The sequence below is a fragment of the Halichoeres trimaculatus genome, unplaced genomic scaffold (assembly GCF_033239565.1).
Source record: "Halichoeres trimaculatus isolate MK-OKI-2021-1 unplaced genomic scaffold, fHalTri1.1 fHalTri1_scaffold_14, whole genome shotgun sequence".
NCBI classification, from domain to species: domain Eukaryota; kingdom Metazoa; phylum Chordata; class Actinopteri; order Labriformes; family Labridae; genus Halichoeres; species Halichoeres trimaculatus.
In genome coordinates, this window is record NW_027437192.1 from 22,485,692 (window position 1) to 22,629,870 (window position 144,179).

Genomic DNA, 144,179 nt, shown 5'->3' on the forward strand with positions numbered 1-144,179 from the left:
GCATTTCAAAATCTACTTTTTAAATCCCAATCCGTATCTGATCTCTGACTTTGCCAATGGCTGAGTCCCAGTAGGTCTTTCAGGAAAAGGCAAGGCCAGCTTTCCTCTGGCTTGTCCAATCCCAGGCAGGGAGCAGATTTCTCTTCAAGGTCCACTAATGTAGCACAGAGCCAGCTAACACAGTGCCAATTAAAAACGCAGAATGCTAAGCTTGTATCGGTCTTAGTAAATCTCTGTTGGAACAATGAGGACCAACTGCAGTTCATCCAGGCTGTTCGCTCTCCTCCAAAAACATCAGTCCATCAACACGACACATGTTGATGATAGATTAAGCATTCCCAAAGCAAACACTTAGCATGTTTAAGTGTATGATTTATTTAATGCTTGTCACACATCATGTAGCAATAATTGGCCAGGTGAAACACAAGCCACTGTAATTTGCTGCTGTGTGTCTTTGGTGATTGAGCCAAAGATAGGGCTAATATTTAATGATTGTACACAAATGGCAGCAGGTTGCAGGTGGCAACACAATGCCTCTTTATGTGTTACACCTGTTCAATGTAGATTATTAATTGGCTGACTGAGCTCTAAGGTAAATGAGGAGAGAAGTTTTAGCACAGACTTTTGGTTGCACTTTCTGAGAAGTTTCATCCTAAATTTACCTCAATTTCAAAGTCTGATTTGTAAATGTTTAAGCATGTTTGAACAGAAGCACAAGAGGTGATTTCTCATAAGGTAAGCTGAGGCAACAGGAGAGTAAAGGGTGCATGAGCATGAGCATTTGACGCCTCCAAATTCCACTCTCCTGGAGTATTTTTCGTTCCTTTTCTCCTCTCTTCATCCTACCCCACCCCTCTCTGTGCGGCTGCTACCCCACCCCGTCCTGCTCACTCCCCTCCTTCCTCAGAGACCCAGCCACAGACACTTTCTTTTTGTATGAAGGGGTTTAACCCAATGAACAATCCTGTCTGTCTTTCCCAAAATAAGCCAGTGGGAGAGGAATCGTGGAGTGAGCCAGGGAGATTGGAGCAGCGAGGTGCACAGCCCCTGGTTATAAGTCCTTGGAGTGGGAGCTCTGCCTGCTTGGACCCAAAGTCTTTAGCTCAATATACGCTGCCTTGCTGCCTGCCTGACTGCCTGACTGACTTGACTGACTAGCTGAGTCTCCCTCCACTGTTGCTCCCTCTCTCCCCCTCTCTGTCCTGCTCCCTTGCTCCTTCCCTCCTACTTTCCACCCTGTAGAGCGAGAGCGCACAGATTGGGAAGGTGCTCCTCAGACCTGCGTGTGGACAGCTTGAAGACAGCACTTAGAGGGTTTTTCACTCTCTTTCATCCGCACTCTCAGCTACTTACATCTCTGCCAAAAGCACATGGATGGACTTTTTTAAATTTTTTGTTGACTGCAGAAAAATAAAAATTTAACTGACTCCACCTGCAGTTGAAAATATCCAATTTTCAACTTACTAGGCTGTTTTTTTTTTCCACGCTGGACCAATTTGGGGTGCCAGCTGAGCTCTACCCAGGAGGACAGCACTCCCCTTTTTGTCTGCATGCTCATTGAATACCTGATGCCATTGCATCCCATGGGAGACACGAGTGGCTGAAGCAAGGAGGGAGGTAGAAGAGAGATCCACCTGACGCTCACACCTACCGCTGCCCTTACCCCGCGCACCCACCCCCTCTGCTCCTCCACGCTCCGAGGAGAGAAAGGTAAGTCCTGCCTGCCCTCATGTTTCTGTGGCCCCATCAGCATCCTCGTGCCTTGTCATCTGTTGTCTTTTCTGCTTTTATCACATGTGGCTGCAGCGGCATAGGCCAAAAGAAACAGGAGGGGAAAACAGGAAAGGGGAAAGGATAAAAATAAAAAACAGACGGGGAAATATCTTAGTCATGGGACCTGCATAATTCTCCTCAGTCCTAAGCTAGTGCACAGAGCAACAGCTTGCAGATTAAAAGGAACCAACGCAGTTTGTTCATCCAGTTTCCAGACACAGAGAATGGACACTCTTTGCATCAAGTTATAGATTTAAATCAGTAATGTGGATCCTGACTTGCTTTGAAAATCAAAAGGGATTTCTTTGTTTTTGATTGCAGATTCAGTCTTGGGTATGTTGTTTTTTAGCTGTTTGGGCTAAAGTGTTGTTTCATCCATGCCCTCTTACATCTGGGACTTCAGCTGGCGATGCTGAAGTGGGCGTGGGGTATATTTGGAGCATGTTTAGAGGTGGGGCAGTGTGGTAGTTGGATATGTACAATGGGTTTGGCTCAATTACACACATTCTGATTGAGAGGAGTGTCCTCCATGCAGCAAGATCCTATGTTTTCATATGTCAGTGTGGGTTGTTCCCATACCCCAATTCGTGTCAGGATAGACTTCAGCTCATTGGACTTTAAAGGTCACATTGTATACGGAATGCACCGAGGTGAAGGAGTCCCACAAACGGACACATGGCCCTCTCTTCTCTCGTCTAGCCTTTGTCCCCCTGTTGCTTCACTCTGTCCATCCACTGTGACGCCTCTGGCAAGTGACGCTGCATTCCTTTGTAACGACATCCCTCCGTAGCAAACAGGGAGAGGAGAAGTAGCCTTGACTCTGAGTCCTCAGGTATCAGGCATGACAAATGAAGACAGAGATGGAGGACAGGGCTTTAAAGAGATGAGCAAAAGCAAAAAGGGAAAAAATCACTGAGATTTCAAGGCAATGCATTTTGTAATTATGTGTGCTTTGATACAGCACCAGGAGGCTGAAAACCTGATAAAGCCAGAGAGATGAGCAGGGCTGAGAAGGGAAAAAAAGAAAGTGTGAAGAGTAGAAGTGAATTCCAAAAGACATGCTTTGCTGAGGGAATACATTTTTTGATCACATGTGTTTCAGTTCGCCGACAGCAGACTTCTTTTGAAAAAGGAAGGAGGGAGAGGTGTAGAGTGAGGAAAGTCAGAGACAAGAAAGGAGAGAAAGTCTGGAAAAGAGAGTGAGCTGGAGTTTTGAAATCAAAAAACATCTTTTTCTCTCACCGGCTTATAGCACAAACAGAAAAGTCAACTGGATTTGCACCTGTGTGTGTGCATGTGAGTGTGTTGTGCCTAGTAGCTGAGTGTGTGTGAGTATCAGAGTGTGTTACACAATCTTCCAGAGGAGTGGGTGAATGGATAAACACCAAAGTGTTAACTCTCCTCCTGGCACTGAGCTGCAGCAGGAGCTCTCAGTCTGCGAAGCTGCTGCTGCTGCACAGCAGCGTCTGCTTCACTTTTCAAAGTCTATTTGCTCATAAAGTTCAAACCTCTCGTATAGATTTACTGTTTTCTAGTCGGCTTCCCACCGTTCCCTTCATTTCTGTTAAACCACCTATAGGTCAGGGAATTTATGCCCCTTCTGAGTTTGCCGGCATCACTTGCCCTTTTTTCTTGGCGCACATCCTCCATGTTTGGCAAATGCACGATGGCAACATTGTGAGGTAACCATGGGGGAGTCATGCCACTGACTGGGATTCTTTGTTCCCAAGTGGGCGGCAACTGGTCACTTTCTCTTTTACTTGTGGTTACAAGCAGCTCGAGTGTGTTTTTGTGTGGTAACACTATTTAACCACAAATAACAACCTCTAACCAGCAGCCCAGTCAGGGCTTGTGCTCCAAGTGGCGAAGCGTGACCAGCCATACACAAACAACAGCCAGGCAGTAGACACATTTCACCCTGTGTGTTACAAACACCTACATGGATTTCACACTGCGCACACAGACACACACATTTCAAACAGATGAACACACTCGCCGTGTCCTCTGCCAAACCGCCTGCACACACAGCGCTGAGACTCTCACGCCCCGCTGCAGTCACTTTATAAGCCAGGACGTGCTGAAGTTGGTACTTTTAAGATCCTTCTCTTGACATCAGCTTTTTGCTTTTTTTTTAACAACTCCTTCTCCGGTGTCAAGGTGAAAGAACAAGGTCCTTTTTGTAGAAATTTCTGGTGAGATTTACAGCAGATCAGGCCTCTAGATGTGCTGCTTTTTCTCAACTCAATGTTTCTGTTTTGTTTTGGCAAAAAAAAAAAAAAAATAGGGAAAGGAAGGAAGGAAAGAGAAGATTGTTTACAAAACTTTAAGAAAAACTCAGACTTTTATGTTTCTTAACTTTTGACTTTAAAATATCATACACTTTGGTACCACAAGGGGGCAGAATACCAGGCAGCTCACTGGTACAAACACATGGCATTTTTCAGGAGAGGGAAAAACCTGTTGCTGTTTTCATAAACAATCAAATCTGTATTCATTCAAAAGCTGTAATTCCTGACAAAATGATCTTCTACCAACAAAAATATTATTAGATACATTTAAATTTTCTCTGTTTTACCCAAAGAGACTCACCACTGACACACATCCTTAAGTCTTAAAGGGTCAAAGATCTCGTCTGCCCTTTCAGTCATGTCAAACCACTTTACTGTAAACTGCAACTTTACACGATTGTGTGTGATTTCCCCCTGAATTAAATTGATACTCCAGAAAATGTCTGTATATGCTTTTTCATATATATGTGTATGTTGGAGCGCACATGTGTGTGCGTGTGTTAGAGTGCACATGTGCTTCTGTTGCTCTGTTCAGCCGTGCTCACAGGAAATGAAGGAGAATGCCACTCATTCTCTGAGAAAATTAAATGCCCGCTTATTCCTTTACTTCCCCTGGAACCCAAACACCTTTAGAACACACACACAAACACACACACACACACACACACACACACACACACACACACACACAAACACACACACACACACACACACACACACACACACACACAAACACACACACACACACACACACACACACACACACACACACACACACACACACACACACACACACACACACACACGCTTTCCCTCATCTGTGCCTTTTGTTTCGTAGGTGAAAACAGGCCACTCCCTTAATGGCTGCACTAACAATAAGTGTGTTTTCTTAAAGTGCACTTTTCAGCCGGAAGCCAGTGTCTGTAATTCCCCCCCCAAATACACACACACGCACACACACATACTCTCACACACACTTTTCAGGATGTCTTCTTGTGCATGCTCACTGCTGCCTCCCATATACGAAAAGAGGAACTGCAGTTATAGACAGTAGAGAACAAACACAAGCCTTGGTCTTAGAGTCCAGCCCATAACAAACAGGAGTAAATGACTGGATTTGTTTTTCAGCTGAAAACAAGAAAAGAAAAAAAGATGGACGGTTAAAGATGAAAATGTGTCTTTTCACCCAGATTCTTTGAGATTTACATTTTTATCTTCTTTCAGTTTATTCCTGCTTCCTGCCTCCAACTCTACAAGCTTGTTTGCACATTATCGGTAGATGTTTTGGCCTGGATGTGCCGCTGATATATGTGGAAGTCTGTCAGCTGTATGGCAGATTGTGAATCTAGAAGTAAACGGCCCTCAGGAGTGAAAGAAGCAGCACGTTGTAAAGCAGGCCCTTGTTTTGAAGGACATTGTTTTGGCTCTTTTTGAGACCAGGAAATAACAGGAGGGGAGACGAAACAAAAAGCATTCAAGTTTTCTTGTTTGTTTTTTTTGTGTACCTTTACTTATTGATGTTTTCTCTCTGTCACTCTCTGATTCATTTGTCTGCCTCTTCTTATTTGTGTTTATCTGTCTCCCACTTGCCTTTTCGTTTTCTCATAACTGTGTCTGGACCAGAGGGAGTTTTTCCACTGGTCTGGCGGCAACAAGAGGGACGAGAGGGAGACGGGGAGAGCAAGCAGTGGGGAGGCTTGGCAGACGCTCCTTGTTATTTTTCCCCCACTTCCCATTGACTCTGTCAGCGGTGGCTCAGTCTTCACAGGGCCTATGAGTTTAGAGCGGGCTGATAAACATGCCCTCCTCAGCTATCAGGGGCAACTTATCACAGGCACACTTGGAAGACTGAAGCCCGAGGAGGCAGCAGGCTTCAGTCATCAGCCACTTCTCCTTGATTCATGACTTTTTTCAGATTCTCCCCACTTCTTTCCATTTCAGACACCAAATCCTTCTGAGTCAACCCGACTCTTCACTGGGCTCAAACCCTCCCAGTGCGGCAACCTTGTTCTCCGCTGTCAGGTTTTGCTTTCTGTTAGTGAAGCCCGAACAAGCCGCAATGGCCCAGTCATGGGTAAAACACGTATTGAGCAATGCTTTCTGGAGTCAAATCTTATTTTTTCCTAATGGTTTGCTGGAGTTTTTTGGGACAGCTAGTCGTGTTTTCGAAGAGATTCCAACAGGAACAAACAGGAATGAGAGCCTCCGTGCTCGTCCAGGAACAGTGCTGCTCCTAGTTAATGGGATGTGACATCTTGAGCTCTTCCACTGAGACTGAGTGTTTCCTGATTCAACACTAGATGCAGGAAAGTAAGAGTTTTCCTGTGTCTATTTAGGATGTGTTTGACTCCTTCACACTCTGGATATAATTTTTGAGAAGACAAAACTTAGATCCATGACACCAAGCGATGCCACTTGAATGTTTTTCTGTTGTTTGCTTGATTCAGGTAGCCTTACAAATGAGCATATGTACAGTACATGGGATGGTTTTGTTTGCTGTTCATTTTTAACTCCGCTACCTCTCATTCATTGCCCTTCACTTCACCGTCTGGCAAGAGTTTTGTCTGGGGCTTCCAAAAGCAGGAGGCTGGTCCAGCTCTTAACAGGGGTCAACTCCTCAGAATAAAACTCACATTATCCCTCTTTTCATCTCGTTACAGACGTACTCCTCAAGCCAACTGTTTATTTTTATTATTTCACTTCAATTGCAGGATGGATATATCTCCCTCTGATGGGTCAATATTGAGTAAAGGATTGGAAATGGCTCTTCAGAGACCATTTTGAAACGCTCCAGACTTTGTTATTGTTCAGTCTGAGCTTGATTTAGACGCGCGCGTAGGTGTTCATAAAAGGAGAAGAGAGGCTGGGGTTATTGTGGTGTTATAGCTCCCTTGGAGCAGGATAATAAAAAGCATTTCATTTCACAGAGCCAACATTTTGGAGAAAGAATTGGATGCTTACTAAATGACACATGTATTGCTCTCTTTTCTCACACAGGAGAGCTCTTTCCCAGCCTTCAGTAGCAGACAGCAACCTGATATCTACCATCAATCTACAAAATGTGTTGAACAAATACATCTGTTTAAAGATCACTTCTGCTGAAGGAACAGTGTCATGAACTTATGGATGTTAAACAAGCAGACCAGTACTGATCAGCTAGCTCCTCTTAATCTCTCTGTTCAAGATTCAAACCTTCATTGTCATTGTACAACACAATGAAACAGCAAGAAACTCTGTGTTATTACAAAACTAGAAATATAAACTCCTATACAGATTTATAGCAGTTTATAGTAATTGTTTTCTTGTTTTTGTCACACTAAAATCTCCCAATGTACAAAGGCTATGGTCTTTTTTCTCAGCATTCACTTGTTTGAGTCTTGGCTATGAATATTTACTGCATGTCCTCCCCTCTATCTACTTCTATAGGTTACATGTTACTCTATAGGTGCCCTATAAAATAAAGGTAATTACATCCCAAACTTCAAAGTTCAGTTATATAAGTATTAAACTAAATAGATATTCAAAACCACCAGAGAGAAGAAGCCCTATGGCTCTTTATAAGAGGGGACCTCCAAGACATACAGAGCTGTTTGGTGACCAAAGAATCAGGTGAAACAACATAAATTCATGATGCTTTGATAATAATAATAATAATAATAATAATAATAATAATAATAATAATAATATTAAAGTGCTAAAGGAAGAAGTTATGAATATTATTTTTTCTTTAAAGCACAAGTGTAAGTTCAAAGCCTCCTTACAGAGGAATGTCTTCAAGTATTTCTTTAAAGCATCCACGGTCTGTGGGGTCCTGAGATGACTGGCCAAGGTGGAGGGTTATGATTCAGAAAAATTAATAGCCACAGTATTCAGCTCCAAGAATTAACAGAATAGACTTAGAGATTCTTTAATAGCATGATGCTAAAATTTTTTTATCATTATTAAAATTAACAAACAAATTAAAACTGATTTGTGTAAAGGTTAATCCAAACTGATACAACAAAAAACCTGCTTTTGACTTATCTTGATCGGCAAGTAGAGTTTCATATTGCCCACTGTATGCACACCATTCAGTAGACAAAAGTGTCTCTGTGTTTGAAGGATTCGTTCAATAATGAACAGATAAGAGTACGTTGTGACTTCTCATAACTTTGAATCGGATAACACAGAGTCACTTCCTGAGTAAACTGTCTTTTTAAAGTTTTTCATGCCACTCTACCAGAAACTCAAAGTGCATCTGTGTTTGTTGGAAGAGATTTTCCTTCTTTAAACTGTTGTTGTGTTTATTTAAGAAAGCATTTCACTTAAAGTCTGAATGTTTTCAGCAATATTTCCAAAATAATCTCTTAGATAGTGATAATCTTTATCACTTTCTAACAAAAAGCCTAGAGGTCTAGGTTGCAAGCCCCATCAGGCTAGAGTCTGAGTGGGTTTGAATGAAAAGCTGTGGGTCTGTATTTCTGGCACCCTCCCGTCCTTCACTCTCTCCACACTTACTGAATAAACAGGTGCCCACTACATGGCCACAAAAATCTGTCAGCGCTTCCTCTCCCAGCCGTTAACAAACTGACCCATTTACTGCCCAGATAAACACCCACACTTTGACTTGGCCCACACTGTTCCTCAAAGAGATGGATTTAAGAGGACTTATCCCCCTGCAGTGGACCACCCTGGGCTTCTTAGTAGCTTCTTTTGAAATTTGTCACACTGTATTAAACATCTTTGGAGTGCAAATGACACCCCCAGTGGTTCATACTTTGTCTGTGTACACCATTATGTGTTTGTTGGAGCTCTGTGTGAAGATGACACTTAAAAACAAACACATCAGAGGAAACACAAACATGAAGCCTGAACCAGTACAGTATCCCAGGACTGTTGGATGCAGGGTCTTCTCAGACTTTAAATGGCCTTGGCTTCGAGACTTAATCCTTTCAGTTCAGCTCAGACTCTGAGCCCATTGAGCAACATGTGTTTCATAATGCCACTCTCAGAGGCATTATGCTGCATACAACACAACCAGTCCTCCAAGGCTTTTGTCCTAATCATTTCCTGTAATCAGCGGCAGAGCAGTGAAACGATAAAATTAAGAAAAAACAACCTTGTGCTCATTCCAGCTTGTTCAAAGTGGATGTTTTTTGAACACTACCGCACTGAATGCCAGCTACATGTTGTGTGTGTGTGTTTGTGTATGCACTTAACTGCAGTTCTCTTGTTTCTGCTTATCCCTACAATAACTGTAATGCTTCCTGGAGTTAGACATGACAGTCAGTGCAGTTTGGCTGAGTTCCCAAATACTTAAAGAAGCTGTAGAAGACAAATTATTTTGATTCATACTCAAAAGACGAGACAGGAGGGGTTAAGGCCTTGCCAACAATTGAAGCAGGATACAAATGGTGTAGAGTTTCATGGACACCATTTGAGACCTCGCATGGGGAAGGACTGGATAAACAAACATACGCTTGATTGGATGAGAGCCTCACTGTTTTCCTCCCCATCACTCTTTTTGGTTTTGTCTGTCAGTGTCAAAGAAAGCAAGCTATTCCTTTATAAAGGCTTTGTTCATAAAAGTGACACGTGACGAAATGATGGTTTGTTCTTGACTCTGTGGACAACCTGATCACACACACCATGTCAAATCAACACAATGAAAAGGACACTTCTCCTCTGCCTGTTGATACTTTGGCAAAAACTGCTGGCATTCTTGGGCAGTAAGCTAAACAGCATGGAGAGTGTTTTAATGTCAGACCCTGTTCTTCAATCCAGACGGTAGACAATGACAGACTATGGTGAGTGGATGTCTAAGGTGCTGCTCGCAAAAAAACAAAGCAACCCAAACCGTGAGCAGTAATGACAACAACAACAAGGTTATTTTTCCCTAAGTCATTTTTAAGGAGGCATTTTGCCTGGAGTAGAGAGTATAAGATGATGTGTAGCAGTGAGTTGAGACTGGTTTTTGCTTCTGCTGCTACTGTAACAAGCACTATAGCCTTTATACCTGAGACACGCTCTTAAATCTATTCAACCAATCTATCCAACCAATCTTCATTCTGCAGAAAAGAGCTATCAGACTTATTAGTAGAAGTCAATTCAGAGTTCTGTCAAACCCATTATTCCACAAATTGTAGTTATTAAAATTCCATGACATTATAGATTTCAGTATAGTACAAATCATGTACAAAGCTCATCAAAAACTGTCACCAAGCAACATTCAGAATTGTTTTGTAAAAAGAGCAAGCTGTTGTGATCTAAAATGATTTGAATGTTCAGAAAAACAAGATTTACAACCAAGTTAAAGGAACAGTAAATCACAGTAAGTGGGATAAACTTATGGGATAATCTGGAAAAGGGCATCAAACAGGCAAAATCAAAGTCAAATCTAATTTGTTGAGTAAATGGCTGCATTAAAGAAGTCTAGATAGAGCTCTTTTATGGATCCTTGTTTTCTGGGTTGTTTTCTGATTTTTTAAAAACTTTTAAAAATTTTTTTATTTATTTATTTATTTATTTATTTATTTTTTTGGGGGGGGCACAAATTATGTGTAATATGGCATGTTGGCCTGCAGCATTTTTTATTTTTATTTTTGCACAAGGTGATTTGTATAGGGGCAGACAAAACTTTTCTTTCCTTCTGCTACCTTTTCATTCATATATATATATATATATATATATATATATATATATATATATATATATATATATATATATATATATATATATGTATATATATATATATATATATGTATATATATATATATATATATATATATATATATATATATATATATATATATATATATATATATATATATATATATATATATATATGTATATATACATATATATGAATGAAAAGTAGCAGAAGGATATATTATATAACTTCTTTTTTTGTACTACATGTTTTACTTTTGTCAGGGTTTGGAAATAAAGTCAAATCAAATTTTAAAAAAAATCAAAGCTGCTTGACCAGCCAATACTTCAACAACATGTAAAAGCGTTTTTTTGAAAGGTAAGATAAAACCACTTTGCTTCCCATCTGGATCCTGCTCACCCTGTCAGTTTCCTGATTTGCATTACCATAGCTCACTATACATCATCCCTTTTTCAGCACACTAGAGATATTTCTGCATAGCAGCACTGAGTTACACAAGCTTTGTTTAATTTCCTAGGCCTAGTTTGAGGGACGTTTCTAAGTTTTGACTCTGCTAACACTTGAGGGATTTCACCAGCCGAAGAAGATACAGCTTAAATCTTACACCCAGCTTTAAGTAGGTGTAAAGTCCTCCATAAAACACTGTGGTCAAGATGGTGTTTCGTTTTGAATGGTCGAATGATTTTGAGGATGAGGTGGAGCTGGATGCTCTAAGCTGGTATTCTCATATTAATCCACCCATACAGGCACAATGTTGTTACTTTTTTTCAACGTATAATAACAAGATTAAAGAGATTAGGGCTCTGCTGTTTGCTGCCAGAACACAGATGGTGCATGTAGGAGCACAGAAGTGAAGTGTCTTATTAAAACAGAGGAAGGTCAAAGATTTACATGATCTGAGGTAAAGCCTGGGTTTTCCACAGATGATAGATTGCAGAATGAGCTTAGGGGAATTCTACATTTTCCACTTAGCTATGTTACTGTGATTACACAGAGAACACAACAGAAGGAAGACAACTTACAGGGGGATGTTATTTGGCCAACTAACAAAATACTTAATTAGGTTGGGCTTTGACTCAATTACCACTCACTTTCATGTGGTTTACAGATGGCTGCGCACTCTCCCCCCACTCCCCCTTCTCTTTCCTTTACGAGCCGCCAGTAAAAAAAAAAAAAAAAAAAAAGTCCTGTTGTGTTGCCTCATTGCTAATTTGAACCAGAGAAATGGTCATCTCCTTACAGTGGGCCCCGGTCTGCTCTGCAAGCCGAACCATCAACCCGCCCAACGGAGCCTGAGCTGGGCAGAAACCACACAAACCCAATTCTTCCTGACATGTGGTGAAAGTGTGATAGGGATATGGGAAACATCAGACAGGGCTGAAAAAGGGGGGTGGCAATAGATCCATTTCTAGAAAACAAAAGAAATATCGATGCTGGACGTGATGAAAGGGGGTAGAGAAAAAGTAGAAGGGGCTGTGTTTGCGGGAAAGAGCCTAGGAGAGGTGAGAGCACAGGAAAGATTTGTAGGTAGAAGAGGCAAGAAAGCGAAAATAAGCTTGGACTAAGGAGCAGTCGGTGTGTAGCAACCATGTGGCATCTTTGATCTGGCCGTGGATTTGAACCAGTGTCAACAAAAACATTCAGGGGCCGTCTGTTTGCTCCCAGACACAGATCATTCCTTTGCGAATTACTCTGCTTTAGTTCGCCACAACCTCTTTACTACACCAATGTTTGTTTACCCAGTCAAAAACACCGGGCCATTCCTCCAGTTGAGCAACGAGCTCAGTAATACCCAAAAACCCCTGCAATCAGCTAAACTTTCAATGTAGTTAATCTCTGGTGGGAAGCAGGAGTACGGGAGTCTTGAAGATTTAGAAGATGCATTGATTGTAAAACTGCTGCCTGTGTCTAACTTATTCAGCAGAAGTTATTTTTAATCCAACCTGTAATGCAGGATACATATTTACTCTTCCAGTCATTGTCTTCCATCTAAGGGGACCAGACATGTTTTTTATTCCTCATCGTCTGGAAGGAAAAGGGAGGGATAACAAGGAGGTGGAGGAGGAAGATGGGGATGCAGACATGTCTGCCAGATCGTAACAGTGAGAGGATGTGTCCTGAATGCTGTGTCCCTGCCATATGACATCCTGCTGATTCAAACCTCATGTTGAGGGAAAGACAGCAGAGAGAAAACAAAGTGTGATGCTACTTCAGGGGTGACGTGCTGAAACAGTGTATAAAAGCTTTAGTAGAAGTGGAATATCTTGCTCCCTGACTTTGTTTGTTCCAAAAGCAACCAGGCCTGAGTTATGTTGCACTTTCAGAATCAAACTTTGATTTATCATGGCTTTGATGACTCAGAACCTTTCACAGGATTCTTTGCTAAATGCTAAAATTATGTCACCTCAAAGGACTATGAAAGTGGGATTAGGTTGAACAGATTGACAGAGACAGATCACCCAGCCTCACAACTCTCATTGCTCTCCAAAGGGTTTATTCCAAATTTAGAAGCTAATTTCTTAAATGTTAAAGTCCCCTGTGAAATACCTACATAGCATCAGGCCACCAACTAGAAACTTAGTCAACTAGCCTGTCATCATAATAGAAAATAAGGCAGCATCAGAAACAGTTTTTGGCCAGGGTTTTGGCATTCATTTCTTAAAAATAGGTGTCCAGTCTTCATAAACAACAAAATTAACATGATGAATATGTGAAAAAATAAAATAAAATTGTTTTCTATGTAAAAGAAGTAACAACAAACTAAAGCAATTCAGTGATCCATAGTAAAGCCTCTGTTTAACTTGCGGTTTACTGGCATTCAGCTGATACCAACTTTAAAGAAATGAGACGTCTATGCAGTTTAGAAGAGAAAGTCTTTGTTTAAAATTGTTTAATGCTAACTAGCAAGCTCCTAAAGCATGAATCCCTTGGTCAAAAGACTGAGCTGAGCCTTAGACCCAAGGTCAAGAGCCTGGACACCTGGATGTAGCTTCAATTAGGGCAGTTACTCTTTGCATCAAGAGTAGCTGGTCAAGATGGTTCAGGTATCTGATCAGGTTGGCCCCTGGATTTCCCCCTGTAGATCTTTTCTGTGCATGGCTGACTAAAAGGAACACCTAGCTTGCTTGAGAGATTGTATGGTATTCTGCTGCTGTACCTTAATGCCAAGGTGGGTGAATGGATAAATGGAAGAACAGGGGCTGGCTGTAAAGGTCTATAAGTATAGTTGAAAAAATAACAACCAATGCATTGTTTTGTGATGCTCTATTCCAGGTGTAAGAAAGGACCCAAAGAGTTGTACCTAACAGACTTTGATTTGCAGTGTATAACAACAGAATGCTTTGTCCAATAAATATGGTTCAGGTATCAGGAACTCAAGGGAGAAATTGTAGATCTTCCCATCTACCCCACTGCTGGGATTAGATTACTCTCAACATCATGTCATCAAGGATGGAGGTGAAGGCCAGCTGTGCTAAGCCAGGTGTTAAAAAGTAGGGAAACGCACAAACATCGTCCAACTTTTACTTGTAGCCAATGACAAATCCAGACCCATCAACACTTATGAGGAACGTCAGAGACCTCCTCCAGTGGAGCACAGTATACACTAACAGCGCCCTAATGAATTGAGCCTTTCCCTGTTGGTCTGTGTGTCTATGTGTGTGTAATCTGAAAACCAGGCTCCCTGATGTTTCTCCCTGCTTTCTGTCTCTTTTTTGTTCCCATGCTTTCTTTTGTTGATCGTAAATGACTTGCCGTCCCCTCTGGAGGTTTGCTTGTTGAAAGGCATCTCGAGAGTGATGATAGTTGGAAAGTCTTAGCATATAGCTCTTCCCACTCAGGGATAATGATCATAAGTGAAACCCGGTACCACTGAGTAGTAGCAAAGATGCTACCGAATCTTAAGACCCACCGCAAACTTTCCAGTGTATATCTTGAGAAAAGTCTATCTGTGGTAACCTTTGGCAACTAAGAGGAAAAGAAAAGAACATAAACTAAAAGAAAAGGATCATTTAGACTATTGATTTTCATTGTTTTGTCCCTGACTTCACTTTGTTGAAGCTATTTGAAACTCTACCCCTGCAGCTGTGCTGTTACTGTTGGATGAAATGAGACAACTTCAGATTTTTTTATTTCTGGATCACAGTAGCATTGCGAAAGTAATAGTCCCTTGTCTCAAGGTATGACATCAGAATCTGGACACGTAAAGACTACTTGCTGCATGCAAAAATCCAACACCAAACCACTCTGTGTAGCAAGGCAAAAAGTTAAAGGTCCCGTATGATTAGATTTTGAGCTACTTATGTCGTATGTTAGTTGTCTTTTTAGCTAGGCATAAATCCAGCCTCTGTGAAGGATCTGCAGCTTCACAGCTTCTAACATTATTATCTACAGATGGATGTAGAGGTGTTAAATCCAAAACAAATGTTCAACACTCCAGAAGAACCTTGGTGAAAGGTTTTTTAATAGAATAGAATAGAATAGAATAGAATAGAATAGAATAGAATAGAATAGAATAGGACTTTATTGTTATTGTAACAAGTACAACAAAGTTGAAGTCACAGTAGCAATCAAGAAAACAAATGTAAGAAAGTGTATAGAAAGTGCAAAAAGGTCCACAAGAAAATAGATGATGACAGCTTGTCCATCATTGTCCAGTTCAGCCAGCCTCCACCTCCACAGGGTCCAGGACTGAGCTTCTTCAGCAGTCTGTTCAGTCTCTGTCTCCTGGATCCTGTCTGCTCACAGCAGGCGAAGCTCTTCCAACGTAGCATTGGTGTCTGACGTTAGCTCCGTTAGCCTGTCTGTGAATAGTATGATGCTACTCTGCCCTCTGGTATCCCCTCTGTTGCTGGGTTAGCACAGCTAGCTCGTCCATCTTATTGGAGATAGATCTTACGTTCCCAATAACGAAGAATGGAAGGACAGGTCCATGTTGTCACTTCTTAGCTCTCACCTGAGAACCAGCACGTCATCCTCACCTCCTTCTCCTCACCTTGTGGGAAGACATCAGGCCTTACACCAATTAGCATTGACATGCTACAGGCTGCTAACAGCTGAGTTCACATGTAAACAATGTGGCCATTGATTGTGTGGTTTGGTTGATGGCTGTACATCACATCTGACTTTCATGCAAGATACCACAAATACAGACCTGTGATTAGATTTTTAATATGATCATTGATCAAGTTAGTTCTGCAACTTCCCTTCAATGCAATGATACTGAGAGGACAGGAAGAGGACAAACATTAGCTCTTGTTCTACCAGTGTACAAGACTGTCCAAATAGATCTCAGTTCTGACATACACATAGCATATTCACAGTGTTGGCCTGTTTGTCGATTCATTTGACATTTTGATTCCATCTTCTGTTGTGTCCTAGCAGTTTGGCATTTTGCTTGAATACCGCCTACGTGTCTTGACTGTCTATTGTCAAAAGATGGCATGGCAGGCCTATTGTCTGAAACAGTCATCTGCAGAACACATCCCTGCTCTCTGCACTGTGACTAAGACTTTGTGTCACCTCTTTCCTGAACGTACTCCAAGCTTCAGGGATTACAAAGTGTTGTCATGCCTCATTTGTGACCTCAGATGCACTTCATCCTATGTCCTCTCGACATCATCTCTCTCGACATTTCTCTGAAAGTGCATCATTCACTCCATAGAGGGCGTCTGGAATGTGTCTGTAATCACTTTTCGTGCATTTTTCTGCAACAAGAGGGGAGCTTAGACAGTAACACAAAGTCTGTACAATGGGTGGGAGCATATGCAGACATAGAGGCTTACAGGCAAAGTGATAGTGATGTTTTTTTGCATACGAAATCATCTGATGTACAGATAAAGAAATTAATACTGGCTGGACAATTTCTCTCACGTCCTAGAACAAAAAACATCTTTATTCTGTTGACACATGATGCTTTTGGAAACACCAGCTTTCAACTCCAGATGGAAGGGTTTTGTCTTTACAATCAGTCTAGACTCCATTTATTTTCACATCTGCGCCTGTGCGATAAGCAAATCGTAGCCATTACCTTATGAGTGTGAGAGGGCAATTGTGTGCAGAGAGAAATGGAGGCAGAAGAAGGAGAGGGAAAAAAGGCAAAGCAGCAGAAATGAGTGAGACCACTGTGGGAGATGTGGTGAGCATCAAGAAGTGGGGGTGGAAGTGGAGGAGTTGGGGAAAGGTTTTCGTTGGGTGGGTGAAAGAAATTTGGCATAGTCCATGGAAACGAGGTCTGGAGCCGGCGCACACTCACGCACAAACACATAACATACAGACAAGTAGAGGACAGACACCAGCACCCATCATTCAAACAGCATTTAAAGGTCCATTTAAGTCATTCCAACAAAAACTGCATTGGTTATGATACGCTGTCCAGGGCAGACAGAGGGAGAGAAAGTTATGGCATGGGACTGAAAAGTGAAAGGGGCAGTGGACAGAAAATACAGGAAAAGAAAGTCAGACAATGTTTGTTTTCAAGTCTGTGCTTTGAGTCTTTTTCTTGTGATTCTTTCAGGTTACTTTTTCTCTGACGCAGTTTTTAAGTCTGGGAAAATGTTTCAAAGATAGAGCGGTTGTCTAAAGGGTTTATATTTCTTTTGGTGTTATCAGTGATCAGTTTGCGTCCTCTCAGCATAACTCAACATAATCCCCAATGGTGTAGTTCTGTTGGATTGGAGGCAGCAGTCGATTTGATATAACTTTTCTAAATTCTGACCACAAGTTGGCAATGTTTTACCCACACAGATATCATCCCGTGCAGCAATTTACAACCTCATGCTAATGCTGACACCAACTGCTACTGGTGTTGGACTCTAACCCTTCTTAAAGAGCCCAAAGAGTACCCTAAGACACAACCCGTCTCCAAAAACGTGGCAGATTGGATCAACATGTAATGGGGAAAAAAGGGAGGGGGGATATGTCTGCTTCACGACCTTAAATCTCCATCCAAGGCCAACAGCCCCATCAGCAGCATTGCATTCCAATGACTGTTATTTCGGCATTATGTCTATTTGTGCTGTTCTCAGCTGAGGCTACGAAAAGCCGTCTAAACACAGCTCCCTCATACCACACGATCCTGGCCAGAGTTAGCACAGACGTGTGAGTGCAAATATGGAGCAGAATGACTTTGGATAATCGCTGATACTTGACTTTTTGTGTCCTTTGTTTCCCCAAACTTTTATCTTATTCAAGCATGCAGATCCTCATACTTCTTCACCTAAATTACCTGAAACATTTTAACACCTCAAATAAACTAGATATGTCTGCAGTCCGACTCTGTTCCGTTGCGTCTGGACTGCGTTTGTCCACTCACACTGGCTGTGTTTTCAGTCTGACAAGCTTTATGACTAACAGACAGCTGGAGTCACAGACCAGGGAGTTCAGCACTTCCCGCTCTACTGATAAGTCTCTCTTCATTCATGTTGGGCTGCAAAACCTCAAACCTGTTGACTTCTGGTCTGGCTCCGCTCATTATGTCTGTTTATAGTTGTGGTCAAGCTAAATACAAACTGATTTTACATGATTTGTTTTAATCTGGAAGTTACTGGGTGTTTTTAGGTAGTTTTTGGTCACAAATTCCTGTCCCGCTTGATCTTCCCTGCACTTCATTTTTGCGTCACAGCTCTGCATCTGGCAAAGTAGAATGGCTGCACAGTACCAGCGACACGGCTGACCAGCCATGCAGTCACAGTGCAACAAAAGAGATCCAGTGTAAGTTGACGCATTGGCTTGAATGAAACCTATTTGATCAGTTTGCCGTTGCCTGGATGAACTGCAGACACTTTTGTATCTACTGATGAATCTGGTGTATTTCAGCCGTAAAGCTCAAATTTGGCTGTGACCATGCAAATAGTTTTGGCTTTATTTTCTAGGCTCTCAGAAATGCATCTCTGAATTTTGCATTGCCTTAAAAAAAGATGAAATAAGGAACTGACTTGTAGCCTGCAACACAAAGAAGAATTGGAAAATGAATTGGAAGTAATCAAAACCATATTCTATTTATATCAAAATGATTCAGAGACATCAAAGTTAACGTTACATCTAAAAAAAAAAAGTTATTGTGCCGTTTAACACTGTCGGGTTGCATGACCTCAACATCTAACAATACTCTGTTTGAGAACAGCTGGGATCAGTTTCTGAAATTGTGAAAGGATAATGTCATCCCAGTCTAGCCTGATATAAGATAATAACTCAGCAGATTGGGGTCACATTTTGTGACTTTGTCACATTTTCTTCCAAAAGGCATTAGATGCTGATAGGTAACAAGTCAGGACATGCAGGTGGTCTAGTGTAGCACCAGGACTCCTCTACTAAGGAGCCGTGCTGTTGTGCTACATGCAGAAAATGGCTTGGCATTGTCTTGCTGAATTATGCAAAGTGCTCCCTGAATAAGGCATTGTCTGGATCGAGGCATATTTTTGCTCCAAAGCCTGTTTTTATTGCTGCTTGTGCTTTTAGATGTGTAAACTAGCCATGCCTTGGCATCAAGGCATCAACCCATAACATCATAAATGCTTGCTTTTGAAATGAGTGCTGTTAAACAGACAAGTGTTTTCTCTTCTCTTTGGAGTGTAGGACCACATAATTTGTTTGTCAAATTTTACACAGCATCACAATTTCTGGGCTGTGGGTAGTGCTGCTGTCTCACAGCAAAATGTCCCTGGGCAGGTACCTTTCTGTATTTGCGTTCTCATCGATTGATCAGGAAAAATCCAAGGACGTGGTCACACTGGCAAACCGTGCCATGCTCAAGCAAGCTTCAGCCCTAAAGCACATTTTGAATGGCCAGTGTGACCGTAACCATGCCATGCCTGAGCACCATTCACTTCTCTGCTTTGGTGTACTTCGGAGAGGTGGGTTTTGGCACAGTTTACTTCTTGCACGCGGACAGTGCATGTGATCAATGATGTATGATCACCGTGAGCGCATCTCAAGACGCTTATTTTAAACAAAGTGGGGCTGTGTCTGACCAAAACAATGTAACATGAGTGAAAAGTCTCTAAAGTTGTAGCAGTGCTCTCTGTGACTCTGATGAGATCGCGCTTCATGTAAACAAACAGGCAATACGCATGTGTGATACCCGCTAAAGTCTGGTCCAGATTGGATTAGTGTGACCACTGGCCGTACTCTCCAGCGGGGAAACGGCGCTGCGGGGGGGCAATCGTGCTTAAGCATGGCATGGTTTGGATGGCCAGTGTGACCGCACCCTATGTTGCCCCATGTATGAGTGTGTGCATGAAAGGTTGTGTCTGTGGGGGTTAGCTCTGTGATAGGCTGGCGAGGATGCACCCACTTCACACCCAATGACAGCTTCCCAGTTTCAGGTGTGCACACTCCACCTCATCACTCAGAGCTCTCTATCCCAGATTCACAGAGCACTTACTGGCTTGTTCTCCTGGTCACTTACCACAGCATGCACCACCTCCACCTCCAACTCACATAAAGTTTTCTTAAACTAACAGTCCTTGCATGAGTTGATGTCTCCACTCCCCATTTTGTTTTGTTTTGCTCAGAAAAAAAAGTGTTGGGGTTTTCACTCCTACCTCTCTAAACCTAAGTAAACATGCTGGCTTCCAAACCATACAGACTCACGCTGAAGAGACGCGTCAGACGGGGCCTGGGGCTTATGCTTTCTCAGTAGTGGATGAGTGATTTGAGGGGAAAGAGCGGTTTGTGTGCAATTTACATACACGGGTTGAGTCATTCCGGGGTCGTTTGTGGGCTGCAGGCAACCATTCTCTGCCTCATGACAGACCGTCATATCTGTGTTTGAGCGCCTTCATCCCCACATGGTCTTTGATTTATTTTCAACCCTGGTCTTCCTCTTCTTGTAAGAAGAGAACAAGAGAGGGATGTTTGCATTAGCAAGGGAAAAGAAGAGAGGAAGTCGAAAAAAAAAAATTAAATTGGGAGACAATAGAGAGAAAGACAAGACAAACAATCCATTTCCATTGTGTGCTGCATGCCCTTGGAGCACAGATTTATAAATGGTTTGATGATACTCTTAACCATCTCCCTTCTTTCTGTGCCCGCTAGCGTAATGTTGCTCAACTGGAAAACAACATTAGAAGTCCTCCATCTGGTTGCAGTTTGTATCTCGTGCCAGTTTGGGTGGGAGTGATACAAAGACCTCCAAGGCGTTTAAAACAACAACAGCTCACAGTCGAGAAGACTGGTTGCATATTTCTAGCTACTGTAGCAATAAACACGCTCACACAGAGACACATGTTCAGGCTCAGAGAAGCCCGAGTGGGTAACAATTTAACTAATATACATGGGATATCTGGTGACTGATTTCATTCAGGAGAGAGGTATGATGATAAGATATTAACAGGGGTGAAGATTCTGTCTTGTATGGTGAAAGAGGTGAAGAAAGTACGGCATGTATTGGGCCCATGGCAAGTGCACTGGTGGAATGTCCCAGGGTGTTTTAATGGAGTTTGTCTCTCCACACCTGTGGAACTAATAGCGAGCCACTGAAGTCAGATGTCCTATGAAAATATTTGGTGGAATGAGAGAGGGGGAGAAGGGGGGCATGGCTCAGTTCGAAGGTTCATACCTAAAGACAGGCGTGTAGCTTGGCGAACGCCTAGGATTTCCATTAAACTGCAGGTTTGAGGAACAAGATAATTGCTCTAGCAGAGACTCCAGCCTGAACTCTGTCTCCTTCTCTATCCCTGTTTCTCATAGTTGCACTCTGGCCCATGTGCTGCCGAGTCTCTCAGAGAAAAACAACATTTGCATGCATGCTGCTGTTATGCAGTTGCATAGTTTTAAGACTGATGAAAGTAATTTAATTCTTACAAATGTGTGTTTGCGGAAACCAAATGCTCAATATTCTGGGGAACATTTGCACATTTTGAATTAAATTAAGGAGTTCAAAGCACTTTGTGGATTACACTTGTGCCTTGAGGGTGCATGAGACTTTTATAACAGGAATTAAATAATTTGCAAGATGCATGGCTTTTAAACTACAAACGTTTTTTCCTCTTTTTGTTTTCAGCCGACAACTGTGATATGCTTACAAAGGTTTTATGAGGTCAGTGAGGATTAGAAGCCAGAATGCGGTATGGAAATGGTCCTGGTAGCATTAGAGGTTTGGTTGAGGCTTTCCAGTGTTGCAAACACCCCGTGTTGCTCCCACTTTCCTTCTTTAAAGTCAGTGATGGCAGTGGTTATCACAGATGATGATGTTCCCACGTTTTTTTCTTTACAAATAGAAAATGCCTCATAATGGTTAAGCCTGGGATTAGGGAGCTTTTAACCCCTATAAAGGCTGACTATTGGCCAGTAGTCGTACATTCTCCGATAGTCTTAGTTTTAGGCCATTCTAGCAGCTTGGTTCAGAGATATCAGTGTTAGCTGATCAGTCAGCCCAGTGATCACGACTGAAATATCTCAACATCTGCATGTGATATTGGTAAATGTTGGTTATGTGATTACTGTGGTTACCAAACAGAGTTTTCTGATAATTCACTTCAGTACTTTGGGACAGTTTGAAGATCATAAGTTACAAGAAATCTGTTCTTTTCCGGTCAGATGTGGACTGCTTTTATACTTTGTCCTAAATGTAAAGGTCTGATTTTCTGCAGTGTGACCAGCCATGGTGGATCTAATGTAACACTGACCCGTTCACGCCTGAGCAACCATTGCCACAGTTTTGTGCTGGCACTCAAAGAGCCATCACTGAATTTTTCTCTTAACTCTCCCCTCTCACTGCCATCAGCACACAGAAATGCAGGCTTCAAAAGCAGATTTGGGCAAGTGTCCACTAACCGCTTTTTTGGCAACAGCAGCTTCCACAACCTAAGTTTCAGGGTGCTTCTCATGAACACTTACTGCTGCTAGGTTCTGAGACTTCCCGAAAAATATTTCTGCTTTCTATAGTGGTGAAAGTAAGTTTGTTTCAAATTGATCTGACTGTTTAATATGCCCTGTATCACCACTGCTGTAGCACTAGCACATAGTTTAGAAAATTTACCGACACAACCAAAACATCAACATAAAGGCAGAGGAAGGGGTTTGAGGCAGACACTGATACTGACACACATGTATAGAGGCCCAAAAGTAATGATTGAGCAGGATTGTTTCTGTAAAAGTTGACATTTTATTTTTTAGGAAAATCCCGCAGACTCTACCTTTCAAGTTTTGACTTCATGTTGCTTCCTTGAATATTTTTTTTTTCATCAAAGCCACTGACTTCTTCAGGATTAATAAGGATTTTCTGGAAACTATTTTGCATTTCCTTACTCTAACATGAAAACCTACATTAAAGCTGTCAGAAACTACAGAGAAACTACAGAGAAACTACAGAGAAACTACAGAAACGATCACTTTGTGAGGCACAAAGACATTAACAGATTTTTCTCAACCGTGATGGAAAACCATTAGTGCATGTAAGTGGTGGCTTACATCATAGCAGCAGCGGTGGTACATTGATAAGCTAGTTTTCAGGATTCCTTTCCATGATTAGGGGTTAGGCCACTGGAAACATACCATAAATGCAAATGGGAACGCTGTCTGTGTAATTTAAGTGTTTAAGACCAATCAAATTATATGTGTAGGAAAAGCCTCATCCTAAACTAAAAGCCACGAAAGGCAAACTTGATCAGAGCTTTACTGGGACTGAGTGAAGGGTTATTTAATCCTTTACTTGTTTTATGAGACAAACTTTCACACTGAATCATGATTGTGTCACTCTATTCTTGCAAACATGCAGAGCTGCTCTACCATAGCTCAAATCTTGGCAAACATCCAGATTGATACCCTACTCTTTTGTGGTAAAGAACCTGCATTAATTGAGCGACAAGGGTAACAACCACAATGATTTAAGTGCTTTGTAATTGGGGACTATACTATGTCACGGCACAGGCTCAGAAGTGTTTGTTGGGTGGGCTTTGATCGTATTTATTGAACTGGCTTTATTTTCAATAATGTTGGCTGCCCCCTGACTTTAACCAACAGGTGCTAAGCTGCTGAGCAGATGCTGCTAGTTCAAAGGTAAGGTTAGCCATTACTAGATTTTACAGGGTCACATTCCTCCCAGACACAGATTTTAAATTCCTCCCGGAGATGTTAAAGAAAGAGGTGTAAATGAATAATGGAGGGTTTTAATTGAATTATTAGGTTGTGTCTCCACAAAACTAGTGGTACTGTTTTGTCAAGTTGTGTTGAGTGTGTGTCAGCTTGGATGAGGAGGAAACAAAAGCCCCCCTTCATTTTCCCAGCCATCCTCTGTCACTGGAACAGAGCTGACAGTGGGCAGACAGAGGGCAAATAACTCTTTGGATCAAGCCCCATTTCAAGCTATGGCAAAGTGCCGAGCTGCCCCGTACCTCACAACTTTTCCTCTCAGCCAGACTTTAATCTTCATCTCACTTTGATATCAAAGACAGACTCGCTAATGTGGGAGGAATGGAGGGACGGAGGGAGGGAAGTGTAAAAAAAGCCAGGGGGGAGTAATGAGGGAATAATTGGAGAATATGGTTTCCAAAGCTGTGTTTTTTCTTATGAAGCAGAGAGACATATTCAAGACTGGAGATCAAACGATGTGGTGCTTTTTATGCTCTCAGACCACAATGAAGGAAGGAGCTGAGGTTTCCCGCAGCGGCCTGCTCTGTGTCTTCCGAGGAACTCGAGCAGCTTTCTCTTTCTCTGTCTACCCTCTTTTCCTCCAGTGTCTCTCCTCTTTCTTACCATTAATCTGCTGTGTCATTTGTTGGAAGTCAGTCTGGACTTTGCTTTAAGTCCCCTAATAAGTCTGCAGATGATATCTTTTGCTCTGACAGTTAAAATGGCATGCTTTTAAACCTGTCTGCCATGTGGGTCTGTTCTACCTTTTTCCTTTAGTATAGACTAAAAGGACTTTAGAAAGCATCAAATAAATCACTGTCAAACTGAATGAGTCACATTCTGCAGCTATAAAAGTATCAGGTGTTTAACAGAACATAAAGTCTGCTGTGTGCACCGTTTGACAGATCATGAAAAAAGGCTGTATTCCAGAGGAAACAACATGTTTCCTCATTCATGATCTCACTGTAACACTTGCACATAGATTGGAGGCATCTGCCTCAGCCTGGTCAACCTAACTTACCCTGAGTCGCAGTCCCTGTTCATCATATTCTGCCTGCTGTCCGCCTCCTCTCCACTTTGCTCATATTTGCCAACTGACAACTTGTAAACAAACTTGGTGAAAGAGGTCACTCAACACCCACTTCTCTCTCTCAAATCCCCTCTTCATCTCTGTCATTCCTTATTTTGGCGTGTCGGTCATTAAGGTTTGTTTGGAGTAATAACACGGAGGAGACTCCCACCCTTGGAGAGATTTAGCTCACTGGAAGGACTGAATATGACTTCACAAGGGTATACCTTTCACCCCCTCTTCCTTATTAACCTTCCATCTCAGAGCCCGTCATACCACACAGAGTTTAATTTTTCTAAAATAAATGTGAATTACGTAAGCATTGAGCTACTTCTTAGTACTGTACTTAATGTATATTTTGGTACCACTTGTTGGCTGTGAAAATAAGCTGTAAACAACACTGAATAGAAAACAGAATGGTAAAACTTGTCCTAACTTCCAAATGCTATGTAGTGACCATTTGCAGTCATGTGACAACTACAGAATCATTCACTACAGTAGACGATGGAAGTTGAAGTGTTGGTATAAAACTCCTGCTCATTTTGTATGATAATTACACTGAAAGTTTTTTTTGGAGCCAGAAAAGCAACAGAAAGCATCCCATCTAAAACAATTATCAGTGACTGTCGAATGAGGTGAAAGCCCGGTGTTATCGCCCTGTTAATTCGGCCCTACTGGTTCCTACGACAACCAGTTCCCACATTTCAGTGGTTAAAGATAAAGATAAGATAAAGATAAGATAAAGATAAAGATAAAAAATACTTTATTCATCCCCGAATAAATCTGGTTAGTGTGTTTAAGAAATGGCATGCATCTGTTCCAAGATTTGTTGGCCCATTCTGTAAAATCTCCAAAACAAATCTTGGAACCATTATCGGTGAGCTGATCATCTGGTGTATATTGAATGCGTCTTCGCTGACCGCAGAAGTTGGTGCAACAGATGAGCGAGGAGATCAGCTAATTCAGAACAAGCACAACAAGGTAGCCCTTGTTACAGTTGTTGTTGTCCGGCTCTTGCATTGCAATTTAAGTTGCCTCAGGGGCTGTTTACACGACAACAGTTTTAGGGTGAAACGGAAAAGTTTTGTTGTATTTTAGCCTTGCATTTACACGGAAACGGTGTTTCAGCTGACTTAAAACACAAACTTTTGAAAAAGGCTTCCATAGTGGGATTTTTCATTGCTGTGTAAACAGTAAGCTGGTGTTTTCAGTGGAAATGCTGATGTCACACTCCGCTTTGTGTGAGCGCATACAACAGGACAACAGTACCGTTGTTACGATCATCGCAAACTGCCACATTGTGCTTGTGCTGCTCAATCTGCTGAGTCTGCTGACTGTCTTTCAACAAAATGAGCATCTGCTGATCCACTTTTGCACTTAGTATTTCCCAGTTCACCAGATGATCGGCCCAACTGTATTTCGGTGGAGATCTCCCAAAAGCGGCTTCTGGACAAGGCAGTTATAGCGCCAACTACTGGCCCGACATGCTTAGTACAGCGTTCTCATGCCCTCGGTGTGTAAACACAGATGTTTTTCACAGTGTTTTAGTGTTTTCTGATGAAACATTGTCATGTAAACAGGGCTACAATGAAAGTGTGATGCACAGCTGCAAAGTGGAGTGTGGCGCAGGCATTTTCACCAAAAACTCTGGCTTGCTGTTAACATGGCCACGTTTCAGAAAAGTTCGACTTTGGAGGCTGTTTTCAAAATTGTACATTTCAGATTTGCCCAACTGCAGTTTCTGTGTAAATGAGGGGCCAAAATCAAAAATTACCTTTACCTCAAAACCGTTGTCATGTAAATAACCCCTATGCTTGTGATATTAGCAACTGATTCTTATCAGCCTTCCTTTAGATCAGATTGACTCCTCTTCATCATGGGGCTTTGATTTAATTTGGCACATTTGAGCTTGTTGTTGTTTGGAGTTGGGAAATAATCACCATTAACACTGCAGGGTAATAAATATGTTTTATTTAAGTGACCTTGTGCACTGTGAAGTAGAAGCATGAGCTTTAGTAGAGACACCATGCATGAGAAAGTTTAGAGAGTTAGACAGAACAACAGCTGCTCACCCAGATGTTTCAGAGGACAGAACTATTTTTCGAAGAACACGTGCATCTTGTGCTGTCTACAACATCAGCCTCTGTTTCTTTTTTTGAATCATTAGCTTTGGAGACACTCTCTTCAAGAAGTCTGGCCTTTGCCGCCTCCCTGCTTAAGTTCATCCTCCCTGTCTACTCCTCTAGTGTCCAAGGATGTGTCTTATTCTCAAGTCTGTGGTGTAACTTTTATTCCTCTCTAACTCTCATATTCCTCCCACCAATCCTCCCGTCCCATCCAGCTGCCAAGTGGAGACAAAGAAGCTGCTTCAGCCCTCCTTTGGTCTGGTGATTATCTAAGCGAGGGCCCATCAATCTAAACTAACTCCAGACTCTCAAGAATGTCCTCTTCCCCTTGCTGCCAGGTTTGAGATAAACACATATCTGATCTTGAGAAACCAGCTTTTAATGAACCATTGGATGCATGCAAGCTAATGCAGCCTCCTTACATTTATCATAACCTCTCAAACCGGGCTCCGTCATGCTAGATTGACTGATATGATCTGATTAAAAGCACCAAGCATCAGTCCCACTATTCAAAAACTGAAACATACTTCCTCAGTGTTTCTTTACTTCCACTAAATTTCAACCGTTTGCTTCATGATGCATAATGAGGTTATTATTGTGTCTGGCCTCGCTAAGGTTGAATGTGCTGTTTTATTGGCTCTTGGCAGCGCTGCAGGAATTCCATGAAGCAGGTGAACAAGGAAATGGAGCTCATTCAACACTACACAATTATATCTAAATGTTTGTTGTCATTAAAATATCTTTCCTTTTTTCCCCTCTTCTCTTTCCTGGGAACCAGCACTCAAACCCTGCTTTCTGGGGAGCAGATGAGGCTGTTTCATAAGCCATTTCACATTAATTTGTCCAGAGTTTTTGTGTTTACAGCAATAACAGTGGAACAAATAATTTCTTTTCACTAATTTGAACCATACTTGAGATATACCATCTTTCATATGGCACACAGAGGCATATAGAAGCCAAGTTTTATAAGTTTGCATCATTGTTATGCAGACAGCTCTCAGTTCCTCAGGACAGCCCCAGACTGACAATGATGTCCGCTTTTGATCTCCGACGTTCGTCGTTCTTGTCTCATAGCGACTGGAACATTCCTTTGTGTGTCTCTGATCACCTCCCGATGACTGGGATGTGGAGATAAGAGAGAGGGAATGAGAAGATCTGGTTTTAATATAAAAAAGGAGCCCCGATGAAATCAATCACACTAAGGGGAACTGAACAGGGAGTCACCCGGATCGCGATTAGTGTCAAGAGAGTTGATGGGTGTTGACAAGACGGGTGGGAAGGTCAGAGGGAGAAGCAGTGTCAGCAAGGGAGACAGAGGGAGAGACGAAGAGAGGAGGAATCTCCTCTTTCCTCTCTGTGTCGTTGGTTTATTTTGGAGGAAATTTTGAGTCAACCTCTGTGTCTACCAGGCAGCTTTGACTGATTGAATTCTTCTTTGATTCAATGGATGAAACAGATGACAGCATCAGTAAAGCTGATACAGCATAAACAATCAAGCAAATGCAAAATGCTATAATACAACTTTTGTTACCAGAACCAACTCACATTTCTGCTTCTACTTTTGAAACAGTGAGTCCATTATAATGGCAGCGGTCTGTACCTTGGCCCCATTGCAAACCTGCAACATATCAGTTAGCAACTTTTTGTTTCCTCTTGTTCATTATACAAACTCTGATTATTGAAACAGGACACAGTGCTTTGGCAAACCTGCAAGTTTCTGCCTCCTTTCCTTCCTTGATGCTTAACAAACACTTTCCTAAAGCTGCACTTGATCACAAGCAAATTAGCAGACAGTGCACCCTATTTGTCTTCCGCCTGAAAAACCATGAAATCTGAGTTAATTATCAAATATAATCCAAATAAAATTCAGTTTGATAAATGCTGCTTGCATTTTATTCTTTTGGATGTTTATTGTAATGAAATTGCCAGATTTACTCTTAGGTCTGTTTCTAATTGACTGACTTAGAGAACATGCTGTATTTGCACCAGGAAGTGTCTTCATTTTTCCTGAAATGTACGTACACATTAAAAAATCCAGCAGGTCTTAGAGACATTGTTTGGTTATGATTGTTGAGTGGGTATAGTTTTAACATCAGTTATTATGATATATCAGGCAACAGGAAGCTTAAATGCCATGTCCTTAGCTAGAGTCATTTAAATGTTGACAATCTAACATTTATTCTAGGTAACATCTCCCTTATAGATAAGCAGCTACAAAGCCAATGAATAGTGTGACATCAAGTTATTCAAAGTTTAAAACCTATTTGGCAAAATAAGGCCAAAAACCAATACTAGATGACCCAAATGGCACTGCATTAAAAACAATCCTAACTCTGTAGTGGTATTCACTGCCTGGGCTCAGTCACTGTCTGTGAACACAGTCTTTTTTTGCTGTATTTACGAATACAGTTTAAGGGGCCGTTTACACAACAGTTTTAGAGTTAAACTCAAAAGTTTTGTTGCGTTTCAGCCTAGTGTTTCCTTAAACGCAAATTTTTGAAAACGGCCTCCAGAGTGGGATTTTTCTGAAACACTTTTGACACCGTTGCCATGTAAACAGTAAGCCAGTGTTTTCAGTGGAAACGCTGATGTCACACTCCGCTTAATGCGAGTGCATACAACAGGACAACAGTACCGTTGTTACAATTGTCGTGGTCTACCGTGTTGTGCTTGTGCTTCTTAATCTGCTGAATCTGCTGACTGTCTTTTAACAAAATGTGCATCAGTTCCTCCACTTTTGCACTTAGCATTTAACAATACACCAGATGATTGGCCCAACTCTACTTGCGTGGAGATCTCCCAAAAGCGGCTTCTGAACAAGACAGTTATAGCGCCAACTACAGGCCCGGCATGCTTAGTACAGCGTTTTATAGAGGAAATCACAAATAAACAGCATTTGTCATAGCATCTGGTGCCATGACATGGGTAGAATACACGTTTGGAAAACCAACATTAACGACAAACAATATGTACAAGTTTGGGGGCAACATGTACAGCACATATTATGACAGCATCGCTCTCAAGTAGAAGAGCAACCAGTAAAATGCAGCAGTGTTGAATATAACAGTGTATTTTATATGCTCTCAAAGTTTCATTCTCCCCATCCAGAGTGTGTGTGATACTACTCAGAGCTCCTAACTTGTCTGGTCAGACCTACGCTGCTCTCTGGTGGCTTTGTTAGCCTTTAAAATTGCTGGCCTTGACTTGTTATACAATAATCCCATGGGACCAATCATCCTGTTTTCTTACAGCTTTTTCATCGCCCTTTTGGAGCACATCAGCTCCCGAAGAGCTTCTTTTATGTGCTTCATGCCAGAAAGGCAGACTGATTATGACTGTGCAGATGTTGCCTGGGTTATCACATGCTTTTCCCTCTAACACTGCACCTTAGTAACAACCACAACACATTTCACCAAGAGCCAGGGGTGATCTATTTTTAAACCTTGTTTTGTGAGCTATTCCTCTTTTTATGAATTCAATGCTCTGGTTACAGATTTATTTTCCATTTCTCCTTAACTTAAATTTCACTACCTCACACCATCTTTATTTAATAGAACTTGATTAGGAAAAGATAGAATTTGGTACTTGCACACACATGCACAGGCACACACTCCCTGAGCCATGTTTATACAGCCCAGCAGTGGATTTTGGGAGGTGTGAGGCCAGAACTGGTAGGGTCCTCTTACACAGCCAGCAGCTCTTTGCCAGCAGCTAATAAAGACTTGCATTGATCCTGAGGGTGGGGTGGGCTTCATTGAGGACCACAGTCAGAGGGAGCTGTGACTATACGCTGGTGGTCTGGTTAATATGCATGAATGGCCGCGTGCTCGTGTGTATGTGTGTGTGTGTGTTTTAGGTGCTTTGTGAGCTGTTTTAGAGTGGATGTGGCCTGACAATGAAACACTCAGCCGGGCTCAGTCTGTGAAGTTTTAAGTGGGTAATCAACCAATCAACCAGAATCCAATGAACAATTGATTGCCTACAGTTCAGATCCAAACATGTTGGGATGTGATGATACACTCATCCAACAGCATAATATGGTCGTATACAGTAAGATATGATATGACTGGATGTGACATCAAAGGATAATTTGAACCATTATTTGTGAAGCTTGTGTTTTGCCTTTTCACTGCCTGAAACCCTGTGTGGTTTATTTCCTGTTTTGATGAAAGTTTGGGCCATAGTTTTGGAGGCTTACCAAAGGAGTAAATAAAAACAGCTAAATGAAGATCAAAACTGAAAAGTATTGAATGTACCTTTACCTCTTTCTAATGAAGCTCTTGTGTTGTTGTGACTCTGTCGCCCTCTGCTGTCATCAGGATGCTAGCGTTCATTTTTCATCTCACCGATGTGAGTGAGTCATCCCTTGTGTCAACAGACTTCTGGCAAGGCCCCGTTAATCCCTATTATCAAGTGATTTCTGAGCAGAGGCTGCCAATGTGACCTAATATGCTCAACTATGTTCCATGTTACATAAAAACTGTGCAGAAAGCAAACACACTGAAAAAACACTACTGGAGAGACAGCAGCGTAATTGGCGTCTCCAATGGCTCACTTCCTATCCTACCTCCTTATCCTCTGATAGCCCTGTCTCATCGTCTACATCCTCGAGCAACAACTGTTTGTTTTCTGGCTCATTTCCTGATTCTGGCTTTGTTTTGAAGCCCGCCATGCTTATAGTTAAGCCCTGTTATTAAATGCTGTCAAGAGGGGCATGTAGTATTTTGGCACAAGGCTTGACTTCATGAATCTAGATGGTCCCTGATACAACGTATATACTAAAAGACATACAGGAAATAGATTTGGTGTGTATATATAATATCAGTGATTATCAACACTGTGTAACACTTGATTTGTTCAAGAGCTTATCTGTTATGGTCACATCAGGGTTTCAAGTTGGAATAATTAGAATTGTGGCTTGCTTGATGGACAGATTATTGCTTTGGTCCTAGTTTCCTAGAGGGCTGCAAGGCCCGCTTCAAATATCAGTATTTCTGGTTGGGCAACAGCCATTGGTTGGCATAAAAACTCAATTAGGTGACATCACTGAGACTATGTTAATATTTGTTACAGTCCATGGCCAGTGCTGTGTCTGCCTGTTTCTTTTGTGGTGTCCTTTCTTGAAATAGGGTTGGTTTTGCTACTCATTTGAACTTCCTTTATTTAACTTGATATAGAAAAATGTAGTCAAACTCAGTACTTTTATTTACTACTAACCAATGTATGAGCATGTCTAAAGTCCTGCTTATATAGTTACTTCTGGTTTGTTGGGTCTTCTTCTAATGTACCCTACACTGAAATGGTGGATGATGGAGCTCTGGTCTCAATTCTCTTTTCCAGTCAAATTCCCTGTAAGTGCAAATGTACTTGGCAATAAAACATGATTCTGAATTCTGCTTTTTAACTTTGGCACATTGTTGTGTAGATGTACTTGTGGTAGTACAAAGTTTAACTCTTCACTCTTGATTAGATGATGAATTTCACTTTATGTTCTTAGTATCACAGGTCCGACTTCAGAAAATAAAGTTGAAAGCCTGGCGCACAGTGAAATGATTAATTTGAAAGGGTGAGATATTTCAAGCATTACAAAAATAACACCAGATTTAATAGTTTTGTTTGTTAATTGTTTGGGGTACAACAATAAAACTTACTAGGGCTGAACAATTTTGGAAAATAATCAAATTGCGATTTTTGGACCAATATTGCAATTGCTATTTTGACATGCAGTTTTTATTCTTTTTTGTTTTTTTTTTGTTTATTTATTCTTAATATATCTTCTGCATTATTCACTAATCACAAGCAAAAAATCATTCTAGAGTTTGGCCAACATGACAAAAGATATTGTTCACATATAAACTATCCTTTCCTGTAGGCCAGGCTTACATGGTATTATGAAATAAGATGATTTAATGCATGAAAAGATATGGATAATGTATCTTTATTTAGCTATTACAATCACAGTAAAATACTGTTTGATTTAATTTTGTTATTTATGAACAATAATATGGAGAATATATGTGAATCCCCTCTTTAATGAATCTCACTAAATAGTTCAGAAATGTATATAAGACCAAATCTCTGACAAAATATCAAATATATAAAAAATCTCATTGATCTCTCATCAGGAACAAAACACAAACTAAAGCTCTGAAATATAAATAAAGTTCTGGCTTAACCATTGAAATATGTAAACATGTGGATTTTACCCTTTAAATGCACTTTAAAACTTCTTTTTTGATTGCATCCTTTGCGATTTGATAATTGCATTCTATCACATGGCGATGTTGGTTTAAATTTGATTGTTCAGCCCTAAAACCAACACAGTATACCAAACACTGACAGATTAATTTCATCAGCAATCAGAATCATTATAACTGATATTGTGAGATTTCCCACCAAGAAAAGTGTCAACACATGGCAAACAACAGTTTTCATGCTCAGCATTGCTAGCTCCTTAGCTGAGTGGTACATCCATCATCAGCTTCTCTTCATCTCTTCTCCTTATCAGTTCAACTGTGGTGTGTTAAGCAAGGGATGTTGTTCAGTGGTTGTTGCCACAACCCACAAGTTCTCACGTCCATTCAAGTTTATGCTCTGCTTTCAATGCTTTCATGCTCTGCCATTTGTTATGCTTCCTATTTTTTTACAGGTTGCTTCCCAATTGGTTGTTTGATTCTGTGGGTTGTCCACAATCATGTTCCCCCCTGTCGATCAGGGAAAGTCAATTCTCTCTCATAACTCAAATCAGCCTGGAAAAATCAGCAAAGATATTCTGAAGAGCCATCAATAAGCAGGATCTTGCCGACTTCTGTCAGAAGAGCTGAATCAGGCCTAAAATCAGCCTGATTATCTTGTGATGTGTACCTCACTTTGGATAATCATATCAAAATGACTTTATTTTTGCAAACACTCTAAGAGTTAGTTGGGTTAAATGTAAATCTGATATATGACATACTTCTGGGTATATTTTGGCATTTGAACCTTTGGGAACCACAAATTCGTCAGTTGGGCTCCAGTAGAAATTATTCATCTGATACAATGGATTTAAAAATTGCTGCCTCATTATGGATGTGGCTTTAAACAATTGTTTCATGGAATTTTCTGCTCCCTGTTTATTGTCTGTGTTTCTGGTCGTCTGCCCTGCTGCCTGTGCCAGAGAAGCCCATTCAGATGGAGCCCAGTCAGTCTGTAGTCCAGTAGCCTCCAGCACGGAGGCATTTCAGCTCCTTCAGGGGGATTTGACCAAGATTTCCTGCCCCTTATTAAATTATAATCTCCCTTCTACCTCTCTTTCGAGTTCCCTTTCTCTCCATTTTGAACAGAAAAAACAGGCCTCCCCGTTTGTTTTCCTGCCAACTGGTGTGTGTGTTTGTGTGCGTGTACAGCGTGCATGTACGTGTGAGGTTGTTTGGGCTGCCAGCGGACGGAAGGAGTGTGTGCGATGATTGGCGGGGCACGCATCTGAAGTGGGTCAACAGGGAGATCAAGAGCTGAAGCTTTTGCTTTCTGTTCCCTTTCATTTTTCTCCTTCATGTCCTTGTTTTTTTTCTTTTTCCTGTCGTAATGACTTCATGCCTCCTTCATGGCTTCTTTCTCCTCTCCCTCTGTTGCTTCCATTTCATTTATAAGGCACTTCCTTCTTCTTCCTCTTCTCTCCGTCCTTTGACACAAGTTTCCATCCCTCTGCCAGTGGTAGCCTTTGACAATGTGATCTGTATTAGCTTAGTTTTTTCATGGAGTGTCAAACTGTGGAATCCTTTGATAGAAACAGACTACGAGAGGACTTTTCTGGGCTTTTCCCTCTTGGCAGTCGGCCCCGGCTACGTGCTGCTCGGGATTTTTTCCAGTCTTGGCTAAAAAGAATGGAACAATTGATGGTGTGCAATTGTTCCGGGTTTAGTGGTCTTATTTCAGCGCACTAGAGCATTTCTCACCTTCAGGGCGCTGAATCGTAAATAGATCCGTGCACATAATCTCCACAAGGGCTTTGTTTCTCACCACAGCCAGCTTTCCCTTTGGATGACCTGCCACATGAATATTTTGACACCCCGTCAGGAAATAACGAAGCTCTGTTGCAAAGTAAAAAAAAGGTCCAGCTAGTTAAAAGGAAATTTATGATTCATCCGTGCGGGTTGTTTTTGTGTGCTTTTCTTTGTCTCACATTTGTCAGTGTTCAGTGTTTTGCCTGGGCTGCGTGTCTTCTGCACATTTCAGATAACTCATTTTGGCAGATGCAAAGCCACCCACTTAGTGAGGGGAACAAGGTAACAGTTACTTGGAGACATGGCACAGAAACACACAACATAACACAGACAAAGTCCAATCCAGGACATTGAAAACAGAAAAGTCCACGGTTCGATCTCATACACCAACAGGACAAGGCAGACTGACTTGCAAAGCTTGAAGTGTCTACTAATGTTAATATGTACCTCTAACAAGACAATATATTGGAGAAACTTATGTCATCAGCTACTTACAATCAACATCTGAAAACCCAGGATTGGTCGCGCTCCTGAGCAGATACTAGCTTCAAGTAACTGCTGCGTTGTTCTTCTTCATATTAGATTTGTGGAAGTGCACATATTATCAACACTGCCTCTCAAGTTGTGGACACTCTAAAGCCTATGCATGATGGTCGATGCTCACCTCCTCAAAAACTAAATTACCTGCAGACAGCAGGCCCTGTGTTTAGTCTGCTAGGTGGCATTGTATTTTGCATGAGCAATATGTCTGGTATTGCTGCCACTGGCCTCTGCAGACACTGATTCAGAGGCCGAACATTTAATCTTTTCCTCTTTTTTTCTTTGCAGCACTGTCAGTAGTAAATCACACCCCTGACTTAATTTTGGGTGGAAGTTTACAACAATGCAGACACAGAAACGAAGCTTTGTGTTTCTGATAAGTTACAGTTCCTCATCATTAGTCCTTTTCATTTGGAAAAGTGAAAGATAGTTTTTGTAGAACACTTAAAAAATCTGAAATGTTGAGGCAGAAAGATCAGATACTTTTCTGTCATAGCAGGTTTTCATTTCAGGTCTTGGCTTCTTAGAATTCAAATCTGAGTTGCCAGAGAAGAACCTGAGTAGAGTCTCTTCTAACTGAAATCAGTATGGTCAAGACTGTAGTTCCAGTCTAAAATATCCCTGGTATGATCCTTGGATCTTTAGAAAAGACTCCTTTTCCCATGAACACAGACTTAGGCTGATTTGAGATTTAAATGTTCAGTGTAGTCCCACTATAACTGTGTTGTGCTCTCACTAACCCCTGCAAGGTGGCCATTAGGCCCAGACTGGCAATTGGGAGAGGTGAGACTCTTTCTGGTGGCCCACCTCCTTATTGGCCAGGCTCCTCCTGGAGAGGCCAGCCATGGACTAGCAGGCAGGGGGCAGGCTGGCCATCGAGAACGGCTGGGGCTGCCAGTTGGCCGACGGCCGGTACTGCCTGGGGGGGGCCGTTGTTGTGGACCAGTCCGAGTTAAAGTCCCAGGCTGTTTTTCAGTCCCAGTCTGCCACTGGTGGCCATCTTCTATCCATCAGAGTTTTCACTGGCCTATCATGTTTTACTTGGTCTGTTACTGTTAGACAGCAGATTGCTAACAGCAACCAAGTAACTTCAGCATCTCATTTACTTGTTTTGGTGTATTCCAGAGAATTACCCATGCCCTGGACTCAGGTAAAACCATTCAAGTGACTTCCAACTGACATGTCACTAAATGATACATCGCCATGGCTGGTGGGCCTGTCTGTCCGGACTTCTCTCCGGGTACTCCGGCTTCCTCCCACAGTCCAAAAACATGCTCATCAGGTTAATCGGTCACTCGAAATTGTCTGTAGGTGTGAGTGTGTGTGTGAAAGGTTGTCTCTGTCAGCCCTGTGATTGACTGGCGACCAGTCCAGGGTGTACCCCGCCTCTCGCCCAATGACAGCTGGAATAGGCTCCAGCCACCCGCAACCCTGAACAGGATAAGCGGTTCAGAAATGAATGAATGATATGTAGCGAACTTGGTTTTCACAGTAAGTTGAGTCAGCCGTAGAGACTGAATAGCTGGATAGAGATAAAAGGGTTTTCAAGCAGCTTAAAGACTTTTAGCTTTGAGTTTGGTTCATGCTAGCTAGCTGGTTGAATCTACAATCTTCTGTTGTCATTGTTGCTTTGAAATCTGTGTTTAATGTCCAACATTTGACGAGTTGGTAAACTGATAAATGTATAATTTTGGACATGACAAACATACTTGGCTATCATTGCAGACCACAAATGTACCTTTAGTTGCCTCTGCTGTGACGCTGACCTATTTTTTCCACACTTTTACTTTTTTTTCTGTCATTTGCTGCTGTGTAAGCATCAGAGGCTGAAGTGGAGCTCTGAGTTGGAACAAGTGGACTAACAGGAAAAAACCCTGCCTCGCTTGATCATGGCTTGGCAGCACACAATAAAAGTATTCACACCAGCACGGAGCACTGCAGAGAGCAGGAGACTTACAGAGTGCCCCTAAAAACAAAGACAGAAAGAAAAAGAAAGAAAAGAGCTGAGGTTGCCGGTCTAGACCAGGAGTCAGGAACAAAAAAGATCGCTCTAATTTACAGAAAATGTTATTTTTGGATGTCTAGAGTTTTCCTTCTGAGGTGAAGTCATCCCCACAATGCCCCCTTGCACACAACTCTCTTTTTGTGTTCTGTATTTGAATCCAGAAGTTTCTTTTATTTTTTTTTCACATGATGAAACAATGCTGATAGTTGCCTGATAGCTGATAGTGTCATTTTTGCTGTTTTTAATGTGACCCCTCAGAGATTGGTGGCAATAACCAGCACTTTTCTTAGACTGGAAAGGTGGAAGCAAATTGCTCTTCATGGATTATTTTTTCACCCTTTCCTGTCTGTTACCTAATCAGCCGCTCATATAAAGTTGAGGTGCACCAGTGGGTCAGCAGGAAAGGTATGGCTGTGTCTGTCTGCTCACAGACTCTCACGTTCTCATCTCCTTCTCACTGCATCTGCTTTCTTGGCAAGCCAAGGGTTAGTCTGGATGCTTTGCAGACTTTCAGTCAATCTCCCTGGGCTATATCCTGACTTTAAATGCTTCACAGAAAGATGAGGTGATAGAGCATGAGTTGGTAATATATTGTAATTAGTGCCTTTTCCTTGGCCTAGAGGAGAAAGTAGGAGTTTATGACTCACATGCAACTGTACATGTGTGAGGTCCTGCAGGTTAATAATTCTGCATTTAATTAGCTGCTCTTTGACTTTTTCTATGTGCACACAAGCGTGCACGATACCCCTCCAAACACCCATTTCCAGTTTTATGATTAGCACGTCTGCTTCTGCACTCAGATACGTGCCCTGAGGTTTTAAACCTGTTCTTCTGAATGAAGTCATCAAGAAATGAAAACCCGGTGTCTGACCTTTTCATTTGCTCCCCCTCTTCCCTCCCCTACCTGTCTTAACCCCCTGTTTTACACCACCTACACCCCCACCCCCCTCTTTAACTACTTCATCAGCATAAACTCTACCCTCTCCAACAGACTTGTAGTCCTAGCCTCACCCGCTCTAGCCTTTAGGGATGTTAGGAAAACACAGCCCAGCTCCACAGGTACCGTTTCCTGAATTGATGAGGCTGTCCCTCATCCTCCGCTCTCCTGTTTTATGAGTTTTTACTTCTCTCCCCTCAAGAAAAAGTGAAGCCTTGTTCATATCAGTCCAGAGTTTACCCCTGGTTTGACTGTCATCTTCATTTTTAATTCTTCAAAGATGCACAATAATAGCATCGGACTATAAATTTGAAAAATTAGAGAGAGTATGATGTTATATGCAGTGCAGATATAGGTATATCATCATTGTCACCACCCATAGAGATAAAGAGAGATTGCTTCTGTGTGTGTCAGAGCTTCCAGACAGCACACTGGGAGCAAGAAGGGAGGGAATGCAGACAATGCCCTAAACATCATTAAAAAAAGGCTAATACTCCTCCAGCTTGATGTATTTAGGCATTCAGTTGATAATCCAAGGTTCAGGTTAGACACTTTAGTACCAAGAAGAGATCCAAACATATCAGTAGTTTGGGCTAAGAACGTTAGCCTACATTGCTAATAGGCTGAAAGGATTGGTTTTGTTCAATACTTTGTTAATTAACTGGCAGATGACTGAAAATTGTCGGGTCTTAAAAAACGATTTAACAAGAATATGCTGCTGTGGCCCACAAGGCTAACCGATAGCCCAAAAATCTTCATTAAGAGAAACGTGAAGCAAATTCAAAATCATGAGCACATACAAAGTCCAGAACAAATGTTGAAATGAAAAAAGTCAAAACAATATGTGTGCCAGTCCACAAAAGGAAAAGAAATGTCACGAATAGAGGCAAGACAACAGACCTTCAGGCCTCCAGAGGTGCTCGGAGGCTTCAGGACACCTTCTATCAGAGACATTTACTGTTTGTTTTCTTCAGTTAATCTTCATTCAACTGGACCAAAACCTGATTTGTTGTTTAGGTGAGAAATTGTTATGGCTTAGCAACAGTTCAACTTTAGAACTATTCTAGCATCAGGGATAGTTAAGACCCATAGCCAACACACACACTGGATCCAGGGACTGACATGAAGCAAAGTCAGCTCACTGAGGGTCAAAGCTAACTTGGGCCATAGTTAAAGCAGATAACTTTAGTAAAACTGGTTGTCCTGAAAGAATTTTAATTAACTGTCATATGCTTTTTTTTATAGCTGTTGTAATATAAAGTTGTGTTTTTTGCACATGTTGTCAGTAAGGCCTGGCTCTTGTGGACACTATGATGTGTAACATTATTTTTTCTGATAAAGGGGTTATCCTCTTTACCTTCTCCTGTCAGTTACTGAATGCTTTTTCATATGCACCACATGTTAATTTTGGCTTTTGCATATGTTTATCCAAGTGCATCATTTCTGAACTTGCAGCAACTCCTATCTTTAACTGTTTCATGCATGACTAGTTCACTCTTTTCTCCCAGTATAACTTGTCTCTCTGTGGCTATCCAATAAAATTAACAACAACAACAAAAAAAATCCCCAAATTAGAAGCATAAAAGTTAAAACATTCAAGGTGATGTGATTTGGCAGTCGTTTTAGATAAACTATGTTGGAAACTAAATTATAATCTACAGTAAATGTCCTGAGGTTTTGGAGTGTAGGTCACTCACTTTGGGCTTTGACCACTAAACACTTGTTCTGTACAATATTTTCCCCTTTTTCCAACTTTCTTTACATTTTACAGACCAACTGATGAATCAATCAATGAATCAAACCTTGATATGACCGGCTCGTGAACCTATCTGTCAAATGTAGCCTCAGCTTTACATCTGGCTGAACCACTCTGTGACCGGAGGAGCCAGAGATTCTTGAGTAGAAGGTGGTAAACCTGATGAATTCATATTGGCATAAGACCATGTAGTTTATTTCTACGTGAGAGCTGTGGACTAACAAACCTGAATGTACAACACATGTAATGTCACAGTGGAAATCAAAACAGTAATTTATCATGTTGTAATATTTTTTGTCAATGATTGTAATTTATTTGACTAATGATTCAATGGGAATACCAATAAGATCAAAGGCGCTTTTATTATGGTGGGTCAGAGGGGGATTTTTCCCACCAATCAAAGCCTTTACTTTCCAACAGATGGCAACTGTAGCTATAGACGTCTTATAGCTTTGTGGCTACTCTTAAAAACACACGGACACTGTGAACAGCCATACTGTTCCCCCACTGCTTATTTACTTAGTGCTGAGTAATACAAGGTGCGTTCAAAGTCACCAATAACAGTGACCACTACTCAAATGTTACGCAGTGAGCTGACACCGGAAAGACGTAATAGGCCAAGTGCCACTCAGGCTGAAGGAGGGATTACCTCATTCAACAGAAGGTGATTCTCTAAATAAAACCTAACACGCTCAATTTCCCCTGTCCTTCACATACACAAACACACACACGCCATCAGACTCAGTGGGAGCTGTGTAACTGTGGCTGCTGGCATGTTGCGTAATTGTTTTGCTCACTTTGTCCCACCTTGTTCTGCCCGTAGATCTTGTGTGAAGACGTACACATAGGTCAATGAGCTCTGTGTCGTCTGAGAGCGCGACGCCTTAGCAACGTGCGGACGTGTTTGTGTAAGTTTTCTGAATGTTTGCAGGTGCATGTATTCTTTTTACTGCAAATCTGTAAAATCCGTTCATACTTATATGTCTAGACTACAGATTTAATAGTAAACCGCAGATGTATAAATTGAGCTTGTTTTAAGTGTTCCCTTTCTTCCCCTCTAGAGCTGGAAATTCATTTTGGCTGTAAAACCAAAGCTTCCATAATTTGCTTTATTAAAGGATGATGCTTGTGGTTAAATAACAGCTGGCCACCCGTGTGAGTCGATGATAAAAGTCTGGAATGGTTATGGTCATGGCTGTGGCTCAGGTTTGTGAGAATTGGATGAATCAGCGAAAATATGTGGCGGAGTTAAAGGAGCGAGACTTGCGGTTGTAACCAAACTATCTAACCATCATGGACCTCAGATGTTGTTGAGCCATTTTGGTATTTTTTTACAAGCTGGGATTATGTGGTACATGATGTTCAGGTGACGACTCCTCCACTCAAGGAGCGGCTTGAATGTTAGCCACAAAAACAACCACCACTTCTTCCCTCCATGTCACTGAATCCTCACCCTCAGTGTACCTAAAATCTGTCTGCAGCACGTGGTTTAGGAAATGCCTGGCAGTCTGGATTCACACACAAACCACTTAAGGGAAGTGGAGGCAGAGCACCTTCAACCTCACCTCCCCAGCACTGTTGATCTCATTAGCTGGTAAACGGAGCAGTTAGGGAAAGAGCGCTTGGCTTGCAGGCGGCAGTGGTGTCTATGTCTCTTCTGCCTGTCTGAGGAGGCCACTTGAGATGATGCTGAGTTTGGATTTGGGGGCTGTTGAGTCTACCATGGCTGCAGGAAGACTTCTCAGATTAGCACGTCATCTCTGTTAAGATGCCATCCAACATGTTTGAGATCGACTGCGAGCTTCAGGTTGTGTTTGTGTCTGTGACTCAGATTTCCAGCTGGTTTGGAAAAAGATCAGTAAAGATCAGCCATGTCCCAATAAAACACATGCGTCTGTGTTTTATTGGGACATGGCTTGTTTTCTGAACAGGGCATAGAAGACACAGACCAAGGGCCCAAGAAACATTTCAATTCTTGTGAAATGTTTTTCTTCTTCTTAAAACTCACAGTGTTTTTTGTTTTTTTTTTTGGTATCTTTACATGCATTTTCCCTGAAAACTTACCCTAATCTGAGGTTGGATTTGAAAATTTTAAAGCCACTATGAGGTACTCAAAATCACAAAGTGTGTGTCTTATCTCTTCTTTTTTTCATCATTTACACTGTAATTAAGTTGAAAAAAAAAAAAAAAACACTACCACCCTGCTTCTTTCAACATTCCAATGAAAAAGCTGTTTCTCTGGTGTGCTGCTGATCACAGTGTTAGACACCTCCCCACAGCAGTCGTTTCAGGCACTTAGAAAAATCACTTAAAACACCAAAGAGCAACATTTTGCTGATAGTCCTGTTTGCTCTGTAGCTCATCGAGAAACTTCCATAATAATGAGAGAGGGTTTCAGGTCCAACTACAAAAGCTTCAATATATTTTGTGTTCTGAACAATTTTTGTGCAGCAGAGGAGCAGCTTTGCTTCATGAAATACAGTATACTCCTTTGAGGGGTACATTGTGATGTCTTCGATGAATACCCCTGATATTTATCTGTTGGATTTTGTTTGACTTCATCTTGTCTGAATATCTGTTTCTGTTTGGGAGCTTACTGCTACTGACCAATCTCCAGTCAGAAACTGTGTGGCCAACGGTTCAAAGCAGACCATCAGAAAACAGGGAACAGCCTCCTTCTTCATTGTTGCCATGTCTGTGTCCATAAACTCTGGCTCTTTTTCACAGCTATAACATTTGACTATGGGCTCTGCCCTCTAGTGGCAGCTTTGTTAGTTGTCCTGCCAAAGGTAAGGACATGTTGGAGGATGTGGGAAGTGATGGTTTGTTGTTTTTTATCTGTTTTCATACATAAAGTGAAAATAGTTGAGCTATGTGAGTAAGGTACCCAAAAGAGATTAAAAAAAATAACTGCAGAGAGACCAAAAACAACTTCAAAGACACTTAAATCAGTTCCAAATGACTTCATAGAAGCAAAGACAAAGAAGAAGCTAAATTTAAACACAAAGATGAAAAATAAAAGAAAGAAAAGTCACAAAACAGCTACAAGGCAACCCAGAAAATGAATAAAGAGGTGAAACTTAAGCAGTGAGAGAAATAATACAACTAAAATAACACAGAAAATGATGCAAAGATACAAAGAGACACTGACGACAAAGACACAAACACTCAATGAAGATAAGTTGTTAGCAAAACAACTCCAAAGAGACACAAAATGACCACAGGCAACACAAATCAAAAACGAAAAGGCACAAAATGACAATATGAAGACACACAGAGATAAATCGAGAGTGGCTCAGAATACTACACACAGATTATCTTCCAGTCTTGATGTTTTTCTCCTGGTTTGAGGAGTGAGGTTCTCTTTCACGTCTGTACCCTGAGGCCCATTTTTTTCATAATGTGTACATGGATGTTGTCATTAGACGTAGTGTTCAGTTATTTGACAGCTGTCTGGAAGTAAAAGCCGTTAACTGATCACTATAAGTAATGATGGCGGTGCCTTTTTCCAACTGAGGGTCAGACTGTCCCTTATTTCTCCACTAATTTCACTTTTCTGCTCTGCTCTTTCGTTCTTTCTGTATTTTTGGATCTAATGCTCTAATGTGTGTAGTTAATTTTTTTTCGGCTAAATCTGTTTTATATAAAGTGTCACTCAGCTTGCCAGACGGCGCTCCTTTGCTGTAACTTTGGATGCGGCTGGTGTTTAAAGACTGAAGGAGGCTTTGATTCACTGTTCACCAGTTCTTTTTGATGGCTTGTTTTATGGAGTTACTTTATGCAAAATGAAAAAGGGGTGAGTTTAGGAGGTAGAGTTTTTCAATTCTCCCTGTGTAACCACTTATCAGAAGTATTTGTGTTCTCATGCATGCGGGAAGTACGTGCTTTATTACGTGGGTGTTCTCGTGTTTGAGAGCGTGCACTAATCTCGGTCCAGCAGTGGCTCATGGTGGCCAGCCAGGGAGGATTGCGTGAGATTTTTTAACAACGTCTGCTGAGCTTTTCAACAAAAACACTTGATAAACAGATTGTTGAGGTCTCTAAACCACCGTCTGTGTCTGATCCCTGTTCATGCACAGTCTCTGAGTCTGAGTGAGAGTGTGTCGCTCTGCTTCTTCAGAGAGTTTGACGCCTGCAGAATGGTGGGCATCCAGAGCTGCCTGCTAAATTACATCTACACCAAAACCACAGACCTCCATACCAGACGAGCTTCCCTTCCAGCCAGCCAGCAAGTCGGCCAACGACCAAACACTGCTCTACCAATGCTGCTCTCCCTTTCTCCTGTTTATTTCTCCTAACATCTTTGTCTTTGTGTCTTTCATATCCGATACACACAGATTTGGGGAGATACTTTGAGGTGATCTTTCTCTCTTTTGGTAAAAACACAGCATTTCAAACAAGCATTAACAGATGCTGCAGACATGCACAATAAATGACTAATTACAAAAAAATCTAGCCTAACAGAAACCTGGTTAAACATTGGTAAATGGCTGTTAGGCAGGAATTCAACTGCCTAGCTGTGTGGTTACTCAGCAATCACAGACCAGAGAAAGGGAAAGCTGTTAAACAGACTGGATGTCTGCACACATGGAGGCTAGAAAAACACCCGCTTTTAACTACTTGTAAGTTGGAGTCAGCTGTGAGCTTGCACATTGCTCTCAGTCTCTGCTCCTAATTAGCTGCAGTTTAATTTGGCATCATTTTTAGATTAGAGAATGTCAAATAATTTTCTAACTAGAAAATGACAACTCTTGTTTGTGCAACTGTAATGCCTTATTATAAACTTTCAGAGGGAGCTCTCCTTACTGGCACAATCTTCTGAAGACTCTTGAAAGCCTATCCAGAGCCGGCCCTAACCAATGTGGTGCCTTAGGCAAGATTTCATCTGGTGCCCCTTGTATTCCAGCACCAATGACAATTTTTACATACTTAAATAAAACTATCATACAGCGCTATGCTTCCGTGACTTTATTTTTATAAAAGAAAAACCTGCAAATAAACACTTTAATCAAATTTAAACAAATACAAAACAAAAACAAAAACAAACAAACAAAAATAACAAAACAAAAAAACAAGAAAATATCTGGAACTGAAATACAAAGATCTATAAATACCAAATTGAAGATTTGAAAATTATATCACAGGAACCTATAACAAAATCCAAAGAATAGGAAATCGAGGTTAGTCACATATATCAGTCAGGTTAGTAGTAGTGAATTTTTATTGATAAAAAAGCAAACATTTCCTAGGTATGTTTTCTCTTCATCAGAGCAGCAGGGTAAGTGTGCTTCAAACTATTTATTACAATATTTGTAATTGAAATCAGCCAAATGTTAGCTTACTACGTGCACAACGATGTTAATACGATGCAGGACTCTAAAGATATCTGCCTCACGAAAGGAAAACTGTAATTCTACACCTGGTTATTTTATCTACACCTATAAAAATGTTTGTTTACCTGATTAAAAAGTTGTGAAAATCACTGACGTTTACTTTATTTAGAAGTTTGGACTTACACAGTCAAATGTGAATACCAACCAATAACAAGCAAGCATAACTTCAAGTAACACTTCTATATAACATTAGGCACATATCTCTGTCATTTTAGCATTTCTTGTCCTCCTCTCGTCTTCTCTTTCACCCCTGGGCTCCTGAAGGCTTTGGCTTTTTTGACATGATACCGGTTATTTAGGGTACTGTCGGTCTGTACCATTTAAGCAGCATTAACTGCCAGTCCATCTCATCCACAAATGAGCAGGTGAGGAGGAGCAATGATGTTGTGATCATAGACTGTATATAGAGTGGACAGTGTGGCTCTGCCATTCATCATTGTACGGTTTTGAAGCCAAAATACCGCTGTCTCAGGCGCAGCCATTGTAGCAGTTTGGAGCCAGAGTCTGAGCAGTAGAGACTGTGAGGGATTCTGGGAGAATCTGAGTGGAGCTGGGTGACAAAAATAATAATTATTTTTTTTCTTTCGAGAGTCTAATCACTTCTTGACTCTACCTCCCGACATATTTTACAATCCCCCAAAAAATACACGAGAACGGCAGCTGTCAATCATCGTTAAACGTTACATAAAGCCTTGTTTTTAACCTCGTATAACTAATGAAAATGAAACTTTTCAGAAAAAAGAGGACTTGGATACAAGACAGCCAAATAATATCTTCAAATCACCACAAAAATCGGATGTGAGAAACATTTCTACGAGGTGTAATCATTTTTTAAAGTTTGACCACAGCCCATCTGGAATGTCTGGAAAGCCGAATTTTTTAACCTTTACTGCAGCCAGCCACCAGGGGGAGCAGTTTTTGTGGAGACCTCACTTCGAGCTGAGCAAGCAGATGTCCATTTTTTTTTTCACATCTATGGTTGTGATCATGCGCCCTTAAGGGTCAAGCCAAGTGTAGGAAAATAGGGCCTTTTTCAGGTTATTGTCATGTTTTGCAGGATTCTTTTGTAACATTACGGAATTTAAGCCTGGAGCTTCTTTTATACAAAAAAGATAGACTTGCTGGCGCCCCCATGATTGCTGGCGCCCCTAGCATTTGCCTGTACTGCCTATGCCACCGGCCAGCCCTGAACCTACCCAACACATATAATGAAAAAATTATACGAAACAGGAAGAATGAAGACAGAGAAGGATGCAGATTATTATTTTACATGATTCTATTTGCAAAACTTTACAGAATATTGTGCAGTTTGACAAAATATAGACGTGCTGTAGAATTTTTAAAGTCTATGAATGCTGATTTAGCCATTCTGTAATCTATCCTCACTTATCTCATTTGCTATCAGTTTTTTTTTTTTCTTTCTTTAAGCTAATGGCTTGTTCTCATCCATTAGTGCAGTATTTCTGGCATTCAAACAGGAGCTGTCTGAACCTCCGTTTACACTTTGCAGTCCGCTTTTTTCGCTATACAACTCCTGACAGCGATCAGTCCAAAGACAGCAGATGAGAACACCTCAGGGGGGAGCTAGAGTGGAATGTATGGCTGTTTTCACACATCATTTCAGCTGTTAAAGCCAGCACTTGACACCTACAGTTGACGCTAATAATACAAAAACACACTCACTGTACCTCTGGTGGTTTCCTGTTCGCACCTGACCACGGTTGTGAAAATATTTGGCAGAGGGTGATGCGGTCATTTCTTCCAGAAGTAAATTAAAGTCAACAGATCGGCCTGTCACGGCTCCTGAGGGTCCATCAAAGCAGCCAAGAGCAGGGAGATACATATGCAATATGCTTGTAAGTCAGAGATGTTTGCATCTCCTGTTTGAATGTGTAAAAGATGTATGGGTCCATTCTTGTGTAACCTCTCATTCACCAAAGCCGGGGATCCTGTCTGTTTTAAAATGAGCTCTGCAAAGCTGCACATAAAATTGAGGTATGCTTTAGAAGATTCCAGCCAAGTTTTAGCCCATTTATAGCTGAGTGGCTGAGCCATAATGTCTTCTGCTCTCCATATTTCTTAGTAAGAAACATGTTTCCTTAGATTTCATGGTTTTATTTTCGGCATAGGGCCTGTCGCGGGTTGGATAAGACATAGTATGCTTGTAAATGAGGTGGAGACTATTTAAATAGCAACCTTTTCAGTGCAGGAAGACATTTAACATCAGTGCTTCACTTCATATTTCTTGGAGTAGGTTTATTCATTCATTCAGACAATAGCTCATGTTTTAATGGGTTGTCTTCTAAAAAACATGTGTTACACAGTGGGTTTAGTAAACGGGGGGAAACACATGCTGGCGAGGTTTCCAACTCATACTATGTTGCATGTTCCTGCACCACAGTTGCTGGCAGCTCTTCTTTATCTCATTGTAGGCGTAACAGTTGTGTGCTCTCACTTTACTCATTACAGCACAAAAATTTACCACCAACTAAGACGTGCTGTTTATTCACTAAATTAAAAAATGAGGTCTGTCTCTCCTGTGAGGGTAACTCCAAAACAGAAAAGAAACTGTCTAGCTAACTGTGTGTTAGCAAGCTACACCAAAGATGCTAACAATGAAGCTATGATTTAGCTCGCAAAGATTAAACGTGGTGGGTTTAAACTGCAAGTAAATTCTGTGGAAATTGTTGAGACTGATAAAGTAGCAAGCTAACTGTGTGTGTGTGTGTGTGTGTGGGGGGGGGGGGGGGGTAGCAACACCACAGAGGTGAATGATGATGCAACAATTCAGCTAAAGGAACTAAAAGAAGGGATATTTTGCTTTTCTATATTTTAAAAAGGATATAAAGTAACAATACTGAAATTCCATACTGAATGTGTGCAGATTTCTAAACTACGTAGTCATATGTTTTAAAAATGCCTGAAACTACCTGTTAACATCTTAAAATGTACTGCTCTGAAAACAGCACGAGACCCGCTAAAAAATGATGACATCATCACATTAGGATTTCCTAACTTGTTCATGACACTTTTGAGGGGCAGGCCTCAAACACTAAGGTCAGGGGGAAGGGAGTTCGTGGAGCTGGTAGCCTTAAAGGGACAGAGGCTGAAATGAAAACTGAGTCACTCAATGCTCAACACGTTTTAGTAATTTTGCTTTTTACAAATTGACCTACCACTAGAACAAGAATACAGCAGGCAAGCAAAGATACAGCCCTCAAGTTTACAGGGGCCCAGCAAATTATCAGCAAGAGAATAGAATAGAAGAGAATACATCAGGCAAAGTACTGACTTTATGTAAATAGGAAATTACTGACAAATAGTGGAAAAAAATACAATTGCAAGTAGGGGTGTAAAAAAGTACTAATACAGTAAAATATCGCAATAGTTTGACCTCTGATAAATTTTGATATTTCAACTTTTAATATTGATTTTTTTGTAAAAATAAAAATTCATATTTTAGCCAAATTGAAAGTAAAATACAACTTTCACACCTCCACTGCAGTAAATGGCACCAGAGAGCTACTTTGCTGTATGCTGCCCATAGTATAATAAATATAATCTCAAAGTACATTTCCAATATTTTGTCCGCAACGTGATGGTATGGGTTGGTATAGGATGCCGTAAACGTCAATATTTTTTCTCTGTTTTTTGGGTCAGTTAGTTTGAATCATTTTCTGATTTGCTTTTACAGTGTAGTAGACTGCTAAAATCATAATCATAACCGTAGTAACTTTTTTACTCAATATCAGATTTTTTATGTGAAACATTGGTCACACCACTTGACAGTTATCAATTACAACAACTGACCACGTCTTTAGCCCAATAATTTCTTTGCAACATTAGTTAAAGGTCCAGAGATCACTCAGTTCAAGTGACAGACTTGATGACCCTGTATTTGACTTTCAGTATTTCAAACACAATAAAATGGGAAAGTTTTCAATCATATAGTTTTAACTTGATTTGTCCTTTTAATTTTGAGTAATATTTTGTGACTTACATAAACATAATCTCTATTTTTTAAGAAAATTTTCGCAATTTATCACAATAATTTGATATTGTGATACTATTGTATCGTGACGAGGGCTGCACGATATTGGAAAAAACTGACATTGCGATTTTTTGGGGGTTTGCGATATATATTGCAATATTAAAGTTAGAAGAATTTTCACCAGATGACATGAATAGCTCTGTTTAGGAAGAATTTGGTTGACTCACAATGACACTATTGTATTCCTAAAATACCGTTTAATTCAGGTTAAGGGGGTTTATCTGTGAATGATGAAGATTGCTGTATATGAAAGGTATCCAGGAGGCCATGTCTTTGTACAAAATAGAAAAGGTTTCAATTTCAGTTGCTTTTTTTCCATTTCTCCAATAAATGGGGGAAATGCGATAGTCACATCACATGTGCGATGTGACTATTGCGCATGTGCATATTGCGATGGCAATGTTCAAATGATATATTGTGCTGCCATAATCGTGACCAAAGTATCATAATGCGTTTCGTTTGATTTCATGAGGTTCTTGCCAATACTCACTCCTCATTGCAAGTGGAATACTTTATGATGTGTGCATAGATTTGCCAGCTATTACTTTCAGTAAGTTACAGATAAACACTGAAAAACTTTGAACATTGATCTTATGTCTTCTCTCTTGCCTGCAGTTCTCTGTGTGACTTCTGAAGCCGGGGATGCTGGTGACCATGCTGTTGGCTCCTGTGTGTGTGCTGCTGATGCTGGGGGGACGTGCTCTCGCTGGAGGCTACCCCCCCATCCCTCATATGAAGTACATGCAGCCCATGATGAAAGGGCCGATTGGACCTCCGTTCAGAGAGGGCAAGGGACATTACGTAGGTGAGTAGTCTCTTTGAGTGTGTTGTCTGTGTCTCCTTAACTTTTATGTCTCAATTAGCTTAAAGTCTATAATCCCTTTACTTCTAACAGTCATTTTGAACAAACAAGCTGAAGTTTAACTTCAATAAGACGATGAAAACAACAAATTAGCTACAGGGGAGTTCCTTTGCCTTTGGGATGGTGAAATATTTTATTCACCATATCTTGTTGGCAGTTGTCTTGAGTACCTCGACTTTTTCCAACTCACTGACTCAAAGCTACATGACGAGGATTATAATTACAACTTTCAAACACTGCAGTAAAGAACAGAGACATTCACAATGAAACAACTTCCCATGAATAACAGAAGAATCCAAAAATAGCAGTTTATAATGTGATTGATTCGGAGACCCTTCCAGGAATCAGCCCCCGGGTCTCCTCAGGCATTTTTAGGGCTCATTGAAGTGTGTGTCTCACTGCCCTGTGGGTCCAGCAGCATTTGGCAAGTCCCCAGTTGGGGCCTAATGGAGGCCTGATTACCCACTGTTTGCTGAGCTCCACTGGGCCAGTTGTTCCTCCTGCCATCTGGATGCGGTTACCCTGCTGTTTATCACTTATTCCTCAGCTGTGGGATGAAGGAGAGAGTGTGAAAGAAATATAAATACATGAAATAAAAATCTGAGGCAAGGGACCCAAGAAATGGAGGGAGGTGATAATCATCCTGAAAAAAATGTGCATGCTGTCACCATTATCATATTAGACTCTAACTACCAAAACACGCTCTGGATCGTATGAGATGGGCCTTGTGTTGTAGGAGGCCCCTTCTTCAAAGCAAGTTTCAGAGAAAATGAGGGGCACATTTTCATCTCAGTACAATTACATGATGCTTTGCCCAAGAAACACCACAGGAGTTGGACTCAGATCACATAAGGTATTGAGACTTTACATGTTAATTCCTCACAGAAACACACATTTTCTTAAAGATGCTATGCTGTCTTAAAGCCACACTGTAAAGAGTCATTAAAACAATGTTTACATTTGGTGTCACATGAATGCTGCCTTTAGCCTATGTTAACAATGCATCCACTGCCACCTCGTGGTCAAATACCAGTACTACACCAAATATTGAGTAATCATAGACATAGACATGTCTTTTGTTCTTTCGTCATCTGTTGTATTGCAAGTGTGTGTAAATCCATGCAATAGTTCAGAAGTGGATTAATATATTTGTAAACATAAACTGACAAAACATTGAAATACATGCATACAGACAGATGAGCTTAAACAATCAGTGAGCCAAAAATGTGGATTATGTAAAATATATGATTGATAAATGATTTGCAAAACCTTTAAAAATAAACATAGTTTATTCAACCCATATATTTAATAAACACAAAGAAATCACATTAAAATTTGAAATTTAGAAACTTTAACAACATTTTTCTTCATCTTTAAATCTGATGCCAACAGGTTTTTGAATACTTGGGACAGGTATATGCTTATCATTGACTGACACCAAATTTTCTTTAGAGGCTCATTTTCTTGAGTTCATTAGTGAAATGCTGTCCCATAATTATAGAATTTCAAATGCTGAACAATTCAAAGTCTCCTATGCTATGCTTTTTTTTTTGTTTCATGACGTGTAGAGCAGGATGCCTAGTTTAGCACCTAGACTCTTCTAATAAGGAGCCATGCTATTGTAACAAACCCAGAAAGAGATTTTGCATTGTTCCTGAAAAAGGCTTTGGGTCTCATTCACCAATACCCCTGTGAGATTTTTCTCAAATTTGTACTTGTTTTCTTAGAGAAGTCTTAGACAAATTTAAAAACCTGTTCTTATCATGCAGAACTGTTATCAACCATCTCCTTAAATTAATAAATGCTATGTCCTGACAGGTTCCAGTCCTGTTGTAGGATGTTTCCAATTAGCATAGGTGTTAGCCCCTTTCCTGCCGATGCATTGGACTAAAGTGCTGTGAGCACACAGGAAACACAAAACACTGAAAAGAGAAGCAGATGGAAATCTGTACAAATACAAAACAGATTGTAGACAAAAGTCAAAGTAAAACAAATTTATAAATATCGTGGTAGTTCTGAAACAGAGGCAACACTGATGGAAATGTATACGTTGTATTTTTAGCACCTGTAGTGGATATGAATAGATTTATTGGACTTTTTTTTCTAAACTAATCAGTTAGGGACACAAACTAGGTGAAGTGGAAAGAGGAAGGATTTCCTGTGATGAATATATACACTGACCCTATTTTACTTAGTCCGCCAAGCTGAAAGTGCATTTATTCAAAAGTCTGTTGCAGTAAAATGAAACATTTGAAAGATTATTTATTACATTAAATTACATTTGAATATGCTTACTTACTTGTAGGGTTAAATTGAAGCGATTGAATGAAGGATAATCCATTCCCCAGTAATTCTGCCCTGATATATAAGCACTCAGAAGTGTATTGGAGCAATTATTCATTTTTTGCATGGGATTTCCCAAAAACATTTGTGACTGGGATTCAAAAAATCTGGGTTCCTCAGTATAGTTTGTGAATGAGGCTCCTTATTCTGCTGTCACTGATGTTGCTTTTGGATCGTTAAAAGTGGTTCCCCTCTTTTTTGGAGACAAAGACTAATTTTCTATTTTGCTTAAGTAGTTTTCATATGCACTTGGTTCCGGAGAAATCTCCTCTGTATCTGAAACCAGCTTAAGAAATCACTTAATGGGCTCAAAATAACCCCCAGAAATCATTGTTTTTGAGCAAAATCTGTTGATCTATTGATCAATGCAGAATAAAACAGTACTATGGAAAGGGGCAATCATAAATACAAGCACATCTGCTGCAAAGCTGTTCAACTGATTTCACGGTATTTTCAAAAAAGCTTTAGCAAGCTGCCTTTAATGCACAGATTTGAGATGGACAGGACTCAGTACTTCAGCATCGTAGCTTAATCACAGCCCTCATCCTCTGGCCCATCTCTGCATATTAGGCTTGGCCTTAAAAAGTGAATTTCAATCAATTTCTCCTCTTTGTCAGTTCAAACTTATTTCAAAGTACAACTTCGGTCTCTGAATCCCTTGAGGCCTTTGCAACAAGTAATGAAGAAGCCATTAAATCTCCTGAAGTGTGAAACACCTTATTACTCGACTCTGGGTGATGTATGACGCGGTCTGCGGTGGTGCTGTAGACCACGGCTAAACAAACAAAGTGGGGTCTATAAAGCTCATTACCTGCTTAAACCCTGTTTTTTGTAAATGTATGAGAAACAAAGAGACAAACTTACTATTTTTAGACCTTCTAATGCTCAATAAAATGAAGTTTGGCTCATGGGGGGCACCTTTCAAGCCTGAAGATTAATTTACTGAATGTTGTTTTAGGTTTCCAAACGGTGAGTCAGTGCACCTGTAGCTTTTCTTTTCACATAAACCCAATATATTTTTAAAACACAGTCTGTGTTACTCATCCTGTTGGAGTTTTAAGGGTGCAATTAAAGTAATGTTTCAGTTAATCTTCTTTTATGTCTGTCGATAGGCTTTCTAGAATAGAACATGACAGTAATAACAATAACAGTGGTGAGGCTGTGGTTAAATCTCCTGCAGTGTTAAGCTATGTGAAAGACATCGCTTTTTTAAAATCTCAGCAAATGTTTTTTTATTGTTTTGGTAGATACAAACACTAAATAAAAAAAATCAACATCCTGAATTAGAATTTTGCTCACAATTTTACCTGTTTTTACAAAATTCAATATCAGCATAATATACATTTACTTTTTTACACATGCATCTCATGCACACAGTTTTACTGCTTTTAACTGTTCTGCTATATAATTTTAACTCACTGGCTTATGCAATAGTTCACATTTGTGTTGTTTGACATTAAGCATGCTTGATTCCCTTTAATAAGCTCAAAAAGACTACATTCTCAAGTCGTGCCAGTAGGGGGAAGTAGTGGCCTTTGGTCACACAAGGTATGTAACTTCAGAAACAGCAGATTTTCCTGCATGCTGATTTAAAAAACATTGCAAAACAAAGAATAAAATCAAATAAAAATAGATAAGCAAATGATTTTCTTTTCATGTAATTTATCTAATTCATTCAGTTTCCATTTAATACTTTGGTATTTTGAGAATTATGAAGCCCAATCATGACTCCAATGATTATTCAGACTTTCACCGACCTCAAAACTCAATACTGACACTCATTAGTGTAGTCTAATTGAAACAGTGGTTGGAACTTTAACATATTGATATTATTTGGCAGAGACTCAAATAAACACTTTGCAGAATGATTGAATATATATTTAATACATACATTAGTCTAAAAAGAGAAAGGGTTGAGCTTCCCTCTGGCTATTTGACCCACGAGCACCATAAAGAGTAACATTAAGGCAAGATGAAGCTGGTATGAAGCAACAAAACAACAACAAAAATAACATGGGGTGACTGGAGTATGATGATACTGTTTATTAAGAAATCAATCCCATACGTTTTACGCAACGTGCCCCAAGTTTTTCAGAAAACAAAAAACTGAGCCATAGGTTCAATATATGATTTTTTTGTTGTTCATTATTTTGCTTAACAAGGTTATGACAGCAGATCACTATTGACATACTGAAAACAGTGTCTGCAAATTATGATTAAGTCAAAAGATGGGCAAATTTTTAAACATGCCCATGAGACTTAAAGGGGACATATGCTGATTCGTGATTTAATACTTACATATAAAATAGTTAAGTTGAAAACAAGACCTTTCACCCCCTGAATTTTCAAAGTATTTAGTATCATAGTATAAAAATAATAGTATTTTTTCTGATATCCTAGAACGAGATTTGATGCCTCTGAAAATAGGTCATTGACATTTGGCTTTGAAATTTCCACCTTCATGACGACACGAGGATCCTTTTTTTTATTGGAGTAATCTGATAAAGCAGCTCCTCCTCTGTGAAGTCAGTTAGTCACACAACCGCCACCGAGGGATACACCCACCAAGGGCCGAGTATAAAGCTCCCTACTAGCTCTGGCTAATTTGACTGAGTGCTAACATAGTGACAAACTGACAGTAGGGGCGATCTTTAGACTATACTTTCAGCATGATGGATAAAACAGACGGAAAAGTGAAGGAGCAGGATGGAGCCCTGTTATAGAAATAGTTTATTGGTGAAGTCTGCCTATATTTCCATGTGTAAACTATATATGTTACAGTACCGGTTTGACTCACCACACTGAAGCGTCCTGAGATGATCTGTGTCGAGGTGGATTTTCTTCCTCCTGAGCTGCAGAACCGTCCGGGTCTGACTCGGGGTCCAATACAAAAGGACGTATCCTACACTCTGCCAATTTATTAGTGCTATCAATGCCTTACGGTGAAGTTTTGGCAAACAGCAAACTCGCTTGGTCTGCACCATTCAATGTGGCTATTTTGTAAATACTGCCATGCTGCAAACCGACCCCTGGCTCTACCCCCTCTGGTCTCTCTTTAGTATGGCTTTTGAGGCAAATCATAACAGTTACCAATTTTGGATAAGTCTCGAATCATAAAAATAACTTAAGTGGCTAGATATATATTTTTCTCCACCTCGAAACAGCCACATTATTGATAAGCTTGTTTGTCTCTTGACGTAGGCAAAATCAAACAGCCTAAGTTACACTCTGGAGATTGGCCATTGTACTAAAAATATAGAATCACATGATCTTTTAAATTGAGGATGTGGGCAATTTTTACCAGAATTGTGCAGAATCACAAGTAGATGATTTAGGGAAAAACAAAAAAAAATCATTTTTGTCAAAAAATGACTTGGGCAATTGTTTTAAAAAGGTGACAATAGTCATTTTACTCTTTCAATATCAATAAGTTTCCCAGGTCAGTCAACTGTAAAATGACTGCCTAGTTGCACTGTTATATAACAGCTGCTGACCCCGGGAGCAAGCGGGGTACTCTATTTATGGATTTCAGGCTCAATGGGATATTCTTTTGCCATGCATGCAACTGAGCAGGCAATGAAAACAATAAGCATGACACCAGTTAGAAATTGTCACCAGGTCCACAAAGGTTTGCAATGTGAAATTAGAGAACTCTTTAACTGGTATGTGTACTATCTTTTTTATTTGGTGCTCTTCACAGCTGCTGTACAAACTGTGATCTGTATCAGACCATATTAGTCATCTCAGATCTTAGGGATGAACAAAGAATGATAGATATGAACACTCAAGAGTTCAAAATGTTTGTGTCAAATCTATCTTCCTGTACAGTGGCACATACTCAGTGGTAATGCTGCATTGTATGCTGTTGCTGGTGTTTTATTTTATACCTGAGTGTGTTGCACAAGACTGTACAACTGTCTCTTAGGATGTAAAAGCTTGAGGCATGACAACATAATGCTATTAATCAGCCAATTAGAGCTACAATGACAGGCTTCAGTAGATAATATTGGTACCACATACTACACTTATATGAAGTATTAGTTTATTTACCTAATGGCAATGTTATGAAGTCTGAGTTGTAAAATACATCTAGTGTTCGACTGTCATGTGGTACACGCCCAAACCATTTAAAAAGGAATACATTTATTACACTACACAGTACTTATTCGTTTAAATGTTATTTAACTTTAATTGAGTCTGACTTATTATTTTTAAGTGGACAGTTGTTTTAACAGTATCACTGCCTTTTTTTTTTTTTTTTTTAGATATGCCACCCATGATGGAGATTAAGGGGGAACCAGGCCCCCAAGGGAAACCTGGACCAAGAGGTCCAGCAGGGCCACCAGGACTTCCAGGAAAACCTGGAATGGGCAAGCCAGGTTTGAATGGCCAGCCAGGGCCCCAGGGACCCCCTGGCTTCCCAGGTATTGGTAAACCGGGGCTAACAGGTCTCCCAGGAAAGATTGGACCAAAGGGGATGCCTGGGCTTAATGGGGAGGTTGGGCCTCGAGGTGAGCCAGGTCCCAGAGGTCTTGCAGGACAGCCTGGCCTCCCTGGGCCAGCTGGTCTCTCTCTAAATGGGAAACCAGGGCCTCCAGGCATCAGAGGCCCCCCTGGGGCTCGTGGTGAACCAGGACTTAAAGGTGGGGCTGGCCCACCAGGTGAGCGTGGGCTAAATGGAGAGAATGGAAATGGGAAACCAGGGCTTCCAGGTATCAGGGGTCCACCTGGGCTGAAGGGCAGCCCAGGACCACCTGGTCTTGCAGGTATAGGCAAACCAGGACTGAAAGGTTTGCCTGGGCTGCCTGGTCTTAAAGGTGACCAAGGACTTCCAGGGGATCGAGGAGAACCAGGAGAGGCTGGGGCTCCAGGTCTGCAAGGTTTACCAGGGCCAGTTGGAATTGGGAAGCCTGGGTTAGATGGAGTGCCTGGGGGACAAGGTCCAATAGGCCCTAAAGGTGAGCCAGGACTTAGGGGTTCTCCTGGATTTCCTGGGACTCCTGGCTATGGAAAACCTGGCTTAAGTGGGCAAAAGGGAGATAAGGGTCATAATGGATTGCCTGGTCTCCCAGGGGACAAAGGAGAGCAAGGAATGGTGGGACCAATTGGGGAACCTGGCTTAGATGGACTAACAGGACCCCCAGGACTTCAAGGCCCAATGGGACTCCCAGGAAAACATGGAATGCCAGGACAGAAGGGTGAGCTTGGACCCCAGGGTCCCCCAGGATTGCCTGGTCTGAGAGGTGACCAAGGCATAAGTGGACCCTCTGGGAAACCTGGCATCCCTGGAGATAAAGGAATCCCTGGGCTGAATGGTCCTATTGGGAAACCTGGACCCAAAGGTGAGGCAGGCCATATTGGGCTACCTGGGAATCCAGGGCTGACTGGTCCACCAGGTCCTAAAGGTGAGACAGGGTTTATAGGGACTCCAGGTCCAAGAGGACAATCGGGCATCCCAGGTCTTCAAGGGCCAATGGGTCCTATGGGGCCACAGGGTGTCCCTGGTCCCAAGGGTGAATCTGGACTCATGGGGCCTCCTGGAATTGGAAAGCTGGGAGAGAAAGGAGCTATGGGTCCCCAGGGCCCTCCAGGGAAACCAGGTCCTGGTGGGCTTAATGGTAACCCTGGCCCTCCTGGGCCTCCAGGTCCCCCTGGTCCTCCAGGAAACGGACAAACAGTTGTTGCAGGACCAACAGATTCACAGCTGGAAGGGGATGAGGTACCAGGGGACAGGAAAGGGCCTGCGTACAGTCAAGTTCTATCTGCTTCTGTGGCCCCTGCTTTTACAGCCATCCTTACCACGCCTTTTCCCCCCTCTGCCATGCCAATCAAATTTGACAGGACCCTGTACAACGGGCAAAATGCCTACAGCACCGCCACTGGCATGTTTACTGCTCCTTTATCTGGTGTCTACTACTTTGCATACCATATGCACGTAAAGGGAACTAGCCTGTGGGTGGCGCTGTACAAGAACAATGTACCGGCCACCTACACCTATGATGAGTACAAAAAAGGCTACATGGACCAGGCGTCCGGTAGTGCTGTCCTAGAGCTGAAGGAGGGTGATCAGGTCTGGATCCAAATGCCATCGGATCAGGCAAATGGTCTCTATTCAACCGAGTACATCCACTCCTCCTTCTCAGGATTCCTGCTCTGTCCCACATAACCCTGTCCCCCCTTCTCTCAAACATGTTCCTGTATACGCACCTCAGAGCAGCCCTTAACCTGAATTACCTGCAGCCATAATAGAAACATAAAACCTATAGGATTCTCATCATCATTATCGTCATCATCTTTATCCGTCTCACCCTCAACTACGTCAAAAGAAAAGACAAACTCTGTGAATGGAAATTTTTTAAAAAGCAGGGGAAGGAATTTCATACTATGTTTTTTTGTTTCAATGTCCTTCAAATGTGTGTTTTGGGTTATATTTTATTTTGGTGTTTTTTTTTTTTAGCTTATATTATGTTAATTATTCTATTTTTCATAATTTTAATGTTATTACTTGGTCCTTGTCATCATTGATGTTTTTGTTTATTGGTTTCAGACAGTTAAGTGCCTTACTTAATGTGCAAGTAACAAATCCTCCCATGTGACTGCACATCCTACCCTCATGTTCTGACATCACAAGGATGACATCACCAGCTCCTGGAAGGTGATAGGTTCCTGTGGCTGCAGTCATTTCCCCCTCATGTTCTCATTTAGACCGTGAATCAGCAAAACAGGGCAACAATACAACATATTAACATGAGCAGAAATAGAAACTAGGCATTTGATGCTGTATTATTGCATTTTAAAAACTTTTGGTACTCAAAATGGTTTTCTGTGTTAAAACACTTTGATTGAACCTTAGTGCTTGAGTGATGAGAAGATGAAAAAGCACAATCTGTGTGCAGCCAATTTACCTTTTGCCTTTTTTGGGTTGAGATATCAATTTTGACAGTTGGTATATCAGCATCTGCCAGGTGCTTATTTTTCTTCTACGTTCTGAATCAAGCAACTGAAAATTCAAAATGATGGATCTTGAATTTTTCTAATAATTTATTAACTTTCCAGCACAGCATTTTCACAATAAATGATGTGTTACAATGTAATAGTCTTGTGGAGCTTTAACTGCCCTTTATCAGCAGTGGATCTCCTGCAGACAGTGCCTTCATCATGTAACTTTCAGAATACCTTCAACTGAGGCTGATGTGTTGGCATACAGTCAGTGTTTACATGCCATAGAAAAGATACTGAGAGGAACTGCACAAAAAGGACACAAATGGAGCTGAGCTAATGGCTTGTTTTGCTTTTCATTCATAGGGCATTGCATTCAAAGTGAAAAATCATTACTTTCACGAAAGCCTCAAAGTGGACATAGGATAAAATAATCTGTGATAAAGCTGATAACCTGTGTCTTTTAACAGAAAGGCAAATGGATTACTATAAAACATTCATGTCTTCTTCAAAGCCAGTTTGATGTGAGGTGTGTGAGGGAATTCTGGCAATTTCCAAAGATAAAAACACATTTTTAGTCCACACATGTTGTGTTCTAAGTAGCTGAGTAATTGTTACAAGGACAAAATGTCTAGAACACAGTAATATTGACTGAAATGAGATACAATCTGCATAAACTCCATGAATAAGTCAAGGGACTGGCAGGGCCCCACAGGTTGTGAAACACAGGTTGTGTAACATTTAACAAACCCCTGCCAGATTTCTGAGAGAGGTGGTGGGCCAGAGGTGAGAGCTGTTTATTTACACATTTCTGCAAGATGAGGCATTAAAGATACATTCTCTGTGTGTATTGTATGTTTTAGTAGGTATACCCTTCTGTCAATGTGTGTGTGTGTGTGTGTGTGTGTGTGTGTGTGTGTGTGTGTGTGTGTGTGTGTGTGTGTGTGTGTGTGTGTGTGTGTGTGTGTGTGTGTGAGAGAGAGAGAGAGAGAGAGAGTAGATGTGTCACATCATCACCCTGTTCAGCCAAGATAATACAAAACTTGCTGCAGTTACAAAATCTTAGGAAAAGCTCACAGTCCTGTCATTGTTCAACAAGAGTTGACCTTAAAGCTTATGTGAAAAGTTTTTGCAGGTTATGAAACAAAATTAAATAGAGAATAGCCTTATTCTGTGAACTATAAAGGTAAACCATAGTATTAAGATTAAATATTTCTGTTGAGTAATTTTCAATGTCAATAAACCAGCTGCAGGGTTGGTGTTAAACTGACTGATTGACAGTATGTTACTCAATGTGCCATGGTAAACAGCCATGACTGGAGAAACATTTAACTATTAAAAATACAGCAAAGTGATAGTTTTGGTTGAAAATATGGCTTCCAAATGTCCAGGACAAATTGGCAAAGACAAAGAAATGCTGCTCTTTTTGAAGGTAGCACCAACATCAACATAAACCAAAACTTTTTCACAGGAGCTTTAAAACATGTCTGTGCTTCTAGGGTGTCAAAATAATGTCACGAGCTCTTAAGGTGTCTCATTACAGTAAGGGAAAATGTATAAAACAGTTGATTGATGAATGTAAAGAAGAGATAATGGGAGACTTAAAAAATGTTTTTATGAATGGTTGAAGAAGGTGAAAGCTGTTTGTCAGGGCATATATTAGTATCAAGTCTTTGCCTTTTTATTCAGAACTTCACACAGGATCCCAATTTAACTTGTGCCATTTTGAAGACACGGGTTCACTGAATTTTGGACTGCCCTACACCGTGATGGAGGATTGTGACTGTCTGGGGGTACTGTGCTAAATCTTGAGCTTGTAATTAGAATGAATGTAAACTGTTTGACTGATTAACAGTAGTTTAAAAAAACCATCCAGATGCTGTGTCACTGTAATACAGTTGCTTTGCAAAAGCAATGCTAGCATGAGGCCTTATCAGTATTTCACATCTATGTTATGCAAACAATGCACTCTCCCTTGATCTTTCTTTCTCTTAATAAGAACACATCTACACCTGCTTTGTATCATTATTGTTATGTGAGTCTACAAGACAGTCTGAGGCTCGTTATGTACTGTATGTTGTCTTTTGTTGCCATATAATTTTGGACATATGAAGCGGTCATGTGACTTATTTGTGGCTGTTGCTCTCTGTTTCTTATGTTTTCGTAGACAATGTCACTTGCTTGCAGAGTTTGCCCCGTGTGCAAATAATTGAACAAGTGTCAGTAAGATCCATGTACCGTCTGAAACAAAAACTGATTTTAAGAGTTTTCTGTTTTTCTTTATAAAACAAACAAACAAAAAAGATTTATAAAAGCATTGCTTCGGTTATTAAGGGATATTTGTTTGTTTTAGTGTCAGTAAATACAAATGGCCATTCCCATTTGCACATGAAATTAATGAAGATGTATTTATACATTTATGATAATTTAATAGGGATGCCAAAACCGACCACCGAAGCCTAGAACGTATAAATGGTATTTAACAGCATTGATGAGTTAAGAGCATTTACAAAGTGTAGTTAGCATTCTAGCATTGTTTGTGAAGGATTATTTGTGGACTTTTATTTTCTACTTGTATCAACGTATAGGATTTTTGTCATACAAGGCTATTGCGTGCACTCTATGCAATAGAATTTGGGTATAAAATGCACTCTTTTTGATTGAAAATGTTTGTCTGCTTATACAAAATCTACAGTACTTGATTGTATTGATACCACATCAATAAAAACTTTCTTTTATGTTGGTGTCAAGCTCCCTTTATGTGTACAGTATCTGCATGCAAGTGTTATAAATACATGTAAAGCCACCAGAACGTATAGTTTTGCAGTTAAAGTGTAACCTTGAGTGGTAGTAGCTCGACTTCATTTTCATGGTGAAGATGCATTTAGTGTGCAATTTTAAAGATACGTGAATTGACACTAGAGGGCGATACAGAGTCATATATTCATGACTAAGGATAAACTAGACTTTTCAGCTTGCTTTTCATGAGATCCCAGGGTAGACGTGACAGGCTTTTCTTGTCCGATCAGATCATTTTGATGAAAATACAGTCTTTGGAATATCAAATTAACAGCAAATAATGAAAAAGGAATCTTACGATAAAAACTGACGCCAATATCCATATTTCTTTGGCCCAAATGAGGGGCAATTTGAGAGTCTTCAACAGTTCATGTGTCTAATTTTCTACCAATAAACCAGTGTCTCTCGTTTTACAGGCTTTTATATTTAATACTTCATTCGAATCATGTGTATCAATCTGACACATATACATCAATCACAAAAATATGAAAATAATGGCAGTTATATAAATTCGAAAAAAATCTGTTGACATCAAGACCCGTTGTGATTAAAGCTATATTGACACTACAATGACATGCAATGCAAATGTCATGGGTCGATAATCCTATTAGATATCTGATTAAAGAAAATCATTACATGAGACCTATGTTACAAAACGATCCTCGAGCGCATGGATAATATTGAGCAGTTATTTTCTGGAACTATCGTCACCATGGTGAGCTGTCACCCGGATTCTTCTTACGTCGTACTGACGCCAGAACCACCATGCTGCATTCGCGTGTCTCTTCGAAAAACGTAAAATAGATGTGTGTATTTGAGAACGCCACGCAACAATTATAATAACCTACAGTCTATGATAACAATGCAAATGTGTATAGAAGTTTTGAATGCTCATTGGTAGGACTTTCTGTATGCAATCAAACACATCAATATGTCATCTGAAAGCAACCGTCACTAGCTAACAATGTGCAACAGAGGATAAAAAAAGAGGAAAGCAAAAAAACTCAACATACTTGCTTCTGAATGGTTTATTGTTGTCTGTTTTACACTTCTGCTCTACTAATACAGTGTATGTTGAATGACAATTTTCCCATGTGTGATTTCTATTAGTATTGCTCCAACGTTTTATCAACCGCACACCCAACTTTTTGGGACTGTAGCATGGTTGTGATAATGGTCAGTATAACATTCATTTTTGTTTACGTTATTAACTATGGTTGCGTTTTCTAGTCTCGCTTGATCTTGTATTTTGAGATTTACAAACTCGCCGGGAAAAATGACAGATTTCCAAGGTTTTTCCCTTGAGATGTCTTTTCACTGATTTGGCCTCCCTCGCAACCTGTATATCCGATAGTCCCTGAATGTGTCACCACACCAAGGAGGCTCCTCCCCAACAACAGTTCCCGACCCTCCGACGAGAATTCAAGCTGCCACATTAAAGAGGAACAAAAAGGCGACCTGGCAGCGGTTTCTGCACTCCCTCCACTTTCTCCGGGTAGTCACGGGATTTCAATGTTCAGCCTGCTCTTCGTAAGTAAATGCTTACCTAAAAGAATAAAATATTTTTGGTGGCATGGCGGTGATATGATCACACGCGATGCTACATCACACACCCGCAAGAACCTGATTAGAAAGTTGGGACACTCATTGTTAAAGGATTAGCACAACACAAGGGGGGCTAAAGTTAACACGAGTTGTTGTCTAAGTAGATAAAACAGTATGTAGCCACGTATTGAGGTCTGGCAGTGAAACTTGTCTGTCAGAAATATCACGTTCACTCTTGTTGAAAATGTTATATTGCCATATTGCTCCGTCATCAGTGTTGCCCATAATTTCTAGAAGTATGGTAAACCTAGTCTTAGCGCTTCTCTTGGCAGGCTGCTAAACGTTGTTGGGGGAAGGCAAAGTGACGGGAGCTGGGCTAGCCTGTGAGCTAACTTAGCAACATTAGCTAAGGTATCTACTGAGAATGAGAAGAAAACTAACTGGTCAACTGTACGACCTATACTCACAATGTGCAGTTACTGATTGTTTGCCTCTCTTTAGCAAAAAAAGTCCACAGTGGGTGGTATAACACCGAGTAAGTGCACAGAGTTGAACGTCGTCTACAGTTGGATTTTATAAGGGCTAACGATACCTGTGGTTATTCGATTAGCTGTTGGTCTGTGAGCGAGTATAGCATTGCTCACGGAAAGCTAGCTTAAACGTTGACGGTGCTTAGCTCAACGTTTTAACTGTTGTCCCGGCAACCATCCAAGTCAGCGGCTCCATTATACCCGAGATACTTAAAGTGTATATAGTGTTTGGGATTTAATTCGGTACTTTGCTCCCTTAGTGCTTTTTGGTAGACCCAGGCGTCGGTAGCGGCCAGCGGGTGCTAAAGGTGGATAGCAACCGAGCTAGCTACTTTCCGCCCTTTGTGACAAATCTTGACCAAGAGCATGGTTGACCCGTTTGTCTTTATCTAGGCTATGGATTTATTGACATTAACATGAAATAGACGACAACCTGATTTTTTGTAGGTTGTCCATTGTCATATTATGAGTACGCATCTGTATTGCAAACTACAGACACTGTTGTTAACCAGCCGGTTGACTCAGTCACTTCGTCAGCCTTTCGTGTAAAAATGGAGTCAAAGAAGGGTTAGGTGGGTCTTTCATTTTACTCGTGTCTGGTTTCCGAAAACAGTAAGCGGCCATCCGTTTAGCTAGCCATGTTGGTTGAAGCGAAATGAGGAAATGCACTTTGGGAGGAAGTTGACTCGAGCAGCTGTGACACTAAAGGCCGCAGCACATTCCCATGCCTCTCAGTTTTCAATTTATGACCTTCCAATGGTTTCAGTCTCCCCTCTGGTAATAAATTCTAGTGGGCAGTTAATACAAATGAATAGCTCTGAACACTCCCAACAACTCGGTTGGATGAGTCAATGTGTAACTGGTGTAACAGGTAAGCTAATTATACATTCCTGCTTATGAGTCACAGCAAGGTGACCTAATTTGCTGGCAGAGAATTTAAAAGATAAACTGCGTGAATACAACCGGTTTTCAAAGTAGAGGGCAAGGCAGTGGATGAAAGAAGTAACAGAACATTTTGATATTGGTTTATATTTTATATCCAGAGCTATTAAAATAGCATACCAACATTTTTATATCATATAAGAAAATACAACATTACATTGAAATCAACATATTTATAGCATTCAAACCTGCATTAATTGTTAAACAAATATCCAGAGTAGATTTGTGTTAATGATAAAACATGTCGTTAAATAATGTGGTGATTAATTTATCCACTTGAGACAATCCCTCTACCAGCTACCAGACAAACACAGAAACATGTCACTGAGTATGTATACTCGGTGACTTTCCTCACTATAGCCCTCTTGTTACTGCATTTGCTACAATACATACATTGCATTTAGTGAGAACCTACTTTTTTAGCAGTTTAGAAGTTTACAAAAGCTGCTGTTGACATGGGGTACTACATTTTTTGTTACAAGGTGAATAACTGAAAACAATCCTCTTGTGCCCCTCTTACCCGCTGGGTAAACGAAATAATAAGGGGGCCTAAACATTAAAAGTTTGTGACGGCTAAAGCAAGCAGTCACATCCGACATGCACTTGCACCCCTGACCTCTGTTGCTTTCTTTAACAGTCACAAACTGTAAGCGTTTAGACCCCCTTATTATTTAGTCCAACATGGTAACAGTGATCCCCTGGTAGCACTACGTTTTAAGCAGTTGACTCTATGTATCACTTTGTATAATTCTAGCAGCAACAAGGCGCACTCATCCACCTCCAGGTAAGGGTTTCACAACTTTTACAGGATAACATTGTGAGTCTGTATTTGCTTTTTCATTGTGCAAGTAGGTCACTCCCACTGGCAACCTGCTTGATATTATAGCTAATTGACTCACAGCCCAAACTAGAAATAGTATGGCTCCTCTCAGTCCACTTGGAGCTCAGCCTGAGGCTAAACACAGACCTGTGCAGTGGGATGCCCTCATTCAGGAGATACCACACAGCAACCCAGAGTCTCAATAGCTCTGAGTGATGTGCATCTTTGTGAACTGTGGTACTGGAAGTCTAAGTATATTTCAGATTTGCTGCATGTTTGTTAAATTTCTTTGATCGGTGACCCTGGATTTACTTTGGTTCAAGGGAAAATTGTAACTGACTTTTTTTTCTATTTGGAATCTGCTTTTGTTCTGTTTTCTCTCATCCTTATTCTGAAACCAGGCGAACACCCTCCTTTGTAAAGTCTACCTGATGCTATCCTTCGCATCTAAATTTATATTGCCCAATTTGTTGCATGTATAAGGTTGAGCTGTTGCCTGACAGACATTTGACACCAACACAAAGGTAGTTCCTCAGTCTACAGGCAGCATTAAATAAAGCCATGTCACAAGAAGGGAAGTTCTCAGCCTTGGTTACCGTAACTGCGAAAGATGAGCCCAGTGTACAGTAACATGACTCCGACTTACAAGAAGGTTACTGGGGGAGAGGGACACCTATGTTGTTGTCTGTTGGCATGCAGCCCATGTTACCACAGGGTGCTGTGAGGGCTGATATATGTGTAGTATAAAATATTTTGTCTAAGGTGAGTGGCTGAATAGATTTAACTTATTAAAAATGTAGTTGTGGCAATAAAAGGCCTGGCTGTGGTAAGAAAGAAACAAGGTTTGGCTGTACTGTGTTAGTCCGCTCAGAACTGTGGCTCCAGAGCTATTTTTTTGTTGTGTTGAAATCAGCCCAGGGTGGAGAGCTGGGAATGAGTACCCATGCTTCTTTCCTTCTTTTAAGCTGTTCAGTGAAAACCCGTATATGATCACGCATTAGTCGCCATGGGCACCTTGTGTGTTTCTTCTGCTGTGCCGGTTAATGAATCATGCCCCAGTCGGCACGGCATTCGTTTACTGTTGTTTCCACAGCGCTGGGATAAAGAAAAGGCACAAGCTCTGGAGCGCTGGCATTGCCTGACAGATTGACACTTCTTCTAGATACTGCTGCAAGTGTGCCACTGGAAACTATAGCAACAGGTAGGGATAGGGTTTTCTTTTGTAGTTTGTGTTTATAGCTACCTTGTCAAGCTAGAGCTGCCAGAGTTGCAGTTTGCTGGGGAAAACGGAGTCCTTGACCAAAACATGCTATAGTGAAAGGCTTTGTTATTGTTTTTTGAGCTCTTGTTTGACGTTTCATGTTGCTGTTTACCTTTACTGATCTAGAATATGCTGTAGTTTGAAATAACTGGTCTAGAAAATGCTTAGTTGTTGCAGATAAACCAGCTCACTTTGTTTTTCTACTACCTGCTCCGTTTTGTTCCCCTGCTTTACCTCATTCCTTAAGCAGCTTAATAAACTCATGAAATGTGTGACTGCTTCTCACAGCGTGGCCTCAAACTAAGAGTTCACTCTGGCAGTAAGCTTAAAAGATATCTGGCTACCAAACTCAGATCAGAGATCACTGAGCGCTTTTCTCTGTTTGTGGGGAGTGACGTATTTCAAGAGTTAAAAAGTTCTAACATCAGTTTTAATGTTTAGCCACCTTTTCTGAATCCTGACCCTCTTCAAAGCCCCAACAGCTTCCTAAAGCTTTGCTCTTTCACTGTTTAAAGACAAGACGTTGCTCTTCTCTGATCTCCTCACGAGGGACGCCACAACTCCCCACAGGGATACTTGTTGCTACTGCAGAGATAATGGTTGTTATGGCAACAGGCATCCCCCCGATGCTGCTCTCAGAAGGCCGTGTTAGTTTGCAAATGTCAGAAGAATTGATGGCACAGTGGGACTCTGCACCTTTCGGCAAAAAAGTGAGCAGACATTCAGCAGTCTGGGTCTGTTGTTGGGTGTCGACCTCCTCGTCAGAAACTCATTCTCATTTTATTGGATTTCTTTTTTTTCCTTCAGGTTGGTTTTAGTAAAAGTGTGTGCAACCTGAATTGACTCTAACTCTGCTGCGTGAATAATAATTGGATGCACCTGCGAAACACACGTGTAGTAGCACTATGTTCTGTGACTGACTCATCAGCTGTTGCAAGGATGCAGCTCTTTGCACTGACTGTTAAATGTGCTTCAGTACTCACCATCCATATTCAGTTTTTGTGTTGGCAGAAGCTGGGGTTTTGCCCACGACAAACAAACGCACACTTGGTCTCTGAGCAGCTGCAGTTGAAAGAAATGTTGTGAGCCAATATGAAGATTGAAAGAAGACTGAAATGTGCTTAAAATGATTAAGATTAGCCATCAGAGCACTAGTATCTCTTTCAAGAAGTAGTTTAGGTGCATCTAGTTGTCACAGACACTTGTAGACTGTTTGAGGTGATGCTGAATAAACAGTTTTTACTTTCCTGTTGAATGTCTTACCTTGAACTGTGACTAAATTGCGACATCAAACTGTGGATGTTCTGAATGGATAGGTTTTCACTGCAAGTCAGTTATCCATTGAAATATTGGGAGAATGTTCACAATGCTCCAGCCACAACAGGTTAATGTTTTAATCAATTAAAATGTAACTGCAGATGTCTCAATAAGGTATTTTGGTTGATATGTAAACAAATAGTTTTATAGATCAATTCTATTAGCACAACATGGAATACTTGGCGTCCTTAATTTCAATGAAGCACCCTGTACAATTTTTTCAGAACCGATAAACCCCTTCTAACCTCCTTTGTTTCCTTTGTCAGCAGAGAATCAGCCTCCCCTCGTGTTATCACTCTTTCAAACCACAGTCAAATGTTGGGTTCAACTTTGTTTTTCTTTCAAGTGTAATTGTTCAACCGCCAGAGTTACATTTCATGTAAAGTGTAATTAAAATGTGGAACCAGGCCACAGTGAGGACAAAACAAGCCTTTGTTTGGATACGTTTTCCTCTTTTCATTCCCATTTCTAAGGTACTGAGCCCTGGTCTCTTTCAGCCCTTTCCAGAGACAGATCAGTCCTTGCCCCCCCCTCACCCCCCAAGCGTTATCAGAGGCCTTTGATCGTCACACTGTTTATCTGTGCTCACTCAGAGGCTGTGAAGCAGTGTGATAAGTGGGCTGTGCCGTGTGCGAGTGCGTGCGTAGGGGGGTGTTCGCCTGTTCATGGAAATAGTGGGGTTACTTATTCTTTCACCTCCTGTCTCCAGCCTCTTGTGCTTGGACTGAAGCAGCCAGAACAACACGTACTCTGTGGGAAGATTAGCTCCTGTCCCCTGGGAGCAGAGAGAGAGGTAACCTGTTGCGCTAGATAGATCAAATGAGGATGTCCATTTAGAAAAATATCAACAGTATTCAGATCTGCAATAATACAGCAGCTTCTATTTATCTGTCATGCTTCAGCTCAGAAATTTTCTGTAAGGTTCTTAGTTACTCTCAATTTATAGAGAAGCGTACATCATGAAAGTCTTATAACACAGCAAATAAAGGCTTGTAGTAGCATTGCAAGCTAACAGCCAATAAACCAGCAACTGTAATGCAAACTAATCAACTGCTTCTATTACAGCAGAAAAACATAATGAGCTAGTGTTGACAAAGTGTACAGTGAATGATAAGTGAGGCCAATCAAAAAGAGTGTCTAAGTCTAAATGCATTACAGTGCTGCCATGCAATTGGCTGATTAGATATTCCTGTTCCTAACACGCAGTTGAACAGGTGCACCAAATAAATAGTGGAGTGTATGATCAGAATTCTGCTCCTAATGGTTTGATAGCTTAATTTAACTTGAATAGTTAAAGACATACATCAAAAATTTCTTTTTCAGCCTGACTTGAATAGTCCGCCACAGCATGCAGTGAGCCCATGCAATGACACGGGACCAAATTCAGAGCCCTGGATGTCCGTTGTTGAACTAACAGCAGTCACATCATGTTTAAATCACCTCGTATGTTGTCGTGAACTTTGCTGTAGTGCCTTGGTTAGGCGGAGTCTGACATGCAGCATGGAGGCTTCAAGAAATACAGTGGATCCAAAAGGTCCAAAAGAAATCTGCTTTCCTTTTAGGGCACAGTTTGTCGCCTTGTCACAGCAGCCAAATGTCTGTATGTTAATATTTAGATGCTGTATTAAGTTGGTTGTGTTGAATGCAGCTCTAAAGCTACTACAATCCAAGTTTTTTCTTCCAGTTAAAAATACTTCTGTGCTGCTGACTTTTCATTCTGCTGCAAATTGTATATGGTTTATGCCAGATGACATCATGATGAGGTAATCCCTGATGCTGAGATCACCTCCAGTCCTAAAGTTGAGATCAGGATCAGGAAATCCAGACAGAAATACTGTTGCCTACATTTACTGATAGCTCAAACTCAGGCAACTAGGACTCATTTCACTGTTGTTGCAGGCAGACAAAGTCATGAGTCATTCTAAGGAAGTGATCAAGCTTTTTAACTTCAAGTTAACTTTTAACATATAAATATTTAACCATGTCAACTTAAAAGCCCTTCATCCGTTACTCAGAGTCAGAGTAATTCTTGTCAGTGCACCCTGTCATGTTGCAGCCTGTACTGCACGTGTGTGGCTCAAAATCTTTTTTTAAACAAGTCATCTTCAATATGACAGTGTGTCTTTTTGGTCCAAAACAAAATAAACATGAACCCTCAAAGGCCCATCAGATCTCATATCAACATTCCTGCTGTTTCCTCGGTCAAAGTGGTGGCCATTTGTCAATACAGTCAGTTTTTGTGTTTCTCTATATTGCTTCTACTTTTTCGACTTTGATGGCTGCTATCACTAAATTAAAGGTATGGGGCTAGGTGAGATGTAGAGGTGAATATATCATCTCTTGAAAGAGGCCATGGCTGAAAACCAAATTGTGAGAAGCCCTGGAGATTGTGTGTGTGTTGTTGGCGTGTTCTATTTGTTGGAGGGTCAGTCTGTTCCCCCATCCTATTTCTGGGCTTAATCAAATACACTCTGCCCACACTCAGGCGCTAACAGGGGTGATATTCTTGTCTTAACAAAAAAAAAACGAGGGCAAAGGTCTTTGAAGTCAGCATTCTGATTATTGCAAACTAAACTAGATCATTGTGTTGTACATTTATTGTGGCCACAGACCTTTTTGGTATTAAACTTTGGGACATTGCTTGATATACGTGGCTCTGTTGCCACACTTAAATTTTGGACTGAGAGTAGCAGATTTTTGTGGTGTTCACTAGTTTAATTTGTTTGTCCTTTTTAAAAATGATAAACATCCACTTAAGTAGGGAGCCTGTTGAAAATAACAGATTTATTTTATTTCCGTTCGAGACAGCCACAAGCCTGAGTCAGGCTGTCTGTGCACGGTGCCACCTTTTACACAGGTAAACACAGACATGACAAATTGTGACTCATGTCCCAGCTGTAAGACTCTGATTGGATTACAGGGTCCACTTTGTTGCTACCTTGTTGTTGTTGCTCATATTAACTGAATTTTCTGCTATTTTTCCAGTGATGTACAGACAAACCTAGGTGACCTGGAGCAGGAAGCAGGATTTGGTTTGGTGTGACTCCACATTAAGCTCTGGTTTCTCAGTATTGCAGAGTCTTCAGAACCAGTGCCAGAGCAGGTTTGATTGATCTTGGAGCTCTGTGAGCTGATTGGAAGAGGGGTGATGGAAGAGAGAGCAGCAGGACTCTTTACTGAACCGAAAAAGTACCCATACAAGTTATTGATTAAACTTTAGTGCATCATACTTCAGCAGATACTATAATTAGCTGAAACCAGAGTTTACAAGATGTTGGACTTCCTCGATGTGAAATCACATGTGCTTATTGCTTTGAACCCTTTTTATTGTCTTCACACCACAGCATTTGATATTATTGGTGGTGCAGCTGAAATATCGATCTAAAACTGTTCGACGTGCTACAAGAATAAATCTGAACCAGTTCTTCTTTCATTTAGATAAAGCAGCTGTGTTCCTTTTAGTCTCGATCATGTCTTTAGCTGCTTCATATTTATTCAGCATCATAGACCTGTTCCTGTCTGCATTTGTGAATGTTGCTGACACCTCCAACTTTGGGGTGATTCATGGGGTAAATAACTCAGCTTTTAGGGACCTGATACAGGGTTCTGACTCCTGAACCAGTCTGATTTTTTCTCAATATGTTTTGCCGATACCGATCCGATACCGTTCTCTGATAAATCCCCTACTCTGTTGGGTGATACCGTTGTAAATGATTTATTATATTTGTTGTATTACAGTGAGCCCTGTTAGTACCTCCTTGAGGGACACTCACTTTATGAATGTTGCAAAACGTTGTTTTACTATCATTGAATTCCCAAAAAGATGTAGCCCTAAACAGTGGACAGGTTTTCAGCGTGGTTTGATTTATAGCAGCGGTTAAGTGTGACTATGTTGAAAATATGTGAAAACTGTATTGTCCCGATCACGTAACGAAATCCGATACTGTCCAATTCCTCCAAAGTAGCTGTATCGTGCGCTGATACCAATTAGTGTATCGGATTTGAACATCCTAACAATAATAATTACAATAATGTAATATAACAATATAAAGCTTTGTTTTAGCTCATTTTCAGTGCATTGATCAATGTAAAATATGTTTCAACTTAACAACAAATACTATAAAATATAGAGTATAAGTTACCTGATCGTCGCCCCTCCTACATTTCATTTGTTTACATATCAGAATTCCTTGTGCACAAACTTTGGGTTGGAGTTTTCCTGGTCAGAACTCAGAGATTTCAACTGGGAAATTTCCAAGTTATGGGTTGCCTGGAACGCAGCATTAGTTGAACTGTCTTTGTAAATAAAGGCTTCTGCTTAAAAGCACATGTGTCTGCATACTATCCTTTGTACAAAAAGGCTCCAATCAGTTTGGAACATTTATAAGTTAGTGGCTGTGAAATTTATCAAGAAGATATAAACCCTGAGTGTATCTGGGAACACAGTGTTGCACAGTCCCTGGACTTGCATAATTGTGGAGTCTGAGGTTTGGTCAAGAAGCTGGTCCTGGTAGCAGCACTTCCCACAGAGCTATAATTGAGCCTCAACCTACCCTCATGACAGGTGAAGTGAAGGTGCTGCTCTCAGCAGAAGAGCTGATTTCACATGTACCAATTCCCCTGATCCGTGACTCCTTCGTTCTAAGAAACCCACAGGTGGGCACGTTATCAGAATTCAGCCAACAAAGCGTGAGGCCACATAGAATCCACTGACTCAGAGTATCACTTTCAGGGCCGCCACTCCTGTTTGCACACCCCAGGAGTGTTCACCTCGTGGGGCACTGCCGCAGGTTAGGATCTCTGGTGGAGTCCAGGTTTGCATAGAGGCTTTCCTCTCTTCTTGCTTGTCCTAGCTTGTCCAAGGATTTCAGCGCCTTGCTGGTTACACAAGATAAACTGGTGAGGCTCTAAACAGAGATTGGAAGCTTAACTATTGTGGATCATTAAAGTTTGGCATGTGAGTGTTCTTTAAGGCTAGCTCGTCTGTTTGTCTGTATTTTCAAGCATGACTGACGTTAAGGGAGGGTTGTGCACACTACTTCCTTTATGTGTTGTGTTTGTTGAATGGCATGTTGACCTGTTACTTTACCCCACACTGACAGGCCCCTGCAGTCTTGGATGGTGTCCCAAAAGTCTACACGGAGCTTTTGTTTTGATTGAGCATGAAGTTAATACCATCATTTTGTGACTCACTGAGGGCTTTTGAAGCCACTTCCTGAGCATTTTCCACATTTTTCTGCTTTTAACCAGGATTCCATTGGGAATTAAAATTGGAGAACTAACCTGTGGATTGGTTGTGCAACTACTACTTCACATGAAGCTAAAGTCTAAACCTCTTGACTTTAATCCCTTGTCTGAAAACAGTAGCATACTGTAGAAGTGATAGTTGGATGCACCAGTGCAGCTCACTGTGGGTAACCAGTCTTTTGAGGCGAACCAGAGCCTGCTTGTTTTGCAATCACCCAGCTTGACACCAACTGTCACACTCAGCTAAATACACAGAGTTCTCTGAAAAGGCCTTCAGGTCAAGAGGAACCTCTCCAGTTGGTCAAAGTGTTAAAAAACACAAAAGCAGGAGTAGGTGTTGCTCAGTTGAGCTGTTGATCCTATAATGTTGGCCTGTGCTCACCTTCACAAAGACTGGACTAACCAGCTGATGCTTTCCCCCCACAGTCTCTGCTCTTTTTCAAAATGAATGAAAAGTTTTCTTCATCTCGTCTTGGCATGGTTCGAACACGAACAAATATCTTGAGGACAGCTTCGTTGTAGGGGGTGAGATCCACCCACCCAGCCTATCAACGGGATTGACGTCACTGCAGGGAACCAGCTGGACCATTGGGCAGGTGTGATCCTGTGTTTTAACACAGACACGTCCACTGCCAAACTCTTTCTCTTGTTACTCTTGTTTAATTTGTCTTATCCATTGTTTTGTCGTCTTGAAGATTCTTCTTCACATCTATTCCCTTGTGTAGCTATTAATTTGTTCATTTTCTGTGACATTTTAAATGCATATCAGTTGTTTTTATTTGGTATTCACCAAGGCCACAACAACAAATACATGTCTGTGTGACACTTGGCCTCGTTTCTTTTCCTGCTTATGTGATTTCCACTGTCAGGGGTTTCAGCCTTATTCTGCAGACTTCTCATAAATGCAGTACGCAGGCTCTTCGTTTTGAGCATTTGTTTTCTACAAAAGCAGGCAGCCTGACAGAATAGTGAGTGAGGCACTAAAGGGAGAAGTGTGTGTGTGCTTTGGGTGTATCCAGCAGGTGCGGCAGGAGTGCTGAGTGTTATCTCTCTCCACATTGCTCTGACTCTTAAGAAGCACTGGGCTTCCTCCCTCCGTCCCTCACTGTCCAGCTTGCCATGGTTGACAGGCGCTCCCCCTGCTCCGTGCCTCGGCTCCCACACAGCAGTGCTGCCCAACAGCTGCTCTGAGGCAGTACAGTCTGGTCGTGCCCAGTCTGGCTTCAGACAAAACACCAGCAAGAATCAGGCACAACCTCAGACCACGAGACATGGCTGCATGTAATACTAACATCTTTCACCAGAAGGGGTGAAAATGGACTCAAACGTTCCGTTTTTTACGCAAGTCTGATGTTTTGCCACTCTGTCCCACCAGTGTGTGTATTCACTGTCCAGACACTTGAGCTCAATTTCTTGTGTGTGTTTTTCTGACTAATTTTAGATTGTCCCCCTTGCCTTGTGGCAAATCTATTGCCTAACCCAGCCTGTGACTATCCCCATGTTTACGTTCATGGCGTACATACTGTACTGTATGTATGCGGTGGTGTTGACCACCTGACAGCTATTGGGTGTCAATAAGAGCTGGCTCTGCCTCAGCTCGAGGATTATAAAGACCTATGGCTGGATTATCCTTAACGTAGCGAAATGTTTTCCATTTTGATGTGATTATAATCGACCAGTTGTCTATGTTCCAATCTACAGTCTGTATTTAAAGGACATGTTCTAAAAAGCAAACGACCCCACCAGTTCAGAGTTCTTTCTCCACCCTCGCCTCTTCAGTTAAATGACACAAAACTGAAGGCTTTTCTTTGGGTTTGCTGGCTAACTTTGTACCCTACCAGTCAGACTGATGACTCTGCACCAAACCGGTTGTAAGATACCCATGCCCCGATTCTCATTCTTCTGCAGCCTAATCACCTGTTTAAGTTTGCTTGTCCTTTTCTGTTCTGAGATATCGAGGTCCTTATCAGCGCTCTGCTCTCCCACACTTCCCATCTGCTTCTCTCTCCTTCTGTTCATTCTCCTGTGTCACTGTGCGAGATCTCTGTGAGAGGCCAGCTGATTTGGGAAGCTGTCCCTATAGCGCCCTCCCTCCCTTCCCCACAGCCCCCCATCCACTTCCAGCAGCACTACTCCAACCGGAGAGCACGTGATGAAGAGCAGGGCACCGAGGGAGCTCTCTCTGGGCCGCTGCGTGGGCCTCTGCCTTTACTCGGTGACCTTTCTCCTAGTTTAGTATATATACTCGTACAGGCACAAATGGCCGGATGTAACGCAAATACACTTTTTTGAAGTACAAGGGACTCATTTGTTAAAACCTCTTGAAATCATGTCATTTTCAGATTTATTAATTTTAAATCTCTTAAATCTCTGTGTTTTATGGTTCAATTATGCTTTATATAACATAAGAAGGTGTCTTACCATGTAATGGGTGATAAAAAAAATGAATTAAATTGATAAAAACTAATTGGTGTTCAGATGTGCCTAATTTTGTAGTCCTTGAAAAGAAAAGTCAAATTTATACCAACCACAGTCTAAAAGTGTGAAAACAGTCAACACTAAGTAAGGGACAATATATGGTTTGCAGATAGTTATAAGAAAAAACATAGCACAAAAAATAAGGAAATCTGTGCATGGTAGAGGATTTCTTTGTAGTTGCTTTTAAATAATGCTACATTTGTAAGAAATATAAATTTATTGATGAGCAGCAGAGCGGAGACTGAGGGTTGCACCCATTTAAAATTTGCTATATATTTTCTGTCAATGCCAAACAATTTATTTGAGTCCTGATGAGTTGATTTTGGTGTATTGGTTAATTTGAATTCTGAAGAAACAAAGCATTGGCTAACAAATTAGCATGCTAATCAAAACTAGTATTTTAACTACACTGTTAACCAATATCATGCTAACATGGAACCTTGGTGGATGTACTTAACTTGATGGTCTGTGGTTTTGGTAAGAAGAAGCTAACAGTGCCAGAAATCCTTTTCTGAGGATTGATTTGACATGATGAGTGATCAGCTTGCTAGTGGCTTTGTTTATGTTTGTAAAAGTGAATCACAGCTGTCATTAGGGATCGGCATTTCAGGCTAAAGAGCTATTCAATATTTGCTTGTAACTATTCGTAGATACCGAATCTCATTTCCTACACTTCCCAATACATATTTGATGTCTCCTTGTTCTTGTTTTGGCTGTAATTCCTCTAGCCTGTTCACTTCGTGTCTTGCTTTGTTCATAATGTCATTTTGTTGCCAGGGTCAAGTTGAATATGCTCAGTTTTGGACACAGTTTTTTTTTTTTTTTTTTTAATTCATTAGGCATTTTAGATGGTTTCCTTGTACAACTTCTGCGCTATGCATCAGCAGAGTGGTTTGATGCCCATTCAACCAACACTACCTGCTTACAATTTTAATTTGCCAAATCACACTACCACGGTAGCACAGATGCCATTTTTCAACTGTCAAAACAACAAGGCATGACTGTCGCCATTATGAAGAGATCCTTCCCCGATGTGGGTGGCTGAACTCCAGCTTTAACCACAACATATGGCATCTATTTCAGGCTTACACGAGTGAAAGTGTTAATGTTGCTTTTTAAACCACGAGTAACTCAGGTGTTGATTAGGTTGGGTTGAACATCCCTCATATGATCTCAAATTATTTCATTGCAAATTTTATTAAAAAAAAGGATTAAAGCTTGTTTTTTAACATTTGTCTTCCATTTAAAGGACAGCAGAAGGACTTACACTGATTGATCGCTTAACATTAGAAATCATTCAAACAGATTTGACATGTCCTGTAAATAAGACCAACAAGCCAAGCATAAGATTGTAGATACCGAATCTAATTCCTTTTGATCTTTGCAAGGTAAAGCGTGGTATAACGTTTAAAGCGTTAATTTCAGACTGAATTATCATCATTTTATCACTTTGAGATGATCTGATTGTGCAGCTGTGCAAAGATAATCATGGTGATGACTCATGGCTGTATTTCAACTTCTTGGTTTGCTACAGCTTGGTGGTATCTAAACCGTAAAGTAATGTGGAATCACCCATTTAGAAGGTTGTAACAAGCTCTAAGTTTTCAAAGCTCGTATACACACTGCCTCTTGTTTCCTGTGTGGTTTAGTGTGTTTTTGTGCTTCTACAAACACATTAGGTGTGTGTTGTATGTGTGTTTGTTTTGCTCTTCCTGTGTCAGTGCAGTGTGTAACTGCAGAACCAGTTTGCATATTTCAGACTGATTTGCATGGGTTCCCAGAAGTAGGCTGGCAGGCAGCTGGGCAGGACTCCTGCTGCTGCGTTTTACTCACTTCTCTGTTGACAAGCTTGCTTAAGGCTGTGGTGTAAGGTTCAAATGTCATTCACGCTAAAGATTTTTTGAATTCCTTGCCCTCAATATGTCTGTCCTTTGAGTTAATGATGAGTTGACAGGTGAACTTGTGATGCAAATTTCATTCTGTCAAACTTGTGCGCGTGCAGTGCTGCTAACCTAACAAGTATCTACTTTTAAATAAGAGTGTGGAAGAGGTCACAAGATAACCATCCACTCTCCAACTCTTTTTCTCTTTGAGCAAAGTAGCAATTGTGGTGTTCTTTCTCCTCTTTCGTGTTCTCTCAGTCTTTTTGGCTTTTTTGATCGTCTACCTCGCTTATTTCCTTGAATTAAAGGAAAATAGATACTCCTCATCCCTTGTCCACCTTTTCCACCTTTCTCTTCCAATATCTGGTGGGACAGAGGCGAACAAGTCTAGATAGTCTTGTTACTCCTCTTTCGAGCTTCAGTTGTGTGCATGCCGCAATGACACGTTGTGTTCAGCACGGCTTAGAGGCGGTGATTGAAGGCGTCATGAAGGAGCACGGCTATTAAACAAAAATACAAAAAACAGGGTTTTTTAGTGCCCTTGTAGTCACAGCCAAGTATAAAAGACAAAGGGGAGGAAAGAAATTTATAGGAAAGTGCGTTGGTGCGTGTCTTTGACGACGGCTCCGTGGTAGGCAGCTGACTGAAAGGATAAGTGACGGTGGGGTAGTGGGTGGAAAGAAGAGGATAGAGGAGAAAGCTGTTGCCGTTATGAGGTGTGGCCTTCAGTAAAGTGAATCTTAAAAAAGAAATACAAAATCAAGCAGGTGGAGTTGAGACACAATCCAGAAGTTGTGAATGCACTCTGTGAAGTTTCGACGCGAGCACAGAGAGTCTTGTGTCAGACTCGAGGAGGTGAAAAGGGGGAGCGTGGGACAGAAATGCCGGGACTGTTTGAAGCTTTGCCCACACCGCAATCCTCACCTTGTGACTACTGCCTGTGACATGGTGCTGAAGTCCAAGCTCTTTCCCTCCCTCTGTTTTGTGTCCATAGTGGGTGTAGCAATAGCTGGCCTTCGTCATCCACTCTCCCTCCCTCCTCGCGCTCTCCTGTGTTGCTCTTAGACAGTTTCAGCCAGTTTGTGGCGGCTGGGTTTAGACTGTCAAGGACCTGGCACAGTTTAACTGAGTGCTCCATGGCTGGTTACAAACCAGACATTACCTGTTCTGTGAGACACCTTGTGTGTGTGTGTGTGTGTGTGTGTGTGTGTGTGTGTGTGTGTGTGTGTGTGTGTGTGTGTGTGTGTACTCTGTAGCGTGCATGATATTAATTTCCATTTTGGCATCAGGTGGTGAATTGACAGAATGATGTAATCCAGAGGTGTAGCCAGTCCACAGTGTGTTCACCAAGTCTGGAAGGTAGAGGCAGTGACGACGCTTCTCTCAGGACACTGGACTCAGTGTTACAAACACACAAAGCTGGAATTTAAAAAGAGCAGAGATCTACTGAAACAGTCGTTCAAGACACAAATTTCTCCTCTTATTGTGACCAGCAGTGGCATTCCAATACCAGGTTTTTCAAATGACTTGTAACATCTTCAAATGCAGAACACACCTTAAAAATATCACATTCTCGCCTTACAGATAATCAGCTCTGGTTGTCCTTGGGGATGGGTATCAAAAACTGGTTCTTGTTAGAATTCGATAAGAACCATTTCAATCCATCGGTATCATTAGCCTTTTTGCTTAACGATTCTCTTGTCAATTCTTCACATGAGCTGCTGGACCATACGTCGACTTGTCTGCTGCAGCTATCTTAGCTTAGCAGATACAAACAGTTTCTCAAGAAAATCTGATTCAAGATTTTCTGCTTGAAGTTTTACTGAACTGAACACACAAAGAAATATACATTGCTCTTTCACACCAGATTCCTATTCAATACATTCAGCATGGTATAAATCTCCTTATTTACCAAAAATGATACAAACAAAATAGCTCTAGCTTGATGCTAACGTATACAGGGAATTGCATTGATATGCTTGAAGTTAGCATACATGGGCTTCAGAATACAGTATCAACGTTCTTCACAGAAATGCATCACAGTTACTCTTTGCAAACAATACTGAACTCCAAATGTCAAAATACTTACAGGCAAATGAAAAAAACGTTACGTGCCTCAAGGCTGGCTTTATAACTAAGGATCCAAACAACTTGCTATTGATCACTTTGAGACACTTGATGGCCTATTTGTGTCAATGACATACAACAAAACAGTACATCATTGTCCCATGTTATGTGATTTTTACTTATGAGGGTCCTCACCCTAAGGGAGAGGACACTATTGTTTTCTTACTATATATTTCCATTCAGAGATACCCAGATCCAGAGGCCTTTTTTCTTTTTGTTAACTTGTATACTCAACTAAATGTTGTTGACACAGAAAACCTGCAAAGCTACTTTTTGTACAGAGAGAATTCACAGGAGTTGATAAGGGAATTGATAAAGAATTGGATTGATAAGCAGAATTGATAAGGCCATTGGTATCAATAAAATCTTACCAATACCCATCCCTTGTTATTCTGCGCATAAGTGACACGACGAAATGCTGTCACCTTATTTAATCAGCAGAATAATTTCAGATTTGTAAAATAAGGTACTTATTTTATTTATTGTAGGCTTGAATTTTCTTTGCTTAATGTTGTCTAAGCTGTAGCCCAGCCACCCACCACCAGCTATGGTTGTTTTTATGTTTTTTATGTTATGCTCTACTAGCCAGATGCAAATAAGCACAGCTGACAGATGGCATCTTGTAGCACAGTGAAGTCTGGCTTTAGAGTGATGGAGAAAATGGAGATTGAGATTCATATTCATGTTAAATGCAGGGATCATGATCATGCACAGTGGTCTTGCAGTCAGCACCATTTTGAATGGGTCGGAACATTTTGAAGGTGGTGCACGCCAGGATATGCGTGTGGGCTTCAGCGCTCGACAATGACATCAATTTAATATAGAGGTATAAACCAGCCTTAAGGCGGACCCAAGTAGAGCTGAAACGATTCCTCGAATGATTTGAGGTACTCGATTACAAAAATTACTCGAGTAATTTCCTCTGCCTCGAGGAATCGTTTAATTTTAAAAAAGATCAAAGCATGGTATTTCAAATAGAGCTGAGGCCATATTAAGAGAGTTTTCAGACCCCTCAAGCTACCTCTTTTACAAAATAACAACTAGCAACAAATCTAGCTTCTTTTCTGGAGTTTGGAGACCAATGGGTCATTCTACAAAACAGGTGCCATTTGGGTCCGCAACATTTGATGAGATGTACAAGGCACAAAAAATGTGTCAAAGTGTGTTTACAAATTTTGGAGCTACCAAAGCAAGTGCTCTTATTGACATGCTGTATCAGAAAATTCTATTTCTTAAAGAGAAAAATTTTCATTTGAAAAATAACTGCTCTTTAACTAAATAAAAATGTATTTTATCCGATCACTCGATTAATAGATTGGATTTTCAGTAGAATACTTGAATACTAAAATATTCGACAGCTGCAGCCCTAGACCCAGGCACATGGTGCTAGCTCTGTTAGCTGCACTCAGTAAAGCATTGTCATAGTGTTTACTCTTAGACGTTGTGATTCTGCAAAGGTTAAAGAAATCGACTGAGTTTTGACTTTTTTTTTTCTTTTGAGTTAGTTCCGACCTCTGTTGTATTCTGCTGGTCAGCATGGAAATTAAACCCATCATTTTGGCTTGTGCTGCCAACTTACATATAAAAATGATCTGTATCTATAGCTTTCACTAGAAATGTCTGAGCTACCACATGGATTTGCCCCATCCCCTTGGGCCAAGGACTGATTTTTCAAGCATCTGGTGTAACCAGCAGTTATTCAGATAAGTGATGTGGGATAGTTTTACAAGGATTATTTTTATTAACTTACAAGCTGTTTAAAACATTAACACATACCTGGTGCATCTTTATCCAAATTTTATAAGACTGGATCATCTTGGATAAAATGATAGTTACTCACATTTTCTGTAATTAGCTATAGTTCAGTTTTAATAATTTACTCCAGCCTTTGTTTGTGGCCTCTTGAATGAGATTGAATTATGCTAAGCAGTCACAAGCTTATTTTGTTCCTGCATTGACAGACTCATGTGAAATAATTGGAGATGAGCTCTTGAAGTATTTTCCATCTGCCTGAGAAGTGCATTAATTATTATGAAATACTCACCAAAATGAGGTTTGCAAATGCCATGCTGCTGGAGTTGTCATGGACACAAGTAGTCTCTAGTGGCTGCTTTGAGGTGGGCTGCTTCACTGTGGTGTGCCAGTCCACTGGGCTGCATGTATGTAGGAGAGCAGTCTTAAGTTCTGGTTTCTAAATTTAATGCCATGTCGGGGTAACTTATATTTCTTTAATGAGTACTGTCCATGACTCCATGGTTAAACCTACCATGTCAGGATTTTTGCAGATTGCTCCTCAATCTGATCATGCTTACCTCATTAGGTTGTTGATTTGGGATATTTTCTTTAAAAACTCCATAAGCTGCATTTAGAAATAAATTAATCTGAGGTCAAATTAAATACGCTGCAACATAAACAAGATGCTATTTCTGTTGTAATAAATGCGTGATACAGTGTTTGTTGTTGTTGTTATTGTTGTATATTTTCCAACTCAGAATTAACTACCACTTTGTAAACTGACCAGTGATGTCTGTCATTTCAGCCAGTGAAATCATTGGCTTAAACCTGCCTGCCGCCACTCACTCTGACACTAGTAATTAAGTCATTTAGAACAATGGCTCTTGTGTTTTCAAAATAGCACTTTTCAAATTACTAGCTCAACATAGAAACACAAATCACTCAGCTGTGTGTGTGAGTGTGTGTGTGTGATGTCATCAAAAAAACTCTTTCTCTTTTGTCTACAGGGTTTCTGTGACAACTTCAGCCGCACCTATATGGCGTGTGTGAGCGGAGAATTTTGCCAGGCACAGCACCTCACCTCCGCGGAGAAGTGAATCGGCCGCCCCCCGAGGGACTACGCTACCCAGAAACCTCCCTGACTGCCAGCTCATTAGGAACTGCTGACTCTCTCAAAGGCCCCCCCTGGGATATTGCGTAGTCCTTGGCCCGACTGCCCCTGCGTGTCCCGACCAATACGAAAACCCTTTGCTTTCCACTTTCTTCTCAAACAGCCAATCACAAACAGCTCTCCTGAATGGGGTAAAAACTGATTGGATGACTCCTGGATAGTCTCTTCATCTTTTTTCTTTTCCTTTTTTATTCTTTTCAATTTTTTAAGTTGGTTTTTATTCATTTTTTACATCCTGGAGTACTGTGGACTAGTTTATCCTTTTTGTAACCCTCTCTCTGTGTACATCATCCCATAGTTGAACACTTGTTGTCCCCCTGACCCATCCTCCTCCACGTGTTGTCATTTTTATTTATTCATCCCCTCCCTGAACACATATAAATATCCTAGCAGTCTTTGCTGACTTCTGAGCCAAAAAGTCGCTTTTTGTTTTGTAAGAGTATTGTATTGTAATTGTTTTTTAAGCCGTCTCGCCAACATGAACCGCCCCGCTGCAGTCGAGATTGTCCACGAGTGCATGAGGTTCCTCATCACCCACAACCCCACCAACGCCACGCTCAACAAGTTCACCGAGGTAAATCTGCAAATAAACACAATTTTGTTTTTGAACATCCTCTTTGCGAGTCCTCAGTCTAACGCTGCCTCTTTCTTCTTTCTAATGTCTGCCAGGAGCTGAAGACTTTTCACGTAAACACGCTGGTGAGAGTTTGTGACGCCACCTACGATAAAGCTCCTGTGGAGAAGGAGGGGATACAAGTTGTGGTAAGCATTGAGACACATTTAACGCATTTGTGGCAACTTTGTTTTGTCCCTCTCACGTGTTCTCTCTCCTTGTGTCCTTCAGGACTGGCCTTTCGATGATGGCGCCCCCCCTCCCACCCAGATTGTGGATGACTGGCTCAAGCTCGTCAACACCAAGTTTCGAGAGGAACCTGGCTCCTGCATTGCTGTACACTGCGTAGCAGGGCTGGGACGGTGAGTGGCAAGCTTGGTGTTGTGACAATTTTCAAAGGCAATTCTCATCAACAGTTTTTTTGTATCGGGGAAATGTAAAGAGACACAAAATCCATGGTTTCATGATTTGTTTGTTTAATTTGGTCACAGTAAGAGGTTTGTGGCATGGGAATTTTTAAATGTTCATTTTTACACATTGATCCTTGGAAAAACTAAAATCTAGACAGTGTTTTTTTTGTATTTTTAGTAAAAATCATCTTGTTAGGCTTAATATGAGCCACATAAAGACAGAAAAATATCGTTCAAGATATTACAAGACAAAATTGCCTGAAATGCTTCTGAAGAGAAAATAAAAATTGTCCTGTAACAAAATTTCACTTCATTAGTTCTGTGCATCAAGACATTTTTCTTACCTTGTTGGCAGAGTTTTTACAACTACTCAGGCACCATTTTTGTCATTAAATAATTTGAAGTAGAACATTTTTAGTCGGCTTGTCAGTTGAATGTGGCCTGTATTAACTTTAATAGGACAGTCTTTTACTAAAAGTAAGACATGAACACTCTCCAAAAGTAAAGTGAGTAAAGGTAGGCGTGAATACGTGCAGCATTTTCTAATGCTCCTGAAGCATTCAAAGCATGTGCTTTAATCCTGTATTTTGCACCACCAAGTATTGTTGCATATTTTCAGTCATTAGTTCTCAACTGTATTACTTTGAGACGTTCTGAATCTGCTTTGTGAGACTGCCTGCACGCAGAGGGGGGAGGAACTAGTTTATGGTCTGAGGGCAGAAGATTTTGACAGCCTTAGTTGGAAGTTGAGTTCTTCCATTCACGTATCGGTATTTTCAATACGGTCTGCTTCAACGCAACACAGTTTACTTCCTTTTAACACTATGTCTATAAATAAAAGACTCATCAGTGAAAAGAGGAAGATGCAGGGGAGATCGTATAAAGAGAGCAAGCATAGCTGATAAAAACAAAAGTGTGCAACTGGCTATTATTCATCAGTATATCCAAAGTTGTTTTACCATTGGTTCTTACTGGCATTTAATCAAGGTTTGAAGTCTGGTTTCGTGGCAGCCTTACACCACTTATTAAAGCTGCCAATCTAAATGACATTAGAGCAAAAATAACCAATTTTTCTCGAACAGTTCGGCCTCTTAAGCTCCACTAAGATCTAGTGTGCAACAGCTGATGGAAAACCCCCTGTGGAATGCTGAAACTTTCTGAGGAAAACCTCCACTGCAGAATGTCTGCACACATGGGTGGAAGAGGTTGTAGATATATTTATTTTTTTAAAAATGGGGTTAATTTGGATCAGAGCGTTCTGTTCCACGCATTGACTCTTGTACTATACCCCGACACTTTTATTGAGTCCTGTTTTAAAACTTGTCTTGTTTTTATGTCACAAGGTGTGAAAAGTGCAGGCTGGATCAGAAAGAACTATAAAATTGGTAAATTGCAGAATTGGTCATGGAGACAGTGACTTAAAGGTCTTCAGTGGTCAGCAAAGTTGTAATATTGTTGTGTTCCAGCTGTTTGGTGAGATGTTAGCTAATTGTAGGAAAAATGACACATACAAAAACCCTGTAGCATTTTTAAAAGTCTAAATCACATCCTTCTCATCTTCTTGTGGTTTTTGCAACCCCCTTCTCTTTCTTTTAACACTTGTTGCTGCCGTAGTACACCAAAGCTTGGTGTGAAAAGGAACACGCTGCACTGAGCATCCACTGTGTTATGTACTTGGTCTAAAATAAACAGCAATTGATTTAGCATCTTGAACAGTTTTGCCCTCTCCCTGCTCCTGTAAATAGACAATCAGCTGCTTATCTCTGGTCACTAACAGCACTCTGTTGCCTGCACTGACTCGAAAAGGAAGAGCAATTACATTTGCATGTGATTCGTCTGTTGGTCATGAGTTTGCACAGTCATATTTGCAGACTGAAGACTGAAGCACATGACGTAGGCAGGCTAGTGTGAAAATGTCTTTCTTGACCACAAATGCACAATTTCTCAATGGCTTCCAGCGTTTTGGATCCTGTGGCATTCCAGAGGCTGTGTAATTACCAGTATTGGTTAGACTGGCATTTTCTGAATCCAACCCCCTCTTCTTCTTCTACCGTGTTTACTGCACTCATCTGGGGTTTCCAGAGTTTTACGGCCCTTAGTGTAGGAGGCTGCAGCTATGCGCCTTGTTGTTGTTTGTCTTCTTCTTTAACAATATTCTTCAGCACAGTTTTTTCTCTTCTGATTTACTTTCAATCCCCACTTTCTCACATTTCAATCCCTCATGAATTTAGTGTGAGAGAAAAGCCGCTTGAGGAAACGCTCCGTCAGCACTGAGATTTGACCCGAAAAGTGGTCGAGAAAGTTATTTTATTTATTTTTCTCTCATCCTGTGAGAAAGGGGATGGTTTCCTTAGTGTAACTTATCTCCATACTATGTGTGTGTGTGTGAGTGTGTGTGTTGCTAAAGTGTTAGCAAAGTGCCCAGCAGGGCTACAGTGAACATGTGCACCCCTGTTGATTTCCCAGGCCTCTTTCCCAGGTTTAACACCCCCTCCCTCTCCCTCCAACATATTACTGTGGAAGCATGTGAACCATGGCATTAAATCTTCTTTTCTCCTTCTTTCCTTCTGCGATTCTCCTCTCTCCTTCTACTGCTCCACTGGATTTCTTTCTTCTCAGAGCTCCAGTCTTGGTGGCCTTAGCCCTCATTGAGAGCGGGGTGAAGTATGAGGATGCTGTGCAGTTCATAAGGCAGTAAGTACCTTACCTACTCTTTCCTCTAATAAAGATTGATTCTTCTGTGATTTAACTCATTTTTTTCCCCCAAAAAATGGAAATAGTGTGCAAATTAAGGTACTAGTCCTTGAAAATTATTGTAACTACAAGCTCAACTGTGATTTCAAGCTCTCACGCTGTTTTTCTGCCAGTATCCAGGCGAAATTCTCTGTCTAAATTTGACTTCTCACAAGTACCCATCAGGTTGTCAGTATTAAAGGAATAGTTCAACATTTTTGTGTTATACTTGTTTTGCCTTCTGGTGGGGAAGTGTCTTACCGTCAGGAAATAGTCCCCCCACACAAACCTCAGTGACATTGCAAACTATCGCTTTCACTTTTAATTTTTTGTAATAATAAAACAAGGTAAATATATTTTTAGTGTCTTTCAAGGTAGGGTTTGTGGGATTTTTTGTTACTTGTTGGCAAACATTCAAACTGAGCTCTTCCTCAATGGCTCAGTGCTCGTAAATAAAATTGTATTAACATTGACAGGTCTAGACCTGTTAATGTTACTGGAAAGTGACCTGAGATAACGTTCGTTATGATTTTGCACTTGACAAATAAATACTGATAGATTGGCAGTGCACACCAACAGCATCCAACCTTGAGTACGTGAACACGCTCACTAGCACAGCAACCACCTGTAGCATCGTGTTTCTATGTGGTGGGCGCTCTGGTCATCACACTTACTCTTCGCCCAGAAACCCCTCTAAACAATGAAAACCTCAACATTCAGGCTGAGGAGGAGAGTGAAGCAGACACAGACGCTGACACACATGTATGGAGGCCTGTAGGAGATGATTGAGCAGGATTATTCCTGTAAAAGTTGACATTTCATTTTTTAGGATAATCCTGCAGACTCTACCTTTTAAGGATTTTGGCAGGTGCCAGGCCATTCTCACTTTGCAATACATGTTAAATATTGGCCATCCAGATGTTTGCTGTAGCCCTAAATTTATAAGACTGATAAGTAACAGTATGATGTTGAAAATGAATTACTAATTGATAACTGAAGCAGTAATAACTGTTGTGTTTGGTGTTGTGTGCTCTTTGGCGTAAATGTGTTCTCTAATGATCTGCCCTCCTTCCTCTGCTTCTTTTCAGGAAGAGACGTGGAGCCTTCAACTCCAAACAGCTTCTTTACCTCGAGAAATACAGACCCAAAATGCGTCTGCGGTTCAAGGATACCAACGGCCACAACTGCTGCATTCAGTAGGCTGCCCATCAGTGCATCTTTCTTATGCGCATCTAGTGGGGTTATCTTCCATCAAGGGGAGATTTAAAAAAAAAAAAAATGAAGAGTGCTATCAGTAATTATTGTGATGATTTGTAAACACTGAGTCATGGTTATTTGATCAGAGAGCAAGCCAGTGATCGGATGAATGAATGAATCTAGATCTGGGGATCCACCAGCCGAACCAATGAATGGAAGGTCAAAGCACACAGATAGGCCCGCCTCCCGGTTACACTGTTCAACCACGGGCCAGAATTTTGTCAACTCGAGTCCATCCTGTTTATTGTCTTTTTATTTCAGTTGTGATCATGGGATAACAATTTTCCACTTTGTGAATTTTTTTATTTTCACACACGCAATGGTGAGGAGAAGATGTAACGTCAAATGATACTCTGATTTTTACATTCACTAATTATTGGTATGATGATTAGGCCAGATAATGTACCTTTTTAAAGTAAACCTTTTTAAACTATGAACACATATTACGACTGTCCATTTTGGTATCGGGGTGTTTTTTGTTTTGTTTTTTTTTTATTTTTTTGCACAAAAACCCAAAAGTTCACCTGAAAATGCAGTAATTTTTTCCTCTTACCCTACACTTCACTTAGAGTCACTTTCAGTTTAGGGGTTCACTGAGTTTGAATATGTCTGAGATATTTATTCACGAGCTATGATATGTGTGGCAGTTATGAGTTTGGCAGGGGCAAGGACACTTTGTTATCCAATACTTTTGTTTTATTTTTTTTTAATCCTTCGAGAGCCATGTCTTTTATTTTTCCTTTTTTTTCTTTCTTCGTTAAACCTTGTTGGAGTGCAATAATTCGTCCACCTCAGAAAAGCCCACCAAACCCTGCTGAACATTTTATATACAGACGCAGGTAGAGACACGCACTTGATGCATTCAGACAGTTAAAAAACAGGTAAACAATGTTACAGCTCCTGCAACAGGTACTCAGCCTGATTGCATTCATGAACATGGGCTATAATAGGACCTCCCTGAATATGCAGAAGTAAACCCACTTACTCAGAGCCTAAGATCCAACCGGAAAGACATCGTGGAGAAGAATGAAAATGGTCAGTTTTTTATTATTGTACCCATTTTGAAAACATCCCCAATTCGTATTGGTTCTTTAAAGATAATAAATTGAAATAAAAAGCATTACATGTGTCTGTATGTTTGTACTCACTTTAAATATGTGACTCACAGTTACACAATGTTACTGATAATCATTTCTTTATTCATGCCTGTGCATTATCCATCGAGTCTACCAGCTGCTTTGTCCTACACACACAACAAACCATTACATTCCTCAGTATGAAAGTAAAAGATAAATGAAGCAGCCCGTTGTTCAGTCTTAGGAACAAAATGTCATTTTCATCCTGTTTTGACACTGAGTGACAGTGCTGACACCTTGCACTTGGTGATCTACACACTTGGTGTTTCCCCAGACGGAGCGTGCTCATTAGGCCTGTCAGTCAAAGTCTGCCCTACATGTCCTGTCCTCAGTGGAGGGTGACTCAGCACCACGTGGAAGGCACAGGACACTGTGCTACTGAGAAATGACTCGCATCCATAACTGGTAATCACGACTCCAGCCAGCACCTGGACTTTTGGAAATAGAGCGCCCTCTGCTGGCCGAAACCTGTCATGGCTGAATTATCCAGAACCAAATAAAAACTAATGACAGTTTGCACTGAAATAAACAAATTTTGATTGAATGAAGTGCATCCACAATATCCCTGACATCATTGTTGTTTGAGTATTTAATTAATCAAGTCTCAAATCCATGTATTTAGGCAGTAATTGCAATAAATGACAAATAATCTAACAGAGCAAGTTTGACACTGACTGAATATGCACTGAAATTAATAAGCTGTCACTGCACACATCAATACAACCAAATGTAAATAAATTAACTTGTTTCCAGTTCAGTGCTGCCTATCTTCTGAATTACATGAATTTCATACACAGAGTGAAAGCCTGATTTTGAAATTGACTGTTCAGTCATTGTTCCATTCAAACTGAACTTATGACGGTGACAGGATGACTAACAGCTCAAAGTGATGTCAGAGCTACACCATTAGATGCCACTGAGAGCCAACAGGATCTTTCTAGTTCCGTAACCGATACAGCCCTGGAAATAAATGACTCAGTGTGTTTTCAGCACTGGGTGAGGTCATGATCAAAGTGCAAACCTGTTGCGCAACAAGTTTTCCAGAGGCCTCGTGCATATCTCATGCAGCAGAATGTCATGTGGTGTTTTCTTCTTGAGTTGTCTGAAACCCTGACAATTTAAGTTCATCTGTGTTTCTTTATTTTCTAAAAACCTTTAAAATTTGTTTGTATCACCTACATAGATATGAAAATAAGTCATAGTCATAAACAACATAGGTGGCATGTTGAGTGTGGTGTTCACTTTGTCTTTGTAAACTGCTGTTTTTTTATGACAAGTATATTTATTTGCTCTGAGCTAACAGACCACTATGTTGACGTCATAGGAAAAAACGTGTGTAAATCTTACTATTAATGATGGTTGAGTATCATAAAACTGACAGGTTAAGGGTATTGATATTAATCATAATGGAATATTACCACAGCTTTAATAAGATGCTGAAAGCTCTTATGGTGGCTATGAAACAGACTGAAACTGATGTCATTTTATGCCCCAAACAGAAACGTATCTCTGCTCACTTTGCAATAAAAGTGCTTGACTTGCCTGATGGACCACCAGCGACACACTCGTGTTGACAGTATCTCATGCCTGACTTCATGATGACACAAATGGCGTGGAGCTTGAAGCATCATAACTTATGAGTCACAGCTGATGTTGATGACTTCTTTACAGGTAAGCGAGCACTCAAAGACAAGACAAAGAACAGACAAGTCTGCTGAATTCAAAGTGATGTAACCATGGTTACTCCATCATTACCTCTCCATGCCTTTGTCATGTTTGTGCCCTCTTATGTAAAGCAGAGCTCTTTATCCTCCTAAGACCCTGCTTCCACATATGTGGACAATACATATCTGCCTCTCAAACCCATGATACTCCAGTTTTTAAAATTTTGACCTATTAGCTACATTTAGGGAAACTGCCCATGACACCTTGGGTGATATCACAACATTTCACCCATTTCAGTGTAAAAGAAGTGTATTTATCTACACTAACACCAATGACAAATAACTAATAAAACAAATAATAAACTCATAACAAAAGTAACAAAGACCAAATTTAGATTTTATATTCATTTGGTCTTACTTATCTCAAACAGTAAGGAGAAGTAAAAATTGCACACCAAAAAGCTCAGGTCCTAGGAGGTTATTCTAGACAGCCACAACAAAACTTAAAATTGCCATTGAGGCAGAATTTGTTCGGGTCTTCACAAAATAATGGGAAAAAAAGTTTGTACATTTCATCTCAGAATCACACCCAGTGTTCATCATTTTGTGTCAAAAAGAATGTTCTTTTTTATGTTATCAGGGAGTTTGGCTGCTGAAAAAACAAACAAACAAAAAAAAAAAACCTTGGTATCTCCAAAGTTAATGGCTTGAATAGTTGAAATGAAGATAACTGATGTCCAGTTGGCTTGTTTTGATCTCCTGAACTACTGCCATAAAATCTGTTCTTTCTGCTGGTAGTTTTAGAGGAGAGTTTTATGTCTCTTAAATTCTGCAGTTATTATCGTTTTATGAAGCTGCAGCATCTTTGAATCTCTGGACCAGTCCAGTGACAGCAGATGGAGTACGTTAAGCTTGGATTGATGCAGTCCTATTGCTTAAGTATACATCATGTAATTGAATTTATGTTCTTTTTTATTATTCATTAAAGTTGTGTTTACTTTCTAAACAAATGGATTAAAAGTTTGAGTATCTCTCTGTGATTCAGCGAGACTAACTCAATTTTTACAATAAATTTAACATTGCAATCTGGAAAGACCTCTCTTATGATTACAGCAGACTAAGAAAACAGATGAATAATCAAACTTCGGTTGCAGGAATATCATTGAAAACCACATTTAAAGCATACCCCCTTATTTTGAAATCTGTCATCACAGGGTTCACCACTAAAACATTTTTATTGAGTTATTTCTGGATTCAACAGCTGGTTAAAGTACCTCTTGGGCCAAGGTCTCTCCTATCTTCACAAAAGTCTGTCAGTCTGTTTACCTTGTCTTGAAAAGACGTAATGGAAGATGGAAAGGTAGAGTTTTTGATTTGTCTAAAAGAGAGAACTTGATCTCAGGCTGCACCCAGCCCTTTGCAGGGCTGATCTAGGCCACACTCCCTAACAGCCAAGTCTGCAACATCCCATTGTGAATCGTGATACTTTAAAAATGCATGCTCGCTCTTGGCTCTGTATCTTTAATGAGGTGTGTCTGAAATATTTGATAGCCTTGTGCTCATTTGAAAAACAAATACGTTTATTTTCATTAATATTTGATACGGAAATGAATATATGTAAAACACATACATTAATTAGTCTGTTTTGATCAATTGTCTCTGGCTCATGCAGACTGAGGATTCCCACACTGGAACTTCCCACAGGCTACACTGGTGCATATCGTTCTCTGTTGCTTCAGAGCAAAACCATTTAATTTTCAAAGTGGGATTTATCATCTTTTTAAGGCTGTGCACACTCAAAGAATATTTCTGTTTACACACAGCACTAAGGCACATTTGTAAAATGGATATTTGTCACATTAGAATGTGTTGCTTGAAGGATGCATGAATAAGGATGTAAAATCACAAATGTGATGTTGCAGAAGAAAACTGGAAACTCAGAAACAAGTTTGCCTGTGAGAGCTGCAGCCAGAGTCAGTGAAGTCAAAGAGTTTTACATCTCTGGGGACCTTGGGGAGTTCAGCTGCGATTATGAAAGTATGGTTAAAATCTTACCTAAGGAGTGATATGAAAAAGACAGAAAAATAAAACGGTGTTGGGCCAACTTTTGAGTGTTGCACTGCTTACCTCCTTATCATAGACAAGAACACAGCTAGAGTGCTCTCCTGTGCACACTGCTGTTGACAAGACATTTCGAAATGCCTTCTTTGCTGCCCTTTCCTAATACACATATATGTGTTGTTCTTGAAGCCGCTCTTACAGCAAATGAAATAAAAAAGTCCCTTTTGGTTGCTCTTCCAGAAAACAAAATGAAAAGTTCCAATAGTCAACCTCTATTTGGAAAAAAATATAAAATTTACCCTCTGGATGCCTCAAACTTATTAAACTTACTGTCAACTGTGCCCTCAAGAAGCTTCTTCAGCGGAAAAAAAATGTGAAAAGGCTTTTGCTGTAATTCAATCTAATATGTGAGTCTTTACTTCTAAGTAGACTTTTAAATGTGCATTTCTATGTGTTTACTTAAAAGCACACTTTTAGAAGCATACCAATAGCAGAGAGTGGGAAGTGACGTGGGAAAGGCCACAGGCTGGGTTTTAGCCAATGCGAGGGAGAACCTCAAACAGAACGACCTAAACCACTAGAGCATCCGCACTCTGAAGCACACAGGTAGAATAGAATAGAATAGAATAGAATAGAATAGAAAATACTTTATTTACCCCCGTGGGGAAACTCAGGAGGAGTCACAGCAGCAATCAAGAAAATGAAAGTAAGAAAGTGTATAGAAAGTGCAAAAAGGTCCATAAGAAAATAGATGATGACAGCTTGTCCATCATTGTCCAGTTCAGCCAGCCTCCACCTCCACAGGGTCCAGGACTGAGCTTCTTCAGCAGTCTGTTCAGTCTCTGTCTCCTGGATCCTGTCTGCTCACAGCAGGCAAAGCTCCTCCAATGTGGAGTTCATGTCCAGTGTTAACTTCATTAGCCATGTCTGTGAATAGCATGATGTTACTCTGCCTTCTGGTATTCCCTCTGTTGCTAGGTTAGCACAGCTAGGTTGTCCATCTTATTGGAGATAGATCTTACATTCCCAATAACGATGGATGGAAGGACAGGTCCATGTCGTCACTTTTTAGCTCTCACCTGAGAACCAGCACGTCGTCCTCACCTCCTTTGCCTCACCTTGTGGGAAAACATCAGGCCTTGCACTAGTTAGCATTGACATACTACAGGTTGCTAACAGCTGATTTCACGTGTAAACAATGTAGCCATGGCTACATAGGATCTCCAGACAAACACAGGAGAAAAATTTATCACTGAAGACACAAAAAGTTTGGCATCCATGACCAACAAATGAACCATACAATGTTGACGAAAAAGAGATGAAAAATTACAAGCTAAGTGGCGCCTAGCAATAAGTGTGCATGTTTAAGTCTACACGATTTAAAGGTTAATGAATTTGATAAACTGTTTTTAGCTAGTATTCATTTTGTATTTTATTATTATTATTATTATTATTATTATTATTATTATTATTATTACTACTACTACTACTTCACAATACAGATGTCATCGCTGGAAAATCCTGAAAACGATCTCACATATTAAACCAGGCATCAGCAAATACACTGGTCTTAACACTGCCATTAACAACTTCTGTTTCACTGGCATTTGGAAATGTAAACCTGACCTACCAAAAAAAGTTTGGTGTTCTTATAGAGAGCAGAATTTTAAAAAGTGAGTGTGTGGCTGAGGATATCAGGAGAGGCTCCATGCTGAGCTGCAGCTAGCAGCAGCTGAGCTTATTTCTCTGCTCAGTTTGGTTTAAGTTTTAAAGATAGTGTTCATCTCTTACTGAGGTCTCCGCTTTAAAAATAAATGGACCAGGTAATTAAAACCTCTAACAACAATGAGGGTAAACACTTTCACATTTTAAATTAGTGTCCCTTCAGTGCTCTTTGATGGCAGCTTTCCACTGTTCCCCCAGGTGACACTCATGAGTGAGGGATATGTCTTAAACCCTTTTTGTATAGAAACATATGCACCTTTGTTTCATTTACCTGACTGGCTACAAAAGAAATCTCTTTGCCATTCTTTTATAGACCTGGTCTTGTGTTACAAAAGGCCTGACCTATTAAAAGCCATAAAAAATGGTAGCTTTTTGAAAGCTGAAAAATATAAATATTTATCATCACAGTAATGAATTAACTTATACCTCATTGCACAGTGTATGAGGAAAGTATTCACAGTGCCTAAATTTCCCCACGTTTTTTCAGTTCCTTTGACTTCATGTTTGGTTTATGTTCTGACATTCACTTTCACCTGACTTATGTTTAGACTGGCTTAGGCTTGGACTTCTCCTTTGTTATACTGCCACTGGCTTGGATCTAAATGGCCAATCAAGTTACAGCACTGGGTGTTGTACATAAATAAGTTCTAACCAAACAAACATCCACCACCCTTTCGACCTCTTTGACCCCTGTGGCTGCGTCACTTTAAGGCGGGTACACACAGGATAATTGGGCTGATTTTTGTCCTTACAATCAAAGCCAGTAAAGGCCAGATTGTCCAATGTCTGCAAATGACATTGTGTGTGATTTTCCTGTGGCATGAGATGTGTTCAGGGTGATTTTGTTCGGTCATAGCCACTCGGAAGACCTCTGATTGAGAGAACGTAGAAAATGAACATGTTTGATATTTGCGACTAGAAATCCAGAGTATGCACAGTGTGTAATGTCATGTGTAGCAAAGCCAATCGAAACACAGCTAACTGACAGAGGAGGTAGTTAGAAATCTATCTGCAATGCTTGTGATGACTTTACTCACCTCCAGCTTGCACTATAACGCATACAGCCCACATTTCCACCATTGTGTGTGTGTGTGTGTGTGTGTGTGTGTGTGTGTGTGTGTGTGTGTGTGTGTGTGTGTGTGTCTGTGTCTGTGTCTGTGTCTGTGTCTCTGTGTATTTTTTTCTGAATTTTTAACTGCTGAAAACACCCATCATTACTTTTCCTGGTTCGGTCATGTTTTTTTTTCACCACAGTCATTTTTTACCACACAAGATTTGGAATATTGAAGGGTTGTTTACACGACAACGGTTTAAGGGTGAAATGCAAAAGTTTTTTTGCATTCTGGCCTCGTGTGTACACAGAAACAGCGTTTCAGCCGACCTAATAAGCAAACTTTTCAAAATGGCCTCCAGAGTGAATTTTTTCTGAGATGCTGCCGACACCATGACTGTGTAAACAGAAAGTTCGCATTTTCAGTGGAAACTCTGATGCCACGCTCTGCTTTGCATGGGCGCATACAACAGTACCGCTGTTACCATCGTCGCGGACTGGCGCTCAATCTGCTGAATCTGCTGACTGTCTTTCAACAAAATGTGCATCTGTTGCTCCACTTCTGCACTTAGTATTCCCCAATACACCAGATGATAGGCTCAACTCTACTTCGGTGGGGATCTCCCAAAAGGACAAGACAGTTATAGCGCCAACTACAGGCCTGGCCTGTGTTTCAGACCCTCTGCGTTTCCGTGTAAGCGCAGATTGTTTTTCACTGCATTTTCACTGCGTTTGAGTGTTTGCGGATGAAACTTTGTCGTGTAAACGAGGCCTGAGCATGAAGAAGCTCATACTCTGCTGAAGAATCAGTTAGCGTGAGGTCTACTCTGGAGTACACACCATACACTACAACATCAGAAGAGAGAGATCTTGCATGATATGACTTACCATCAAGTGTGTGCTCTCTAAATGTGTGAAGGTTTGAAGAATCCTGCAATGTATGCCAGCCTTTGGAGGCAAAGTCTTGAAATTCTCATACTTGTGTGGGTTCATCCTTTACCGATATGTGTTAAAGTTTGAGCTTATGAATAACTTTACTTTGATGGTTCTCTTACATATCGTATATGTTAAACTGCTCTTGCCACATTCACTGAAAAGCCTATAAAGTATAAGCCCCCGATTCAAAGGAAAGTCCTAAAATCAAGGACTTAAGTGAGGACCCTGGACTGAAGTATTTAAACACTGTGTCCATACAACCAGACTTGCTCATCTTTCTGTACAAATTAAGTTAAACTTTCCAGAAAATAATGCAAAACTCATATTCACTCTTTCTAACCTTTCATAGAGAATGCAATTGTGATTCAGTTTGAAGTCCCACTAAAAAGACTTTGCAGGCGTCTCTCATCAACTCATTTAAAAATGTTCAACCTGTGCACATATCAGACACCCATACTATCAAATTCTCTAGACCAATCTCTTAAGTCTGTATCATCTTTATGTCTCTCTGTGAAGAACAGAAGAGCTGGGAAGGGTAGACGTGTGTTACATCTCCTCCCCACCAGATGGCCACAGAGACCTGTATGATAAATGAAGTAATTCTTGTAGACACCACTAGAGGGCACTGCTCATTCACGTATCCTTCATTTGCTCCTGGACAGCTGCGGCGTTGAGACGTGTGATGTATTCACTCTGGCAGCACCTTGGACAGCTCCAGTCTGGTGAGTCATACTGCCACTGTATGCAGGATGTTTGGGTTTAGCAGCAGGGGCCGACTGGTAATTAATAACCTCATATTTACTGTTTGTGGAATAAAGAGGGTGAAAAATGGAGGGTGACGCACTTCGCTGAACATTACTCGTTCTTTAACAGGTGAGGAAAAGGTGTATCTTAATGTACCAGCAGAAGTTAATTCAGGTTAACTTCAATTCTTCTCCTCTACAAATAAAAGCAGTTATCAGTCCATTTGTTTGATTCCTTTCCCCTGAGATGACGGCAGATGAAATGCTGTTTGTTTTCATCAGACATGCCTGACACATCTCTCAGATGTCTCGCCAGAATAACACGGGTGTTAATGGAAAAAAAGGCTGAGGATGGGGAAACTCCTATTTTAAAAGCCCCTTTTATGCAATGCCGTCTTTTGGCACAGAACAGCTTTCTGTGGGTGAGTCCTATTGTGCGGGGCTGCTTCCTGCCTCTGGGCTCCCACCACATGGAGCCCAGCCAGTGTTGATGAGTGTGAGTGGATGGTGAATGACAGGCCAAGACTCTGCCAGTCAATCAGCGGGGTTGTCTGCCCCTTCTCCTCTTCTCCAGGGGATACGATACGTGTCATCCTCCCAGGGGGCATCTCACCACAGCGCTGCCTCCATCCTCCCTCTGCTGTGCCAAGTTCTCCCCGCCCTGCTCTGCTTCCCCCTGCTAGTTTGTCCACAGTGTGCATCCCCTCTGGCTTATTCCTGTGGAAACCTCATCTCCTCCACCTCCTTTACATCTCTGCTCACTCGTTTCCTTATCAGCCTTACTCTCATCTCCAACTCCAGCTGCTTTCCCTTCCTTTTTCCTGTGAATTTGCTGCTCTGCAGTACCTCACAGCTTCACCCCCACCCCGTGGTCTTATTCACTGTTCCATTTCTCCGCCATAAGCACCATCTCTGCTCACCTCTTTGTCACCCTCAATCTGCATAATGTGGCAGCTCGGTCTGTGGCCCTAATGCTTCAAGATATGAAGATCTGGGTACTCCTCTGGTGTCTAGTGTCTATAGTGGGAAAACAAACCTACTTTGTGATGTTAAAAAAAATGATTTGGGTTTAAAATGTAGTCTGAAGTAGCAACTGTCAGCTTTTCTTTCCATCTAATCACATCATCACAGCATCATTCTTAAGCCAGTCATCTCATTGCTGTCAAAGTTTAAATGCTGTCTTTCAGGCTCACGCCACAACCCTCCTCCTCCCCATGCACCTCAAATCTTCGCCGCCCAATTATCTGCTTTTGGGCTCGGCAGTCCTTATTAAGTCATCAAGATCCAGCCTTCTAAAGACTCCTTTAGCACCACCAGAGTCTGGCCTCCATCGGAGGATATTCATAAATTATCAGGTCTTGTACCCCCTACATTTGCTTGATGGGGTCTAACCACCAAAACTTTTAATCTTGCATTTATTACAGAGAATCTGTTCTTGACTTGGTGTATAAGTTTGTCCTAATTGAACTACTGTTAACTCCAATTACAGATTACTGTTCAGCTGAAGGGCGCAACGGTTAGTTAAGCAGCCTCACAGCAAGAAGGTCAAAGGTTTGATTCCCAGCTTGGCTGGTGGGCCTTTCTGTGTGGAGTTTGCATGTTCTCCCAGAGCATGCGTGGGTTCTTTCTGGCTTCCTCCCACAGTCCAAAAACATGCTCATCAGATTAATTGGTCTCTCTAAACTGAGTGTGCGTGTGAAAGGTTGTCTGTCTGCCTGTGTCAGTTCTGTGATTGACTGGCGACCAGTCCAGGGTGTACCCCACCTCTTGCCCAATGACAGCTGGGATAGGCTCCAGCCAACCACAATCCTGGACAGGACAAGCGGTTCAAAAAATAGAATAGAATAGAAAAGAACTTTATTTGTCATTGCAACAAGGGCAACCAAAATGAATGAATGAATGAATGTACTGCTGAAACTAAAATAACACTGTGGTTACATTTTAAAATTCCAAGTTAAACTCCCAACTCAAAGTAAAAAAAAAAAAAAAAAAAAAAACTTTGAAAAGTTGACATTTCAAAATTAAATGCTTAGAAATCCTAGCACATAAACCAGAAGACTATTTTTAATTTTTCCATAACACTTTTATTTACTATCAACAATAACCAGCAACAAATTCCTGTTAACTTATTCTATTATTCTTTTTAAAAATATATCTTTAAGAAGAAAATAATTCAAAACTCATTTTGTTTTCAAATTTAATATTCCTGTAACAAACACAATCTGTACTAAACCTCATTGCGTCAACAGGAACATCTGGCTGCACTGTGGGCTTTTCTTTATCAGAGTTCTGTGTAGAGATGTGTTGTAAGCTACTTTATACTCTCACAGCACTCAAAGTCCACTGGGATTCATTAAGCTGCTGATTGCTACAAAGTAACTTCAACCATAAGCGGTAGTGATGGCAGCCACAAAGTTAAAGTCGTGACATTTTCTCTTTTATGTTTAAAGGTATATCAACTGCAAAGCCCTGAGAAAGAGGAGAGCCGTACGAGGACAGAACACCAACACAATTAATTCCTGCAGAGGTCCTGTTCACCTCCTCTGACATTGCTTCCAATGGAAAATTAATTGAATTTATATTTCATTTTAATTTACATCAGACAAGGAGGCTGATGTTTAACGTTGACCATGAAATGAAATGTTCAGTTCATACAACAAGGAGGCTAATTGAAATCTGATGTCTCATAGACATGACTGTGGAAACAGAGGGACTTTGTCTCTAGATGTACAAATAAATTATTTTCCAATCAATCTAATAATATATAAATCAATATTTTGTGTTGTATTGTCTGTCCTCAGGTAGAAGACAATGTGCAACGAATGTGCATGAAAAATGTAACCCTCTGCTCACCGTTATCCTAATCTGAACAACCACCCTGTCACTGGGCATTATTACCTGACCTTAATTGTCTTAAAAAAAAAACAAAACAAGAAACAACAAAGCACTGTACAAAGTAAAGACGCCAGAGGAGCACTTAAGCATCATAGTTTAATGTGCTGCTCTCTTTTGATCAGCTGAGAGTGAGAACAGGCTCGTAAAAGACAAAACCCAAAGGAGCAACATATAGGTAGATGAGTGTTCTTTGTTGTTAAACTGACTGAATTAAATTTACAGACTGAAAATAAAACAGTAATCTGATGTAGATTATCACAACAGAGAAGGTGACCTGGAAGCATTTTCCTTCTAATGCACTCGTCAGCAGCCATATCAATAGCCCCAAAGCGCCTGTGAAAGGACAATCCATCCTAACACAGCATGCGATAAGTGGCCAGCTTTAACAAGCACCCCTACTAATTGGCTATGTTTGAGCTTGCTAATTATAAGCAGTTTGTGTCATGCCATTATGGTAAGCAGGTGTGTGGATCCCTTTGTTTTTAACCTTTGTTGTGTCTTTCTTTTTTTTTTTTCCCTCTCTAACTTTGGCAATGACGATCTCTGTAATTAGCAGTTGTCCTGTGACACCTGGGCATTTCCTCCACTTCAGCACGTTTGTGATTAACTTTGGAAACCAACACTGTTCAGAACAATTTCATCTGCCCATATGCACTACATGGGCAAATTAGAAAAAAGGGACAGTTTCTCATTTTGATTTCTACCTATGGAGATAAAAGAGAGCTGAAAAGCAAAATGAATCTGTTAAAGTGAGCAAGCAACCTCACATGCAGTGCACAGACAGCATTTAACTTGCAGTACATGTCAAGTGATGAGAGATAATTTGCAGAAATGTTGATTAAACATGAACTTCTCAGGCAAGGAAGGAAAAATGGTGCCGATGGAAAGTATAAAAAATGCAGTTCCTTTAACAGCCACTTGAGGCACTTCCCAAGTGAAACAATCCCTGGAAAAACTCAGAATGAAAAGCTTGATAAAAACAACTTTGATTTACAGTTTTAACAAATTTACTAGTGTGAAGTGTTTGCCGCCACTGCCCTAAATAAACAGTATATAGTTGACAACCAAAACACTTTATGTTTCTGAAATGGTTAATACACCAGGGTGTGCAAGCTCTTTAATCAAAATCATGATACTAATATATGATGATTGTTGTTCCTACTTTCATTCTTGAATAGAAAAATGTGTTTTAGTGGTTGAATGTAATTTGTTTTTATTTTGTTATTATTATTATTATTATTATTATTATTATTATTATTATTATTATCATTATTATTATTATTATTATTATTATTATTAGGGTCCTCGGCCTGAGCAGAGGGCACCTTCTAGCAAGCTAGAAGGTGCCCTCCGCCGAAGGCGGAGGGCACTATTGTTTTTCGTCTGTTTCTTTTTAGGGTCCTCGGCCTGAGCAGAGGGCACCTTCTAGCAGGGCTAGAAGGTGTCCTCCGCCGAAGGCGGAGGACACTATTGTTTTTCGTCCGTTTCTTTTTAGGGTCCTCGGCCTGAGCAGAGGGCACCTTCTAGCAGGGCTAGAAGGTGTCCTCCGCCGAAGGCGGAGGACACTATTGTTCCTGCTGCGTTTCTTTTTTTTTCTTATTATTCCGCACCGTCTTTGAACTCTAATTAGACCCCCTAAACGTACTCAAAAACTCACCAAAATTGGCACACACATCAGAATCGCGTGAAATTGCGATTTGATACCAAACATGACCCCCAACATCCCATAATAAGCTCAATAGCGCCACCTAGGCACACGCTAAGGGCCCTAGCTCGGGCGAGGAATGTTGTAGAGAGATGAAACCAACACCAAAACGCTCGTGTCATCGAGACGCAAAAATCATACGCTGCTACCCTGGACCTATCTCCAACAGGAAGCCGGCTATTTGCCTCACAAAATTAAAAAAAATTTTTTTTAACCCTTTCTGCAAAAATTTTCTCCCCTGAAACCAAAAATGGTACAGGTATGAAAATTGCTTCACATGACAGACCAGACCCTGCTCTACAAAAGTTGTGAAGGAAGTTGTTGTTTCGGGCCCGGTTTTCGAATGGCGAGCCCTCAAAGTCGCCGACCGCTTTTGGCCAATTTAGGATTTCTCCATGTTAGCAGATGAGGAGAACAGATTTCAGGTCAAAACACTCACTACTAGTACTTCTACTAGTGCCGCATTTGGGCCTCTAGACAAAAAACTAAAAGTCATAGAGCTTTAAAAATTACATGGTTGGATTCCTGACAAAATTCCCTACAACCACATGATATTTTTACACAGATTAAGCCAACATTGTGACCTACAGGACAAGTACTTCGGATGTTTCTCATAAATAAAAAATCCATTTCCAGCACTCTTCCATCTGTCTTGTGAGGCATTTGTGCTTCTAGAGAAAAAAGTAAAACTCGTACAGCTTTAAAAATGCCAAAAATGGATTCCTGACAAAAATTCCTATCACCATGATATTTTTGACACAGATTGGGGTACAATTGTGGACTCTGTGAGGATTTCTTTACATTAGATGCCTGATAAAAACTCCCTCCAGCCTCTAGTCACACTCGTGTCACGCTAATTAGAATTCCAAGCATGCAGGTGGTGATGTCATTCAGCATAGCAGAGGATACGTTGCCATGGTATCAACTGACTCCACGACATCCCATAATATTCTCTCAGAGCCATATGGCTCACTTCCACCCCACACACACCAAAACAGCCCTAACTGGGGCTAGGAATGTCATAGAGAGATGAAACAAACGCCAAAATGTTCGTCTCATTTTGTTGGACACATCGGAGGGAAAACCGGCAGGAGCCCGAGGACCCGTCTAACGCTGCTTGCAGCTTTAATTAGGGTCCTCGGCCTGAGCCAGGGCACCTTCTAGCAGGGCTAGAAGGTGCCCTCGGCCGAAGGCCGAGGGCACTATTGTTCCTGCTGCGTTTCTTTTTTCTTATTATTATTCCACCCGCCCCGAGAACGCAAATTACACCCCCTAAACATGCTCGAAAACTCACCAAAATTGGCACGCACATCAGGATCGCGTGAAATTGCGATTTGATACCAAACATGACCCCCGACATCCCATAATAATCTCCATAGAGCCAAAAAACCCAAAAAACACACTTCAACGGCCCTAGCTCAGGCCAGGAATGTCGCAGAGAGATGAAACCAACACCAAAACGTTCAGCTCATCGAGACGCACAAAAAATATAGGAGGTATTTTCGAGTAGCTCCAACAGGAAGCCGGCAATTTGCCCGCCAAAATAAGAGTTTTCAGAATTTTTACCCTTTCTACAAACATTAACTTGTCAATATCCAAAAATGGTACTGGCATGAAAATTGGCTCACACGACAGACCAGACCCTGTTCTACAAAAGTTGTGAAGGAAGTTGTTATTTCGGGCCCGGTTTTCGAATGGCGAGCCCTCAAAGTCGCCGCCCGCACAATGTTAACAGATGGGAGAAGAGCTTCTCTGAAGCAGTTGGGCCTCTAGACAAAAAAGTAAAAGTCGCACAGCTTTAAAAATGACATGGTTGGATTCCTCACAAAACGCTCTTCAAGAAAATCATATTTTTACACAGATTAGGTCAACATTCTGGCCTACAGGATGAGAAGTTTGTCCCCTTTAGGAATCTAATCCCCCTGCACTTCTGTGATGATGTCACACACTGATTAGGGGTTCCACACAGCTGGTCACATGACTCAGCAGAGGCAACAATGACTCTCTCCTCCATTAAAGTGCTTATTAGACCCCCTGAACATGCTCAAAAACTCACCAAAATCGGCAGACACATTTCAAGCATCAAACTCTTCAATATAATACCAAACATCCCATAATGTTCACTCTGTCCACATTCTGACACATTAAAACAGCCATAGCAGCCAGTAGGAATGTCCTAGAGAGATCAAACCAACATCAAAATGTTCATCTCATTAAGACGAACAAATTACTTGCTGACACCCTGACCTTTCCCAGACAGGAAGTTGGCTATTTCTTTTCAGCATAGCAGAGGATACGTTGCCATGGTATCAAATGACTCCCTGACATCCCATAATATTCTCTCAGAGCCATTAGGCTCACTTCCACCTATGCACAGCAAAATAGCCCTAACTGGGGCTAGGAATGTCCTAGAGAGATGAAACCACCACCAAAATGTTCGTCTTATTCTGTTGGACACAGTGGGGCCAATACCATGATAGTAGGGCAAAACCGGCATGAGCCCCGAGGACCCGTCTAACGCTGCTTGCAGCTTTAATTAGGGTCCTCGGCCTGAGCCAGGGCACCTTCTAGCAGGAGCTAGAAGGTGCCCTCGGCCGAAGGCCGAGGGCACTATTGTATTCCGTCCGTTTCTTTTTTCTTATTATTCCACCCGCCCCGAGAACGCAAATTAGACCCCCTGAACATGCTCGAAAACTCACCAAAATTGGCACGCACATCAGGATCGCGTGAAATTGCGATTTGATACCAAACATGACCCCTGACATCCCATAATAAGCTCAATAGCGCCACCTAGGCACACGCTAAGGGCCCTAGCTCAGGCTAGGAATGTCGTAGAGAGATGAAACCAACACCAAAACGCTCGTGTCATCGAGACGCAAAAATCATACGCTGCTACCCTGGACCTATCTCTCACAGGAAGCCGGCTATTTGCCTCACAAAATTTTTAAAAAATTTTTTTAACCCTTTCTGCAAAAATTAAACCCACTGAAACCAAAAATGGTACATGCTTGAAAATACCATCACATGACAGATTAGACCCTGCTCTACAAAAGTTGTTCAGGAAGTTGTTGTTTCTGGCCCGGTTTTCGAATGGCGAGCCCTCAAAGCCGCCGACCGCTTTTGGCCGATTCAGGATTTCTCCATGTTAGCAGATGAGGAGAACAGATTTCAGGTCAAAACACTCACTACTAGTACTTCTACTAGTGCCGCATTTGGGCCTCTAGACAAAAAACTAAAAGTCATAGAGCTTTAAAAATTACATGGTTGGATTCCTGACAAAATTCCCTACAACCATATGATATTTTTACACAGATTAGGCCAACACTGTGGCCTACAGGACAAGTAGTTCGGCCATTTCTCTAAAGTAAAAAATCCATTTCTAGCACTTTTCCACCGCTTTTCCAGCGTTTTTGTGACGCATTTGGGCTTCTAGACAAAAAAGTATAACTCGTACAGCTTCAAAAATGCCAAAAATGGATTCCTCACAAGCTCTACTATCAAATATGATATTTTTGACACAGATTGGGGTAAAATTGTGGACTGTGTGAGGATTTCTTTACATTACATGCCTGATCAACTCTCAGTCTCCACTCTGTTTGGGGTTCTGTCACGCTAATTAGAGTTCCAAGCATGCAGCAGGTGATGTCATTCAGCACAGCAGAGGATACGTTGCCATGGTATCAACTGACTCCCAGACATCCCATAATATTCTCTCAGAGCCATTAGGCTCACTTTCACCCTATGCACACCAAAACAGCCCTAACTGGGGCTAGGAATGTCGTAGAGAGATGAAACCAACGCCGAAATGTTCGTCTTATTTTGATGGACACATTGGAGGGAAAACCGGCAGGAGCCCGAGGACCCGTCTAACGCTGCTTGCAGCTTTAATTTCTTATTATTCCACCCGCCCCGAGAACGCAAATTAGACCCCCTGAACATGCTCGAAAACTCACCAAAATTGGCACGCACATCAGGATCGCGTGAAATTGCAATTTGATACCAAACATGACCCCCGACATCCCATAATAAGCTCGATAGCGCCACCTAGGCACACGCTAAGGGCCCTAGCTCGGGCTAGGAATGTTGTAGAGAGATGAAACCAACACCAAAACGCTCGTGTCATTGAGACGCAAAAATCATACGCTGCTACCCTGGACCTATCTCCAACAGGAAGCCGGCTATTTGCCTCACAAAATAAAAAAAAAATTTTTTTAACCCTTTCTGCAAAAATTAAACCCACTGAAACCAAAAATGGTACATGCTTGAAAATACCATCACATGACAGGTTAGACCCTGCTCTCCAAAAGTTGTTCAGGAAGTTGTTGTTTCGGGCCCGGTTTTCGAATGGCGAGCCCTCAAAGCCGCCGACCGCTTTTGGCCGATTCAGGATTTCTCCATGTTAGCAGATGAGGAGAACCGATTTCAGGTCAAAACACACATTCTACTAGTGTCGCATTTGGGCCTCTAGACAAAAAACTAAAAGTCATAGAGCTTTAAAAATGACGTGGTTGGATTCCTGACAAAATTCCCTACAACCATATGATATTTTTACACAGATTAAGCCAACATTGTGGCCTACAGGACAAGTAGTTTGGCCATGTCTCTAAAATAAAAAAATCCATTTTCAGCTTTCTTCCATCTGTTTTGTGACGCATTTGGGCTTCTAGAGAAAAAAGTAAAACTCGTACAGCTTTAAAAATGCCAAAAATGGATTCCTCACAAGCCCTTCTATCAAATATGATATTTTTGACACAGATTGGGGTAAAATTGTGGACTCTGTGAGGATTTCTTTACATTAGATGCCTGATAAAAACTCCCTCCAGCCTCTAGTCACACTCGTGTCACGCTAATTAGAATTCCATGCAGCAGCTGGTGATGTCACTCAGCTTAGCAGAGGATACGTTGCCATGGTATCAACTGACTCCCTGACATCCCATAATATTCTCTCAGAGCCATTAGGCTCACTTCCACCCTATGCACACCAAAACAGCCCTAACTGGGGCTAGGAATGTCGTAGAGAGATGAAATTAACGCCGAAATGTTCGTCTTATTTTGATGGACACATTGGAGGGAAAACCGGCAGGAGCCCGAGGACCCGTCTAACGCTGCTTGCAGCTTTAATTAGGGTCCTCGGCCTGAGCCAGGGCACCTTCTAGCAGGAGCTAGAAGGTGCCCTCGGCCGAAGGCCGAGGGCACTATTGTATTCCGTCCGTTTCTTTTTAGGGTCCTCGGCCTGAGCCAGGGCACCTTCTAGCAGGGCTAGAAGGTGCCCTCGGCCGAAGGCCGAGGGCACTATTGTTCCTGCTGCGTTTCTTTTTAGGGTCCTCGGCCTGAGCCAGGGCACCTTCTAGCAGGGCTAGAAGGTGCCCTCGGCCGAAGGCCGAGGGCACTATTGTATTTCGTCCGTTTCTTTTTTTTTTTTCTTATTATTCCACACCGTCAATGAACACTAATTTGACCCCCTAAACATGCTCGAAAACTCACCAAAATTGGCACGCACATCAGGATCGCCAAAAAATTCGAGAAAATACCAAACATGACCCCTGACATCCCATAATACTCTCTAGAGAACCAAAAAACCTCAAAAAAAAAAACAAAAAAACACACAAAAACGACCCTAGCTGCCACTAGGAATGTCGTAGAGAGATGAAACCAACACCAAAATTTTCAGCTCAATGAGACGCAAAAATCATACGCTGCTACCCTGGACCTATCTCCAACAGGAAGCAGGCTATTTTGCCTTTCAAAATAAGAGTTTTCTGCATTTTTTCCCTTTCTGCAAAAATTTTCTCCTCTGAAACCAAAAATGGTACAGGTATGAAAATTGCATCACATGACAGACCAGACCCTGCTCTACAAAAGTTGTGAAGGAAGTTGTTGTTTCTGGCCCGGTTTTCGAATGGCGAGCCCTCAAAGCCGCCGACCGCTTTTGGCTGATTCAGGATTTCTCCATGTTAGCAGATGAGGAGAACCGATTTCAGGTCAAAACACACATTCTACTAGTGCCGCATTTGGGCCTCTAGACAAAAAACTAAAAGTCATAGAGCTTTAAAAATGACATGGTTGGATTCCTGACAAAATTCCCTACAACCATATGATATTTTTACACAGATTAAGCCAACATTGTGGCCTACAGGACAAGTAGTTCGGCCATTTCTCTAAAGTAAAAAATCCATTTCTAGCACTTTTCCACCACTTTTCCAGCTTTTTTTTGACGCATTTGGGCTTCTAGACAAAAAAGTATAACTCGTACAGCTTTAAAAATGCCAAAAATGGATTCCTCACAAGCTCTACTATCAAATATGATATTTTTGACACAGATTGGGGTAAAATTGTGGACTCTGTGAGGACTTCTTTACATTACATGCCTGATCAACTCTCAGTCTCCACTCTGTTTGGGGTTCTGTCACGCTAATTAGAACTCCACGCATGCAGCTGGTCATGTCACTCAGCATAGCAGAGGATACGTTGCCATGGTATCAACTGACTCCCTGACATCCCATAATATTCTCTCAGAGCCATTAGGCTCACTTTCACCCTATGCACACCAAAACAGCCCTAACTGGGGCTAGGAATGTCGTAGAGAGATGAAACAAACGCCAAAATGTTCGTCTCATTTTGTTGGACACATTGGAGGGAAAACCGGCAGGAGCCCGAGGACCCGTCTAACGCTGCTTGCAGCTTTAATTTCTTATTATTATACCACCCGCCCCGAGAACGCAAATTACACCCCCTAAACATGCTCCAAAACTCACCAAAATTGGCACACACATCAGGATCGCGTGAAATTGCGTAATGATACCAAACATGACCCCCGACATCCCATAATAAGCTCAATAGCGCCACCTAGGCACACACTAAGGGCCCTAGCTCGGGCTAGGAATGTCGTAGAGAGATGAAACCAACACCAAAACGTTCGTGTTATCGAGACGCAAAAATCATACGCTGCTACCCTGGACCTATCTCCAACAGGAAGCCGGCTAAATCCCTCACAAAATTAAAAAAAAAATTTTTTAACCCTTTCTGCAAAAATTTTCTCCTCTGAAACCAAAAATGGTACAGGTTTGAGACTACCATCACATGACAGACTAGACCCTGCTCTCCAAAAGTTGTGAAGGAAGTTGTTATTTCGGGCCCGGTTTTCGAATGGCGAGCCCTCAAAGTCGCCGACCGCTTTCAGCCGAATTAGGATTTCTCCATGTTAGCAGATGAGGAGAACCGATTTCAGGTCAAAACACACATTCTACAAGTGCCGCATTTGGGCCTCTAGACAAAAAACTAAAAGTCATAGAGCTTTAAAAATTACATGGTTGGATTCCTGACAAAATTCCCTACAACCATATGATATTTTTACACAGATTAAGCCAACATTGTGGCCTACAGGACAAGTAGTAAGGACATTGCTCTAAAATAAAAAATCCATTTCTAGCACTTTTCCACCGCTTTTCCATCGGTTTGTGACGCATTTTGGCTTCTACAGAAAAAAGTTTAACTCGTACAGCTTTAAAAATGCCAAAAATGGATTCCTCACAAGCCCTTCTATCAAATATGATATTTTTGACACAGATTGGGGTAAAATTGTGGACTCTGTGAGGATTTCTTTACATTAGATGGCTGATAAACTCTCCCTCTACAGTCTAATCACACTAGTGTCACGCTAATTAGAATTCCAAGCATTCAGCTGGTGATGTCACTCAGCATAGCAGAGGATACGTTGCCATGGTATCAACTGACTCCCTGACATCCCATAATATTCTCTCAGAGCCGTTAGGCTCACTTCCACCCTATGCACACCAAAACAGCCCTAACTGGGGCTAGGAATGTCGTAGAGAGATGAAACAAACACCGAAATGTTCCTCTCATTTTGTCGGACACATTAGAGGGAAAACCGGCAGGAGCCCGAGGACCCGTCTAACGCTGCTTGCAGCTTTAATTTCTTATTATTATTCCACGCACCCCGAAAACGCAAATTAGACCCACTAAACATGCTCAAAAACTCACCAAAATTGGCACGCACCTCACAATTGCGAAAAATTGCGTAATGATACCAAACATGACCCCCGACATCCCATAATAATCTCCATAGAGCCAAAAAACCCAAAAAACACACTTCAACGGCCCTAGCTCAGGCCAGGAATGTCGCAGAGAGATGAAACCAACACCAAAACGTTCAGCTCATCGAGACGCACAAAAAATATAGGAGGTATTTTCGCGTAGCTCCAACAGGAAGCCGGCTATTTGCCCGCCAAAATAAGAGTTTTCAGAATTTTTACCCTTTCTACAAACATTAACTTGTCAATATCCAAAAATGGTACTGGCATGAAAATTGGCTCACATGACAGACCAGACCCTGCTCTACAAAAGTTGTGAAGGAAGTTGTTATTTCGGGCCCGGTTTTCGAATGGCGAGCCCTCAAATTCGCCGCCCGCACAATGTTAACAGATGGGAGAAGAGCTTCTCTGAAGCAGTTGGGCCTCTAGACAAAAAAGTAAAAGTCGCACAGCTTTAAAAATGACATGGTTGGATTCCTCACAAAATGGTCTTCAAGAAAATCATATTTTTACAGAGATTAGGTCAACATTCTGACCTACAGGATGAGTAGTTAGGCATTTTGGAAATTTGATCCTCTCCCAGGGCTGCTGCATTCCTGTGATGATGTCACACACTGATTAGGAGTTCCTTGCAGCTGGTCACATGACTCAGCAGAGGAAACAATGACTCTCTCCTCCATTAAAGTGCTTATTAGACACCCCGAACATGCTCAAAAACTCACCAAAATTGGCAGACACATTACAGCTGTCAAACTCTTCAATATAATACCAAACATCCCATAATATGCTCTCTGTCCACATCTACAACATTAAACAGCCATAGCAGCCCGAAGGAATGTCCAAGACAGATTAAACCAACGTCAAAATGTTCATCAAAAAAATACACCGACACCCTGACCTTTCCCAGACAGGAAGTTGGCTATTTCTCTTCAGCATAGCAGAGGATACGTTGCCATGGTATCAACTGACTCCCTGACATCCCATAATATTCTCTCAGGGCCATTAGGCTCACTTTCACCCTATGCACTCCAAAACAGCCCTAACTGGGGCTAGGAATGTCGTAGAGAGATGAAACCAACGCCGAAATGTTCGTTTTATTTTGATGGACACATTGGAGGGAAAACCGGCAGGAGCCCGAGGACCCGTCTAACGCTGCTTGCAGCTTTAATTATTATTATTATTATCATTATTATTATTATTATTATTATTATTATTTATTTATTATTTTTTTGGAGGGGGGGTAATTTCTCAGAGCATTCCGGTTGTCTAGCTCAAATTTGGGAATAAAAACATAAAATCTGTCTGAACTTCTCACTTCTGTTCAAAATGATGTCGCGTAAGGAAATTTCACAAAAAGTCAGACCAAGAGCATTTCATGAGGCTGGGTGGTTTTTTCTTTTTTGTTTTGTTTTAATATTTAATTTAATTTAATTTAATTTAATTTAATTTAATTTAATTTAATTTAATTATTTTAATTTAATTTAGTTTAATTTAATTTTTTTTTTTCCAGAATGACTCTGTGTTAATTCTAGAACAGCAAATTCCGAATTAGTCTTTGTCTTTTAAATAACATACCAATTTAGTTTAAGTCATATTTTAGTCATCTAAAACCCTGTAGTCTTAGTCTAGTTTTGGTCAGATAAATACCATCAGAGTTTTAGTCTAGGTCTATACTAAAGTTTTTTTCTCCAAGTCTATTCTTTTAGACAAAATATGAGCAAATTTTAGTCAGTTTAGATGGGCTATGGACAAAGACGTGTTAAGTGATCTTGTGATGCATCATTCTACCATTTAAATAATTTAGCATTATAACGATACGCAATTCATAAATTTGGATGGTGGTTTGCAGTCAACATTGTATTTTCTTGTTTCCTGTTTCATCTTCTCTATCTGGAGTTTCTTTTCATTCCACAAGCTTGTTTTGATTAAAAAGTTACAAAGTTTGGCACATGTGGTGGCATGAGACAGTTGTGCTATTCTTTAGTTATTTCTCTCCCTTTCTTGCTCTTCTTGCTGTCCGTATTCTTGTGTTTGTACCATAGACTGTATAATAAAGCTACTCATGATCTTCTAACAAGCACTGCTTCACGTGCACAGACATGTTGTCAAGGTAACGGTCGGGGAAGAAAAACAAAGCTGTCGACTGCATTTTTAATTAGTTCTTATTTAGTTTTCATCTGCAAATGGACTGGAATGGACTATTTGAAGTAGTTTACTGACAGATTCAGGGATTTCTAGACAATATACATTTGTAGCGGTTAGAAAAATCTGCATATGTTTTGTCTGAACATCCAGGTGTGTTACCTTAAATCAATGAAATCCAAAATATGAGGCTACAGTCTCAAATATGGTCACTTCAAGCTTTAAAAATTCAACCTCTTTGACGGCAATAATGTCAACTCACAGCATCAGAAATGCAACTTGTGATGTCATGGTGTCCATGTCTGCCTCAATTAGAGATGAAGATCTTTCTGTCTTTGCTCAGTTGGCCCCTTCGTCATTGCACTGGTTTGGCTAAATGTGGTAAATTAATAACTCACTACACGCCATGTTATTATGAATGGAGCATCAAAGTTTGTCTCTGGCTACAAACTCTTTGAAGTTCCTCCAGGGTTGAATGTCACTGCCAAGTAAGTGTTCAAGAGCAAGTTTCAGGCTTAGTGCCGTCTGGATACATCTATATGCAATTCACACACTTCAACCAATGTTTAATCTAATATGTATTAACTCTGCTCCTCTGCAGTGCACTGGTGTTTCCTTGACAGATCACTTTTTTGAGGTCAGCTGTCAAAACACTCTCTGGAGATGGCCTCAGTATTCCCAGGTGTAATCTGTGCTGGCAGACAGCTGATCCCTGCTGAGTGAAACGGCTGCCAAAGAATCCAGTCTGAATGCCAACGTGCCCCTCCAGTCTCTCACTGACAACGAGCAAGCCAAGTCCATCTCTGGGGTCAAACTGCTAATCAAAACAAAGGCATTAGCTATTCTTCTGCAGCACACAACAAATACTTCACCCGCTGACTTACAACCTTGCTTCAACAGTATCCAGGAAAGACCTTGTTTAGACGGAGCATTGAACCATCTAATTCAAGTTATGCTAATCTCCCAGTAATGGTCAAATCATTGACTCAATAATGCTTTCTTTTCAGCGCTGCCCTTTTCCACTATTGACTCCTGATACAAAGCCTGGCTCATTGACTACTGCCAGAGTGATATTCCAGGCAGAGGATGAGTGGGGGTTGGAGAGGTGATCTCACCATTATCCCTAAGCTACTCTTCTATTGTGGGCAGATCAAAGAGGTATTTATGCTGGGCCCCTGGATGTGTGCATGTCACACTGCTGTGAAGAAGTATACTCAAATGTAGTATGAAAGCCTCTCCACGAATGGATGAAAGATTGTCAGCTCAAAATCATCAGATGTTGGTTCAAAGAGGCTAATCAGGCTCTGAAATGTTGAGCATCAGCACATAGAGGGCTCTTCTTTTTAATAAGTGGCTGGATATATTAAAAATAAAGTTTATATCTCCCCTTGCCGAGCTTCAGATGAGGAAATTAATGCTAATCTCACGTGTTTGAGTCAAGTATTTCTGCACCCTCATCTGGTTAGCTTAACTTAGCATAAGGATTATAAACTGGTACAAATAGCTAATAGAGCCTTTTTCAAAGGTCATAGAACCCAATAGCCAGCAAAGACTCACTCTGCTCACAAGGACTTATCTACAAAACAGGTAGCTTTTGCTTCTTCCAAATCTGTTAAGTAGCAGTGCTCTCTCTGTCTCATTGTGCTGACTCTGATGAGATCATGCTTCATGTAAACAGACACTTCACAATGACGTAGTTGAGCCATGAGCGTGTGATACCTGCCTAAGTCTGGTTCTGGGTGAAGTAAAAATAAATGTCAAATAAATACTCCTTTAAATACAACTCACATGTCGCCATTATTATTGTGAAGGGTGCAGTGTTGGATAGTAGATAGTAGTAGTAAATAACACCACTTTTGCTGCCAACAAGTAGTGTAAGGAATTACTCATGAAATTCCAGTAATAAGTTACTCACACAAAAAATAACTTACTTCCTTACTGCTGTTGCCTGCTGATGATTTAAAATACAAAAATGCATAGATTGGTTTCATCTCGCACATCAGCCGAGCAGAAGGGATGATCACTCCATGGTTGCCAGGTATGCCTTTTTCTGGTGGAATTGGGCATCCTTTAATGGGCTTACCTGGCAACCCTGGCAGGCTAAACAAATTGAGTGGTTCATGTTTATGTTCAGCGGCTGGAAATATGCCCATCACTCTGTTTTTGTCGAGATTAAAGATGAAAATTTGTGTCCTTGTACTCGGCCCCTTTCAACTTGAATCAACTTAGACTGGATTTCAAAAGTTGAGTCCTCAGTTGAACTAGATGTGTATTTCATATAGCCTATAACTTTGATGCATTCAAAGCCTGCAGAAACAAGCACACCTGCCAGCTATTTCATTGATAACATTCATACAGAGGCTGTGTGCAAACTCAGGATCATAAAAAGAAAGGACATAATTTGGTGGGGTGTAAAGAAAAATAATACAATCTGTAGTGTATATATATATTAGCTTTGGTGGGGAGTAATAAGTTAAGTAACAATACTATCTTTAAATAGAGTAATGAGTGTTATATTACTTTTTACAGTAATGGGCCCAACAATGAAAGGGTGTAACATTAAGATAGGGTGTTCTATAGCTGAGCTGGACATTATCATGAGCATTAACAGAAGAACATTTATTGTAAATTTGTAAAATTGTCCCAAGTTCGCTGAGATTCCACTTCACAATAAGCTATGATACCGTTCCTGGTCCTGGTCCCGTTGTTTGCCGTGCAGACAGATATGGGCTCTTTCAGAGTGAGAGTGCAGCAGAGTGGTGATGCTAACGGCCGTTCTCCATCCATCAGGAGTAAAACAAGAGCAGTGCATAGCTAGAAAACTTTATAAATGTGTTTGCACTGAAATATAAGAAGTGCAATTTGTTTTGAGAGTCCCACCTTCAAATGGAGATGATAGCAGGGGAAATGGTGCTGGCTCCTGGCTGGCTTGCCAATATGTAGGAGATTTTCTGATGAATTATCAGAAAAAATAACTGGACCCAGGATCCAGTTTGCAGCCTTTTGCAGGTTTTATTCGAGACACATTAAACAGTTCACGTCTCTGAACAAACCTTGACAGACAGAACATGTCCGATGTGAAAAGCCCAACCATTGCCGTTAAAATGAAGTAACCCTAACCATACAGCTTTTAACAGCATCCTGTCAAAACATTTGAATAACTGGAACATGCATGTCCTGCTAATCTCAGGGCAGGGAAGGCTGATCTGGAGATCTAGTTTGCGGAACATTTAACACATGAACCCTTCCAGACCATATTTTAGGGAGTGCTGATCTTGGATATCTGATTTCTGGCAATCCTTACTAGTTTCTTGTAGGTTTTACATCACGATGTGTGTCGCTTCACATCATACTCACGTGATGACGTGTGGTGGAAAAATAATTGATTAAGTTCCCAAAACACTGGCTTTAACCTTAAATAAAATATGTTCCCAGCTCCTTTTCCCCCAACCTTGCAGAGCAGATGGATCTGCCTGATTCAGTTTCTGAAATCCTTCAGATACATCTTGCCACGCTCCATTGACCAACAAATCCACTCAGCTAAATTTTGACCGGCCCAATCAGGGAAGAGAAGCGGGAGCACTAGAAGTGATGAGCAGACGTGATGTCATCAGACTTTCGTACTTGTCAGCGTTCCTTTGATTCTTAAGTTATCTGTGTAGACATGACAGCAGTCATCTAATGCCACTATCAAAGCTATCTCGTGTTCCTGTAGTTGTTCGTCTAATGTAGTTGCTACATCATACTGTGGCTTGGTGTGGATTGGTCTGTGGTGAATGTGTCAATCAGAACGGTCGTCCAATCACCAGCTGCTGATTTTTTTGGAAGTCCTGCCTCTGAAAACAAATAAGAAGAGCTGCTACCCAGACTAGTGAAATATTTCCATGGTGGATATATGAAACTGTCTGTCTGGCGTGTCAGGTTATCTTTCCCGGAGGAACTTCATGTTTTTCCACAAAGATATGCATTCTGGGGTCCAAGGCTTTTACCTCTGTTTTTTTGTGTCAGTGGGCGGAGGTAAGGACGCAGGTGACAAGTTGATGAACTCTTGACGCCACATGTACGTTTATATTGATTGACAGTGGACACATGTAATGCTGATTGCCTTCTTCCAGCTATTGGATGAAAATCATGCTTACAGAAAGGAGACTGACGCACTTTGGAGAGCAAGAGATGATCAAATGCAGGACATCATCTTAGTTTGCTAGATGTTGGAAAAGTGATTAAAATGGCCACCCTAGCTGAAAGAGAACCATAACTTTAAAGATGAAGAGTGAGTTAAACAGAACGATTCCAACCACTAATGAAAAAATGTTAACTGAGGTGAAATATGAGAGAAGAAGGGGAGAAAAAGCACCATCTTTGGTGTTTTGATACAATTTGACTTCTTTCAAGGACAGTGTATAGTATTTACTGCTAAAGGTGAGCTCATCAGTGTGAAAGACTGAGGCATCTGCAGGAGCTCTGCTGCTTCTCACAGTAGCTGTGATCATTAGTGACGTCTGTCTGCTCGGCAGATAAAAGCACTCACTGATGTTCTCATTAAATGACAGAGAACATGCACATGTCTGAAAGAAAATGTCTTTAATCTCTTCAAACCAGCAGAACATCTTTTGGTTGCATTAAACTTTCTGAACACAGGTTTCGACAGCAACCTTGTAAACTCACATCTCTGCTTTTCAGTAGTTTCTCAAGGTTTCAGAAAGTCTCTAAAAGATGCAATAATAAACGGTTTCAAAACTTTTTTTTCTTTTCCAAATTTTGAGCCAGATTTGGCAGAGTCAAACGTTCATGACTTCAGACCAGCAGAAACTTTAGCAGGAAAGGGTCAGGTTAAAGTCAGGTTTGAACATGAGGCTGTGTGCAGGTTCAGATTCAGGTCAGTGCATTGAGATAATGAGGCAACAGGGGCTTTCTTCACTCTAACTACCTGGGTTGCACAGTGATTTGAATTTCCTCCCTCATCAGATCTCTCTGTTCTCATGTGTTGAGTTTTTTTCTAATGCCATCTGTAAAATAAGGCAAAAGATGGAGGCATGTGCTGATTGCTGATAGCGTATGCTCCACATGCAGCAGAGCTTGCATACTTAATGCCAGGAAGGCTGGATTGCAATCAGGGGGACTGAGCAAGCAGGCGGGCAAGGCGGGGGGAGGGAACAAACAATAATACATCCAAATTCAACAAGTGCAGTTGACAGAGGGCACCAGAGACAGGGAGAGGAGTGGGTGCATATGAGCACGATGTAATTGACAGCTGATTCTACATAACGGACCTCCGACCCTTGGCTGCTTTGTTTTCTGTCCCCTTCTCTCTTCACATACTCACAGTGATCTCCAAATGCATGTATAATTCAACCTTGTGTCTGCAGCACAGTCCGTACAGGAGCAATGTATAAAACCTATTTAGTATTCCAACCATTTACCCTGCTGGCACACAGGCAAACACCCACCACTGTCAGGATGTATAAACGCTTTCCTGTTGGTGGAGGTAATCGGCGCGGCGCGGGAGGAAATCACAGGGTGACGAGAGGTTGAGGAACTGATGAACTTGCCTCCATGCAAATGCACTGGAGTGCTATTCAGTGTGTTTCCTCAAATTTGTTTGTGGAGCACAACCTTGATGGTAATACGAACAGGCCGTCGAAGGCTCCGAGGCAATCTTGCCGGCAAACAAACAGCAAAGAAATGAACTGAAGACTGAGGGCATATCAGGAAATGCGCGCCCGCAGGGTTGCTTGTAAGCATTCACATATATGAATAAAAATGATGCAATGTCTTTGCTAAATATAGCCCCATAGTCTGACAGCGTTTACTGTCAGATATCTATTCTACATTCAAGGCCAGACACCTGAAGCCTTCCTTCAGCTGTCTCTAGAAGCGAGAGGAGGAAGACAGGGAAAGGTCTCAGGAAAGGTCTGCTGAGGGCTTGCCCTCTTGTAGCTAATCAGACTTTCTCTTCAAGCTGCTTGTCCATTCAAGGCCTTTGCCTCATTCAGGCTGCAGACACAGACTTGTTAGGACATAAACTCCTGGTGACAAACTGTGTTCCTACCCCAGGCAAGTGCACATGTAGGGTTGTGCAGTTTTGCATGGCAATCGGTCATGCATGAAAGGAGGAGTGTAACCACTGTACTTCCTCTTTAGGCTCACACAACCTTTTCATCTAGAGCACCTTCAGCATTCCTTACTGTGAAGACTAAATCCTCAATTGTCTTTCCCCAGCTTTCTCCCTGAGGCTTGCAGTCCATCCTGCTCCATCACTGGTGAAGCCAGAGTGGCATGCATTAATCTGACCTGACATGATTCAGAGGCCTTACGTCCTGGGATGGCCTTTGCAGGACCTCAACAAAGGGCTTGGCATGGAGTGGATGTTGACTTGATGGACTGAAGCTCTGACAACTGTAATATTTTGCTGACAAGCTGCAAATCAACCGCTTTGAGGGACAGACCTTGCTGCAGAATGCTCAGTTACAGTTTGAGAAATGATTACACGTTGTGCAAAGAAAATAGAGGCAACAGAAAGCTCTGCCGTGCAAGGCAGCACATGATGACTATCTTCATTTCCAATCCAAGTTTGGAATCACACGAACACAAAGCATGAAAGTTTCCCTTGCTTCTTGCAGCGCAACTACTGCTTCCTCAAGCGCAGCAGTCAATAAATATCTGAGACAATCTCCCTCTTCCAACTCTTATATCAGGCAGACTCTAAATCCAGTCTGGGATGCATTTGCTGCTATCTGATCCCTGCTGTCACATCCAAAGCAACACACATACGTTCACACATTTCACTGCCAACACAGTACCTACCCAGCCTGCATGGCTGCCTCTATATTTCATAATGCGGCATGTAGCAGAGTGAGATATGGTCCCTGATTTCATTTATGTGGAGCAATGGTGGCTCTCTTATCTGTGCTGGAGTGAAATAGCTGTGGATCATTGTCGTTAATATGTCAGTCTCCAACTGATGGCGTGTTTACATGCTGCACAGCTACAGTGGAGCTTCTGGGATTTGTAGGTGATAAAAGAAAGTTCAGCATGTCTTGAGTTTTACATGCTGATTATCGTTTTGTGTGAGACTCTGACTGTAGGTACTTATGAAACCAGGACTGCTGGGTTTGATTTTCCAGGTGTCAAAACCGAGAATTTTCTGCAACTTTGGTTCTCAAAGGGCTGATGGCACAGGGCCCCAGAAAAAGTGTGGAAAGAAGAAGCTTTGTTTAGAAAGTCATGCATTTGTACTGGACACGGTGAACTTTTTGGGTTGTTTAAAGATTCAGAAAACTGCAGCAAATGTTTGAACTCTGATGTGTTTGATTTGTGTTTGGCACATAAAAATGGTTGCAAATGGTTACATATTATTCTTTATGGAGATCACCAATCAATACCAGGTCTGAGTTAAAACTTACAAGCTACACTGTAAAAAAGACAACAAATTATTTTATGGTTAATTAGCCTAAATTTTTACAGTAATTTTTTTATTTTTTATTATTATTATTATTATTTTTTAAGTATACAAAACTGTAAATGTACAGAAATTGTCTGTGAAACAAGGACATACCATATTTCTTTCTCTCTTTTTTTTTTAAATTTACTTTTTAATGGAAAAAGTACTGTATTTTCATACTATACTCTATACTATACTCTATACCAAGAGAGTTAAAACTTACAAGCTATACTGTAAAAAACAAACAAACAAAAAAGCAAAAACAAACAAACAAAAACAAACTAATTTTATGGTCAATAACTCTAAATTTTTACAGTAATTTTTTTTTTACGTCTACAAAACTGTTAAATTACAGAAACTGTAAATTTAGTATCCTTGGATATTTTTTTAAGCATCATGCCAACAATGACAAACTATGTTTATTTCCTGTTTTTTTTTCTTTATGGAAAAAGTATTGTATTTTCATGCAAGATCTTTCCGCTCTCCCCCTAATTACAGTAAAATTTATGTTAAATGACAATCATTATCTGTAATAATTGACTGCATATAGAGTGGACAGTGTGGCTTTGCCATTTACTCTAAAAGAAGCCAAAATACCCCTGTCACAGGCCCCACCATTGGCAGCCATTGTGCAGCCAGAGTCTGTACAGTAGAGGCTATGAAGGACTCAGGGAGAATCTGAGAGGAGCCGGGTGACGAAAATAATATATATTTTTTTCTTTCAAGTCTAGTCTCTTCTTGACTCTACCTTCTGACATATTTTACAATCCCCCCAAAAATACACAAGAACGGCAGCTGTCAATCATTGTTAAATGTGACGTAAAACCTTGTTTTTAACCTCTTATAACTAATGAAAACAAAACTTTTCAGAAAAAAAAGAGGACTTGAATACAAGGCAGCCCAATGACATCTTCAAATCACCACAACAATCAGATATGAGACACATTTTTTATATAGGGGTATTAATTTCATCTGGTATGACTAGAGAGCCTGATTTTTTTTTTACCTATACTGCAGCTAGCCACCAGGGGGAGCATTTTTTGTGGCGATCTCACTTCAAGCTGAGCAAGATGACGTCCTTTTTTTTTTTTTTTGACAGTCTATGTCTGTAACTAAGTATGGAGCTCATCATAGAAGGGGTTCATGTCTATACTAACAACCTATTTTCTTGACAGTAAAGTGAAGGTAAATATAATTATTATCATGTATACTTTTGACACTAAAGGAACAGTCCATACAAATAAAGCACAATGTACCATAATAAAATCACAGATTTTCTGTTTGGCCTTTTACAGGAAATTTAGCTGTTCACCACACAGACCAGATGTGCGTGCCCATGTCATCTACTTTGTACCCAATGATATTTTTTATAAGATGAGTTGATGGACTATGCTATGTTAGCCAATTGTAATAAAAATGAAGTGTGATAAAGATTAAATTGAGTTTTTTTTTGTCTTGTTTTGTTTTCAGGTAACTTTAGATTACCACTTCTGGCACAGTATTTTAATTGGAGCACAGACACCCTGTTCCCCTGCGCAAAATAACAATGTTCAGCAGGGTCTCATATCCACTGTGTTCCCTCCTCACACATGGTTACAAACATCACATCAAAAATTACTTTGCTGTAAAATAATAATAATAAAAAAATACAAGGTTGCCAGCATTTTAAAAGTCTGTAAAAAGTCTGTTTTTTTTTCTTTACAGTTTAATCATACAGATGCAACCACTTACCCACATCACAAAAGTTGACAGGGGAGTTTGGATGATGTCATATATAATTGTTTATAAGGAAATACAGACTTACAGAAAGTCCCTGTCTTTCTGTGCTTGTCTTCCCATGCTGGGTGTCCTGTGTTACAGAGTACAGCTCTCTGAGCACAGCCTGTGTGATTATACCCTTCAGTTCTGCTTGTTCTTCACTCAAAGTGAAACCTGTTGTTAACAAGGATAAACTAGGCTGATGACAACTTTCTCATTCCAGTTTGTCATTTCCTCGATGGAAGTTTCTCGGCGCACATTTTTGTCTTAGACGACTGCACATCACAAAAACGCAATAGAGCAAAGCAATCAGCGTTTATTTTCTAATCAAAATACCTCTTAGCCAACTTTCTCCAAGCTCCTGTTTATTTTGTTTCCCAAATAAAATCATGTTATTTATTTCCATCTGTTGAATTGTATGCTGCCGGTTTTGTGCTGTGGTGGGCTTTGTGCTCTGTAATTGAATCAGATGGTTTTGGTCCAGATGGAAACTTTGTATTCTGAGAAACGAGTTGAGCCGTTGGCTTAGCAGCAAAAAGAAAAGGAAAAAAAGAGAAAGAAAGAAAGCACAGACATTCATCCAGCCATCCTAACCCTAGTAGCATAACTAATCATTGCAGGGCTTATACTGCTTCTTTTTAAAGCAGACGAGCCATGTCAGGGATTTTAAGTTGACTGTAACTGAAGAGGAACTCTGAGAGCTTCAATGTGAATTCTAAAGTACAGATCCATATTAAATCAATCAGTTTGAACCTCAGCTGTAGCATCACGCTGTGACTACAAACTTCAGGGATTGTTCTCTTTTAGGATCAGCAGTGAGCCTCTGGCTGGATCCGAGTCTTTACAGTGTTTTAAAGGGACAAAGTTTATGCTGACGCTGATCTCGAAATTACTTTTGCATCACACAGCCTCTTATACTTAATGTTTACTGCGTCATAGCTCAACTTGAAAGCCCTCTTGCTGCCATTTCCTGGTTTCCTGTCATTATAAACTCCCCATTCAGTCATTGTGGTTCTTGCTCTACATAAGCAGTCCACTCATTCCCTTAGGTTCAAACAAACCGTATAATACTGACTCTGAATACCAGATATGGAGTTTTAACATTTGAAATTATTCCATAATTTCTGACTAATGCGTGACTAATAGCTTTCTTGCTCTTTCCGTCTTGCAGCCTATCTCTTAGCTTCTAATAGCCTGCTTTCGCTGCGTCTTCTCTGCAGTTTGTTAAGAGATGTGGCAAAAAAAAGAAGAAGAAGAAACATCGGGGAAAGTGAGGGATAAAAAGCTGCCACTTTGCCAAAGGAAGGTTTAATTGGGGCCCAGGGGAGAGGAGCTCCTCCTGTTCTTGCAAATCCTCTCTGCTCTTTATGGAAAAGATGAGCAGTGAGGAGATGCCCAGTAGGGAGATGGGATGTGGTTCCATTGATAAAGAAGAAAATAAAAAGGGCTGATTGTGTTTGTTTTATTAAACAGCAGGGCTTTCTTTCCATCCCTAAATGATGCAGGGCTTTTAAAAATCAGCCATCTTGTTCCTCTGTCGCTCCAAGTTTCATCATGCGGTGTAAGATTTCTCTGAGGACTTCAATGAGGCCAACAGTGGAATAATATGCAAAGTGTGTAAATAGAAATTAAAGACACTGGATGAATGAACAATAGAGTTTTTCACAAAAACCCCAAGACGTATTCTCCCCCCGTTTTTTTTTCCTAATCTGTCTCACTTTCTCTCCATGTCACATTAGTAGCTGTTGTCTCACTCCCTTGTCCTCTGCTGCATCCTTTCCTCGTTCTTCTGTCTCTTCCTCCAAGTTCATTCATACAACCATGCGCCCATATTGAGTTTCTGTCTGGATGCAGCAACAAACTGCCAGAAACACACGACCTGTACTCTAAAGAAACGTCCATCAAAAGTCAAGCGAGCAGGCGGCACAGCGAACAACAACAATGGCGGAGGGAGTGACCCTTTGACAGAGTGACATCACACAGAGTAATTGCCTGTCATGTGCCGTTCTGTTTCACGTTCCACATAAAAGCCCCCCCTCCTCTGTTATTCATTTAAAGTTGGGCTGGGGTGGCCAAGGTCGCCGCTCTCGTCCTTTAAAAAGGGGGATAATTGAACGCATCACCTGCTCTTCGGACTGCCACAGGGCAGAGTGACAGCAGTGACAGAGGTTAAGAGGAGATGAATTTGAATTTGAATGCAGCTTCCTAAATGTGTTGGTGTTGCTGGTGTTTACACTGTAGCGCTCAGACGAGGGGGTGACTCTTTACCCTCCGTAAACAGCCAACAGAGGGCAAAACATGGAGGAAGGAGGTTGGACCTCTTTTTATAATGCTGCATCCCAGGCAACTTGTAACTCGTGGAAGTGCACTGGAACGGCAGTCAGACTCGTAACTTACCACTCAAACTCGTACCAGACTGATGTACTCCAAGTTACAACTTGTGGCGTCACATGTCTTATTTTTATGGTTTATCATTGCAAGGTATTGCTCTAACGTTCATCTGCTAACATTAAGGCATCATTGGCAACCTCATACTCCTTGTGCTCAAACTGCAATTTGCCTGGAACACTTTCAGGTCCAGACCATGGACTGTATAAAACATGGGCGTAGCCTCTGAGAGGTCACCTGTCTGTTCCTGAAACCGTGAAATGAAGCCACATTTGCTATGACCCCAGCTTGGAGTTTCCTTTTGAACAGCCACAGGGCACCCGCCAGTCCCATAACCTGAGCTGTGTCAATGATTTGACAATCAAACGATCCTAATAACTTCTAAACCGCTGAGTGTACTGATAATGAAATCAGCTTTCTAGACCCAAGCTGTTTTCTGAACCAGGCTGTAAATCTGATTTTTAATGCTGTAAAAGTCAGTTTTTATGGCTGGGTGTGTACGTGACTTCTGGTCTTTCTGCAGCCAGCTTCAAGCGGATTCTCGATGAACAGCAACCTTTAGCACTTCCGCATAGGCTTAATTTTTCTAAACCAGATGTTGCCTCTTGGTTGAAACTTGGAGGTTTCAACTGGGAAATATCTGAGTTAAGAGTTGCCTGGAATGCAGCACAACTTTTATGGTAAATTAAAAAAAAAAAAAAAACAGAAAAAAAATTGTCAAATTTTTAGAAATAATACACACAGCTCTCACAAACTATGTGATGACTTGTTGGAATACTTCTCCCACAGTTGTATCAAATGGAAAAAAAAGGAGCATGTAGTATTCAACTCACCTTTACTAAATTTGAGGAAATCAGGTGTTTGTGGTAAAACAAGAGAAAACATAAAATCAAAGAAGGACTTATTAACCTAACTTGTATACCCAGAGCAGTTCATCATATTTCAGTTCATGTAAATCAGATTCATCATGCATTTAAATAGAAATTTGTGCAGCACATCCATAAGCTAACAGCTAAACTTGTTTCTTGTTTACCTCTGTACCTGAGCGTGGAAGACATAAAAAAACATTCAGTGACACACCTTGTGTGTTGCGGTTTAAAATTTAATCATCTTACACGTAGCGTGTCTCACATCCACATCCATACCTGCATAATAAAAGCCTCACAGGCTATGTGAATACAAATGGAATCATTAAGTTATACATGTATTTATAATCTATGAGTTCCATACCCTGAAGACAGACATTAAAAGGCTGTTGTAAAAAGTTTTCTCCACAACACAACCATTAGATCAGAACATTACTGACTTTGCTGTGATGAAGCTGTTTTGATGGTATTTTAACAAAGATACATTATTTTCCTCATAAAAAAATTGAAAGCCTCTGTAAGAATCATGGCTAATGATCATGCTTTCTTTTGAGGTTTCAAATATACACAAATAGCACAGGAACCAAAAGGCGCTACAGCTTGAGGCTGAGGGAACTAAAAATGGATCCAGCATTGGAGAGATGCTGCCGTGGTGCCTGTGATAGTGTCTCGTTTCTCATAGCAACAAATACCAACAGATGCTGAAACATCAGACTTGATGATGGCAGGAACAGTGTTTCTACTTGCCGAGCAGACAAGGGAAGGTGTTGGCAGGTTGGTTGATGTTATTGAAACAAATCTCTCTACCTGCCGGTAAAATGCAGGTTGCTTAAGTGTGGATTGAACATTCAACAAAGACAAAATGTGATGTCTGTGGATTCAAGCTACTATGCACACTCTGGATTCAACAAATACAAGTTATTTTTATATCATCGTTGTGTAGCTCTTGTTTAAAAACAAACAAACAAAAAAAAAACCTGACTTGTTAAAGTATAGGTTTCAAGCATGCACCTCGTGGTGAAATGCAGCCATAATGACATGCGATACATTTAGCCAAAGCTCCACTGAGAGGGTTATGTCCTCCATGGCTTCAGATACTTATCTTTACGGGACGGATTAACATTGAACTCAACATTTCTGCTGAGGGGAGATATTAGACAAGGTGAGCACAGCCTTTGCAGCAGTATTCATGTGACATTTCTGCCCCAGTGCAACAATTTTCCCACCTGGAAATTTGCAGTTCACACGATTTTAAGTATAAATGAGGTGTGATTTTTTTTTTTTTTTTTTAGGAATTAGAAGTAAGTCTTTTTTTGTTTGTTTTGTTTTTGTTTACTGATTTGAAAGAGCCACGTGAAAGACAGAAAGAATCTTAGACAGAGTAAGGGAACAGTAAGCCACAGTTTGAATGGCCAACCTAACTCTTGCTTTTGTCTAGACCTGCAGCTCTGGAGCCTCATGTAGCTCTTTGACTTCTTTGCAATAGCATCTTGTAGCTTTTAAAAATTTTTATTGAAACAAAGAATTTATAATTTTTCTTACAAAGGGTATTAATGATAACGGACATTGACACTGAACAGATCATGTGTTAACATTTTGTTAAACTCAATATGCATCACATCTGACAATAAAGCCTTAAAATGTGTTAAATTTCAAATACTTTTTTTTTTAAAAATGTGTAAATTATTAACATTTCAAAATTGTTGAAATAGCATAGTTTTTAAATTTTATTTTTTATTGTTTTTTTGTGAGTATTTATGGGAAGATCTGCATTTTTTTTCATTTTACCTTTATGGACATTTTGAACAAAATTAAAAAAAAAAAATCCATATTTTTTGAGATTTCACTTTTTTTTTCATTTTGCATTTTTAATTCCAGCAAAATTGTATTTAAATTTCAGTTGAAAAAAAAAAAATTGGGATTTTTTTTTTCAAAAATTATAATTTTACTAATATATATATATATATATATATATATATATATATATATATATATATATATATATATATATATATATATATATATATATATATTAGAATTTTTGTACATTTTTGAAATTTTGTTGATTTCTTTTTAATTGCAGAATTTAGAATTTTTTGCAACATGTTAATTTTCAGCAGGCAAAATCTGATATTTACCAAAACTTTTTTTTGCAGTCTTATTTGATATGAACTTAAGCCATCAGGTTGTGCTGCTGATGTTTTTGGTGTAAAGACTGATTATCATTGTCAAGGTAGGATCTGCAGGAGTTTTTTTTTAACCTTTTAGTAAACACAACATTCAAACTGGCCTCATAATTCATGGCTCAGTGCCAGTGGCAGCACACACACAGCAACCGAGGCTATATGAACACACTCTCTAGCCCAGCAACCACCTGTGGCATTGTGTTTCTACGTGAGAAAGACTCGAGCTGTGCATCTCACTTGTCATGTTAGCACAAGCTAACCACAGGTATTTGACACATACCTGGTTAGCAGAAAGCCAACTCACATTGAAATTTGTCCTGAGCTGCTCTGGAGGTGCCCAAAAGTAAAAAGTCGAGTGAAAGTCGAGCCAAGCATCACCCTCATTTTGGAACAGCATGCAAAGTCACATGTGCACTGGGCATGCTGTGATTGGCTGAGATAGCCATGTCTGCTCTCCGCCCAGGCACGTCCCAATACAGCCAAAACATCAACACACAGGCAAAAGTGGGAGTTAAGGCAGACAGAAATACTGACACACATGTATATAGACCTGTAAGGAGATAATCAAGCAGGATTATTCCTGTAAATGTTGACATTCTTTTTTAAAAACCCTTCAGACTCTACTTTTAAAGAGTAAATTCTATTGAATATCTTTCATTGGATTTAGATAATGAAAAAAGATTTAATTATATGAATTTGTCATTAAAAACTGGCTTTACAGAGAGGAACCATGAAACCTCCTTTTTATGTAGCATTAAGATGTATTTTGTATTTTCCAGAAGCAACCAGCTGTAAAAGTGTTTAAGGCCACAAATGGAGGTTACAGGTATCATATCTTAATGAAAGGGATTCTTCTGCCTGATTAAAAATATATTGTAGTCTTTAAATGTTGGTCCCTCTTGGCTGTTATGTTCATGGAAATAACTCTAAATGCTCATTTTTAGTATTGTAATGCTCTAAAGGTCTCTAGTATCAAACCCTTTTCTTTATTATTTTTGTGGTAATATGGGGAAAAGCTAGCAAAGAGGAGGGCAGAGAGGAGAGGAAGAGTTGCAGAGGTGATGTGATAAAAGATTCATAGCGCAGCAGAGCCCAGGTCAACTGGGAGCTCTGCAGACTCTCTATATCACCAGCAGCAGCTTACCCAGCTCTCCATGCAAAGGAGGGGGATACAGGAGAGATATGGGAAGACTGAAAGACTGTCTGAGAAGAATCTGTTCATACCTGCAGTTTGATTAGTTTTTAAAACTATTGAAATCAAATAACTTGAGAAAATTGGGTTTGCTTAAAAGAAAATTCCTATTGTTTGAATTCTCAGCCATTCCAATGCCCTTGTGTCCTTAAACTCTCTGTAAAAGCATCCCATACAGCTCCGTGCAGGCTGTATGGAAATGCCAGAAGTTCCACATGGGTCTCTACAGATAAGAGCGCAAGGCAACACTCCCCACCTCAAGCCCGTAAAGCAGAGTGTGTGACAGCGCCAATGAATATGTTACCAAGTCTTAGAGATTAAGAGGGACAGGCAGAGCGTTCCATATCAAATCAGGTGGAAGCCATTTCCACCTCTGCCATACATTTATCATCCCATGTCAGGAGCCCCCCCTCCAAGGTTCTTCTCAGCTCCTTCACACTGTCAAAAACAACACCTTTGGCATCTATTGGATTTTCTATATATCACTCTTTCTTTGCTCTCAGGAGAAAAGCAGAGAATTTGTGAGAGGAGGAGAAAGGAGGGATTTTGAGATGAGTAAGGTGTGATTTATAAGGTGTTCCAATGCAAAATGCTAAAAAAGAAGTTTCATTATTGAAACTTTTCAAAGAATTTTTTTTCAGAGGCTCTGTAATGATGGTTCATGCAGGCATTAGTTTTCTGGTCTGAATTGGCACTGGCACAAGCCGCCTTACTGAATGCTTTTAGATGCCAATCTTTGTGGCAGAAATGAGTGAAAAGTCAGAGATGTTTCAGAATGTGGTCAGTCAGGAGAATACTTTTGTTTCATTGCCTTTTTTTTCTAATTCAAAAGACCTGTCGTTCTTCACAACAGCAAACCATGAAAGACAAGTTTGCTATATTTTGATCAGAGAAAGATGAGTGAAGGCGAGAAAAAGTGTTTTCATGCATGAACAAAACCAAAGGTCGTGACTCAGATCCCATACTTTTGCACATACATGTACTATTTTGTGTGCATAAGGGAGTTCACACTGACAGTATGGAAAAACATAGTGAACTTTGATTTCGCATCTGGTGCACTCAAAAAGTTGAGGGGGATACGTCGGTTTAAATGATTGATGAAAAGCAGAAGACTGCCTGTGTGATCATCATTTCCATCCAACGTGAAGCAGCAGTGTATGATCTGAGACATCAAGACCCTTTAACAATTAGTGCACTGCTGTAGTTAATACGTAGCGTATGTACTTCAATTAAGTGTACTTACAGAAGTATCCAATTTAAGACACGATACTAGGAACGTACCAGGATTTTTCTGATGGACATCAAAATGTGTAATAAATGGATGTAGTATCTGTGATGTCACACATCTGTTTCTGATAGAGAGTTTTGAAGCAAATTGTAGGCAGATGCCGTACTAGACTTAATGCAGCCTTTATTCCCCCACACGAAGATGTGTCAGTCAGCTGGGCTGTGCCTCTGATTGGTTAAACTTGATCTTAATTCATCTTGAGCCAGCCTAAAACCAGAAACTCATACAACACACAGAGTCTTAATAGGAGGAGGCTGGGGTGGAGGAGGAATTATTGAGACAGCAGCATCTGGGTAGCAAAGAGGTAGCAGGAATAAGCCGGAGTGAAGATGTGATTTAAATATGTCACCTTGTCGTTAGACATGCTGTGATTCGTTGAGAGGGGTTGGTGATTAAACATCAGCCTGTCAGCTGATCACAACTGGGCGTATGACTTCCGTGTCCTGCATGAACTTACGTTAACTCCATTTCTTAGCACTTCCCCATTGCCTCATATTTTTAGACCAGAGGTTGCTGCTTGCTTACTTCTCAAAATAAATATCTTTTTAAACTCTAAATGAGCTACGTGCACCTGATGATTTCAGAAAGTGTATAATTTAAAGATAATGAATGACAAAGAAAAGGCCTTGTTTCCATGTAAAGCGTATCCCATGGGATAAGACAAATTGTCTGGTTTAGTTTCTTGGATCAAGACATTATTCTACAAGTTGACAAGCTCAGTTTTCTACTCCACTGGCAGATTATTGTTCTGTTTGCTAGCAGTTCAGGCATTGTTGCATTATTGTTGGCTGTCAATATCTTGAAACAAGACATTATGTGGACTTTGCTGATATCAAGTTGAATAAGACAACCTTTCCTAAAATTAAGACATAAGCACACGCTTATATTTTCCTTTTGTTATGTGCATGCTGACTTGCACAGTTCTTGTATGAAACTGGAAATGAGCAGATGTGAGACACAGCAGCTAATGATTGAGAAAATTCCCTGCGAGCTAGCAAGCTGGGGGTGATAAAGTTTATATCATGACTGGTGTTCTATCCAGTTACATTGTTTTGTTGAAAAATGGGAATTGAAAGCAGGAGCTTACACTGCTGATGTCAGGAGAAGCTTATCTTGAAGTGCTAATATTCTCTATCAAATACTGGTCCCAGTGATGACAACGGTCATGGATTCTGATAGTGTCTTTTTAGGGTCCGAGGCCTGAGCCTGGCCACCTTCTAGCAAGCTAGAAGGCGCCCTTGGCCAAATACTATTGTATTTCGTCCATTTCTTTTTTTTATTATTATTAGGGTCCTCGGCCTGAGCAGCCGCTTTCAGGGTTTTCCATGTTAGAAGATGAGGAGAACACGTTTCAGGTATACACACACACTCTCCTAGTGCCGCATTTGGGCCTCTACACAAATAACTAAAAGTCATAGAGCTTTAAAAGTTACATGGTTGGATTCCTGACAAAATTTCCTACGACCACATGATATTTTTGAAAAGATTAAGTAAACATTCTGGCCTAGAAAAAGTATAAGTCGTACAGCTTACAAAAAAATCCAAAAATGGATTCCTCACAAAATTTCCTACAAACAGATAATATTTTTAAACAGATTGGGGAAAAATTGTGGACTCTGTGAGTACTCATTTACATTAGATGGCTAGTAAACTCTTAGTCTACACTCTACTTGGGGTCTTTGTCATGCTAATGAGAAATTCCATCTATGCAGCAGCTAGTGATGTCATTCAGCATAGGGTTAGGGTTAGGGTTAGGGTTAGGGTTAGCTCTCCAGAAAGGTTTGAGGCTTAGGTTGCGAGTGGTAATTGACAGGGCCGAGGAGACGGTCAAAGCGAGCTACTCGCCAAATCTGTGCTCCTTTCCAGGAGCCCAACCCTAACCCTAATTCCAGCCTAGGGATAGGGTTAGGGTTAGGGTTAGGGTTAGGGTTAGCTCTTCAGAAAGGTTTGAGGCTTAGGTCGCGAGTGGTAATTGACAGGGCCGAGGAGACGGTCAAAGCGAGATACTCGCCAAATCTGTGCTCCTTTCCAGGAGCCCAACCCTAACCCTAATTCCAGCCTAGGGTTAGGGTTAGGGTTAGGGTTAGGGTTAGGGTTAGGGTTAGGGTTAGCTCTCCAAAAAGGTTTGAGGCTTAGGTCGCAGGTGGTAATTGACAGGGCCGAGGAGACGGTCAAAGCGAGCTACTCGCCAAATCTGTGCTCCTTTCCAGGAGCCCAACCCTAACCCTAATTCCAGCCCAGGGTTAGGGTTAGGGTTAGGGTTAGGGTTAGGGTTAGGGTTAGCTCTCCAGAAACATTTGAGGCTTAGGTCGCGAGTGGTAATTGACAGGGCCGAGGAGACGGTCAAAGCCAGCTACTCGCCAAATCTGTGCTCCTTTCCAGGAGCCCAACCCTAACCCTAATTCCAGGCTAGGGTTAGGGTTAGGGTTAGGGTTAGGGTTAGCATTCCAGAAAGGTTTGAGGCTTAGGTCGTGAGTGGTAATTGACAGGGCCGAGGAGACAATCAAAGCGAGCTACTCGCCAAATCTATGCTGCTTTCCAGGAGCCCAACCCTAACCCTAATTCCAGCCTAGGGTTAGGTATAGGGTTAGGGTTAGCTCTCCAGAAAGGTTTGAGGCTTAGGTCGCGAGTGGTAATTGACAGGGCCGAGGAGACGGTCAAAGCGAGCTACTCGCCAAATCTGTGCTCCTTTCCAGGAGCCCAACCCTAACCCTAATTCCAGCCTAGGGTTAGGGTTAGGGTTAGGGTTAGGGTTAGGGTTAGGGTTAGGGTTAGGGTTAGCTCTCCAAAAAGGTTTGAGGCTTAGGTTGCGAGTGGTAATTGACAGGGCCGAGGAGACGGTCAAAGGGAGCTACTCGCCAAATCTGTGCTCCTTTCCAGGAGCCCAACCCTAACCCTAATTCCAGCCTAGGGTTAGGGTTAGGGTTAGGGTTAGGGTTAGCTCTCCAGAAAGGTCCGAGGCTTAGGTCGCGAGTGGCAATTGACAGGGCCGAGTAGACGGTCAAAGCGAGCTACTCGCCAAATCTGTGCTCCTTTCCAGGAGCCCAACCCTAACCCTAATTCCAGCCTAGGGTTAGGGTTAGGGTTAGGGTTAGGGTTAGCTCTCTAGAAAGGTTTGAGGCTTAGGTCGCGAGTGGTAATTGACAGGGCCGAGGAGACGGTCAAAGCGAGCTACTCGCCAAATCTGTGCTCCTTTCCGGGAGCCCAACCCTAACCCTAATTCCAGCCTAGGGTTAGGGTTACGGTTAGGGTTAGGGTTAGGGTTAAGGTTAGGGTTAGCTCTCCAGAAAGGTTTGAGGCCTTGGTTGCGAGTGGTAATTGACAGGGTCGAGGAGACGGTCAAAGCGAGCTACTCGCCAAATCTGTGCTCCTTTCCAGGAGCCCAACCCTAACCCTAATTCCAGCTTAGGGTTAGGGTTAGGGTTAGGGTTAGGGTTAGGGTTAGCTCTCCAGAAACGTTTGAGGCTTTGGTCGCGTGTGGTAATTGACAGGGCCGAGGAGATGGTCAAAGCCAGCTACTTGCCAAATCTGTGCTCCATTCCAGGAGCCCAACCCTAACCCTAATACCGGCCTAGGGTTAGGGTTAGGGTTAGGGTTAGGGTTAGGGTTAGGGTTAGCTCTCCAGAAAGGTTTGAGGCTTAGGTCGCGAGTAATAATTGACAGGGCCGAGGAGACGGTCAAAGGGAGCTACTCGCCAAATCTGTGCTCCTTTCCAGGAGCCCAACCCTAACCCTAATTCCAGCCTAGGGTTAGGGTTAGGGTTAGGGTTAGGGTTAGGGTTAGCATTCCAGAAAGGTTTGAGGCTTAGGTCGCGAGTGGTAATTGACAGGGCCGAGGAGACAGTCAAAGCGAGCTACTCGCCAAATCTATGCTGCTTTCCAAGAGCCCAACCCTAACCCTAATTCCAGCCCAGGGTTAGGTATAGGGTTAGGGTTAGGGTTAGCGTTAGGGTTAGCTCTCCAGAAAGGTTTGAGGCTTAGGTCGCGAGTGGTAATTGACAGGGCCGAGGAAACGGTCAAAGCCAGCTACTCGCCAAATCTGTGCTTCTTTCCAGGAGCCCAACCCTAACCCTAATTCCAGCCTAGGGTTAGGGTTAGGGTTAGGGTTAGGGTTAGCTCTCCAGAAAGGTTTGAGGCTTAGGTCGCGAGTAATAATTGACAGGGCCGAGGAGACGGTCAAAGGGAGCTACTTGCCAAATCTGTGCTCCTTTCCAGAAGCCCAACCCTAACCCTAATTCCAACCTAGGGTTAGGGTTAGGGTTAGCATTCCAGAAAGGTTTGAGGCTTAGGTCGCGAGTGGTAATTGACAGGGCCGAGGAGACGGTCAAAGCGAGCTACTCGCCAAATCTGTGCTCCTTCCCACGAGCCCAACCCTAACCCTAATTCCAGCCTAGGGTTAGGGTTAGGGTTAGGGTTAGGGTTAGGGTTAGCTCTCCAGAAAGGTTTGAGGCTTAGGTCGCGAGTGGTAATTGACAGGGCCGAGGAGATGGTCAAAGCGAGCTACTCGCCAAATCTGTGCACCTTTCCAGGAGCCCAACCCTAACCCTAATTCCAGCCTAGGGTTAGGGTTAGGGTTAGGGTTAGGGTTAGGGTTAGGGTTAGCTCTCCAGAAAGGTTTGAGGCTTAGGTCGCGAGTGGTAATTGACAGGGCCGAGGAGACGGTCAAAGCGAGCTACTCGCCAAATCTGTGCTCCTTTCCAGGAGCCCAACCCTAACCCTAATTCCAGCCTAGGGTTAGGGTTAGGGTTAGGGTAAGGGTTAGGGTTAGGGTTTGGGTTAGCTCTCCAGAAACGTTTGAGGCTTAGGTTGCGAGTGTTAATTGACAGGGCCGAGGAGACAGTCAAAGCCAGCTACTTGCCAAATCTGTGCTCCTTTCCAGGAGCCCAACCCTAACCCTAATACCAGCCTAGGGTTAGGGTTAGGGTTAGGGTTAGGGTTAGGGTTAGGGTTAGGGTTAGCTCTCCAGAAACGTTTGAGGCTTAGGTCGCGAGTGGTAATTGACAGGGCCGAGGAGACGGTCAAAGCAAGCTACTCGCCAAATCTGTGTTCCTTTCCAGGAGCCCAACCCTAACCCTAATTCCAGCCTAGGGCTAGGGTTAGGGTTAGGGTTAGGGTTAGGGTTAGCTCTCCAGAAAGGTTTGAGGCTTAGGTCGCGACTGGTAATTGACAGGGCCGAGGAGACGGTCAAAGCCAGCTACTTGCCAAATCTGTGCTCCTTTCCAGGAGCCCAACCCTAACCTTAACACTAGAAGTCCCAGGGTTTTCTGACCCCTGCTGCAATGCCCAGAGGACAGCCAAAAGGCTGCTCAGTTAGAATGTACAACTGAACGGCCTTCAATTAGCCACCATTGTTTTGCAAATGCAGCCTTTACCTGACAGACTGGCAGTCCACAGATGTGATACATGATCAGGGGGGAGGGGTGTGCCTGAAAAGAGCCTGGAAGCTTCCAACATCTACTGAAACTTTTTGCATCGGGCTGTTGGGAGTGTGAGGCAAGTGGAGCAGTAAATATCTCTGATATAATTAGAAAAAAATATTTCTTCCATGACCCATATTAGAGTACCCTTGTCCAAAACAGCTGTTGACTGTTTAGTTTAAGTTTACTATATTTATTTTGAAGTTTTTTTTATAGCTATACTATCTCTATATTCTTCTTGATAGAACTTTGTTTATATGTGTACAGTCTTTTGTGCAACTGTGAACACTGTAAGCTGCTAAAAGAAGCCTAAACTGAACTGACTGCCTCTGTCACAAGCTCCCGTCAGGTCCACTGTTTGCATGGCTGCTATTTTTTTTGACAATATCTGCTTGCATAACTGTTGGTTCACATTTCACAAATGCACACACACACACACACACACACACACACACACACACACACACACACACACACACACACACACACACACACACACACTGGTGCCACCCAAAGATCTAACTTTGAAGACATGCATATTAAAAGAAAAAGATCCAGTGTTTTTTTCACTATAATAGAGTGTTAAGTCTCGAGCATGCAAAGTTGACATGGGGTGCTTTGAGTAGCCTGGATAAAGTTTATCTTCATCTACCCATATTTGACATTTACTCCTGAGAGACACAGAAAATCCTGGTAAAAACAATAAAATAAGAAAAGAAATAGAAAGATGGGTGGAAAATGTAAAAGCAGGCCAACTGGATGTAAGGTGGAAGGGTGGGTATGGCTGTGAACAATGACTAAACTAGGGACCTGAAGTGGATGAAAAGCTCACTCACGGCCCATGATAGTTTATTTACTCAACCTGTGCATCAGCAATAAATCTCAGCAAAAAATAAAATTCATAAACTGTGTTGACCTCATACTGAGAAGGGAGGGGAAAATAACTTTCTGTCGTGATCACAAAAGTGGACTAATTATAGCTTGTTGAACATAAAATGAAGTCATTAACATTTTATACTAAACCTCTACCTCTCTCTCATAACATTACAACACATTGGTTTATTCAGGTAAAGGCATAGCAACATCTTTTCCTTTTTCAGTAGTTTAGGAGAAAGTAATTGCCTCATTTACAAAACAATGGTGATCCGATGGCTGTTCACACCTAAAGTAGAGATGTGGATTCCAGACTAATCCAGCCACTTGGCTGCTCCTTGGGCATGGAAGGTAGAAAAGCCAAATGGCTGGGCTGTGGGACTTCTAGTGTTAATACCAGCCTAGGGTTCGGGTTAGGGTTAGGGTTAGGGTTAGCTCTCCAGAAAGGTTTGAGGTTTAGGTCGCGAGTGGTAATTGACAGGGCCGAGGAGACGGTCAAAGCGAGCTACTCGCCAAATCTGTGCTCTTCTCCAGGAGCCCAATTCTAACCCTAATTCCAGCCTAGGGTTAGGGTAACAGTTAGGGTTAGGGTTAGGGTTAGGGTTAGCTCTCCAGAAAGGTTTGAGGCTTAGGTCGCGAGTGGTAATTGACAGGGCCGAGGAAACGGTCAAAGCCAGCTACTCGCCAAATCTGTGCTTCTTTCCAGGAGCCCAACCCTTACCTTAATACCAGCCTAGGGTTAGGGTTAGGGTTAGGGTTAGGGTTAGGGTTAGCTCTCCAGAAAGGTTTGAGGCTTAGGTCGCGACTGGTAATTGACAGGGCCGAGGAGACGGTCAAAGCGAGCTACTAGCCAAATCTGTGCTCCTTTCCAGGAGCCCAACCCTAACCCTAATTCCAGCCTAGGGTTAGGGTTAGGGTTAGGGTAAGGGTTAGGGTTAGGGTTTGGGTTAGCTCTCCAGAAACGTTTGAGGCTTAGGTTGCGAGTGTTAATTGACAGGGCCGAGGAGACAGTCAAAGCCAGCTACTTGCCAAATCTGTGCTCCTTTCCAGGAGCCCAACCCTAACCCTAATACCAGCCTAGGGTTAGGGTTAGGGTTAGGGTTAGGGTTAGGGTTAGGGTTAGCTCTCCAGAAACGTTTGAGGCTTAGGTCGCGAGTGGTAATTGACAGGGCCGAGGAGACGGTCAAAGCAAGCTACTCGCCAAATCTGTGTTCCTTTCCAGGAGCCCAACCCTAACCCTAATTCCAGCCTAGGGCTAGGGTTAGGGTTAGGGTTAGGGTTAGGGTTAGCTCTCCAGAAAGGTTTGAGGCTTAGGTCGCGACTGGTAATTGACAGGGCCGAGGAGACGGTCAAAGCCAGCTACTTGCCAAATCTGTGCTCCTTTCCAGGAGCCCAACCCTAACCTTAACACTAGAAGTCCCAGGGTTTTCTGACCCCTGCTGCAATGCCCAGAGGACAGCCAAAAGGCTGCTCAGTTAGAATGTACAACTGAACGGCCTTCAATTAGCCACCATTGTTTTGCAAATGCAGCCTTTACCTGACAGACTGGCAGTCCACAGATGTGATACATGATCAGGGGGGAGGGGTGTGCCTGAAAAGAGCCTGGAAGCTTCCAACATCTACTGAAACTTTTTGCATCGGGCTGTTGGGAGTGTGAGGCAAGTGGAGCAGTAAATATCTCTGATATAATTAGAAAAAAATATTTCTTCCATGACCCATATTAGAGTACCCTTGTCCAAAACAGCTGTTGACTGTTTAGTTTAAGTTTACTATATTTATTTTGAAGTTTTTTTTATAGCTATACTATCTCTATATTCTTCTTGATAGAACTTTGTTTATATGTGTACAGTCTTTTGTGCAACTGTGAACACTGTAAGCTGCTAAAAGAAGCCTAAACTGAACTGACTGCCTCTGTCACAAGCTCCCGTCAGGTCCACTGTTTGCATGGCTGCTATTTTTTTTGACAATATCTGCTTGCATAACTGTTGGTTCACATTTCACAAATGCACACACACACACACACACACACACACACACACACACACACACACACACACACACACACACACACACACACTGGTGCCACCCAAAGATCTAACTTTGAAGACATGCATATTAAAAGAAAAAGATCCAGTGTTTTTTTCACTATAATAGAGTGTTAAGTCTCGAGCATGCAAAGTTGACATGGGGTGCTTTGAGTAGCCTGGATAAAGTTTATCTTCATCTACCCATATTTGACATTTACTCCTGAGAGACACAGAAAATCCTGGTAAAAACAATAAAATAAGAAAAGAAATAGAAAGATGGGTGGAAAATGTAAAAGCAGGCCAACTGGATGTAAGGTGGAAGGGTGGGTATGGCTGTGAACAATGACTAAACTAGGGACCTGAAGTGGATGAAAAGCTCACTCACGGCCCATGATAGTTTATTTACTCAACCTGTGCATCAGCAATAAATCTCAGCAAAAAATAAAATTCATAAACTGTGTTGACCTCATACTGAGAAGGGAGGGGAAAATAACTTTCTGTCGTGATCACAAAAGTGGACTAATTATAGCTTGTTGAACATAAAATGAAGTCATTAACATTTTATACTAAACCTCTACCTCTCTCTCATAACATTACAACACATTGGTTTATTCAGGTAAAGGCATAGCAACATCTTTTCCTTTTTCAGTAGTTTAGGAGAAAGTAATTGCCTCATTTACAAAACAATGGTGATCCGATGGCTGTTCACACCTAAAGTAGAGATGTGGATTCCAGACTAATCCAGCCACTTGGCTGCTCCTTGGGCATGGAAGGTAGAAAAGCCAAATGGCTGGGCTGTGGGACTTCTAGTGTTAATACCAGCCTAGGGTTCGGGTTAGGGTTAGGGTTAGGGTTAGCTCTCCAGAAAGGTTTGAGGTTTAGGTCGCGAGTGGTAATTGACAGGGCCGAGGAGACGGTCAAAGCGAGCTACTCGCCAAATCTGTGCTCTTCTCCAGGAGCCCAATTCTAACCCTAATTCCAGCCTAGGGTTAGGGTAACAGTTAGGGTTAGGGTTAGGGTTAGGGTTAGCTCTCCAGAAAGGTTTGAGGCTTAGGTCGCGAGTGGTAATTGACAGGGCCGAGGAAACGGTCAAAGCCAGCTACTCGCCAAATCTGTGCTTCTTTCCAGGAGCCCAACCCTTACCTTAATACCAGCCTAGGGTTAGGGTTAGGGTTAGGGTTAGGGTTAGGGTTAGCTCTCCAGAAAGGTTTGAGGCTTAGGTCGCGACTGGTAATTGACAGGGCCGAGGAGACGGTCAAAGCGAGCTACTAGCCAAATCTGTGCTCCTTTCCAGGAGCCCAACCCTAACCCTAATTCCAGCCTAGGGTAAGGGTTAGGGTTAGGGTTAGGGTTAGGGTTAGCTCTCCAGAAAGGTTTGAGGCTTATGTCGCGAGTGTTAATTGACAGTGCCGAGGAGACGGTCAAAGCCAGCTACTCACCAAATCTGTGCTCCTTTCCAGGAGCCCAACCCTAACCCTAATTCCAGCCTAGGGTTAGGGTTAGGGTTAGTGTTAGGGTTAGGGTTAGGGTGAGCTCTCCAGAAAGGTTTGAGGCTTAGGTCGCGAGTGGTAATTGACAGGGCCGAGGAGACGGTCAAAGCCAGCTACTCGCCAAATCTGTGCTCCTTTCCAGGAGCCCAACCCTAACCCTAATACCAGCCTAGGGTTAGGGTTAGGGTTAGGGTTAGGGTTAGGGTTAGAGATAGCTCTCCAGAAACGTTTGAGGCTTAGGTCGCGAGTGGTAATTGACAGGGCCGAGGAGACGGTCAAAGCGAGCTACTCGCCAAATCTGTGCTCCTTTCCAGGAGCCCAACCCTAACCCTAATACCAGCCTAGGGTGAGGGTTAGGGTTAGGGTTAGGGTTAGGGTTAGCTCTCCAGAAACGTTTGAGGCTCATGTCGCGAGTGGTAATTGACAGGGCCGAGGAGACGGTCAAAGCGAGCTACTCGCCAAGTCTGTGTTCCTTTCCAGGAGCCCAACCCTAACCCTAATTCCAGCCTAGGGCGAGGGTTAGGGTTAGGGTTAGGGTTAGGGTTAGCTCTCCAGAAAGGTTTGAGGCTTAGGTCGCGTGTGGTAATTGACAGGGCCGAGGAGACGGTCAAAGCGAGCTACTCGCCAAATCTGTGCTCCTTTCCAGGAGCCCAACCCTAACCCTAATACCAGCCTAGGGTTAGGGTTAGGGTTAGGGTTAGGGTTAGGGTTAGGGTTAGCTCTCCAGAAAGGTTTGAGGCTTATGTCGCGAGTGTTAATTGACAGGGCCGAGGAGACGGTCAAAGCGAGCTACACGCCAAATCTGTGCTCTTCTCCAGGAGCCCAATTCTAACCCTAATTCCAGCCTAGGGTTAGGGTTACGGTTAGGGTTAGGGTTAGGGTTAGGGTTAGCTCTCAAGAAAGGTTTGAGGCTTATGTCGCGAGTGGTAATTGACAGGGCCGAGGAGACGGTCAAAGGGAGCTACTCGCCAAATCTGTGCTCCTTTCCAGGAGCCCAACTCTAACCCTAATTCCAGCCTAGGGTTAGGGTTAGGGTTAGGGTTAGGGTTAGGGTTAGGGTTAGCTCTCCAGAAAGGTTTGAGGCTTAGGTCGCGAGTGGTAATTGACAGGGCCGAGGAGACGGTCAAAGGGAGCTACTCGCCAAATCTGTGCTCCTTTCCACGAGCCCAACCCTAACCCTAATTCCAGCCTAGGGTTAGGGTCAGGGTTAAGGTTAGGGTTAGCTCTCCAGAAAGGTTTGAGGCTTTTGTCGCGAGTGGTAATTGACAGGGCCGAGGAGAAGGTAAAAGGGAGCTACTCGCCAAATCTGTGCTCCTTTCCAGGAGCCCAACCCTAACCCTAATTCCAGCCTAGGGTTAGGGTTAGGGTTAGGGTTAGGGTTAGGGTTAGGGTTAGCTCTCCAGAAAGGTTTGAGGCTTAGGTCGCGACTGGTAATTGACAGGGCCGAGGAGACGGTCAAAGCCAGCTACTCGCCAAATCTATGCTCCTTTCCAGGAGCCCAACCCTAACCCTAATTCCAGCCTAGGGTTAGGGTTAGGGTTAGTGTTAGGGTTAGGGTTAGGGTGAGCTCTCCAGAAAGGTTTGAGGCTTAGGTCGCGAGTGGTAATTGACAGGGCCGAGGAGACGGTCAAAGCGAGCTACTCGCCAAATCTGTGCTCCTTTCCAGGAGCCCAACCCTAACCCTAATTCCAGCCTAGGGTTAGGGTTAGGGTTAGGGTTAGGGTTAGGGTTAGGGTTAGCTCTCCAGAAAGGTTTGAGGCTTAGGTCGCGAGTGGTAATTGACAGGGCCGAGGAGACGGTCAAAGCGAGCTACTCGCCAAATCTGTGCTCCTTTCCACGAGCCCAACCCTAACCCTAATTCCAGCCTAGGGTTAGGGCTAGGGTTAGGGTTAGGGTTAGCTCTCCAGAAACATTTGAGGCTTAGGTCGCGAGTGGTAATTGACAGGGCCGAGGAGACAGTCAAAGCCAGCTACTCGCCAAATCTGTGCTCCTTTCCAGGAGCCCAACCCTAACCCTAATACCAGCCTAGGGTTAGGGTTAGGGTTAGGGTTAGGGTTAGGGTTAGGGTTAGCATTCCAGAAAGGTTTGAGGCCTTGGTTGCGAGTGGTAATTCACAGGGTCGAGGAGACGGTCAAAGCGAGCTACTCGCCAAATCTGTGCTCTTCTCCAGGAGCTTAATTCTAACCCTAATTCCAGCCTAGGGTTAGGGTTAGGGTTAGGGTTAGGGTTAGCTCTCAAGAAAGGTTTGAGGCTTAGGTCACGAGTGTTAATTGACAGGGCCGAGGAGATGGTCAAAGCCAGCTACTCGCCAAATCTGTGCTCCTTTCTAGGAGCCCAACCCTAACCCTAATTCCAGCTTAGGGTTAGGGTTAGGGTTAGGGTTAGGGTTAGGGTTAGGGTTAGCTCTCCAGAAAGGTTTGAGGCTCTGGTCGCGTGTGGTAATTGACAGGGCCGAGGAGATGGTCAAAGCCAGCTACTTGCCAAATCTGTGCTCCATTCCAGGAGCCCAACCCTAACCCTAATACCGGCCTAGGGTTAGGGTTAGGGTTAGGGTTAGGGTTAGCTCTCCAGAAAGGTTTGAGGCTTAGGTCGCGAGTAATAATTGACAGGGCCGAGGAGACGGTCAAAGGGAGCTACTCGCCAAATCTGTGCTCCTTTCCAGGAGCCCAACCCTAACCCTAATTCCAGCCTAGGGCGAGGGTTAGGGTTAGGGTTAGGGTTAGGGTTAGCATTCCAGAAAGGTTTGAGGCTTAGGTCGCGAGTGGTAATTGACAGGGCCGAGGAGACAGTCAAAGCGAGCTACTCGCCAAATCTATGCTGCTTTCCACGAGCCCAACCCTAACCCTAATTCCAGCCCAGGGTTAGGTATAGGGTTAGGGTTAGGGTTAGCGTTAGGGTTAGCTCTCCAGAAAGGTTTGAGGCTTAGGTCGCGAGTGGTAATTGACAGGGCCGAGGAAACGGTCAAAGCCAGCTACTCGCCAAATCTGTGCTTCTTTCCAGGAGCCCAACCCTAACCCTAATTCCAGCCTAGGGTTAGGGTTAGGGTTAGGGTTAGGGTTAGCTCTCCAGAAAGGTTTGAGGCTTAGGTCGCGAGTGGTAATTGACAGGGCCGAGGAGACGGTCAAAGGGAGCTACTTGCCAAATCTGTGCTCCTTTCCAGAAGCCCAACCCTAACCCTAATTCCAACCTAGGGTTAGGGTTAGAGTTAGCATTGCAGAAAGGTTTGAGGCTTAGGTCGCGAGTGGTAATTGACAGGGCCGAGGAGAAGGTCAAAGCCAGCTACTTGCCAAATCTGTGCTCCTTTCCAGGAGCCCAACCCTAACCCTAATTCCAGCCCAGGGTTAGGGTAACAGTTAGGGTTAGGGTTAGGGTTAGGGTTAGCTCTCCAGAAAGGTTTGAGGCTTAGGTCGCGAGTGGTAATTGACAGGGCCGAGGAAATGGTCAAAGCCAGCTACTTGCCAAATCTGTGCTTCTTTCCAGGAGCCCAACCCTAACCTTAATACCAGCCTAGGGTTAGGGTTAGGGTTAGGGTTAGGGTTAGGGTTAGGGTTAGGGTTAGCTCTCCAGAAAGGTTTGAGGCTTAGGTCGCGAATGGTAATTGACAGGGCCGAGGAGACGGTCAAAGCGAGCTACTCGCCAAATCTGTGCTCCTTTCCAGGAGCCCAACCCTAACCCTAATTCCAGCCTAGGGTTAGGGTTAGGGTTAGGGTTAGGGTTAGGGTTCGCTCTCCAGAAAGGTTTGAGGCTTATGTCGCGGTTGGTAATTGACAGGGCCGAGGAGACGGTCAAAGGGAGCTACTCACCAAATCTGTGCTCCTTTCCAGGAGCCCAACCCTAACCCTAATTCCAGCCTAGGGTTAGGGTTAGGGTTAGTGTTAGGGTTAGGGTTAGGGTGAGCTCTCCAGAAAGGTTTGAGGCTTAGGTCGCGAGTGGTAATTGACAGGGCCGAGGAGACGGTCAAAGCCAGCTACTCGCCAAATCTGTGCTCCTTTCCAGGAGCCCAACCCTAACCCTAATACCAGCCTAGGGTTAGGGTTAGGGTTAGGGTTAGGGTTAGGGTAAGAGATAGCTCTCCAGAAACGTTTGAGGCTTAGGTCGCGAGTGGTAATTGACAGGGCCGAGGAGACGGTCAAAGCCAGCTACTCGCCAAATCTGTTCTCCTTTCCAGGAGCCCAACCCTAAACCTAATACCAGCCTAGGGTTAGGGTTAGGGTTAGGGTTAGGGTTAGGGTTAGCTCTCCAGAAAGGTTTGAGGCTTATGTCGCCAGTGTTAATTGACAGGGCCGAGGAGACGGTCAAAGCAAGCTACACGCCAAATCTGTGCTCTTCTCCAGGAGCCCAATTCTAACCCTAATTCCAGCCTAGGGTTAGGGTTAGGGTTAGGGTTAGGGTTAGCTCTCAAGAAAGGTTTGAGGCTTATGTCGCGAGTGGTAATTGACAGGGCCGAGGAGACGGTCAAAGGGAGCTACTCGCCAAATCTGTGCTCCTTTC

General features: G+C 41.5%; 2 protein-coding genes across 2 annotated transcripts; both read left to right on the forward strand.

The window, feature by feature from the left end:
• The first annotated feature begins 1,009 nt into the window (after positions 1-1,009).
• col8a2 (collagen, type VIII, alpha 2) lies at positions 1,010-62,430 on the forward strand. Its single transcript, XM_074687588.1, has 3 exons — positions 1,010-1,710; positions 50,256-50,445; positions 57,111-62,430. The coding sequence occupies exons 2-3, from the start codon at positions 50,283-50,285 to the stop codon at positions 59,009-59,011; spliced, it is 2,064 nt and encodes a 687-aa protein (XP_074543689.1). The 5' UTR covers positions 1,010-1,710; positions 50,256-50,282; the 3' UTR covers positions 59,012-62,430.
• Positions 62,431-63,955: 1,525 nt separating this feature from the next.
• On the forward strand, positions 63,956-89,771 carry ptp4a2b (protein tyrosine phosphatase 4A2b). Its single transcript, XM_074687316.1, has 7 exons — positions 63,956-64,113; positions 83,475-83,769; positions 84,104-84,212; positions 84,308-84,400; positions 84,483-84,613; positions 87,281-87,355; positions 88,483-89,771. The coding sequence occupies exons 2-7, from the start codon at positions 83,765-83,767 to the stop codon at positions 88,592-88,594; spliced, it is 525 nt and encodes a 174-aa protein (XP_074543417.1). The 5' UTR covers positions 63,956-64,113; positions 83,475-83,764; the 3' UTR covers positions 88,595-89,771.
• Positions 89,772-144,179: the final 54,408 nt, after the last annotated feature.

Coding starts and splice junctions, on each gene's coding strand:
- col8a2 (XM_074687588.1), top strand. CDS start 50,283: ATGCTGGTGACCATGCTGTTGGCTCCTGTGTGTGTGCTGCTGATGCTG. Junction 50,446..57,110: donor GGGCAAGGGACATTACGTAG/GTGAGTAGTCTC, acceptor TTTTTTTTTTAG/ATATGCCACCCATGATGGAG.
- ptp4a2b (XM_074687316.1), top strand. Junction 84,401..84,482: donor AGGAGGGGATACAAGTTGTG/GTAAGCATTGAG, acceptor TGTGTCCTTCAG/GACTGGCCTTTCGATGATGG. Junction 84,614..87,280: donor TGCGTAGCAGGGCTGGGACG/GTGAGTGGCAAG, acceptor CTTTCTTCTCAG/AGCTCCAGTCTTGGTGGCCT.